The sequence below is a fragment of the Dreissena polymorpha genome, chromosome 14 (genome assembly GCF_020536995.1).
Source record: "Dreissena polymorpha isolate Duluth1 chromosome 14, UMN_Dpol_1.0, whole genome shotgun sequence".
Lineage (NCBI taxonomy): Eukaryota > Metazoa > Mollusca > Bivalvia > Myida > Dreissenidae > Dreissena > Dreissena polymorpha.
In genome coordinates this window covers 15428200-15572378 of record NC_068368.1, presented here as the reverse complement: position 1 = coordinate 15572378, position 144179 = coordinate 15428200, and the positions used below count along the sequence as shown (strand labels likewise).

The 144179-nt window shown below is 34.8% G+C and overlaps 5 protein-coding genes and 2 long non-coding RNA genes across 23 annotated transcripts in view; 3 read left to right on the top strand and 4 right to left on the bottom strand.

The window, feature by feature from the left end:
• Nucleotides 1-4532: 4532 nt before the first annotated feature.
• Nucleotides 4533-6342, bottom strand: LOC127857783 (uncharacterized). The gene is made up of 3 exons (XR_008038634.1): nt 6206-6342; nt 4999-5100; nt 4533-4651 (listed from the first exon to the last, which is right to left on the bottom strand). It is a non-coding gene; the product is annotated as an uncharacterized LOC127857783 (long non-coding RNA).
• A 20249-nt stretch (nt 6343-26591) lies between these two features.
• Nucleotides 26592-55540, top strand: LOC127857523 (protein mono-ADP-ribosyltransferase PARP14-like). 4 transcript variants are annotated; one of them, XM_052393934.1, is made up of 11 exons: nt 26592-26777; nt 33510-33610; nt 34860-35039; nt 36827-37038; nt 38659-38772; nt 39386-39661; nt 40037-40209; nt 41119-41228; nt 42875-43086; nt 47369-47960; nt 48266-55540. In XM_052393934.1, exons 2-11 carry the CDS (start codon nt 33520-33522, stop codon nt 48937-48939), a joined length of 2634 nt encoding a protein of 877 aa, XP_052249894.1. In that variant the 5' UTR covers nt 26592-26777; nt 33510-33519; the 3' UTR covers nt 48940-55540. The 4 variants fall into 4 exon arrangements, with proteins under 4 accessions (XP_052249894.1, XP_052249896.1, XP_052249893.1 ...); XM_052393936.1 differs by having other exon boundaries at nt 33498-33610; nt 39449-39661; XM_052393933.1 differs by having other exon boundaries at nt 33498-33610.
• A 2516-nt stretch (nt 55541-58056) lies between these two features.
• LOC127857522 (sushi, von Willebrand factor type A, EGF and pentraxin domain-containing protein 1-like) lies at nt 58057-75336 on the bottom strand. 9 transcript variants are annotated; one of them, XM_052393923.1, is made up of 18 exons: nt 75130-75336; nt 74108-74215; nt 73258-73449; nt 72817-73002; nt 71489-71671; nt 70160-70330; nt 68317-68499; nt 67405-67716; nt 64854-64973; nt 64520-64679; nt 64267-64355; nt 63676-63907; nt 62064-62122; nt 61707-61859; nt 61554-61655; nt 61188-61400; nt 59662-59871; nt 58057-58152 (listed from the first exon to the last, which is right to left on the bottom strand). In XM_052393923.1, the coding sequence occupies exons 1-18, from the start codon at nt 75185-75187 to the stop codon at nt 58136-58138; spliced, it is 2748 nt and encodes a 915-aa protein (XP_052249883.1). In that variant the 5' UTR covers nt 75188-75336; the 3' UTR covers nt 58057-58135. The 9 variants fall into 9 exon arrangements, with proteins under 9 accessions (XP_052249883.1, XP_052249884.1, XP_052249886.1 ...); XM_052393924.1 differs by lacking the exon at nt 61707-61859 and having other exon boundaries at nt 61554-61706; nt 75130-75335; XM_052393926.1 differs by lacking the exon at nt 61707-61859 and having other exon boundaries at nt 75130-75335.
• Nucleotides 75337-79031: 3695 nt separating this feature from the next.
• LOC127858707 (IgGFc-binding protein-like) lies at nt 79032-84629 on the top strand. 3 transcript variants are annotated; one of them, XM_052395940.1, is made up of 8 exons: nt 79032-79176; nt 79938-80135; nt 80382-80567; nt 82840-82919; nt 83115-83253; nt 83567-83661; nt 83951-84111; nt 84375-84629. In XM_052395940.1, exons 1-8 carry the CDS (start codon nt 79128-79130, stop codon nt 84562-84564), a joined length of 1098 nt encoding a protein of 365 aa, XP_052251900.1. In that variant the 5' UTR covers nt 79032-79127; the 3' UTR covers nt 84565-84629. The 3 variants fall into 3 exon arrangements, with proteins under 3 accessions (XP_052251900.1, XP_052251897.1, XP_052251898.1); XM_052395937.1 differs by having other exon boundaries at nt 81844-82919; XM_052395938.1 differs by lacking the exon at nt 79032-79176 and adding an exon at nt 79259-79456 and having other exon boundaries at nt 81844-82919.
• An 8061-nt stretch (nt 84630-92690) lies between these two features.
• Nucleotides 92691-112377, bottom strand: LOC127858230 (heat shock 70 kDa protein 13-like). Its single transcript, XM_052395212.1, has 7 exons — nt 112220-112377; nt 110105-110194; nt 105600-105705; nt 102976-103123; nt 99603-99822; nt 97879-98049; nt 92691-96089 (listed from the first exon to the last, which is right to left on the bottom strand). Exons 1-7 carry the CDS (start codon nt 112242-112244, stop codon nt 95557-95559), a joined length of 1293 nt encoding a protein of 430 aa, XP_052251172.1. The 5' UTR covers nt 112245-112377; the 3' UTR covers nt 92691-95556.
• An 8005-nt stretch (nt 112378-120382) lies between these two features.
• On the bottom strand, nt 120383-123671 carry LOC127858523 (uncharacterized). 2 transcript variants are annotated; one of them, XR_008038955.1, is made up of 3 exons: nt 122560-123671; nt 121851-121988; nt 120383-121473 (listed from the first exon to the last, which is right to left on the bottom strand). It is a non-coding gene; the product is annotated as an uncharacterized LOC127858523 (long non-coding RNA). The 2 variants fall into 2 exon arrangements; XR_008038954.1 differs by having other exon boundaries at nt 121851-123671.
• A 571-nt stretch (nt 123672-124242) lies between these two features.
• LOC127858800 (tudor domain-containing 6-like) overlaps nt 124243-144179 on the top strand; it is a 108580-nt gene continuing 88643 nt past the window's right edge. For all 3 annotated transcript variants that reach the window (XM_052396087.1, XM_052396086.1, XM_052396085.1), the window contains exons 1-5: nt 124243-124320; nt 133976-134075; nt 134628-134685; nt 140152-140240; nt 143341-143476. In XM_052396087.1, the coding sequence (XP_052252047.1) occupies nt 133981-134075; nt 134628-134685; nt 140152-140240; nt 143341-143476 (378 nt within the window). In that variant the 5' untranslated portion in view covers nt 124243-124320; nt 133976-133980. The remainder of the gene's footprint in view (nt 124321-133975; nt 134076-134627; nt 134686-140151; nt 140241-143340; nt 143477-144179) is intronic.

The window sequence follows — 144179 nt, the reverse complement described above, 5'->3', positions numbered from 1 at the left end:
ATTATAAATCAGCCAGCTTTTGTACCAGTAGATTTGTGTGTTTTTGTTCCGCAAAAGCTAGCTTATTTCAAGATACGTAAATTGACAGGTGCAAGAAATAATAACAACGCAGACATATAGAAAATAAGTGTAATGTTGTTATATATATGCAACGCTAATAATATATATAAATATATTTATATATATACATGAGGCATACCTTCAAACATACCCGTATGTGTTTTTCAAAATTAAATATTAAACCCGACAGTGCTGTAAGGTTTGAAACATTTGATAAATACTATTACCTTACGCAGTTCAGCAATAACTTTAACCAAAAGCATTCATTGTTAAGAAATTAAGCAACATCGGTAAAATGTCGAATCATACAGCTTTATAAAGATTGAACACTTAAAAATGGTTTGGAGATTTATACACTTCAAAGAAAAAAACACTATTCGGCAATCATATAAACCATATCTGATAATTACTATAGTGTAACCAATAACACACAACAGAATTTGTCAAAATCTAAAGCGAAAATTACAGCAACAAGAGCTCCATGATCGGAGACTTTTGCCCCCAACAGGGTCTTGAAACAGGGTTTTCTGCAACAAAACTGACCATAAATGTTAATCTTATCATATTAGTTTGACTAAGCCACTTTAATAAAACCTTATGTCACAATGACCTTGACCTTTAAACTAGTGACCCAATTTCAATCGAGGCCATCTACTGTCCAACGCCAATGCACAAGGGAAGTATCACGACAATCGGTCAATTCGTTGACGAGATATTGATCGGAAACAATTTTCAAACTTAGAATGACTGAACTTAACCTTTAACCTTATAACCCCAATATCAATCAGGGCCATCTACTGTCCAACGCCAATGCACAACGGAAGTATCAAGACAATCGGTCAATTTGTTGACGAGTTTTTGATCGGAAACAATTTCAAACTTAGTGTGACTGACCTTGACCTTTGACCTTGTAACCTAATTATCAATATGGGTCATCTTCTGTCCAAGACTAAAGTACATGTGAAGTATCAAGCCAATGGGTCAAACCGTACCCAAGTTATTGATCGCAAACAAACTGGTCTACCGACTGACATTTAGCAAAACAATATAACCCCTCTTCTTCGAAAGGGGGCATAATAAAACTAAACAAGAAATGTCGCAGTTTCCTTTTCTCGTTAGAGTAACTTGAATTTTTCTACAACACATTCATTACAATATATATATATTTCTGTAAAATATACAGTTACATAAACTGGCAAGTGCTTTCATTTATAGAAAATAAAGGGTTGCTGTGTTTAATGTTAGATAGAAAACCACAAAGCCATTTTTGGCCATCATTCGTTAGTTTGTTTAAAGATGGGCAAGTATAAAATGCAACTAATTGGCAGAACACACATTCAAACTCTTTGTTGTTTCTTTATGTACCACAAATATGGGGAATAAATGGTTAAATTTTGACTGAAATACCAAACATTTCTGAGTAGTTCCAAACTTGAAAGACTGAAAACTGTGCAGCCAAAGTGAACATCTGGCGAGAGTAGTGTAAATTATATTGAGAGGTTTGTGTTAGATAAGTACATTGTAATGACAGTTTAGACAGAAATTTGTCATAACAGTTTAAACAGAAATTATGCATCATACATACTCAAAAAATCAAAACCTTACCATATTATACAACATTATAATGAAAGGCATTCAAACCATGACAACAATTTACAAACAAACAAATATACTTTATAAAGCATTTGTAAGTAATTACAAATAGGAAGATCATTACCAACATGGTGTAAGTTATCATATAAAATGGTAGTAAAGTTTTCGAAACATTTAATCACAAAAAGGCTAAAAGGCTCTTATCTGTGAACCAAATAAATAAAACATTGCTTAGCTGGAAATCTACAGAAGCTTTCACTATAGCCTTATAAACATAACTGAACTGCCCCTGGCTGCCATGTTTTTCATATTACCCAAACTGTTTTGGAACTCGACCAAGATATCATTAGAACAAATATTCCTAATTTAATGATGATCCGGCTAGATTGTGATTTCTATAGTTTTCACATGGTTTAACTATAGTCATATAAGCTAATTTTCCCCGCCTCCTGAATGCTATTTGTATTAACAAACCGGCACCATTTGTTAAATTAGTCAAGATATTGCTAAAACAAAACAATTGTATAACATGAAGACACTTTAATTAGTAAAACAATAACAATCCTGTTAAAGTACGGGGAATACCTTTATAACTTGATATATGATGATATTATTTTAACAATTCACATCATTTTAAGTCATTTTATTGTGAAATTCACCTGTGATAAATGATAACATGTAGTTAAATATGATTACAGTATAAGAAAGTCAAAGTCGTGTTGACAACTCTTCACAATTTAACATCATGGCAATATGTGCTTGTTCCTTGAATCAAGCATTTAGTCCTACTTTGGCTTTTACTTTCGCAGACAATATACAATTAATAAGAATATACTTAACACAGAAATATCGAGTCTGTATACAAAAAGGAGCATCTACAAGCAATCATGTCTTTTAATAACAAAACATGTGTACACAGTATAAACATTAAGTGTTACAGATCTGAAGCTGGAATGACTTATCATGATTATTTAAGCTCAAATGTACATGTTTAAATGTAGTATTAACAAGAGATGTGTTTGTCAGAAACACAATGCCCCCTATTTGAACTTTGACCTTGAAGGATGACCTTGACCTCGACCTTTCACCACTCAAAATGTGCAGCGCCATGAGATACACATGCAAAATATCAAGTTGCTATGATCAATATTGCAAAAGTTGTCACAAAACTGTAACCTAGGTTAAAGTTTTGGGAAAGAAAGACAGACACACACAATTACAGACTGACAGGCCAAAAACAATATACCCCCCCCCCCTTTTTTTAAGGGGGCATAAAAATATAAGTCCCCAGACTGTTGTCAAGTAACCTCTCATTTTAAATCAAACACATACAATTTTTACACACTTGTATTTCGCAGGAAACAATTCTGGAATGTAAACTTACACATGATTTCATGTCTAAATATAATGAAACATATTTTTGGAATTCGAATTAACATACTGTTTACATAAGTTCTAAAAATATAGTTATTAATACACCTTCGACAGAAATATACTCTGAATCGAAGAAAATGCAGGACAAACATCATAACTGTATCATGAAAAGAAAGAAAAATTAAATATCAAATTTGTATAATAATATAATTCCGGTTCACCCAATTCAGTGTGTATCTGCACAGCACAGGAATCTTCTCTTGTTGTTACGTCTCTTATTGCCACGTGACAATCGAGGTGCTTCTGAAGAGGTCTTGCTAACTGCTAAAACATTTAAATGGTACTTACAAATGTAAGCAGTTTTTGGCGTAAAAAAATTACCACTTTACTAACATTGATTTAAATTTTAATTGTAGATTCAATGTCCTCAAACATTCAAATGTTACCACAAAACTTCAAAACTTTTGAAGGTCAAAATGAACCCATCATTTTAAGAACCCTCTGAACTTCGAAATGAAAACTTAAAATGTTTTGAAATATGCAGTATATACAGTAATTACAAAGGTAAACCGACACTCCAGCTGCCTTTCCAATCTGTTAATAATATGTACAAAGTGCAAATCATGTAACTATTTATAATCTTTTATGTAATTTCTTAAATTTTCATGAAATAGTCATTCGAAGTTACAGAATACTTGCACTTATTGACAACAACCAGTAATAGTTTTTTCAATATTTACCAAACGTTCATAAACAACAATTATTGATGACTACAACTTAACATGGTATTTGGGTGGTATACAAGATATTTCTCAAATAAGGAAAAAGCATTGACATTGCACTGTCTGGATTTGAATGCATGCCAATAATAAATAGTCATTAACATCACCAGTTGTGCGAAAAGTTAAAGATACTTCTTATTGCAGCTAGATTGATTGTAACAAATATTTAATTTATTAAATAATTAACTTTAAAATAAATTTCTATAAATAAAATTACTTGAATAGTTATTCCACTATAAGTCCACTATATGACACATACTCAAATGTAGCCTGTGTTGGAATGGTTACTTAAGCAAATTTTACGTATTAGGCCCTTACCTTTTCTTGTCTTGATATGGTTTGTATTTCCATCTGACGAAGTGGTTACTTTTGACGCTGTCTTGCTACCTGCTGTAACATTGCAATTATGTACCCTTATTAATTGACAATAAATAGCAACATATAATGACATATTACAACGAAATACAAAACAAGGCATGTGCACAAGAATGCATTTTACACGTACTTATTTCAGCTGCACACATAAGTGTATATAAAAATGAATGAGCATGCATGAAAATTATGAAATATGTTACAGTAACAATACCAACAGGCCTGTCTATAAAGTAAAGTGCAAAAGCCTAAATCACAAAAAGGTTACTTGACAATTTGATTATGATAAAAACTAATTAATCGCTCATTTAAACAATACTTTTTGTATGATTTATCATTCTTATATTGTGTTGTCTGTTCATTTAGGTTGCAAATTTCTGTTTTGTCTTCATCAAAGGCTTCACCATTGCTCATATTTCCAGCGTCCGAACGAGATGCATTTGACAAAGTCTGACTTCCTGCTGTAACATCTAAAGTTAAGATACAGAAAACATGAACAGTGATGAAAGGAAAATACTCAATGGCAACCATAAAATGTCATGTTACAACGAAATTACAAACTGTGCACGTAAACATAAATAAAATTCACGTACTTATTTCAGCTGCGCACACAATTGGTATAGAAAAAGATGAGCACACAAGAAAATTATGAAACATTGTATAATTCCAACGACCTATCTATAATGTTGAGTGTTTGAGCCTTAATCATAATAAAAACCGATATTTTGGCATTTGATATGGATCAAATTTAGTTAATCGTTCATTTGTACAATATTAAATTGAACAATGCTGTTTTGTGTGATATTGTTCTTCTTACATTTGTTCTGCTCTTCATCAATGATGCATATTTCAATGTCTTGTTCTCCACAGGCAACAATATCGGACCAAATTTCTTCTTCTGGCTTTGTTGGGTTAGCCACTGAAAATTTATCCTAATACAAAGATACAAAAAACAACAGGTTTACTGATAAGTTGTCACTTTTAACAAGTGATGTGTTTGAGAAACACTATGCCCCTTTTGAGCAATTTTGACCCATATATTTGACCTTTGACCTTGAAGGATGACCTTGACCTTTCACCACTCAAAATGTGCAGCTCCATGAGATACACATGCATGACAAATATCAAGTTGCTATCTTCAATATTGCAAAAGTTATGACCAAGGTTTAAGTTTTTGGACAGACATACATACACACACAGACACACACATACAATGACAGACAGGCAAAAAACAATATACCCCTCATAAAAAGGTTCATACAAATTCAAGTATATCTTGCATTGGAATGGTAAGATTAGCATATTTAGATTTTAGAAAATATTTGATAGTAGGAATATCAAAGCACTCTCTTATCGCAAAATATTACCTCATTAATACTTTATGTACATAAATATTACCTAGAGTAAAATTATCAAACATTACCCAAACTTGTCTGAAGTGATCAGGTGTCATTGGGTCATTATGTAATGATATTCTTCATTCATAACTGATTACTTTATTTAAACACTGTTAATCATTTACATTATTTGACCTTTGACCTTGAATGATGACCTTGACCTTTCACCACTCAAAATGAGCAGCTCCATGAGATAAACATGCATGACAAATATCAAGTTGCTATCTTCAATATTGCAAAAGTTATGACCAAGGTTAAAGTTTTTGGACAGACACACATACACACACAGACACACACATACAATGACAGAGAGGCAAAAAACAATATACCCCTCATAAAAAGGTTCATACAAACTCAAGTATAACTTGAATTGGAATGGTAAGATTAGCATACTTAAAGTTTAAAAAATATTTGATAGTAGGAATATCAAAACACGCTCTTATCGCAAAATATTACCTCATTAATACTTTATGTACATAAATATAACCTAGAGTAAAATTATCAAACATTACCCAAACTTGTCTGAAGTGATCAGGTGTCATTGGGTCATTACGTAATAATATTCTTCATTCATAACTAATTACTTTATTTAAACACTGTTAATCATTTACATTAAAATATTATTACCTGCTAAGGACAATATATATTGACCTAGAGACCTTCGCACTAGGTCAATATCCCTCCGGGACCATGTGAACTTGAAACTTTCACAGTTAAGGAAGTTTTCAGCAAACTAGAAATAAATAAAAAGAAAATGATCAACACAAATCAAAAACGCTGACACGCCAAATATCAGAAAATTTTAAGATGCCCGTACGAAATAATGGGGCGGATTCCGGGCGGATTCCGGGCGGAATCGGGGCGGAATTGGCACGTATTGTTGGAATTACGCCCGTACAACTGGCGGAATGAGTTTTACGCCCGGAACTAAAATTAATTCTGGGCGTAATTCAACTGTTTTTTCTGGGCGTAAAACAAATCCGGGCGTATTTTTATACTTAAAATTTGTATGATGGTGATTTGTGGACGGATTTTTGCACTTTGTTTCTTTCGTGGGGCAGAATTTCATACTTATAAAATATTTGTGAAGCCACATGACGGAATTTTGAACTTAGTAGTTTTTACAGAGAGTAATATTGGACTTTTCTAATTTCTATGAAGCTGAACAATAACTTAATAAATTTAATTTAAACCAAAGTACTGAACAAAATATTACCAGTTACTGATAACTTTAAATAAACGTTTTTAAATAAAAATATTTAATTTTATTTATACATTTGTACAATCAATGAACATTTATTATAGACACAACTATTTCAGTCACAGTATAATTAACTCAGCATAAAGCTTTGATCTAATTTATGATTTTCATGTTCAGATTCTAAAACATTTTTTGATGTATTTTTATACTTAATTTGTGAGAAGCTGAAAAGGAGACAGACTTGTGAACTTGTGATCATGAATTATACTCTTAGATTTTGCATTATTATTGGCAATATTGCTGGTAAAAAAAAATAGGAGATAACAATAACACATTTTAATTAAATATATTTTATCTATTGCTGACTTTTACAGTTTCCACTTACAGTCTAGTTTAATATTATTTGTTTATATCATCAACATGAATGCAGTTTCTCTCCATGTTACTCTATAAATTATTTTTTTTATAGTAGTTAAGATTTCCCCAGTCTGAAAAGACCATAAACATGTACACTCAGATAAACACTGACAACCAGCTGAGTTGATCTCAGGTATTGTGCTGCCCATTCAATATTCACCAAATGCTGAGTCACATCTGATCATGTTTATAAACCATCTGGGCTTATTAGGCTTCAGTGGATTGGTTCAGTGGTACAGGAAGTGAGTGGTAGAAGTTGCTGTTTGAAAACGAGCGGTTAAGCAAATTACTGACTCGGAACTAAATTGTCAGTATAATGCTTAAGCAAAATAAGGACTAAACTGTAGTGAAAAAATGTCTTGCAGGGAGTACTGTGTCAAAAACAATTTGTATTTAATACACATAATGTGGAAATGAAAAATAAGATTGTTGCAAAAGAGGTTCAAATTGGCTCAGGTTTAACTGTGATTTGGTCTCACCAAATTCCTGTGTTTTTGGAATACTGCAGAACAGCATAAAAGGTTTGTATTTTTACTCCTTCATTCCTCTATTATTTAGATTATTAACTGATATAATTGTAATTGTATTTGTGTACTGTCCCAGTGGGAAATGTAAAAGGATGATGAAAAGTAGACGGGCATCTGAAGGAAAAACAACACAGTTTGAAACTAAAATGAAATACACAAATTTCTTTAAAATATATAGTAAGTACTTAAATTAACATTTCATTTTCAGATTATGTCATAGCATTAGTGAGAAAGGTTGCTGGTGGCATAACAAATTTTCCCATCTCGGACCTCAAAAGCCACGTCACAAATTGAAGAATTTGTTTGCAAGAAAGCACAGACTGTTACATGAATGAAAAAACAAGTTGTGAAAAAATGAACTTTTTTATATTTGCTCTGTGTGCGCGCCCGGATGATGAGCACAAAGCGGTCCTTGACAAAGGAAAGCTGGATTTGTTGATAGGTAAATCACAATTTTACTACACAAGTTATTGTATTATTAGTTTGAAATAGTTAAGTTCAAAATAAAGATTAATTCGAATTATATGATTAGTGATCCTCTTAGGGCTAGGCCTGTCAATTATAACAGAGTGTCTCAGTACCTTGCCGCACTAAGATCCAAACCTGCCCCCTTTGACCACGAGTCATGTTTTTAATTACTTCTGATACTTCTGATCACATTATTTTACAGAATATTCAATGAATTTTCAATAAACTAATTTTATTTTAACAGTGAAACTAGTTTTATCAATTAAAAATAATAATTTTTAAATGAAAATGCATGTAATATTAAATAATATGCGCATATGCCAATATTTCGAACAGCGTTGTCGTCAGTGCGACGTCACTGCCTTCAACATAAAAGCGAGACTGCACCGGAAGCAGCGACCCAGGTGCCTCTAGTAGTCTGGAAAGTTTCGATGAGATGCCTCCGTATTTTGTTTTTTCAATTTAAACACAAATGCGTACTCAAACTGTAATTGAGTGTTTCCATTTAAATAGATTTTCTATCACCGAAAACGCGATTTCTGATCTTGGGTGCCAACGGTATATCCGGCGACCTTAAACATTGGCGCAAGATAAAAGGTCGAGGGCACCAAAGAAATGGCGCTGGTCTATTTGATAACCAGTTTTATTTTTCCGAAGTTAGTGCAACTGGCTACTTTTTCCTTATTCAGAAAAAAAGGAACTGGGTTATCATTTTACAAAAACATAAGTAGGAATATACTGCAATACATATATTGATACGCGACCTATATTTACAATGATTTTCATTGAATAATTGGTCTCTTTGGTTATTTTTCAATTATTTTTTTAGCAAGACAATGCCAGTTCCTTATTCGATTTGAATAAGGAATAAGGAACCAGTTCCTCATTCCCTATTCAAACCGAATAAGGAACGGAATATCATTATATAAAACTTAGAACAGGTGTACTGCAATTAAAGTTTTTGATATACAACCTACGTTTAAAATGCTTTTCATTGATTTATTGGTTTCTTTGGTTCATTTTTATTAAGGTTTTTAATAAAAAAATACCAGTTCCTTATTCGTTTTGTATACGGAACAAGGAACCAGTTCCTTATTCCTTATTCAAACCGAATAAGGAACTAGATTCTCATTAAATAAAATTAAGCAGCAATGTATTGCAATATTATTTTTTTAACATCTACCATCATTTCATTGATATTTAGTATTATTTGGTTAATTTTAATTTATGTTTGAGTTAGACAATTTCATTTCCTAATTATCTTCTTCATAATACTTGTTTTCAGCGTGTATCGTCAAATAGAATATACAATAGAAATGTGACAGAATACATTCATACAACATAATCAAGCTGAAGTAACACACACAACATCTGAAAAATAAAATATCCGAAAGTGATCGTCCGAAATACAGGCTTCTGAATAAGGAACTAACTTATTACCCAATTCCTTATTCAGAGACTATAACTTCGGATACTTAAATTTGGATCATTCTCGCAAAGCGCAACCATATGTTCGTTACTATTGGCTCTGTTTAATGTAAGATTTTTTATTTATATCTCTGATACAGTTCTTTAAGTTTTATCTGACCCTTACCTTGGGCCAAGACTATACGATATCTCATTACTAAGCATGTTTTAGATATCTCATTCCGTTCTTAACGTAAACAGTTACGAAGAGATATGATTAAGATGCAAAGAGATTTTAATACGTCACAAAACAGCAAGACTGCACCGGAAGCAGCGGTCCAGGTGCCTCAAGAAGACTGGACAGTTTCCATGAGATGCCTCAATATTTAATTTTATTAAAAAGTCAAACACCTGCGCGCATACTAGCTGTAATAGTGTTTTTTTTCTTCGTAGATTTGTTTAAATGCGAATACGCGTTTTCTCGCTCATGCAGACCAACGGTAAATACGGCGACCTTCAACCTCGGCACACGATTATTGACCGTGGTATCTAAAGAACGGCGATAGTCTCAATGGTTGAGAGTCCTTCGCCGTTTTTAGCTTAACAGTTGAGCTCTGTATTCGAACAGAATGCCAAAATTGCGACAGCGTTGTCGTCAGTGCGACGTCACTGACGTCACCATAAAAAATGTCTGCACCGGAAGGAGCGGCCTAGATGCCTCTAGTAGTCTGGAAAGTTTCGTAGAGATGCCCCCGTTTTTTGTGTTTTTTTTTTTCAATTTAAAGACAAATGCGTTCTCAAGCTCTTATTGGGTGTTTCTAATTAAATAGATTTTCTTTCACTGAAAACGCGTTTTTTCGATCTTGGATGCCAACGGTATATCCGGCGACAGTAAAGATTGGCGCACGATAAAAGGTCGCGGGAACTAAAAAAAAGGCGCTGGTCTTTTTGATTACCAGTCCTATTTTTCCGAAGTAAGTGCAACTGGCTGCTAATTTTTCCTTATTCAGAAGAAAAAAAGGAACTGGGTTATCATTTAACAAAAACCTAAGTAGGAATGTTCTGCAGTACATATTTTGATACGCGACCTATATTTACAATGATTTTCATTGATTAATTGGTCTCTTTGGTCCATTTTAATTTATTTGTTAAGCATGGAAATGCCAGTTCCTTATTCGATTTGAATAAGGAATAAGGAACCAGCTCCTTATTCCCGATTAAAACCGAATAAGGAACTGGACTATCGTTATATAAAACTAAGTACAGGTGTACTGCAATTAAAGTTTTTAATACCCAACCTACGTTTAAAATGCTTTCAATTGATTATTTGGTTTCTTTGGTTCATTTTAATTCAGTTTTTTTATAAGAAAATACCAGTTCCTTGTTCGATTTGAATAAGGAATAAGGAACCAGTTCCTTATTCCTTTTTCAAACCGAATAAGGGACTGGGTTATCATTACATACAACTCAGCAGCAATGTATTGCAATATATTTTTTTTTACACGTACCGTTATTTCATTGACATTTAGTATTCTTTGGTTAATTTTTTATTTATATCTCTAATACAGTTCTTTAAGTTTTATCTGACCCTTACCTTTGGCCAATAATAAACGATATCTCATTACTAAGCATGTTTTAGATATCTCATTCCGTTTTCATACGTAAGCGGTTACGAAGGGATATGATTAAGGATGTAAAGAGATTTCAACACGTCACCATAAAATCAAGACTGCACCGGAAGCAGCGTTGAAGGTGCCTCTAGTCGACTGGAAACTTTCATCGAGATGCATCAACATTTATTTTATTTAACATTCAAACACCTGCGCGAATAATCGCTGAAATAGTGTTTTTTTTTTCGTAGATTTGTTTAAGTGCGAATACACGTTTTATCTTCATGCAGACCAACGGTACATCCGGCGACCTTCAACCTCGTCACACGATTATTGGCTGTGGGATCTACAAAACGGCAATGGCCTCGATGGTAAACAGTCCCTCGCTGATCTTAGCGTAACAGTTGCGCTCTGTTTTCTTACCGAATGCCAATATTTCGGACAGCGTTGTCGTCAGTTCGACGTCACAGACGTCAATATAAAGGCGATAATGCACCGGAAGCAGCGGCCAGGTTCCTTTATTAGTCTGGAAAGTTTCATCGAGATGCCTACGTATTTTGTTTTTCCATTAAAAAACAAATGCGTATACAAGCTCTTATTGAGTGTTTATATATTAAAATTCATTTTCTATCTCCGAAAACGCGTCTTCCCGATCTTGGATGCCAGCGGTACATCCGGCGACCTTCAATAATGGCACACAATAAAAGATCGTGGGACGCGACAAAATAGCGCTGGTATCGGTGGTTACCAGTCCTATATTTCCGAGTCAGTTCAGCTGGTTACTTTGTCATTGTTCACCCGCGAAAAAAGAACTGGTCATCATTACACATGAAAACTAGGTAGAAATGTTGTACAATACATATGTGCGATACCCAACCTATATTTACAATGATTTTAATTGATTTATTTGTCTCTTTTTTTCCTTTTTATTCAGAAAATGGCAGTTCCTTATTCAATTTGAATAAGGAATAAGGAACTAGATCCTTATTCCTTATTGAAATCGAATAAGGAACTGGGTTATAATTAAATAAAACTAAGAAGAAATGTACAGCAGTTAAAGTTTTGGATACACAACGTGAAAAACAATGATTGCCATTGATATATTGGTCTCTTTGGTTCATTGTCATTTATTTTTTTTAGTAAGAAATCGCCAGTTCATTATTCGATTTAAATAAGGAATAAGGAGCCAGTTCCTTATTCATTATTCAAACCGAATAAGGAACTGGATTCTCATTAAATAAAACTTAGCAGCAATGTATTGCAATAATTTTTTTTTAACGTGTACCATCATTTCATTGACATGTAGTATTGTTTGGTTAATTTTAATTTATGTTTGAGTAAGACAATGCCATTTCCTTATTATCGTCTTAATAATATTTGTTGTCAGCGTATTTCGTAAAATAAAATAAACAAAGAAATGTGACAGAATATATCTATATAACATAATCAAGCTTAAATAACACACACATCTAAAAAATAAAATATCCGAAAGTGATTGTCCGAAATACAGGCTCCGGAATAAGGAACTAACTTATTTCTAATTCCTTATTCAGAGGCCATAATTTCGGATACTTTAATCGCATCATTCTAGCATCTGTACCTTACCTTTGGCCAAGACTATCCGATAGATGAGTATCAGACATGTTTTCTGCATGTTGAAATCGAATAAGGAACTGGATAATAATTAAATAAAACTTAGTAGAAATGTACTTCAATAACTATTTTGTTATACCCAACCTACATTAACAGTGGTTTTCATTATTTATTGATCTCAGTGATTCATTTTCACTTATTTTTTATTAAGAAATCGCCAGTTCCTTATTCGATTTGAATACGGAATAAGGAATCAGTTCCTTATTCCTTATTCAAACCGAATAAGGAACAAGGATAAAATTAAATAAAAATAGTAGACATGTACTACATTACATATTTTTGATGCCCAATCTACATTTATAATGATTTTCATTGATGTACTGGTATCTTTGGTTCACTTTAATTTATCTTTTTGGCAAGAAAATGGCAGTTCCTTATTCGATTTGAATAAGGAATAAGGAACCAGTTCCTTTTTCCTTATTGAAATCGAATAAGGAACTGGGTTATAATTATAAAAAATAAATAGAAATGTACCTCAATAAATATTTGTTATACCCAACCAATATTTACAGTGATTTTCATTGACTTATTGATCTCTTTAATTCCTATTTATGTTTTTGTTAGTAAGAAAATGCCGTTCCTTATTCGATTTTGATTTATTATTTATAGTAAGTACATTCCAGTTCCTTATTCGATTTCAATAAGGAATAAGGAACCAGTTCCTTATTCCTTATTCAAACTGAATAAGGAACTGGTTTATCATTACTTAAAACTTAGTAGAAATGTATTGCAATGCGTATTTTAAATATCCAACCTATGTATACACATGTATATAATGATATTCATTTTTATGTTGAACAATTTTGATCATTTTCATAGATGTTTAAGTAAGAAAATGCCGTTCCTTTTTCGATTTTGAATTATTATTTATAGTAAGTACATTCCAGTTCCTTATTCGATTTCAATAAGGAATAAGGAACCAGTTCCTTATTCATTATTCAAACTGAATAAGGAACTGGTTTATCATTACTTAAAACTTAGTAGAAATGTATTGCAATGCGTATTTTAAAAATCCAACCTATGTATACACATGTATATAATGATATGCATTTATATGTTGAACAATTTTGATCATTTTCATTGATGTTTAAGTAAGAAAATGCCGTTCCTTATTCGTTTTTGATTTATTATTTATAGTAAGTACATTCCAGTTCCTTATTCGATTTCAATAAGGAATAAGGAACCAGTTCCTTATTCCTTATTCAAACTGAATAAGGAACTGGTTTATCATTACTTAAAACTTAGTAGAAATGTATTGCAATGCGTATTTTAAATATCCAACCTATGTATACACATGTATATAATGATATTCATTTATATGTTGAACAATTTTGATCATTTTCATTGATGTTTAAGTAAGAAAATGCCGTTCCTTATTCGATTTTGATTTATTATTTATAGTAAGTACATTCCAGTTCCTTATTCGATTTCAATAAGGAATAAGGAACCAGTTCCTTATTCCTTATTCAAACTGAATAAGGAACTGGTTTATCATTACTTAAAACTTAGTAGAAATGTATTGCAATGCGTATTTTAAATATCCAACCTATGTATACACATGTATATAATGATATTCATTTTTATGATGAACAATTTTGATCATTTTCATTTATGTTTAAGTAAGAAAATGCCGTTCCTTATTCGATTTTGATTTATTATTTATAGTAAGTACATTCCAGTTCCTTATTCGATTTCAATAAGGAATAAGGAACCAGTTCCTTATTCCTTATTCAAACTGAATAAGGAACTGGTTTATCATTACTAAAAACTTAGTAGAAATGTATTGCAATGCGTATTTTAAATATCCAACCTATGTATACACATGTATATAATGATATTCATTTTTATGTTGAACAATTTTGATCATTTTCATTGATGTTTAGGTACGAAAATGCCGTTCCTTATTCGATTTTGAGTTATTATTTATAGTAAGTACATTCCAGTTCCTTATTCGATTTCAATAAGGAATAAGGAACCAGTTCCTTATTCCTTATTCAAACTGAATAAGGAACTGGTTTATCATTACTTAAAACTTAGTAGAAATGTATTGCAATGCGTATTTTAAAAATCCAACCTATGTATACACATGTATATAATGATATGCATTTATATGTTGAACAATTTTGATCATTTTCATTGATGTTTAAGTAAGAAAATGCCGTTCCTTATTCGTTTTTGATTTATTATTTATAGCAAGTACATTCCAGTTCCTTATTCGATTTCAATAAGGAATAAGGAACCAGTTCCTTATTCCTTATTCAAACTGAATAAGGAACTGGTTTATCATTACTTAAAACTTAGTAGAAATGTATTGCAATGCGTATTTTAAATATCCAACCTATGTATACACATGTATATAATGATATTCATTTATATGTTGAACAATTTTGATCATTTTCATTGATGTTTAAGTAAGAAAATGCCGTTCCTTATTCGATTTTGATTTATTATTTATAGTAAGTACATTCCAGTTCCTTATTCGATTTCAATAAGGAATAAGGAACCAGTTCCTTATTCCTTATTCAAACTGAATAAGGAACTGGTTTATCATTACTTAAAACTTAGTAGAAATGTATTGCAATGCGTATTTTAAATATCCAACCTATGTATACACATGTATATAATGATATTCATTTTTATGATGAACAATTTTGATCATTTTCATTTATGTTTAAGTAAGAAAATGCCGTTCCTTATTCGATTTTGATTTATTATTTATAGTAAGTACATTCCAGTTCCTTATTCGATTTCAATAAGGAATAAGGAACCAGTTCCTTATTCCTTATTCAAACTGAATAAGGAACTGGTTTATCATTACTAAAAACTTAGTAGAAATGTATTGCAATGCGTATTTTAAATATCCAACCTATGTATACACATGTATATAATGATATTCATTTTTATGTTGAACAATTTTGATCATTTTCATTGATGTTTAGGTACGAAAATGCCGTTCCTTATTCGATTTTGATTTATTATTTATAGTAAGTACATTCCAGTTCCTTATTCGATTTCAATAAGGAATAAGGAACCAGTTCCTTATTCCTTATTCAAACTGAATAAGGAACTGGTTTATCATTACTTAAAACTTAGTAGAAATGTATTGCAATTCGTATTTTAAATATCCAACCTATGTATACACATGTATATAATGATATTCATTTTTATGTTGAACAATTTGATCATTTTCATAGATGTTTAAGTAAGAAAATGCCGTTCCTTTTTCGATTTTGAATTATTATTTTTAGTAAGTACATTCCAGTTCCTTATTCGATTTCAATAAGGAATAGGGAACCAGTTCCTTATTCCTTATTCAAACTGAATAAGGAACTGGTTTATCATTACTTAAAACTTAGTAGAAATGTAAGTTGCAATGCGTATTTTAAATATCCAACCTATGTATACACATGTATATAATGATATTCATTTGTATGTTGAACAATTTTGATCATTTTCATTGATGTTTAAGTAAGAAAATGCCGTTTCTTATTCGTTTTTGATTTATTATTTATAGTAAGTACATTCCAGTTCCTTATTCGATTTCAATAAGGAATAAGGAACCAGTTCCTTATTCCTTATTCAAACTGAATAAGGAACTGGTTTATCATTACTTAAAACTTAGTAGAAATGTATTGCAATGCGTATTTTAAATATCCAACCTATGTATACACATGTATATAATGATTTTCATTTATATGTTGAACAATTTTGATCATTTTCATTGATGTTTAAGTAAGAAAATGCCGTTCCTTATTCGATTTTGATTTATTATTTATAGTAAGAACATTCCAGTTCCTTATTCGATTTCAATAAGGAATAAGGAACCAGTTCCTTATTCCTTATTCAAACTGAATAAGGAACTGGTTTATCATTACTTAAAACCTAGTAGAAATGTATTGCAATGCGTATTTTAAATAGCCAACCTATGTATACACATGTATATAATGCTATTCATTTTTATGTTGAACAATTTTGATCATTTTCATTGATGTTTAAGTAAGAAAATGCCGTTCCTTATTCGATTTTGAATTATTATTTATAGTAAGTACATTCCAGTTCCTTATTCGATTTCAATAAGGAATAAGGAACCAGTTCCTTATTCCTTATTCAAACTGAATAAGGAACTGGTTTATCATTACTTAAAACTTAGTAGAAATGTATTGCAATGCGTATTTTAAATAGCCAACCTATGTATACACATGTATATAATGATATTCATTTATATGTTGAACAATTTTAATCATTTTCATTGATGTTTAAGTAAGAAAATGTCGTTCCTTATTCGATTTTGATTTATTATTTATAGTAAGTACATTCCAGTTCCTTATTCGATTTCAATAAGGAATAAGGAACCAGTTCCTTATTCCTTATTCAAACTGAATAAGGAACTGGTTTATCATTACTTAAAACTTAGTAGACATGTATTGCAATGCGTATTTTAAATATCCAACCTATGTATACACATGTATATAATGATATTCATTTATATGTTGAACACTTTTGATCATTTTCATTGATGTTTAAGTAAGAAAATGCCGTTCCTTATTCGATTTTGATTTATTATTTATAGTAAGTACATTCCAGTTCCTTATTCGATTTCAATAAGGAATAAGGAACCAGTTCCTTATTCCTTATTCAAACTGAATAAGGAACTGGTTTATCATTACTTAAAACTTAGTAGAAATGTATTGCAATGCGTATTTTAAATATCCAACCTATGTATACACATGTATATAATGATGTTCATTTATATGTTGAACAATTTTGATCATTTTCATTGATGTTTAAGTAAAAAAATGCAGGTTCCTTATTCGGCTTGAATACGGAATAAGGAACTGGTTCCCGTTTCCTTATTCGGCCGCGAAAAAGGAAATTGAGTTTAAATGAAAACAAAAATTAGGAAATGTACTAGATTGCATTTTTATATCACATAAATGTTAAATAAGTATACAGGCTTAAGGTTTGGTTGATTTGAAGTTAGAATTCGAAGTAGATAATGCCGGCTCGGGTTATTCAAAAAATCCTATTAAAACGCTGAGAAGAAACATGAATATGTATCGTTATACACAAATTAAATGTATCCTTGTTATTTAGCTTTGATTTAATTGAGAATTGTTTGCATTATTTTTCTTAAAAAGCTTAGTCAAATATGTTAAGCGTGAATAAGGAATAAGGAACCGTTATTTATTCCTTATTCGAATAAGGAATCGTGAATAAGGAATAAGGAACTGTTCCTTATTCCTTATTCGAATAAGGAATAAGGAACTAGGAAAAAGGAACCAAATTACTCTCCATTATAACCTTTGATGGATTTTCACGAAACTTGCCTCTCATGTAAAGAACATTGAGAAACATAGCATAAAGCACGAGTCAGTCATGAAGGTTTAAGGTCAATGTCTTTCTTAAAGGACAAATGTATTTAGACTCATTTTTGTATTCCCGCCATTACTCCTTTACACCAACTTGATTAAAATATGAAGGCACAAATCAGTCACACAGGATTAAGGTCAAGACAGTACTGCATGTCAAAAGCGTGAGTCTCTATATTAGCGTCTAGTCCATATATTTATACGCATGCAATGATTTTCATTAAACACGCCTTCATGGTAAGGTCATTAGGACGACGTACAGAAGGCGTGAGTAAGCCATTTCGGCTCAATGTCCAAATTCATGTTCGTGTCAGCTCTATATATCCAATACCCATCGAAGGAATTTTAAAACTTGGCTACATTGTAAATTCATTGAGTTGATGCGCAGAATGCACGAGTCAATCACACGGCTTTGATAACTCGTGGAAGTGAATAGTTTAGCGTTCATTTTCTTTGAAGCATAAAAGATTATGATATTTAAAAGATGTTTAGAAATGAGCCAATAACGTTGGCTGAAAATCAAGGTAACCACTTCAAATTCCAAAACAATATTGGATAGAGATATAATTGTAGTCTCATGGATTGGACTGTCTTGTTGGTTGTACAAATTGTTGAGCTGTTGTTGTGTTTTTAAGTGTATTAAATTGAAGCCGTAACTGTGATCTTTTTACATGATTTGAATAAAACTGTATTATACAGAAATTGTGTCGATATATAATATAAATATTTATGATAACTGTTCTATTGTCGCTTGTTGTATTGTAAGGGTTCTTTTGAATAAAGTGTATATGAAGTCAAATTACTTTGATATCAACACAACTGTTGAGTTCTACTGAAGAAGCATTCTCATAAAAGCTTCGCTTTATTAACCATATTAGTATGACAAATTAAATCACGCGGCTGGATATTTTTATGAAAAACCAATATAGCTCACCAATATCAACCTAGCCATTATGCATCAATTTAATTCGCTACCGTTACCATACGTTGACTAAACTCCTGCAAAACGTGCCTGAAAACGTGCACGAACAAACCCGAATGCAAGTGTATGAAACAATCCAAGCGTTTATTAGGGCTAATGGAGTTCTTATACCAGGTTAATGGTGTCAAAGTAAGCTATAATCTATGTATCTAAATAATCGATTAAGCACTAACATTCAAGAACGTTTCTTGCTCCATACAAATGATTGTTTAATCAACACCAATTAATAAAGATCACGCAAATAATGATATATATTTGCCTTAGGATTGATTGTGGGTTACAGTCGGGGTTTTACTCTCATTCTTAACATGAAACAGACGACATACCCCTCTTTCGCTATCTTAAGAGCAAAAACGGCCTATCGAAAAATCACTTTATTGACTAGTCATCGTGTTGCCATTGTTTCTCGTGGAAGCTTTTGCTCTTAAGAGGAAGAAACCAACATGCTCGAAATAGTAACATGATCCATTCTTGCTACAAACAAATGACGTAAAATGCATTTGATGAAGATGTTAACAGGCATATAAGTAAGAAAGATATAAAGCAAACGTGTATGTGTGTGTATTATCCTGAATGACAGGGTTAGCAGTTAAGGTTGTACAAGCATGTCATGTACACTAAAAGAAAGACACATTGCGATCGAAAATGGGCTTTGTTAAATGCCGTATACTAAGCATGTTATTTAACAGTAAACACACGGACAAGACTAACCAAACGTTAGATCAATTAATGACAAATCGGGCGATTGTTTAAGTACTGGGTCGTATGCGTTTTGTCGATGGATATTATGTATAGGGTTTACTGAAGCATTCATTGAGCTACTGTGCTGGGGTTTTCTGATACATGCGTTGTGCTTCTATTCAAAGTGTTCTTGCTTGTATATGTGGCAATGCGTATAGATATCCATGATTATATCTGATATTCATCAAGCCCCCAAATTGGTACAAAATTGTGTTAACACGATATTGCGATGGGCGCCGATATCCGCCAAGGCATCGTTGATTTTAAGAATATGGAAAATGATATCGCCCATTGTCAATTAAAGGGATATTTTCATTATTAAGAGTAGTTAAAAACCAACTTGTAGTTAGTGAAAATTTGACGCAACCAATTGAAACTTTAGACTTTGAATGATGAAAAATCGGATATGGGTACATTGTGTGTGCTATCAATAAAACATGATAGTCACTACAAACTCGTATATATAATATACTCTGTAAGATACGTTATATATTATATCATGTCAAATAAAAACTACAAAATTGACAACTATCCAAAGATATATTATACATTTGAGTGAAGGAATGATGTATTATAATAACCATGAGAAGTTTTTCCGTATGACTTTGACTTTTAAGGAATAATTTATCATAAAAGTTATTATAAATTTATATAAAATGAACGAGATCAATGATGGCTTCCTGTAATGTACAGTGTACTTGTAAGACAAACAGATTCTTTCAAATAATTGTTGTCATTACACCAGTCTATATGTATCTCATTTACAGTGAAATAATTTGCAGTTCATGTGTGCAGAGAATAGTTCATATTTTGGTAAAAGGAATTGTACTGCTTTTAACGTATCTTACAAAAGTATATCATGCATTGCAGAAAGTACTTTTTAGAACAAAAACATATCAAAGAATAACTGACTTGCCTTTTTCTAATAGTAAAATCGCTGTAGAAGTCTAAACAAGACCACTATCTGAAACTAGAAATGGCGCGGCAGAGGCCGACGCGTATCCCCACGCCGCATGTTTGACCCAAGGGCGCCCCAGGGTTGGTAATGGGGCCATGCATAGTTGAGATTGACCGTATTGTCATTAGAGAAGTTCAGTATCAATTAGAAGTATATCGGTGTAGAAATGAAGAAATTATAGTAAAAGGTAATTTTGGGTGGGCGGGGCCTATGTAAGCGGGGCGCCCCAGGGTTGGTAATGGGACCATACATAGTTGAGATTGACCGTATTGTCATAAGAGAGGCTCAGTATCAATTTGAAGTGAATCGGTGTAGAAATGAAGAAATTATAGTAAAATGCAATTTTGGGTGAGCGTGGCCTATGTGGGCGGGGCCTATATGGGCGGGGCACCTCAGGGTTGGTAATGGGGCCATGCATAGCTGAGATTGACCGTATTGTTATAAGAGATATAAGAGAGGTTCAGTATCAATTTGAAATGAATCGATGTAGAAATGAAGAAATTTTAGTAAAAGGCAATTTTGGATGGGCGTGGCCTATAAGGGCGGGGCGCCCCAGGGTTGGTAATGGGGCCATGGATAGTTGAGATTGACCGTATTGTCATAAGAGAGGTTCAGTATCAATTTGAAGACAATCGGTGCAGAAATGAAGAAATTATAGAAAAATAACCTTAAAAAAAATGAGTAAAAATCTCTTTTCAAAAAGCGTGGGGATAATAACTGCAAAAAAAAACATGAAATTGTTAACGTATCTTACATTTAACCTTAATGTCAACTAAACTCCTGTTTTAAAGATGCTTGCTAGTTTAAGCTGAAAAAAATATTTATATTAATTTTATGCATTTTGAGTTTCAAATCATCCCAAGTAAGCCATACTGGAACGATATTTTGACATTGTATGCCACTACAAATGTTAACGTATCGAACAGTGTGAATCTTTCTTAGAGAACAACCTCGTGCCTAGTCTGTTGCTCAATATCTGTTTAAACTATCAATTAGTCGATGTTTTATTATTGCAGTGGCTGTATCTATAAAAATCCATTAATAAAAATATACGGTCTGCATTCTCAATGAAAAATAGAAATTATGCAAATTGCTACATGTGCTTATAAACTAATAGCTTTAGTTCATTGTTTATTATGTAAAAGAATCAAGTTAGATCATTATCAAACTCTGTATGCCAGTAGTCTAACATTATAAGTAGCGCATTGGTAGTCATATACCGGTATAATCAAGTAAGATCACACTGAATTTTAAATAAATATGATGTATATAAAAATCGTATGAAATCTAACAGTAGGAGCACTCTCGTTGTCAAGTTCTTTTTAATTATATGTTTGTGATTTTTTTTTATCATCTTAACTGTATACAGTGCCAAGAAAAGATCGTGTACTAACAAAGTGACAGCAATTAGATATGGTAAATTATAAAAAAAGACAGCGGTCTTCATTAATGGGATTATGATACGTTTATTAAAGTCTACATTTTCCATGAAGCACAGATTGTTCAGTTTATTGTAAACAAACTGCTTTAGGTCATTGCGCATTTTATAAAGGTATATAACTCATCTACTACTGTAACATGTCCAATTATTAAAATTATCATGTCCCTGCATGTCATTCACATTCAAATTATTTCCTTATCACTGTATTCTTTCTGGTATACCCATGGTGGAGTTCGGATAGAAATGTAAGATACGTTAGCAAAATTGTAAGATACGTTTAATACAATATCAAAAACACAATGCCTAATACTCCGTCAAACTATTACATACTTACATCGTAATGTAATTTTGACCCTTGTATTATCAACCAAGCACGCATTTACTGACATAATAAAATTCATCTTATAAACAAATAGCCCTAAACATAACATAGAGCGTGTAATATACGTTAACTTTATGTAAGATACGTTAAGCCTGTTTGTTACGTTTTATGCACTAAACAGCACACCTATTCAATAACAAGACCATTAAATATTAAGTTTAAAGTATAATATCATGTAAAACACCAAACGAATTATTCTTAAACGGTAACTTATCCCAGCTTTAACGTATTAAATTAACCACGGGTCGAAAATCAAACTTTACATCAAGTTATAATCAACCTGACTACAAAACTATGGTAATTACCCAAGAACATGAATCTGTCGAGTCTATCTAATATTAGTTATGGTCGTGCGTGGTTTAAAGAATCTAAATATAGGATTTTGACAAATATGAAACTGATAACATGAAAGCATATTAAAGTATCTTACCATAACGTATCTTACCAAAAATTTTAGTTTTATTACCCTCATAATGTTTGTGGTTCGAATTACAATAAATGTGTTATATCTTGTCATTACAGAGCAGGCGATTAAGGATTCTTAACCTGGAATATCATAGTTGTGTTCATGAGGATTATTCAGTCGATAGAGTGTTAACGTATCTTACACAAAATGTAGACAACAATTAAAAATTCGAATTTCGGCAATTTGTGGTGTTTCAATTCTCAAAAAAAAAGAGTCTTATTACTATTATAAACATATATTGTGACCACTGCCAGTGTAATATACATATAATTCACACTATTTTTACATTATTTCATGCCAAATATGTGTTACCAAAATGTGTTAACGTATCTTACCGCAGTTTACGGGACAGTCATTAAATACGTTATGTGAACATTATGAGCATGCTTTCAGTGTCAATTGCATATGTTAGTGTATTCCAGTTATGTTTTCTTCAGTTCACAAATAAAACCCCTTTCTTAATCACCAGTAAATTATATATTGTGTCCCTTACACTTACACTTACCCATGTCTGGGACATTAGAAATATTACATTTTATAGAGGTATATATGTCGTCAAATATCAACTTAAAATGACTTTTTAATTCGGTAAATAGGGCTGTGTTCGGGTTACAGCCATCTGTGTCTGTCCAAAACAGCTTCAAAACTTAGCATATTTTAATAGTATCAATTAAAATATACACTGTAGGCACGGGACAGTTAAAAAATGAAATTGTCCCTTTAATTGACAATGGGCGATCTACATCTTCGTGTGCAATGTGGATTGACATGACGAAAATAGCAAGGGCATAAACTGCACTGCAACGGCAAGTAAATTTTTGGTTTTAGACATTTGTAAACCCTCAGTCTTTAGCCGCATGTTCTGTCAATAAAACACAACCTAACGGCAACCTACTGTACTTTGTATTTTGGAATAATGACACGGGTAACTTAAATTATATTGCAGTTAGAATATTGGTTTACTAACGACTCGCCCCCTTAACGACTCGCCCCATAACGACTCGCCCCACTTTTTATAACGACTCGCCCCACTTATATAACGACTCGCCCCACATGTATAACGACTCGCCCCACATAGATAACGACTCGCCCCATCATTACTTATATGGTAGGATTTTTATTTAATTTCGATTTTATTGTGTTTTAAGTCGGTAAAAACTGGTGGGGTATTGAAAAAATATCTTAAGATTTGGCAAATTAGAAGTTTGATGAAATTTGTTAAAATGCTTTACTTTAACTTTCACCTTTTTCAGGAACTTTCAACAGAAACTGGAATACTGTATCGCATCCTGCATGATATGTTCAAGATTTCAACACCTGGAATTTTATCAACTCTTGCAATTAATATTATGCGTTACCACAGTAACATAACTATGTTTTTGCGTATATAATATATAACGACTCGTCCCATCATTTTTATTGTTACATTTTTAGCATCTATGTTAAATGTAAACAGTACAGATGAATAGAAAGAGAAATATATAAGAAAAACTTTTTTTGTGTTGATGGTTTATTTGATACTTATGTACTTATATACAACAACAACAACTTATAAAAAAAAGAAAGTTACACAGTGTGTATAATAATATCAATACATTGATATAATAAGAAACATTTACAAAAAGACAGTAATACATCAGTACCGGGTAATCAATATAATTAAATCTTAATATTATCAACATTGAATTTATGAAAATGATTTTATTCAAACGTTTTATTCATAACAAATTTAAACACTATTTACACAAACAACAACAACTATTTGCACAGGTCCGTACATGGCTGAACACAAGTCCAGCAGCTGCGCTGCAAATACAGAGTGCAAAGCGCAGGCATGGTGTTAGTCGAATTATCAATTTAAAATAATGGTATACTATAATCATGTATACATCTTTAAATACTAAACTCCGCAGTGGCACGTATTACTCAATTAAAGTTATAACCATTTAAGTAATTAAACAAATCGTGGAATTAATTGATTTATCACAAATGGTTTCTTGTTTATTTGAAACCATTGCAAATTTTCCGCGGTAATTGTTCACACCTACAAATTAAAAGAACCGCCATTTAATTAGCGTTAAATGTTTATTTGAAACCATTGAAAACTTTCCGCGCTAATTGTTCACACCAAAATTTAAAAGAAACGCCATTTGATTAGCATTTTAAAGTAAAGTTTGTGTGAAAAACACAAAAGGACTGATACGCATTTTTATAGTATGAAAAAAGATTTTTAAAACGTGTGTTGTGTATTCAGATCAACAGGTAATAAATAGGTAGATTTAAGATTATAATGGTAATTTAAAAAATATAAATAAAAAATTATCTTACAGATGAATTGTGTCCGTAAAATTTCTGCAAAAAATAAATTTCGGCAAAGACCTTTTTTCCTTTTTCTTACCTTTCAATACCCGTATATATGAAAATATCTTTACCACGAAGCAAGGTATTCACGCTTTCGCGATTATGACACATGTATTGTTGATTGTCATCACCCGCCCGCGGTAATGTACCTGTCAATTATGTTGTTAATTCATCGGTCTCTTTATAACGATAATCTCTAAATTCTTGAGTAATTTAACCTGGGAATCTTTAATTGTCGATATGATCTTAGCCTTTGCTTCTTTTTATAAATATAAAGGAAAGTATGACATGAGACAAATGTACCGATACCCAATAGTCTTGCTTTATGATAATATTGTCACTGAACAAAGATGTAAACAAATCATGAAATAAAAATTATTACTTTTCAGAATATGCCTGCAATAGACGTCATTAAGGTCAGGTATAAGGCAAAAAACCGCTGAACGATGGTTATCAAACAATGCCGAACCTTAAATTCATATTATGAATTGATTTCATTTAAATTACCATATATAATATAACATTATATTTTGAAAGGGCGAGTCGTTATATATGTGGGGCGAGTCGTTATACATGTGGGGCGAGTCGTTATAAAAAGTGGGGCGAGTCGTTATGGGGCGAGTCGTTAAGGGGGCGAGTCGTTACATTACCAGAATTTTGTATGAAACAATATAACAGGATACAGACATGTAAAGTGTTTGTGCATAATTTGACATATCGCACGTATAATTATTTTTGTTATAATCAAACTTTATTCTAAACAACACTTCGCTATAAGTACTTTGATTATATCTTCTTGAGAAACAGCACTCCTTATAAATAGAAGGTGCCTAATTGTTTCGACGTTTTAACTATACTGAGGTGCAGCGATTCTTCATAATAAATTTTTAAAATAAAAGCATAATTGCAATTAGAATTATATACATTTACAGACAAGAACAATGCATGTCCCAATTTATTGTAACTTTTGGCCGTCTATGGTTAGGGCCGTCATAGAACATTGCGGACCGTTCTGACCGGATATCGACCAGCTCGATCAAAGTATTTCACATTTTCGGGAAATCAAAAGTGAAAGTGGCTGATTTCATAGAACGATTACGTGTTGATGGAAAATATTCATTACGATATAAACACGTTTTAACCACTCAAATATACTTTGTGCATGTTGCCACAAATTTAGGAACCCAAAAGAAGACCAATAAGAGCCTGTTCAGAGGTACAGATTGTTCATGTCATTATTTGTTGGTTACAAGTATTTATATAGTGACAATTAGTTTTTGAATGATTTTATATGTAAACCGAAATTTTAGGCATGTTATTTAATGTTTGCACAAACGGTATTTAAACAACAAGCATTAATTGTAAGGTGTTAAATATGTTCAATAATAATAAAGATATAATTACAAAGTTCATACAATTAGCTCGAAATCGAAAGTAGATATTTTTATTTTTTGTAGCTTGTACGATTAAACATGTATTGTAAATGTTAGTTTCCACTTAAATCATCATTTTGGATTATTAATCCCTTTTTAATCTATTCAAGGTTAATCTATGTTGTATAATTAGTTTAATGTAAAAACACACGTAGACATTCTATTAATCAATGTGACACCTTATGTACCAGTCCTTTTATGTACCACTTTGAAACTTTACCAGGGTTTTTTTGGTCCGATTTTATAGCCAAAATTCGGCTATGTTCCCAATCCCAAAAAGTATACTTTTTTCAGAAAATGTGACAAAAAATTCCCAATTTCCAAAAAAAAATAAAAATTTTTTTATTTTTTTTAAAGAAGTGTCTAATGCGTATTTTATCTCAATTTTAATTCAATTACATCTTACAAAGTATAATATGATTGTGTTCTTTTAATTTAAATGATTATAAAGAGTTATATCAAATTTAGAATTTCCCTAATCAGTGGACTTTTTGTTTGGAATAAAAAGGCTAATGAATTTTATTTTCCCAATTTCATGAAAATGCCGATAAAATTCCCAATTCCAAAGCCATGGGCTATCTTCCCAAAAAGTGGGAAAAAAAACCTGTTTACGTACCACCAATATATTATATTGGTGTTATTGTCCATTCATTTATAGCCTATGAGTTGTTTGGTTTCAGAGTCAAACTTAGTTTACTTAGAGTACACCAAGCTATGCTTGAATGATGCCAGTAATTAATGACCTGATTGTTTGGAATAATTGTGGTAATTAGGACTCAATAATACGGTGGATTGGTGTAAAGCGGAATTTAGCGAATAATGGATAGGTTAAAAGTTTTTTGCAAAATACTTTTATATATGTTAAGATTTATAGTTTTCTATGAATTGAATACAAAAAGCCTATCATTGTTAAGTAGATTCATGTTTTTGTTGACGTGTGTCAATGTTTAAAACTGTTTCTTTTTTCGAAAGCAAAACAAGGTCACGTTATGTACGCACCATTTTTGTGACGACAGGAAAAGTGCAGACAAATGGTTTCTTGAATTTTGCAGATTTTGTTTGGTAAACATAATGTTCATTGATGTAATATTTTAGTAGTATGTGTCCTTTACAAAAGTAAAAATCCTCAAAAACCAAATTGATGCATACCATATAAAATAAGCATGAAAGCTGCAACTCCGAATTAAGTGAATAACGGACATGTGGTTCAGTAATGTGGGGATTGTCTCAAAATAAATATAAACTCAACTAGAAATGGCGCGGCAGAGGCCGACGCGTATCCCCACGCTGCATGTTTGACCCAGGGGCGCCCCAGGGTTGGTAATGGGGCCATGCATAATTGAGATTGACCATATTGTCATTATAGAAGTTCGGTATCTATTAGAAGTGAATCGGTGTAGAAAGGAAGAAATTATAGTAAAACACAATTTTGGGTGGGTGTGGTCTATGTGGGCGGGGCGCCCCAGGGTTGGTAATGGGGCCACGCATAGTTGAGATTGACAGTATTGTCATAAGAGAGGTTCAGTATCAATTTGAAGTAAATCGGTGTAGAAATTAAGAAGTTAATGTAAAATAACCTAAAAAAATGAGTGAAAATCTCTGACCCTGCCCCACCCCAACCCCCATAACTTTTGACCCAGGGGTCAGATCAAAATTCCAAATAGTGCAGGGTCGCACATATGCTCATAGCTACCATGTGTGTAAGTTTCAAGGTTCTAGTGCTAATAGTGTAGGAGGAGATAGTGGCCAGGACGGACGGACAACCGGACAGACGGCGGAGATAACCTTAATATCCCCACGCTTTTCAAAAAGCGTGGGGATAATTAAAGTTGTCCAAGACACATGTGATTAGCGTGTGGCTATGATATTAACTAGTGAAAACATCATTTTTGATGAAAAATAATCAAATTATAACGAAAAATCGATTTCTCTGCAAACATATTTTTCACTATCAAATCTATATATATAACAAGGTATTCAACTCAAAATGACCCGAATATAGGGTGCATTGCTTTGAACAGCCATTACTTCATCAATTGCGCAGCGATTTCCATGAACTTGGTCTTATTAAACACAGACATGAGTTTTCTTTCTGGAAATGTACATATATAGCAATTATTTTTTACAAATGCTGTGTCAAATTTCAAGAAATTTATGTAATCCGATAAAGACCTAAGCGATCCGGTAATGGCTGAATCAGTGTTCCATACAATTCGCGCTGTAAACAAATAATATTTTTTCGGAAATTTAAAACCGCTGGCATGTTTCAATAGGAAAGACATGTGTCTATCTAGGTTTAATGGTTTAATTACTGAATGCATGGTGTTAACGTTGAAATCAGACTCGAAGTCCTTAGCTATCCATTATACACCAATCAACTGTAATCTACTGAGACAAATAAAACAATTCAATGTAAACTTCATTTGCTTGTGAAACATGGATATATCTGTATTAAAGGACTTTATTAGTTTTATTAGTTTTATTCTTGTGTAAATTAAATAATTATATTTATTTTATGATATGTGATATAAATGAAATGGATTTTAATCATTTACTTCAATTTCAGGTAAGAATAATGAATCTTTTATTACTACTGTTATTTCTACTGGGGCTAATAAATTACACTAAGGCACTCACTTACACTTACACAATCTGGCAAAAAAATATAATCTATGGCAATATATAAGTCAAAATTCATAAATAATATCACACAAAATACATTTAATTAATAAATGACACACATTCATATTAAACCATATATTATTTTCTCTATATATTATATATATGGTACATAAAGTGTCAGATAGTGGTACATAAAGTGCCGGTACATAAACGGACTGGTTCGTAAGGTGTAACATTCCTATTAATTGCATCAAGAAAGCTTATTAAAACATACCAGTTACATTTATGTTCAGAAATAATATTCTGAAAGGAGAGGTGGAAGACAAATTCTGCTTGGTATTGTTGTCTCTCTTAAACTCTAGAAGACATTGATATATATCAAACCAATAAGCAACTTATTTTTCTTCTGACTGTGAGCATACTTCATTACTTGTACATAATTGAACAGCTTACACCAGGAAAATCATTTGAGCTGAAAGTTGTAATACTTCTACTTAGACTACATTATGTATTTATCCAGCTTACAGTTTTTAGCTCACCTCAGCACAGCGTGCTCATGGTGAGCTTTTGTGATCGCTTTTTGTCCGTGGTCTGTCGTGCGGCGTCAACATTTTGCCTTGTGAACACTCTAGAGGCCACATTTATTGTCTGATCTTCATGAAACTTGGTCGGAAGATTTGTCCCATTGATACCTCGACTGAGTGCGAAATTGGGTCATGCTGATTTAAAAACTAGGTCACTATAGGTAAAAAAAAAGAAAATCCTTGTGAACACTGTAGAAGTCACATTTGATGCCCAATCTTCATGTCACTTTGTCAAAATGTTTGTCTAAATGATATGTTGGTTGAGTTCAAAAAAGGTTCCGATCCTTTGAAAAACATGGCCACCAAGGGGCGTGGCATGTATTCCATATATGACTTTAGAGAAACCTTGTGAACACTCTAGAAGTCACAATTTTTGCCCAATCATCATGAAACATTGGTCAAAACATTGGTTTCTTTGATATCTCAGACGAGTTCGAAAATGGTCCAGATCGGTGAAAAAACATGGCCGCCAGGGGGCGGGGCCATTTTCTTGAAACTTGCTCAGAAGATTGTCCCAATGATATCTTGGATGAGTTCAAAAATGGTATCCTTTGCTTGAAAAACATGGCTGCCAAGGGGCAGGGCATTTTTTCTTATATGGCTATATATGGCTAAAGTAAAATCTTGTTAACACACTAGAGGCCACATTTATTTCCACTCTTCCTGAAATTTGGTCAGAAGATTCATCCCAATAATATCTTGGACGAGTTCGAAAATGATGCGGGTTGGTTGAAAAACATGGCCGCCAGGGGGTGGGTCATTTTTCCTTATATGGCTATAGTAAAACCTTGTTAACACTCTAGAGGCCACATTTATTGTCCAATCTTCATGAAATTTTGTCAGAAGATTGGTCTCAATGATATGTTGGATGAGTTTGAAAATAATTATGTTTGCTTGAAAATGATGCCGGTTGGTTGAAAAACATGGCTGCCACGGGGCGGGGCATTTTTCCTAATATGGCTATATTAAAACCTTGTTAAAAACTCTAGAGGCCACATTTATTTTCCGATCTTCATGAAACCTGGTCAGAAGATTTGTCCCAAAAATATCTTATTATCACAGGTGAGCGACTTTGGGCCTTTTATTGTTTTTCATTTGCACCAATTGCTTTTGCATAACTGGAAATTATTTCTAGCAACACAAAAATTTTCATTTAATAGCATCCTTTTCTTTCATATTAATTTTTTTTCTTACAGTTTTAATTTGCTACCTTGGAGACAATTTGTGCAATGTGTTTGTGCACGTAACAATAGTGATATTTCCGCATGTCAAACAACACAAACGTGTTAATTATAATTTGGTCTGAAAATGTCTTCTTGAAGGTCTGAAGGCCCAGTGTTTTTTTCACCTTTTAGGGAATGGGACTGGGGCCCTTTGGATTGGGAAAAAATGCATCTTTTTGACTAAAATTGGGAAATTAACTTTGTTTATTTTATGCTTACGTATATTTAAAATTGATAATAAAAGTGATTTGAATATAATATTTCATGAAATTCAACATATAAAGCTGGATTTGGAGATAATTTACATGATGATGATGATGAATACTTATTATAAAAAAATCTTTTTTGGTCAACCTTTAATTGGGAATTTTTAGGTCCCATTTGGGAAAAATATATACTTTTTTCCCATTGGGAATTGGTCCCCATACCGGACCCAAATTTAAATGAAACAAGCAAATTCGTAGAATTGATATCCCCCGCAACATATGCTTTGTTTGAGGATGGGTGCAAATCGGACGGATGAACATACTGACAGATGGACGGACGGAGGACAATAACTCAAAACTTAGACAGAGGAAGGTTCTTGAGCCTTCAAAATTTATTTAGGTGAATTAATAAGTCGTGCGTTTTCCACAAAAACATTCAATGTTTATATACACTCAATTTTCAGAGTGTTGCAGAGTGATCACAACAACTGTTATGTTAAAAAAGATATGGCCCCGGACACAAAAGTGCCTATAGTAAAAAGCATTTTTTCAAGATACAAAGGGCCATAACTCTGGTTTTAACAGATGGTGTACAATGCCATTTGGCATGAATCATCCTCTTATGCTTATATGTACTCATACGAAGTTTCAATGAAATATGCCAAAGCACTTCCAAGATATGGCTCCGGACACAAAAGTGACGGACGGACGGACAGCCGGACAACGCCAAAACAATATCCCTCTGCCTCTGGCAGGGGATATATACTCATACCAAGTTTCAATGAAATCCACCAAAGCACTTCCAAGATATGGCTTCGGACACAAAAGTGCCTATAGTAAAAAGCATTTTTTCAAGATACAAAGGGCCATAACTCTGTTTTTAACAGATGGTATACAATGCCATTTGGCATGCATCATCCTCTTGTGCATATATATACTCATACCAAGTTTCAATGAAATCCGCCAAAGCACTTCCAAGATATGGCTCCGGACACAAAAGTGCCTATAGTAAAAAGCATTTTTTCAAGATACAAAGGGCCATAACTCTGTTTTTAACAGATGGTGTACAATGCCATTTGGCGTGCATCATCCTCTTATGCATATATATACTCATACGAAGTTTCAATGAAATCCGCCAAAGCACTTCCAAGATATGGCTCCGGACACAAAAGTGCCGGATGGACGGACTGATGGACGGACAACGCCAAAACAATATCCCTCCGCCTCTGGCGGGGGATAATAAAAAACACACTGGAAGCTAAGCTACAATCTTATGATCTTTATAATCTAGAACTTATATATATATATATATGCATAACTTATATAACTTATATTTAAGAAGCAACAACATAAAATTGTGCCTTTAATATGTGGAATGTATCATGCCATGTTAAAAATGGTATAAACAAAATTTAAATGTATAAATTTCCTAGTTTTAACAGATGTTATCTAGATTTCCACAACTTTGGAAACACACATCTAATATGTACAAACAATGCTGTCCCATTTTATTCACTAAGTGGCGTACACATAATGGTATATGGTATTTGATTTGGAAGAAATATAATGTGACAGCTTTTTCGTCGCCAAATGTACATTGGTTCTTAAAAAAAATCCAGTGTAAGTCTTTTTGCTGTAGTCCATTTTATATTAGAATTCAAACTTGATCAATTTTACATCTTTATTATTTAATATAAATTGCCTGTAAATGGTAATATTTTAATTGTATTTGCTATATTAAGTGAAGGTTATTGAAACTAAGCAATTCATATTTTTTTATTTATATTTAATGATATAAAAAATTGTTTGTTCAGCACACTTTTCATCTCCAGCAGTTGTGTTTCAATATTTTCAGAATATTGTTTTAGTGTTTAATTCAGGTTGCAAACAATGGCGGGAAATGTTCCCGTATTTGATGATGAAGGAGATCCAGCTGTTGGTTCAAAGGAAGCTGATTCTCTTGGTGAAACAGATGAAACCGGTTTGTAAATTGCTTTCAACTATCAACTATCAACTAAGCAGATGCTAATCTATTGAAGGTTACCTATTGATGACAATGGCTTATTACAACAAGACATTTGCATTGTGAAAATTGATCATCATGCCCATTTGCAAAGGTTATTTGATTTTCACTTATTAGTGAAAAAAGCAATTAGCAAATTATTTTTGGTATAGAATTTGACAAACAAACAAAAACAGATTTGTGGTGTGATTTCTTATTGACATTAGGAAATAGATCACCAGAATTCCCAAATAGCAATTGACAAACGCCGTCTCTCATTTAGCAAAAAATCAATAAAATGAAGTTTATTAAGAAGTGCTTTTCCTTAATATGTATTAAAAACTTTAAAATGTGTACATTAGATTGCAATAAATTTATGCAAATCATAACGAGACAGTCATATGCAATCTATCAAAATTGAAGCAGGCTTAAATTTTATGGACCCCACTTTTATGAAGTTGCATAAATGATCGAGCCTAGAGATCTAACAGATGAGTGTTTTCAGTGAAATTGTCTTTAAAAAAAAAAAATTATAGAGACTTAAAATACTTTTAAAGATCATAGTTTACACATTATCCTTTTTAATTAACATTCTCCCTTAAAAAGGGTAAATCAACAATATTTCCCTAAAATGTAAACATATCTTCAAAAATGCTAAATATCACTTTTTGCACCAAACTATAATGAGGTGATAATAATAACTAAATTTAAGAACAAAAATACTGGGGAAAAAACGTTAAGAACAAAAATACTGGGGAAAAAACGGAGACACTGAGAAATATAAATCCCAAAATGAATTATATTTCTTAAAAAATAACAATGCAAAGTACTACTAAAGATAATAATTAGGATTAACATGTTAGATTCTTTTCACAGAAAATGTGCACGTTTATTTCCCTGTGTATTTATTTAAACAATTTAACAATTTCTGTGCAATTTAAACTTGGCCCCCCACTTACCAGTTAGATATTAACAACACTACTGAACAGATCAATTATCAATAAGGTGCATTTGCTTAGGAGTTTGTTATATTAAGTACGAAAAATTAGTGTGTAGGCATTACTTGTTATAGTTATGCAAAGACACATTTTGATCAGGGTTTATACAAATGAGACATAATTATGTTTTCATCAAACATTCAATTATTAATTGTTAAGAGAAAATATAAATATGAAAAGATAACTCTGTATTAGCTGTTGATATTCAACTTTAAGAGGTCAATTTTCAGTGTTGATCAAGGAATATGACAGCAAGGATGCAGCCATTCTCAAGCTGTTCTTTAAGGAAGAACTCAAAGAGATTTCGTTGGTTGGGTTGGTAAAATGTCATCCCCCCCAAGGACCTGGCCTAAAGCTCCTCATTCAAAGCGTACAGAAGAAAAGGGCAAGAGTTGATCCACTGATTAAGGGTAGTGTTTTTTTTTTGTATATTATAACTGTTTTCAGTTGTAACTAGAAATGGCACGGCAGAGGCCGACGCGTATTCCCATGCCGCATGTTTGACCCAGGGGCGCCCCATGGTTGGTAATGGGTCCATGCATAGTTGAGATTGACCGTATTGTCATGAGAAAAGTTCAGTATTAATTAGAAGTGAATCAGTGTAGAAATGAAGATATGATATTTAAGGGCAATTTTGGGTTGGCGTGGCCTATGTGGGCGGGGCACCCCAGGGTTGGTAATGGGGCCATGCATAGTTGAGATTAACTGTATTGTCATAAGAGAGGTTCAGTATCAATTTGAAGTGAATTGGTGTACAAATGAAGAAATTATAATAAAGGGCCATTTTGGGTGGGTGTGGCCTATGTGGGCGGGGCGCCCCTAAGGTTGGTAATGGCGCCATGCATAGTTGAGATTGACTGTATTGTCATAAAAGAGGTTCAGTATCAATTAAGTGAATCGGTGTAGAAATGAAGAAATTATAGTAAAAGGCAATTTTGGGTTGGCGTGGCCTATACGGGCGGAGCGCCTCAGGGTTGATAATGGGGCCATGCATAGTTGAGATTAACTGTATTGTCATAAGAGAGGTTCAGTATGAATTTGAAGTGAATCGGTGTAGAAATGAAGAAATTATAATAAAAGGCAATTTTGGGTGGGTGTGGCCTATGTGGGCGGGGCGCCCCAGGGTTGGTAATAGGGCCATGCATAGCTGAGATTGACCGTATTGTCATAAGAGAGGCTCAGTATCAATTTGAAGTGAATCGGTGTAGAAATGAAGAAATTATAGTAAATGGCAATTTTGGGTGGGCTTGGCCTATGTGGGCGGGATGCCCTAAGGTTGGTAATGGGGACATGCATAGCTGAGATTGACTGTATTGTCATAAGAGAGGTTCAGTATCAATTTGAAGTAAATCCGTGTAGAAACGAAGAAATTATAGTAAAAGGCAATTTTGGGTGGGCTTGGCCTATGTGGCCGGGGCGCCCAAGGGTTGGTAATGGGGCCATGCATGGTTGAGATTGACCTTATTGTCATAAGAGAGGCTCAGTATCAATTTGAAGTAAATCGGTGCAGAAATGAAGAAGTTAATGTAAAATAACATAAAAAACTGCGTGAAAATCTCTGACCCGGCCCCGCCCCAACCCCCATAACTTTTGACCCAGGGTTCAGATAAAAATTCCGTCACTGTCACCGTGGCACATATGCTCATAGCTACCATGTATGTAAGTTTCAAGGTTCTAGTGCTGATAGTGTAGGAGGAGCAGGTGGCCAGGATGGACGGACAGACGCACATGAATACAATATCCCCACTTTTTCTCCGAAAAACGTGGGGATAATAAATGGATTGCCCCATATCTAGTGGGTTAACCATTGCAGCAGCTTTTTTCATATGGGAATTGAAGACCTTCTTTACAACGAATACAAAATTTAAGAAATTAATGATCAATCCAGACTATGACAGTGGAGCAGTACTAAAGCTCATTCACCTTACTGTGCACATCCTAAGTATGATAAGCTCTTATTATTGGGACACACTTCAGTATTGTATATGTGTTATGTAATTAAGCAAACAGGAACCTGGAGCGAGAATACCATATATAATTTTATTGCACTTTATATACAACTTTATTTTTGTTGTTGTGAAAATTACTTGTATTAACAATAAAAATAAGAGATTGTAAATAAACAAAGTTATAAGTTGAACACTTGTAAAAATAAAGACGACAGTTGTCGATACTAAGCAATACATTTATTCAACAGATCTGGATAATAAACTGAAAATGATTAAAGAAAGGGAAGTAACTGTTCCAAGTGATGCCTTTGCAAAGTTGGCAGAGCTCATGCGTTCAGAGGAGAAACGACAGGATGGTGCTGAACAGAAAGAACTTGTCTTGTATCGTCCAGACATTGTGAAGAAAATTGTACAAGTCTTTTTCTGGCCAGGAAATGACAAAGCAGTAATTAAATTGGAGGTAAGTTTGTGTTTGTGTGTTAACTAGAGTGTTTAAATATGTTGTTTAATAAAAACATTTGCTTACAAATGAACACAATATTCAAGTGTAATTAGAATTTAATAATTCATAAATCTCAGTTTAAACTTCTTATGCCAGCTACAATAAAGCTAAATAAAGTGAAGACTATAAATATATTTAGTTTTCAGTTTACATATCATTGTAGCTTCTTCAGCTATTCAATTAATTGTGTGTACTTGTACTACAGATTTTCAACGGAAATCAGCAACATGTCTCCTCTCATCATGTACTTATCACATATCACTCTTCATAATATTGTCTAGCATTTTAGCAGGAATATGCCATTTTGGGACATTGTTTTTGCCCTGTCTGTTTGTTGGTTTGTTTGTTTGCACCAAACTTCAACATTTGACATAACTTTTGCAATATTGAAGATAGAAAGTTGATATTTGGCATGCATGTGTATCTCATGGAGCTGCACATTTTGAATGGTTAAATGTCAAGGTCATCCTTCAAGGTCAAAGGTTAGATATATGGGGGACAATGTGTTTCGCAAACACATCTTGTTGTATTTAAAAATTACCAGTTTAATCTGGTTCATAAGCGCATACTTTCGTAAAAAGTCCGAACTTCAATATTTCATTTAAAATCTCATGTTTTATGCTTAATGACAAAGTAAGGTGTCCTGAGACAGCTTTTTGTACATTTTATTTATAATGTTAAATTGTTTTACTTTAAATGTTATCCCATATTGTCAGGTCAGTGAAATACTATGGTACATAAATATATCAGCATTCTTTTTATGGGATTGCACTGACTACCAAAAAAATGAAAATATGTTTTTACTATATATTTATGTATCTTTCAAATAATAAAAAATAATCATTTACTGATTGGTTATCCTCTTCTTCAAAATCAAAATCGTCTTCAATTTTCTGCCGTTAACATCACAAGTTGTATTTCTGTATCATTCAAATGATAAAAAAATAAACATTTACTGATTGGTTATCCTCGTCTTAAAAATCAAAATCGTCTTCAATTTTTTGCTGTAAACATCACGAGTCACATCAAAATGGTTTTCTAAATGAATTTCTTGTAAACCCATGTGTGCTTATAAATGAATGTTTTAAAATTGTATTAATCTGCTTTTCTCTGCCATTCACCAAATTAGCCCATGGCTACAAATTGACCTATTTGGGCGTATTTGGCTAAAGAAAATTCTATTTGGCTACAACTTGTTCTTCATTAAAACTTAAAAATAGCCATAAATAGAAGAATTTTGCCACAAAGGAAATTATAGAGCCAGGGGAATGGAGTTTATTCCCTTTGACATTCTGTGTTCCTGTCACAAATAGACGAAGAAGAGTTAAGCACCTTTAAAGATAAATAAAGGCTTATTGAGTGTGCAAATTTTCTCGCCTACAGGCTGAAAATGTGCGCGATCTTTGAAAAATTAGAGCAAATCGCCCCGTTGCCCGGTCTAAAATTGCCAATGAAAATTAATGATATTTATTAATATAATTTCCTTTTGACAGGACAAAAGAAGTCAAAACCACACTTTAAGTGCTACCATATGAGTTGTTACTGCCAGATTTTAGAACTGTATTATGTTTCTTACAGCGTGAGCTAGGCATCATCAAGACTGGCGGTACACCAAACAAATACACACCAAGCGACCAGGCTGAAGGTAGAAATCCTTCTGATGCAGGCAGTCATTTGTATCCTGATCTTAAGGTCAGCTTTTTTTCTGTATTTAAAATGAAACATCTCTCATCACACTGACACTCCCCTTTAAATTTTGCTGAAAAGGTCTATGTCTTACTTTAACTCAAGTCTGTTGTCTAGAACTAGTATTGGGTGTTTAGAGCGCTTCCAGAGTTGGGTTCAAACTATGGGTCTCCTCATTGCTAGAAGGACACCATACAATTTATTACTTGTGTCACTCCTGTTTGCAGTAGCATCAACAGGAATGAAGTCAACAGTTCAGTAAAATTCGAAATTTGAAGCTTTAATTTGAACACCTGATTAAAGGTCTTTTCAATTTTATAACTTCTTAATGTCATTAAGCATTTGCATATTTATTGGAACATTTAGAATTTGTCTAAGGCAAGAACAACGACACTTTAAAGGACATACATGTTTATTGTCTTCGTTTGGTGATACCTGTTCTTCTGATAGGCAGATATTTTGAGTCTGAATAAATTTCATATTAATCATTCTTATAAATTAACATGATTTAAGAGAAAGAAGTATCCAATCATTAAAAAATAAAAAATAGCAGTAAGGTCAATAGAAAATAAATATAATATATATTATATAGAGGGGGCTATTTATTTATAACTTTCAGATAACAGAGCTCAATGATAAAGACCCAACTCGTTCATTCGGTCGAAATGTGACATTGTTTCAGGCAAGTAGTTCTGGTGATGATCATGACTATGAATATATGGAATGTGGTCCTTCTCCGCAACCGTCTGCAAACCCTAGGTCTGATGCATTTGTGAAACGTTTCTCAGGGACTTTGACGTTACATGTGTACAGGGGCTCAATATTGAATCTTCCAGTGGACGCCATCGTCAATGCTGCCAATGATAATATGGATCACGGAGGAGGTGTTGCTAAGGTGAGACCATTGTGTTGGTACCATGGAGTGAAAAAAAGGTCATGTACTTTACCAAATAAATATTGTTATGTAGTAACTTTCATTATTTATATATATATTAATGTCTTGGCCATAATTTAGATTTACTTTGTAAATAGCCAAGAGCAAATCTTTTTCACGTTTGCAAATAAACGAAACAAGAAAGCAATGGTTCAATGGTGATGTAATCATTTTAATAACTAAATACTGAATTTTCTGTTTGAGGGCATAACGATATGTTCATAAAAATCATAAAATGTTCTTATTTAAGATTTAACATGAATTTTTGGGGGTAAAAATAATAAGATAACAATTAACATTAGATGCTTTACATTAAACTTGATTTTACTTGTTTAGGTGATTTCTGAAGCAGCAGGGTGTGATTTAGACAGAGAAAGTAAGCGCAAAATTAGCAAATTACCTAAGGGTCTGTTGCCTGTAACGAGGAACATTGTGACCACTGCTGGTAAGCTGAAATACCGGGGAGTGATACACGCTGTTGGACCACAATGGTATGACAGCAAATACAGGTGTGTTTAACTTTTATTAAAATAATTTGACTAATTAATGGTATTCTCTTACGAACAGATCATAATCAGAAAGTAATAGCATTTTATAAACAGTTTTTATGTAAGATATCCTAAGCTAAAATAATTTTGAGTCATGGTTTATTATGTATCATTGTATAATTGTTTATTGCTCATCAGCAATAATTTGGAGTTCTGATGCTCAGAAATCGTATGGGCTCCTGCTTTATTATGACAAAATGTGTTTTTTAGCGAGGCTGTTTTTTGGAAAAACCCCAACCTATTGTCAAAGCCAGCTCGTCCTACGTCCGCCGTAGGCGTCGTGCTAAAACCTTAACATTGGCTCTAAAATCAAAGTGCATCCACCTACAACTTTGAAACTTCATATGTAGATGCACCTTGATAAGTTCTTCACGCCACACCTATTTTTGGGTCACTAGGTCAAAGTTCAAGGTCACTGTGACCTCTTATATAAAACTTTAATAAAAACCTTAACATTGCCTCTAAAATCAAAGCACTTCCACCTACAACTTTGAAACTTCATATGTAGATCACATGGATGAGTTCTACGCGCCACACCCAATTTGGGTCACTAGGTCAAAGGTCAAGGTCACTGTGACCTCTAAAAAAACAAACAATTCTGAGTGGCACCCATTATGCGGTGCTCTTGTTATAGATCAGTGCTCAACAATAATGCATACATTATTTCATTTCATACAGGATGACGCAGATGTAGTTGGAACTTCATTTATTTACATTCTGCTCTCAAATTCACTTTGAGTTATTGAAAAGTTTAAGTGAGATAGTTGTGTGGTTTTGTCTTATGAACTATCGGGTACAATCTTATTATAATTTTGAATACACACCTACTTTCTAACTGGTATGCACTTATTTGATAAAATATTAATTCAGAGATGACAAGATTTGCTGTCTGGATGACTTGTATGACACAATAAAAAACGTCTTGGAAACCTGCGACAGAAAAGGCTACAAAACTGTTGCCATGCCTGCCATAAGTGCCGGTAAGAACCAGAAATACACTACTTTACATATTAAGAATTAATTGAGGCGACTACAAGTTATATGAACTTAAGAATATACTACATTAGCTAAATTGATGCATACAACCATCCATTATATTAATTTAATGATTTATCTACTTGAGATGATTTTTATGGATTCAAGGATAAGAGTGATGGTAATTTATTTGTATTGAGAAAAAAAATCTTCACTGCTTTTGAATTGAATCACACAGCAATCATATGATTCATATTGATTTTTATGATGCACTTTATATTGTCAAGCCCCTTGAGAAAAGCTCGATATAGCAGTCATAATGGTGGAGCGTATTTGCCTGCGTGCGTCCGCGCTTGTAAGGAATATAACTATGTCATCTATCGTGAAATTTAAATCTGACTTAGTATAAATGTAAGCCATCATAATACAATTTTTGTGTGTAACACCCTTCTCTCTACTTCTTAGGTAAAGGTGACACTGAGAGACCAAATGTTTAAGTATGTCAGACATGACTCAACTTGACTGTAGTTTTGTCGTTCATGCAGCAGATAAAAAACATCAATAAAATGACCACCAAGCGGAGTCAATGTGTCCGGTTAAACACCCGTCTCCCTGCCTTTAAGGTCAAATTCACACTTAACGGTAAAAGGTCTAATTTGTAAGTGAGTGCAACATTGTCTTAAGATCCTCTACTTACTCAGTGTCAGTCAAGCCCCTGTGATAAAATTGCCAGGCATCAGGGGTCAAATGATTTATTAAATAATATAGCAAATTACCTAACATTACTTGTTTTCCTTATTTGTTTTCGTTTTTTTTCTCTGAAACCACAATGTCGAGGGTTTCGATATTGTGCTTGTGTTATCGTGCCATATGGTGGTGTTCTACCAAATTTATTCAAATAATGCCCCTTGAGTCATGACTGGCCACGACCAAAAATCACACGATTGATAAAAACACATATAGTAAATAACTTTAAATATTGTTCACAGAAACCACTAGGGTCAGGAGTTTGATAAATGGTGTTAAACATTGTATGTTGGTTTTCTCCTGTGTTTGTTCAAATCATACCTCTGGCTCTGGGTACAAAGTTAGTGCCGTCCTAGGAGTTTGTTCTTTTCCTTATATGTACATATAATTGACAAATTTGAAGATCTGAAACCGCAGGGCACAGAGGTTATTTGAAATTTAACATTTTATAGTGGTTTTCTAATAAGTTAGTTCAAATCATGCTCCCATGGGTCAAAACTTGCTATGCCGAAGGGGAAACATGATTTATGTAACTTTATACAGTTAATAACGTTAAACATCAATCATATTCCCTGGAGCCTCAAAGGCTAGGGATTTAATATTCGGTGTGTGACATAGAATGGTTGTCCTCTACTACGTTTGTTGTAATCTAAATCATGCCTCTGGTGGTCCAACTACAGGGGTTACTCGTGTTTTACTTGTTGATATACACTTAAATTTGTTCTTTTTCTTGCTCAGACCACATTAAGTGTGAGTAATACAGACTATGAACACATAAATAAAACATCATTTATTAAATAAACATCACACAATGTACACGTAACAGATTAGTTTCTACATTTCTCATGTGAGCGACATATAGCCTTATTGCCATATTGTTTATTTAATTGATTCTATATAACAGGTATATACGCGGTACCAAAAAAGTTGTGTGCCGATATGTATGTAAGAGCTGCAGCAGAATACAGTCAGATTCATGGAAGCAAACTGCCCAAGGCATTGCACATTGTTGATATAGACAAGGAAATTCTTGACCTGGTGAAGAAGTCTGTTGAGAACTATGACAAAAATCCTGAATTAATAGACCAGCGAAAGACTGTACCTGACCATTTAGCCGTAAGTTATTTATATTTCATCATTTGTGTTGGATTTTGAATTGCAAATTTGACAGACAAAAAGCCTTATTGTTTTACATAAGATGACTGACTTATATACTTTCACTGGCGTTTTATATAGTTTGTACTTATTATCTATTATGTATTAAAACCAAAGGTTACCATACATTTATTATTTTGTGGAGTCAACGGCTTGATAAGATGTCATTATGGTGGTGTGTTGTATGAGCTTGCAAACATACGACCGTCAAATCTTATCTTCATCATTTATCTGGTATTTTTATGCTAAATTTTGGGGGGAGCATATAGTCGCCGCTTCGTCTGTCCGTCCGTGTGTCCGTACGTGCACAATTTTTGTCGGGGCTATTTCTAAGCAACTAATGACCGGAATTCAATGAAACTTAATGAGAAGCTTCACTACCAAGAGGAGATGTGCATATTATCAGTGGGTTCTAGTCGGATGATTTTTCACAGAGTTATGGCCCTTTGAAATTTTCTTTAAAAAATCTTGTCCCCCCAACTACTGTGCCCTCAAGACATTTCCTTTTATCTGAATATATAGTGCAATATTGTGACAAAAAAAACCTTTGGGGAGCATCACCCGTCTCCGACAGTTTCTTGTATAAGAACTAATCTCAAAGTGCAACACATTGAGAATTGATGTAGCACGCATAACGTGTGTACATAGAGCAAAATTTAATCACCGTGTGGAAAAAATGTGTCATGCTCGTTGCCTGTAAATCTAGCACCAGTGATCAAGGTGACAATGTTTCTGGCAATTTTACAATAACTGACATAAATGGAAAAGTTCTCTTTAGTGGCAAAAATTGAATTTGAAGTTCTTGACAACTGGCTTGACTTAGTACGATCATCTAGCACATATAATTAAAATACGTTTTAGAAGTAATAAATATAATATACCAATTATGCTTTAAATGTATGTATGCATTTGAATGGAGTGGTACTGTTTATGTTTCCCAAGTTATTTCGCATCTCTCAGCATCTGGATTTTTTATACCCCCATTACCATTGGAATTGGGGGCTGCCGCTATATTATATAGTATATAGGAGTCACTTTGTCGGTCTGTCTGTCTGTCGGTCTGTCCCAAAATTTCATCGGATCTTCACCAAACTTGGTCACAAGTTGTATCTAGATGATGTCTAGGTCTAGTTGAATATTGGTCATGCCGGGTCAAAAACTAGGTCACGGGGTCACTAAGTGCGTTTTTAACAGAATGTTTGTTAGTACCATAACTATGTCATTTATCATTAGATTTTGAAAAGACTTAGTACATTTGTCCACCAGAATTGCGTCGATATCTCCAAGGTCATGGTCACACTTGGAGTTCAAAGGTAAAATGCTTGTCCAGGTAATAACTTTGTTGTTCATTGTGAGATTTTAAAATCAATATGTTCACCATCATTGGACGATTTGTCACGCGAAAGAATTATGTGGATATCTCAAAGGACATGGCCACACTTTGAGTTCAAAGGTCAAAACTTGCCATAAATGAGCTTGTCTGTGCCATAACTATCTCGTTCATTGAGAGATTTTAAAATCATTTGGCACATTTGTTCACCATCATAAGACGGTGTGTCGTGCGAAAGAATTACGTCGACATCTCCAAGGTCAAGGTCACACTTTGAGTTCAAAGGTCAAAAACGGCCATAAATGAGCTTGTCCAGGCCATAACCATGTCATTCATTGTGAGATTTTAAAATCATTTGGCACATTTGTTCACCATCATTGGATGTGTGTCGCACGAAAGAATTACGTCAATATCTCCAAGGTCAAGGTCGCCATGACTAAAAATAGATTTATTTGAAACTAAGGGGGCTAATTATAAACAATTAGTTCAGTTTGAGTTGTCTCCCTTTATCAGACTTTTTTTTCAAATTGAAAACCTGGTTTTGTGACAATTTTGTCCCTTGTTCATCTTTGCAATATAAAGGCCAAGTTTGAATCTTGGTAAAGTGTTTCCAAAAACAAGGTCAGCCTGTCAAATCTTAAAAATAACTTGTTGCAACTCTTAAGTTCACAAATATGTCCTAGTCTTGGTGAAACTTGGGCGGCTGTTTATCTTAACAATATAAAAGCCATGTTTGAATGTATGTCAAGTGGCTCCAAAAAATTAGATTACCAATTAATTGGTGTCAATTAAGCCAGATAAACACTTAAGAGCCACGATGGCCCCTTTGTTTTGTTAACCCCCCGCCCACAGCTGAAGGATATAACTTTGGTGTTGGCCGCCAGTCTGTCCGTCTGTCTCAAACTTGTCAGTACACTATCTCAGAAACTATATAAACAAGGGCTGTTTGTAAAACATGCATGCCCCCCATATGGGCTGTCAGTTGTAGTGGCAGCAATTGTGTGAATACGTTTTTTGTCACTGTGACCTTGACCTTTGACCTAGTGACCTGAAAATCAATAGGGGTCATCTGAGAGTCATGATCAATGTACCTATGAAGTTTCATCATTTTAGGCGTAAGCTTTCTTGAGTTATCATCCGGAAACCATTTAACTGTGTCAAGTCACCGTGACCTTGACCTTTGACCTAGTGACCTGAAAGTCAATAGGGGTTATCTTCGAGTCATGATCAATGTACCTATGAAGTTTTATGATCCTAGGTGTAAGCGTTCTTGATTTATCATCCGGAAACCATTTGACTGGTTTTTGTCACCTTGACCTTTGACCTTGTGACCTGAAAATCAATAGGGGTCATCTGCTTGTCATGATCAATGTACCTATGCAGTTTCATGATCCTAGGCGTAAGCGTTCTTGAGTTATCATCCAGAAACCATTTTACTGGTTCGAGTCACTGTGACCTTGACCTTTGACCTAGTGACCTGAAAATTAATAGGGGTCATCTGCAAGTCATGATTAATGTACCTATGAAGTTTCATGACCTTAGGTTTAAGCGTTCTTGAGTTATCATCCGGAAACCATTTTACTGTGTCGAGTCACAGTGACCTTGACCTTTGACCTAGTGACCTGAAAATCAATAGGAGTCATCTGCGAGTTATGATCAATGTACCTATGAAGTTTCATGATCCTAGGCGTAAGCATTCTTGAGTTATCTTCCAGAAACCATTTTCCTGTGTCAAGTCACCTTGACCTTTGACCTAGTGACCTGAAAATCAATAGGGGTCATCTGATAGTCATGATCAATGTAACTATCAAGTTTCATGATCCTAGGCGTAAGCGTTATTGAGTTATCATCCGGAAACCATTTTACTGGTTTGAGTCACCGTGACCTTGACCTTTGACCTAGTGACCTGAAAATCAATAGGGGTCATCTGCGAGTCATGATCAATGTACCTATGAAGTTTCATGATCCTAGACGTAAGCGTTTTTGAGTTATCATCCAGAAACCATTCGGTGGACCGACTGACGGACCCACATGTGCAAAACAATATACCCCCTCTTCTTTGAAGGGGGGCATAAATATCAAAATAATTTTGTTTTGGTGTTCAGATATCAATTAGAAGAAGTGCTTTGCACAAGAATCATAACCCTAAACGTCCTATAATACGATTTATTTTCCTTTTCAGTTCAATTCTCAGATAACATACAATATTTCATCATGAAACTTTGGTGTATTGATCAATGAGGAGATATGCCATGCTTAAAACCATAACCCTAGATTTTCTTAAATAAGAGTTATTATACCCCCACAAACGAAGTTTGGGGCGTTTTAAACATCACAATGTTGTCCACTCTCTAATTCAAGTAGTTTTCATCCAATCTTCACCAAACTTGGTCAGAAGTTGTATCTAGATGATGTCTAGGTCAAGTTTGAATATGGGTCATGCCGGGTCAAAAACTAGGTCACGGGGTATCTTATAGCATTTCAAACCTCACCATGTTGTCCGCTCTCTAATTCAAGTAGTTTTCATCCAATCCTTATCAAACTTGGTCACAAGTTTTATCTAAATGATCTCTAGGACAAGATTGAACATGGGCCATTCCGGGCACAAAACTAGGTCACAGGGTCACTTAGTGCGTTTTTTAACATTCAGCATGGTTTCCGCTCTCTAATTCAAGTAGTTTACATCCGATCTTCACCAAACTTGGTCAGAAGTTTTATGGAGATGATCTTAAGGCCAAGTTAGAACGTGGGCCTTTCTTGACCATATATCAAGGGATTTGCACCCTGCCATTAACACTGATTATTCGGGAGATATCAATTCCACAAATTTGCTTGTTTCTTGTAAAAATTTTGGCGAAATAATGTTTTGATGACACTCATTAATAAGGTATTGAATTTCTCATGTTAATTTAGAGTCATCAACAATGGAATAGGAGAGGTAGAGGCAGGGGTCAGCGAGGAGGCCAGGTTTGGAATGGCGATCATGGAAGCAACAAAAGTCAAGTTCATGGCTCACCAGTTGCCAGTGAATCACAACTACTTATTGATGGTCTTCCTATTACTTGTGAAGTTAAGAAACTGGAAGATGAAAAATTTAGATGGGGAGGCATTGCACAAAAGTACATCCTTAACAAGGACTTAACTGTGAAGATATTCAAAGGTGACATTACTAGGAGTTCACATATTGATGCCCTTGTATGTGGAATAGGACCGGATATGAAATTCAGCGGTTTCGTTGATGAGGTGTTGAAAAAGGCTGGTGGATATGATTTTCAAGAAAAGATTAAAAAGAAATTCCAAAAAGCAAATTCATTTAAACAAGGTGATATATTAAGTTGTAAACCAGGCAATTTGAAAGTGGGAAATATTGTCTTTGTTGTTGCTGACAAACTCATAGATGTGGGGAACACGGAGCAGAAGAACTACAGGGATTGGGTTTATAATTTGCTGAAAAAGGCACATGAATGGAATTTTAAACGGATTGCTGTTCCACTGTTTTCAACAGGTAAAACTGTGTTGTATTTGCATGTAATAATCCTTTGCCAAAGCCAGAAGGATATAGAATTGGCGTTGTCAGTCTGACCGTCTGTCACAAACTTTATTTGGTGGGGATATAAGTTCAAGTAATTTTCTTGTTTTTATTAGGTTTACCATTTAAAATATCTCATCTTTCATTATAGATAAAAACATCAGTTCTCATACCGGACTGCGATACTTAACTTAAAATAGCTCTTTGAAACTTTTATTTTGGTTTACATTAAAAATCTTTTGTTACAACTTTAAAGTAAACTCTTAAAACTTTTATTTAAGGCCAGTTGCAAACAAACGAAAACAAGCTGCAGAAATGTGCGATAGCTCTCCTACAAGCACTTGCCAATTTTGTTGACAACATATCTGGAAGAAAATCAAGTATGAAGGAAATTCATCTGGTCAATAACAATGACCTTGTAACCAGGTCACTTGTAAGAGTATTTGATGTCGCCAGCAAGAATCATGAGCATAATGTAAGTAAAACTTCATCATCAGCAAGTAAAAGCCATTGGAAAGATGCTGAAAAGGGACAGACCACTCCTGAACATTTGGCGAGTAGCAACACAGATGACAGACACACACAACAACACACAACTGCTAATGCTTGTTTCAGCGGAAGCTACGGAAGTATTGACAGAAAGAGTAAATACAAAAAAAAAGACTTGTGTACTTCACCTCCAAAAGGAAATGACGCAGCAAGAGTTAAAACCCAGGACTCAATACCAAGAGAAGGGCGTCATTATCATGCAAGTAGTGGTGCAACTGGTGGTGAAGGATACAATGAGGCCGGAGAATTTTCTGATGAGGATGACATGCTACCAGTCAATTCACGACCAAAACAGTCTTCAACACTTCATACTGATAATCAAGGTACATCTGGAAATGGATCACTGGATGGTTCAACGTCAACTCCGCCAGTGTCCAAAGGAAATGTTCAAATTTTTGAGGATTAATTTTTACAAAATGGACATTGTTTGTATAAAAAATTACTAAATGTGTGTATTCATAAAAATTAATGTATAATTTCAATTTGTTTTCATTTTATTATTTCAAAGTTGCGTATATATTTTGATACATATACATTCTAGATAATTGTTATTCTTTTAAGCTCACTTGAACACAACGTGCTCATGGCAAGCTTTTAGGATCGCCTGTTGTCCGTTTCTGTTTAAAAATTGGTCACGTTGGGTATAAACTAGGTCACTTGATCAAATAACAGAAAAAATGCTTGTGAACACTGTAGAAACCACATTTATCGCCTATTTTAATGAAAATGTCAGAACTCTAACATTTTTCTCAGTGAGCTGAGTTCAAAACTGATAAACATGGCTTCATAAAATTGGTGATAATTTGCTTGGTCTAATTTAATTAAATTATTCCAGAGGTCCCATTTAATGCTTAAAGGTAATGAAACTTCGTCAAAACATTTATCCCAATGTTAAGTGGGCTCAAAAACAAGGTCATTTGTCAAATGAAGGAAAACTATTGTGAATACTCTGGAGGTAATATTAGTTGTTTAATCTCTGTCAGAACATCTTGTTTAAAGAGAAACATATAATTTAGTTAAAACATATATAAAACATTTTTTTTATTTAACAAATCCTCAAAATGTACATAACTAATTTATATGACAAGACAAACAAAGATCATCCTGTAACTTATTAGCTCGGCTGTTTTTTGAAGAAAACCCGAGGTATTGTCATAGCCAGCTCGTCCGCTGTCCACATCGTGCTAAAACCTTAACATTGCCCCTAAAATCAAAGTGCTTCCACCTACAACTTTGAAACTTCATATGTAGCTGCACCTTGAGGAGTTCTACACGCCACACCCATTTTTGGGTCACTAGGTCAAATATCAAGGTCACTTTGGCCTCTTATATAAAACTTTAACATAAGCTCTACAATCTAAGTGCTTCCACCTACAACTGTGAAACTTCATATGTAGATGCACCTTTATGAGTTCTACACACCACACCCATTTTTGAGTCACTAGGTCAAGGTCACTGTGACCTCTAATATAAAACATAAATATATGACAAGCTTTCATTTATTCAAAACTGCACGCACAGCCAAACGTTAGCACCCGCTATGCAGTGCTCTTACTGGAGCTCGACTGTCAACCAAAGCACTACTTTACAATCGTATTTCTCCAAACTTCCACAACTTTTACGAGTCAGAAAATTTGTATTATCAATTACTGTAACCACAGGACATATACATGTACAGTTTCAGAATTCATATCTCCTTTAGAAAATAATCATATTATAAACCTTTATATTCAAACACATAATAACTTGCTCACCAATAAAGTAAAACAGATATTTCATATTTAAAACACGAACAAAGATTCTCAAATGCACGCGAAGCTGAAGATACAACTCCTATCTTGTCAAACAGTTTATTTATAATTTTCTAGACTATTTCTATTGCCCTATTATCCAATGTAATTTAATTAAATGTAAGACCAAAAAACAGATCAGTTTTTATTATATCTAATAATTAAAATGATTTTGGTTTGTTTGAAAAATCATTGTTAGTCTATTTTAAAGTCTTTTGAATACTTACTGAATAATACAGTTAAATTCCCTGTGGTCACATGTGAGCGCTTAAGAGCACTAAGCTTTTTTTGCCACTTGATTACTATATATATATATAGACAGAAAGACAGGCCAAAAACAATATACCCCCGATCTGTCGATCCGGGGGCATAAAAACATAAGTGAAGGTATAATTTTGGAGTAAAATAGTCATTGATTCTTTATTACAACACCAATTTATACTAAGTTACAGGAATGATGTGGTTATCTCTCCGAGTTGTTACCGTGTCGGGTAAAATATACTGTTATTAAAACAAATAAATTGTTCGCTCAAAAATTTAAGTTGGTTTTAGGTATTGCGCTTAAAGATTGTACAATCATTTAATTGCTTTACTTACACGTTGAAAATATGTTTTCTTGACATTGCCAAATTTGTTGTTTTTTTATGTTCGGTATGCTGAAACAGTTGAATATCGTTAATGAACCTTTGTATGAAATTGCAGGGACCTATACAAACAAATGTATAGGTCCCTGGAAATTGTAATGTCATTTATTTACAGGTTGTAAAACTGTATATTTCTTATTTCTATAAATTGCCTTTATTATGTAAATTACTACTGCAGACTATTAATTTAGCGAAATTATAAGTCACTTGCTGACAATAAGTCAAACTTAAATTTGTTGATTGTTCTTAAATATTGAAACTGTATTAAGTGTGTGTTATTTTCTTGACATTTATCACGGTTTTGTTTACCAAGTATACAACAATATTTGTTTGGAAAGTTATAGAATAATACATTAAAAAATCGGTATTAGTCTATAGTTGGAAACAGAATTTTAGTATGTAAGCCCGCTCATCTATTCCGGTTATTTGTCCTCGGTCCAAATTAAGAAAGCAAACGAGATCGATATTTAAGGAATTGAAAGTTAAGTGCTGGTAATAGTATTCTCCTACTATACTCTAAATTTTGCCTGTAGGGATTGGCGTATGTCTATTAGATATGTTAAGCATTTACATAATGGTTTTAAAAAATGCAACATCTTAACATGTATGCGCTGTGCATTAAAATATATGTTGATATATTTTCATTTGTTTTTTTAATTCTGTGGAGCTGCACATTTTGAGTGGTGAAAGGTCAAGGTCAACCTTCAAGGTCAAAGGTCAAAAAATAAAAAAACAAATTTTCATAACTTTTTATGCCCCCGGATCGAAAATGGTTCCGGTCCGTTGAAAAAACATGACCACCAGTGGGCGGAAAAGTTTTTCTTATAGTAAAACCTCGTTAACACTCTAGAAGTCACATTTATAGTCCAATCTTCGTGAAACTTGGTCAGAACATTCATTCTAATGATAGCTCGGCAGAACTTGGAAATGGTTCCGGTCCGTTGAAAAACATGGCCGACAGGGGGCGGGCAGTTATCCTTATATGGATATAGTAAAACCTTGTTAACGCATTAGAAATCACATTTATAGTGTAATCTTCGTGGAACGTGGTCCGAATATTTGGTCTCATGATAGCTCAGCTGAGTTTGAAAATGGGGCAGTTTGGCCAGGGCCGCCAGGGAAGTTGCAGTTTTCCTTATATGACCATATTAAAACCATGTTAACACTCTAGTTGTAATGAGGATGTTGGTGCACAATTATGATGATGATGATGATGATGATGATGATGATGATGATGATGATGATGATGATGATGATGATGAAGATGATGAAAATGATGATACTTGTCATGGATTCAGACCCATTAACAACAACCCAAATATTTAATTATAATATTGCATTTAGGGCTCACACGGGTCAAAAATATTCTTCGGGTCGGGTCGGCGGGTCAAAATTTAAATACCCGAGAAAATTCGGGTCGGGTCAGATAAAACATAAGGTAATTAAAATAAAACTACATTTATTGTCATAGCACGTTTTAGCGTTCTTAAATATTTAACTGTTTGTCAAGTATATTGTTTAGAATATTATATTTGTTATTGTTTTGATTTAATTAATTATGACTGAAATACTGAACTGCATATAACTATTAGGTTTACACAACGCTGTTGAACTTAATCAACAAATGTTGGTATAACTTGGAATGGCGATCAATAGTGCATTTATAGGAAAAACAACCTGTCAAGAAAAAAAAGCTTGTCTTATTTTGAGGAGTGAAGCCAAAATAACTTTCACTGTAAGCTCTAACTGCCTTTTCTACTTTGAAGTCGATATATTTTACAATACATGTTTCGTTTTTTAACGTCGCCATTTTGGGACGTGAATAACAAATGAAACTCGACGTAAATGCTTTTGGTGCGTCACTTCTATTCATTTATGACTATTTGTAATAACAACACTGCTTAATATAAAGGATGTTATTTTAATTCACTTGTTTAAAAAAGATGATCTGACTACACGTTTAACATGTAATTTTGTTCTTCGTAGCTTGGGACCCGAACCGGTATCGTTCGCAGAAACGTTGACCTGGATCCGCGGGTATTTTTTTGACCCACGGATTCGTTTTTGTTTTCGGGTGCCCGTTTGAGCACTTATTGCATTACTTAAATTAATTATTGTTATTAATTCAGATTGTTATCTTTATCTTTTGCAGAAATTCAACATAGTGGTAAAAAACCAATAAAACAACAAGAATTGTTACATATGAATGTTATTTGACCATCCATTCACTTATCATTCTCTCTATAAAGCTCATTTATACATGTGCTTGCAGTCTTCCAATACAATAGTGTTTATTTGTGCCTTTTTAAAGACCATTTGTGTAACACTCATTGGAAATTGGTCCCAATTAACGGGGCACTCCCAAGACCTTTGTCTTGATGTCAGATGGACACCATTCATAAGATGAGATTACAACTTGAAAGGTTTAAGGCTTACAGTTTTTAGTCAGTCAGTAGTTTGTGTGTGGTTATCAAGGATTTGTAATTTTAACATGTTTTTATTGTTTCAATTTGAAATATCATTGAACGGTGAGTCTGAAAATTGTTCCAGTTGTTTAAAAACACTATGTAAAAAATGTAAACAATTTGGTAGTAAAAAAACAACAATATTATATCACATCTTTTAAGAAGCCCACAAACTGTTTGGTTAAAATAACTTGTTTTGGCAGTTGTTTTTGCATGTATTTGTGCTACAGATTTGTTGTGCATTTAAGTTACAAATAGTTGTTTTGAGGTGATAATTTTTCCAATGTCTTGTTTGTGTTTACTTCTATATTTGCAAACATTTGTAACTATGAGATAGGTAAAGTGATGTTTTGTACCTTAAAAGAAGACCAATGATGAATTTCTAGTGCATATTCCCATACTCATTTACTTGTTTATAACGGACTTATAAAGTGTATGAGTACCATTTAACATATTGTATTTAATTATGCAAAATCTATTTCATAAACTATTAATCTATTGATAAAATACAGTTGTTTTCGGTATCTAAAGCTGTTCTTGCAAAAACAGGTTGTAACAGGTCATCCCCTATAACATCCAAAGATGCTGAGATGTTTATCGCATGATCTCAAAACTTGACAACAATTTGTGAAAAAAAGTACTTCCGTTTTATTTTGCTGACGTACATTATTAAATAACTGTCCTCATATTACTTTTATTCAAAACATAGTTTTGTTGCAACAGGTAACAAATGTTTATTATAAAAATATAAACACACACAACTACTTATAACGCATATATGTATATATCTGCCGAAACAACAAACCCTTTCTTTTCACAAAAAACGTTAACAACCCTTGCTTAACGTTAAAACTCAGGTGAGCAACCTATGGCCACCATGGTCCTCATGTTTATTCATACATGCAATAGTCTTAAATGAATGACAGAAATGATTCCTTGTTTAATAGAATAACACAAACTAATTATTTATTCATTATTTCCATTTTATTTTATGTTTTATTATTTGTCAATACGAAATATTCGTGCACTAGGCTTGACATTCGTATCAGATTAATATTCCGACACTCGGTTCGAATGTTATTCCTAAAAAATTATTGCGTTATTGAAACATAGCCATATTATGCTATTTACAAACGATAAAACCTTGAGCCAGGAATTGTGTGGACTGTTGTCAATCAAGATACATGTAAATTAAAAGGAGTTTTAAGAGACTTTTTTATTGGATCAATATTTTAAAAGTATTGAATCTTAAATTGTTCTTTTCAAATAACCTGAATACGGTATTACGTTTAATGTATGTAATTTTGTATTGTCGGTATTTTTCAGTTTATGGAAAGTTTATTGTGTATAATCTTTGTAAATATATTACACAATTAGTTCACACTTTCAAGTTTGTTGAGCTTCGCTTGAACAGATATTTCCACCTTGTCATTATTTTTTAATGTAAGCTAAAATTGTAATTAAGTTTACCAACCGACCCGTATTTTCAATACCTACAACTTATTTGTTTTTCTGCCGCGACATTTTGATGCATGTAGCATATCGTGAGAATTCAGTCCGTCCATGTTTCTTTAAACAGTCTTTTTGAGTTGATCTAGATTTTACATTATTGATTAATACAAACCTTTTTTCTACATACCCACTCGCTGTTTCGGGATCTTATGATCACGACCCGTTGGACTGTATCACAAGTGCAAACTTAAACCTATTTTATATTCGTATAATCCCATTTTATTTGACATATCACTTCTATAGACTTTTGTCTAACCGGGTCTTCAGTTCCATTCAACAATCGGGATAATGATTTTATCGCACACAAAGTGTTTTTTTTCTTTTTTAAGATAGACATTCGTTGTATATTTTTACTATGTAATTTTCTTGTTTTATGTTCGAATGAAGAATTAAGTAGAAACAGTCACTTCATTAAAGACAATCGTATTTTATTTCGCCGTTGTATTTTCATGAATGCTCGGATGGTCGATTTCATATGTATAGACTTAATATATATGCATGTATCTTTGATATTTGATCAGCAGTTTAAAATAGCCATTTGAGTGTTAATGTGTATGTGATGAAAATAACATTGCATTAAACAGAGTCGTTTATTATGTGATGATTTCATTATATCATATGAATGCTTATTACGCGCAGAGTTGAAAATCGTTGGACGTAAACGGAAATAAAATAATGACTCTAAATTACTTGCAGCTGGTGGATGGCCATAAGATGATAAATTATGTTGACGAATGTAACCACGCGTAATTTGCCGCTCTAGAATATATTGCCATCACAGTTAAGTTTCCTCACTTCCGTTTAAGTACATGGCGGAGTTCGCTCAAACTTTCATAACTGTTTGCCCTTCATCTGTAAATAACGTGAAGGAATGAATTATGGCTTCTACCAATTTTAGCAGAATCACGACCCTTGTCATTTTTAAACTGTAGAATATAAATCTTAAGCCCAAGTCTCACTTTTGTCGGTAGACGCCGGTAATGCCCAGGTGGAGCCCCGGTGAAAGTCGGCAGCGTCCCGGCGGAGCCCCGGTATACTGTGACTCCACCGGCACTCACCGGGGCTATACCGGCATCAGAACCCGGCAGAGCTACGGCAACGCCTCGGTTTAACCTCGGTCGTCGCCGGTAATGCCTAGGCGGAGCCCCGGTTAATGCCGACTGGGCCTTTATTTTTGTGAATTAAACTGTACACTTTAACTGGTTAGCAAATTTCTCTCCAATTTGAACAGTTGAAGAACCTTTATTTGTAGGTTATTGTAAAGGCATGGATTTTGGCTTTTACCAAATCCAGCTTAATGATGAACCGTTATCGTTTGTTTTTATGCCCCCGGATCGAATGATCGGGGGTATATTAATTTTGGCCTGCCTGTCTGTCTGTCTGCCTGTCTGTCATTGTATGTGTCTGTCTGTCATCGTATGTGTCTGTCTGTCAATATATGTGTGTGTCTGTCCCAATACTTTTACCTTGGTAATAACTTTTGCAATATTGATGATAGCAACTTGATATTTGGCATGCATGTGTATCTCATGGAGCTGCACATTTTGAGTGGAGAAAGGTCAAGGTCTTCCTCCAAAGTCAAAGGTCAAATATATGGCTTCAAAGTGGCACAGAAGGGGGCATTGTGTATAACAAACACAGCTCTTGTTCTTCTGTGTAATTCATATGAATAATTACTTCTGGTGGCGACTTGATTTTAACGGGGCCATTTCACAGATTTGTGCATGTTTTGAAGTTTGTCATAAAATTCTTTATATTGATATATGTAAACATTGGATCTAGAAAGCTCAAGTACAAAATCAATAATATTTTACAAAAGACAAAAAGGAACCCGCAACAGGGCTCGAACCACTGACCCCTGGAGTCCTGGAGTAAAAATGAAACACTCGGCCATCCGTGCGCATGCAATCAATGATGTATTATATACTTTATATAAGCAATCCTCGTAGTTCCACAAAATATTACGCCAACAACAGAACTCTCAAAATTATTCAATCTTTTCGCGTTGCAGCGATTTATAATTTGCAGGTTTTTAAATCGTCAAAAGATGCATATAATGGCTATTTAGAGCATGGTTAATGTTCAGTATTAATGTGTCCTCACAAATATCATAACAAAAACGAAAATTTGCGAATATGAAACAACTGTTTTTAATTTTGTCAATTTACCAAAACGTGAAAAGACTCCTTTTACTGGTTAGTGCATTTACTCAATCTTGTGCAGATGAACAACTGAAATACAAAAATTAATCGATAAGGAATATATTTAGGCTTCAACAAATTGTAATGTAATTACGTGTAAAACGGCCTTAATGTCATTTAAAAAAAGCCCTCAAAATGTCATCAATTAGTCAGATACCTGACTTAAAAAAGTCTTATGAGTCGGATCATTCAAACATCGTACCAAACAATTTGAAGTCATGGCTTTATTAAATGTAAAGAGTAACAATTCTATTGCTCTGTTTAATATCAAACGGTCTGTAGTTTTATAGGTTATAGAATATAATAAATTCTCTTTTTTTGCCATTTGATTTTGAAAGAGACGCTCGGAGGGTTTTTTACGAACATTGAAATGTTTTGTGAATATGTGTGATACTTGGAGCTCGATAAAAACGGTTATAGCCCACAATGTGTTTTTGCATTGCACTTACTGGTGGCCACAGACGTATTCATTTTCCGTGTTAGTCTTTCTGTATGTTTCAGAGTTGTTAATTGTGTGTGTCTTCCAATGAAGTGAACAGCGCTAAGCTATGTGTGCTGTTTTGAACTAAACAAAAACGAATTTAACCCCCAATCATTTTATTCAAAATAGCTGAAACCAGATTTATTCAATTTTATAAGTGTTTTCTGTTCTTGTGTTTCAAGTCTAGAACATATGTTTTTCATACTTGACGAAGTGGCTTATTCTCATAAATAAAGGAGCATAATATATAAAACGGTTTCTCTACAGCTGGTGCAACTGAAGTTAATATATGTGTTTACATTATTATTTAACACTGTTTAAAATTCATGAATTGGCATTTTTCAACTTTTTGTTCTCGACAGTGGTCAAGATTTTGATGTGCAAATATAACACAATCATCGAATTGGAAAGTAAATAAACTTAAGACACATTACAACATCAGTTTTTATTCGGTCTTCGTACTCGGACACAGAATTCCAGCACGTCTGTCAGCAAGGCTACTCGGGATATTAGTCCTCTGTTGACGCTGAAAAATAGGTCATGGGGAATATTTGAGAACGCAGTATGAATCAATTTAAGAGTATTTAAATGGGTGACTTTATTCAGATTAAAATGTATCATGTTTGATGTCATGCAAACTTTTTAATTCCACATTTCAATTTCCATGTTTACATAGTTTAAACATTTTTAAACTATGGCATAGTTTGTAAATTATAGTTTTATTCATCTTTTTTAGTATTATTATTTCTCTTTTCCCAAATGTAATTGTCTATTGATGCATTTACGAGGATATGCGTACTCATCTTTCAAGGACTTTGATTGAACAAGTTTTGTCGAATCTTTCATTTTATTTTCCGATACCATTTATACTTTTGATCACGGCACCCTCACTTTACAAGTTGAACAAAAAACAATATCGAGCTGTTTGATATTATAAATTAATTCTGTTATTCGGATATAGCGTTATATTATCGTAACAACTCCATACAAGTATAACAAATTACCAAAATACCATAGATTACTGATATTGCCCAGAATCCATTCTTATTTTGAAACACAGTTTTGCATAATTAATATGTTTTAAGGCATTGAAACGCGATAAGGATAAATTATGAATCTTTTTAATTAATTTGAGAAGCGTTGTTCGAATTAAGTGATCACAATAATAACCATGGAACTTATGTCCTGTCGCTTTCAGTTTGCACCTCGGAAATCACATACTTTTTTAGGGTCATTATGGCGATGTTTATAATTGCATTGATGATATTGATTATGATATTTGTCATTATTCATATCATGTTAATGATGATAATTTTTTAACCATTGCGTGCTAATATTTGTTACGTTTTTTTGAAAATGTTTGCGACATTTTTTACATTTCGGGTTAATTATTAGTGAAACAATTGGTCATATGTAGATCTAATATATGTAAAGTACATATAGTTGATGTATTGTTGTACCTATCAGCTTTACCACAATTTACCTTATTACACATATTTAACTATAGATTTACTATCGATAGTTATAAAACGGTAAACCAATATTTAGTAGTATATTCATGCACTGTTGCAATTAATTTTATTATTACTTTGCATAATACTGACTATTGACATCTGGATGTATTTATTGTTCGGAAACTTGTATTACTGCTAATGAAATGCTGATACGTTGTGACATTGATACCATCAAACTATTTTTATCTTATGATACTGTACAATTTATTAATAAAGCACACGAATACTTCTTGAGCATCATTAGACGTCATTGACTAAGTAATACGAACATGGTGCAATAATTCGTAATCGTTGTCGATAAAAAAAATTGTTTATCAATTATATATTTGTTGGTGAGGTCAAATAACACTGGCTATGAGGTTATTCACCATCTTTTAAAATAAACACAATATTATCAAAATATTGACACCAAACCATAGGGAAATTATCATTCCTTGTCGTTTCATGATTGGTTTATCGTCAATCGGTACTCTTAACTCATTCTCTGGATAAAATGCAATATTAAACATGTATTATCTTACCACCACATGTTGCGTCCGCCAAGGGACCAGCAACCTCGTCAATGTTTTCGTAGTTCTTCACTTCGAAAACGTACTCATTCTTCGATGCCACACTTCTGAGCTCATCTAGGTTGTCTGCGAAACTTCCGACGCCGACGGTGTACACCGTGACACCACTGTCTTTTAGGAGTTGACCTTGTTCCTTAGTTTTATTCAAGTCACCGCTTAAGCCTACAAACGAATCAGGTAATATTCGAATTTTTAATACTTGATACATATAAATAGTATGCATTAACAAGCTAGCAATGTAATCGGACATATTGGAATAACGACTTTGTCCGAAGATGCAAGACGATGATCTGGACTACAACTATATGGTTATAGACATCTTGATAGTTTGTTATAAGATGCTTACTTATTCATCCTTGCCAACAAAAAGGAATTTCCTGAAACCCGTATTTACGTTATTTCATCATGTCATAAAAAGTGTAAATTTCATGCGCTTGTAAATATTAAACTATTCAGAAATGAAATAAAATTTTCTTTAGTGAATTATAGCTACTAAAGGAACGTTTGTTAACAGTTACGAGTTTTGTGATTATTTGTGGGCGCATTGTGAGACCAAGGCAAGCCTTTTCGCCTGTCAAATCATCTCTCCCCCCCCTCCCCCATCAAATGATTTTCATTTACCGTTCCACAGCCTGCTGTATTAATTGAAATGCTTTATGTCGTGCTGTAATAATTGTCGCGTATTTTAAAGACTATTTGTCGCTTGTCTTTAACAAATTATTAGATATTTTCTCTTTGTGTTTATGCGCAATATATCAAGTCGCGATTAACGTTTTTTCCTTTAAAATTGTGGCCGTTATGACGAAAATAAAGGATACAAACTTGTGTGTATTGATCTCGATATTAAGTTACTTCAACATGTGCCATTCAATATTGAAATGCAAGCACGGATGTCATTGGATGTCATTGGATGCACTAAAACGTACCCCGTAGATATCTCCAATGTTGCCATACTCAAGGTCTAGAGGCTATAAACAGTACAGCTATGTTTGTTTTGTGGATGAAATATATTTACGATCTTTCTTACACGTATTTTGTTTGAGAACTTTCTGTAGAAAGATACATCGCTGAACTAAAAGTTTAATATATATTTTTAGATAGACCACATATATTTGCATACTTTGATTTTAAAACCCACCCCTGTATGTTGTATAGAATACTGATATAAGTTCGACAGTAGGACACTGCAATGTGTATTATTCGATTACCGCGTCACGATTCGGCATTTATGATTTTATTTTGTCGACGTAGGTACAATTCATTAAGGTATGGTAAGACTTGGTTTGTGATCCATTCTGGGGTGAGGTTCGGCTAGCACTAAAATCAGTTTTAACCCCCTTTTGTTTGCACTGACCGTTCCAAAGAGGTAATCTCTGTTTTGTTCATTTGATATTTATTGTTCTGTAATAAATGTCGTGGATATGAAGGCTACGTTTTTCCTAACATAGTATCTTGAGTTTCTTTGTGTGCTATATTACCATCTGACACCAGAATTGCGATGTGCGACGAATTAGGTCTCATTCCTTTTTCCCCAGTGAACATGGACTCGCGGGCCACTTGTAGAGCCTCGTACGTGTGGGTTGCACCGCCTTCGTAACTAGGGCATAAACAACGAGATATCAATGTGTGGGTCGCACCGCCTTCGTAACTCGGGCATAGACAACTAGATATCAATGTGTGGGTCGCACCGCCTTCGTAACTAGGGCATAAAAAACTAGATATCAATGTGTGGGTCGCACCGCCTTCGTAACTAGGGCATAAACAACTAGATATCAATGTATGGGTCGCACCGCCTTCGTAACAAGGGCATAAACAACTAGATATCAATGTGTGGGTCGCACCACCTTCGTAACTAGGGCATAAACTACTAGATATCAATGTGTGGGTCGCACCGCCTTCGTAACTAGGGCATAAACAACTAGATATCAATGTGTGGGTCGCACCGCCTTCGTAACTAGGGCATAAACAACTAGATATCAATGTGTGGGTCGCACCACCTTCGTAACTAGGGCATAAACTACTAGAAATCAATGTGTGGGTCGCAGCGCCTTCGTAACTAGGGCATAAACAACTAGATATCAATGTGTGGGTCGCACCGCCTTCGTAACTAGGGCATAAACAACTAGATATCAATGTGTGGGTCGCACCGCCTTCGTAACTAGGGCATAAACAACTAGAAATCAATGTGTGGGTTGCACCGCCTTCGTAACTAGGGCATAAACAACTAGATAACAATGTGTGGGTCGCACCGCCTTCGTAACTAGGGCATAAACAACTAGATATCAATGTGTGGGTCGCACCGCCTTCGTAGCTAGGGCATAAACAACTAGATATCAATGTGTGGGTCGCACCACCTTCGTAACTAGGGCATAAACAACTAGATATCAGTGTGTGGGTCGCACCGCCTTCGTAACTAGGGCATAAACAACTAGATATCAATGTGTGGGTCGCGTCGCCTTCGTAACTGGGGCATAAACAACTAGATATCAATGTGTGATAATAAACAGTTTTTATCTTAATGGTGAAAGGTGATTATGTGAAAGACATTCTCGTGTTTACCTGCTGTAAGGTAGCGCACCTCTAATGATTTCCCGCGATTTCTTCGAAGGTTGAAGAGCCTACTATTAGGTGCCGTAGCCTAGTGGTTAAGGCGATAGACTAGAAATCTTTTGGGATATTCCCGCGCAGGTTCGAATCCTGCCGACGACGTATACTTTTTTGCGACGCGTTTTATTTATTTTCTTACGTAATTTGATTTAATATGGCATATAAGCTATATTTATTGTTAAATATGTTGCAATTTGTATGCACATTCTTCAATTATTAAAATTAAAACAACGTTATGGCGAAATTGGGTGATTTACTGTTGAAAATACGAACATGCATGTTGCATTTTTATTTTTATTTTAAAAAGTAAACGGCAAATCTGTCTAGTTCTTTGTATTTTTGCTGTATATAGTGTTTCTATAAAAACTAAGTTTAAAATATGACTTAAATGATACTATTTTGAATTTTATGACACTTTGTTTTTAACCGACCCAATTTTTACTTGGCTGAAATCACTTACATTTCATGGCGCTCTTCCATAGATAAAAATTTGTAAAAAATAAATATCTGTAAAAGAATACTTATTTCATTATGTTTAAACTTTAAACACCTTTACAGCATCTGTACACACCAACTGCATGCCCATCTTTGGAAATTTGAATGAATTATGGAACTTTTATATACCCTAGGGGTGAAAATAAACTGGACAAAAGCCGAGAGTGGGGGTGGTTTTGAAAAAATTGGTATATTTTTTTAAAAAGCATGGAAAGCCTACCTACAAATTTGCATGAAGTTCAGTGAAATGATGCTGATTAAGAAAATAATTAATTAGATTATATTTGGATATGTGCCCATTAGAGGTGCGCTACCTATGTAATGCCGTCAAATTATGAACTGTGCATTAGAATATTTATACACAGCAAACCGTTTTAGAAACAAACATAAGTAAAGGTCCTTTAATACCAGGAAATATTGCAAATGTATCAACAGGGTGCAGTTTGGTAGACGTACTTATTTACCAATGTAAAGAATGAATCGAAATGCTTAAGAAAACACAAATATTCGAAAGCCAAATATAAACTATGTGTTTCAAGGAGGCATGCAAAGTCGGGCTGTAATAAGTGGAAACCAAATTTTCTTATAAAAGGATAGCCCATGAATGATGCAATTTTAGAAATAACTATATGATTAGACTTATGATGTCTGAATATAAGAAATTGGGATTAAAGGAAATAGGTTCGATCAGCGTATCAGAGATTTAACATTCACAGCTGATTCGAGTTGAATTATTGGGCTATTTTTTAAATCACTTCACGACACGTAAGAAACAACAATTAATTGAACAAGCATAACGTGCAAACACAAATCCTTGACCACTTATTACTGATATGAGATGAATTGTAACTAGTGACCCTTTACCTGATGTTACGGATGTGCTCGATCATACTTGTTTTGTCATTAATGAATGTATTCAAGTCGAATGAAATGGCGACCCGGTCCGAGAAGAACATGAGACCGAAGCGCGTCCTGTTAGCGGGGAACCTGTTCATCATGTCGATGAGAAACTCCTTGGTTTGGTTAAAACCATCCAGCCCGACACTACCCGAGGAGTCTATAATGAACACCATGTCGACAGACTTGCGGATACATTCTGCAACAAAACGAGAACACGTGTCTTATTTGGGGAGAATAATTCTATTTAAGTGCAGGAGAATTTCAACTCGATGTCAATTTTGAATAAAATAATTGAATTTTTAATTAATCTGATAAAGAAGGAACCATTAACGGCAAAAATATAATAGTTTGCCGACCAATCAGCACTTTAAGATTCAAACATGATATCCATTTGAAGCAAGACATGAAAAAACATTTTCTGACGGAATAGTTCTTAAATTAAGGATTTCTAGACTAATCGTCATATTGTTCTTTAAGTTAATGAATACAAATTGACGAGGTCCATTAATTGTAAGATGGAATTTGTTTGATGTATCGTAATCAAGATTTTCTTACCGCACCGCGGAATTGCAGTCCAGGTTAAATTCCGTTGACATTTGATAACCGCATCACCGACAAGTCTGAACTTCTCATTGCAAACAAGTCTAGAAGGAATCAGAAACGTTATTTATTAAAGACCGTAAACCGGCTTTGATTGTTTATATGAATGTCTTCATTTTGAACTTTTCATACACCTCGCAGTAAAGCCGAAATAAATAATAAAACATCAAACAAAACAATATCGAATCAAAATAATTTTGGCAATCACCTATATCCAGGCTCATTCGTTTCATTGCAGATTCTCTCCGTATCGTTGTAATAGGTCTCAACTCCACATTCGCATTTGTATTCATCACAGAAACACCTGGAATCGTTGCACAAGTTTCCCAATTGGAATTTTCCATTTGAATCTTGAAGTTCTCCACAGCCTGAAATAAAACAATTTTAAAACACTGCGTTTTTCACGCAGATTGCAAGTTGTTTATGTATCTGCTATCGCCGTAGTCAACAACAGTTATTAAATCGACTGCTGGTTTGGCAAATGCGTTTTATTTGTCAGTTCAATGCATTCTTAAGCCATACGAAAAAGTTGCTATTCTTACCGACACATTGCGGTAATGCCGACCAGACGGCGTTCAGTTCACAGACGATGGAGTTCGAACCATTAAACGCGTAACCTTTGTTACACTGGTAGGTGACATTTGTTCCGAGATCGTATTTGTCTGAAAAAAAAATCATTTTATTATTCCGTCACAGTCATATAACTATACGGTCCCGTGATAGTACATCGGGCTATTAAACTTCCTTGTCATTAAGAGGAGAGTGCATTCATGATCTCGGATGCCTTATGATAATGTTATAATTATAAGAAGATACTTATTTTGGCAAACAACAATACTTCATTATTTTAACGGAAACTTTATTATATAATAGCCCCTTTCTTTGTCCGTGCTTCCGTCTATTTTCTTATCCAGATTATGTATTATCTACAACTGGATGAAATTCAACGACTATTGTGACTAAAAAGATGTAATCATTCATCGAGGAGGATCCGTTGCTTTTATTCGTAGTTATGGGACTTTGAACTGTTTAAATATTGCCATGAAGTATATATTGTGCACCTGCTTGTATGGTCTATTGATTTTCAACAAACCAATGACAATACACAGGCCCGTACCCAGGCCATGGGCCCTCGGGCCTAGCCCCCCCCCCCCCCCCAGCTGGCTGTCAAATTAGGACTTTTCTAATAATAGGCCTTCTGCAATTTTTTCTCTCATGAAAGGGCCCACAGTACACTTTCACTCAATTCGAAAGAGGAGATGTGTTTTATTGTCCTGATAAACTGGGATTAACGCTATTTTACTCCCTATTGAAGATAAGCCCCTAGGCAATGTTTTCTTACGCCTTGTACACACATACCTGATCATACAATTGCCCCTTGTGATCCTTAATGCTATATCTATCGATGGGTAATGTAAAACGTCTTTTGATTGGCCAAGGAAAGAGAAGCAGCGAATGGAAGCAAATGATACAGGAGGTCGAAGGTCTGAAAATTGCTGATTTAATAATTTGTGAAAAACAAGTAATGTTGAAAGCAATTAGAGATGTGATATGGATAATTGGCATTAATATGAACTGGAAAGTTTCTTTGCTTAAGTTCAACGCCCATAATTTCGCCAAAAAAACAATTGACTTGAACGAAAGTCATACTTCATCCGTAAGTCATGTAAGTAGACTCACATACCAAATATAAAAGGTAAATATTTTAAAGCGTTTCCAAAAAAAGTTTGGAAAATGAAATGCTATATGCCACCCTGCCGGGGGCATAATAATCAGCTCAATTTCAGAAAGAGTTCGAAAAAAACCATCAGTAAAACGATGTTTATATAGAAAAATGTATTTTCAAGGCCCATAACTTCGCCAAATATCAATGGTCCAGAACAAATTGCACACTTTATATGATGGTCATGAAGGTAGACTCACATACCAAAAATCAGCTCAATATCTTAAATAGTTCCGTCAAAAACGTACACAAAACGATTAATATAGAAAAAAATTCAAGGTCCAATCTAATGTCGCAGTTGTAGACGATTTTGATGGTTTATCTGTGTTGATGATGGTGAAAGTAAAACTGTGTAATAGATTATAAATATTTTATGAGGAATTTACTTTGAAACTATAGAGGAGGTTGAATTCAAAGAGAAAATATTTCACACCAATGTAAAAGGTTTTGACTTCAGAAAGGTTCTGATTTACTTGTTATATTCCATAAAGTTATATTAGAAAATAAGTTTTAAGCATTAAAAATCACCATGCAAAGTGCCAAATAAAAACAAGAGCACCGCATAATGGGTGCCACGCTCGGCTGCGAAAGCTTGTAAGAATTTTTTTTAAATTTTTTAGAGGTCAAAGTGAGCTTTGACCTAGTGACCCAAAAATGGGTGTGGCGTGTAGAACTCATCAAGGTGCATCTACATATGAAGTTTCAAAGTTGTAGGTGGAAGGACTATAATTTTAGAGCCAATGTTAAAAACCTTTACAAACCTTGACACGGACGGCGGACACGACGAGCTGGCTATGAATATACCTCGGGTTTTCTCCGAACAGCCGAGCTAAAAAATATGGCAGGGAGACTCCTCCTGCACCCTTCCCGGCCCCCCCCCCCCCCCAGTAAAAAATTCCTGAGTACGACCCTGATACAATACATTTCGCATGGAGTTTTGATGATTTATACAGCAATATGCTGTTTTGAAGATATACTGAACACATTATCTAGTGCATTTTTGTTTTGACTGTACAGAGAGCAAATACTTTTGTTTCATTCAAATGCAAACTACTGGGATGAAAAAAACATATTACAGTTACTATGCAGAATGTTATGTTTGTATAGATGTATTACTATTAGTTTTTAAGATTGAGCCATTTGTATTGTGTCAGCACTTCCACCAGTGTTTCCTAGTTAATTCCTTTTCGTGCATACCTTATTGGATGATAGGAGACTTATGTACTTATTATGTTTTGCTAGGAATATAAGTTCCAGTTTTTGTTACCGGATAAGACACCGCTCTTTTGTTGAAAATGTATTTATAAACGATCAAAGTGTAACACATTTCTTTTCATAAGTATTGACATAATGTGTGGATTAAAACTTGCCTAAATGAAAGCCGTTTTGTCCAGGTGTTGTCATCATATTTGTTGTTTCGTCAGCAAACATGGTCACTGCTGTGCTAGCATCAGTCGATGATACCGTTATGAGATCCGATTGCGTTGTTGTGGTAAAATCTGGCGTGGTGGTGAGATCGGGCATGGTGTTTAAATCTGCGGTGGTGGTGAAATTTGCGGCCGTGGTTGTTGTCGTCAATATTGCGGTTGTGGTAGTGTCAACTGTCGGTTTTGGACTGTCAACCCTGAATACTGAGCCATTCACTATGGCTGGTATCGCTGGGCATTTTGGGGCTGAAATAACTAAGTTTCAAATGCAATACATGTAAGTTTATCAAACAATATCATTTCAACAAAGCATATAAGCATGTATTATATGTGTTTAATCAAATGGACTAGATATGACCAATCTCGAATTTGAATATACAATTTACATAAGTGATCGTAGGATTCTGTAAGAGTATTGAGATGTATTAAGAAATATATCGACATTGTTTCGTTTGTTAAAATATGAGAGGGTTATTTTCGATAAAATTCACTGTTTATGCATTTGACGAGTTTGCTTAGCCCATGCGTATATCTGAAGAAAAGAAGATCTGTCTTAGTAAATAAGTCTGTCAGCACGATAAGCGTCCGTAGACAGGTATGAATGATTATTTTATCAGTTAGAATACAAAGACATGAAACATGTTGTAATCAATTATATTTAAAGTAATGTCACCCTGAAATTAAGAATTCGAACATATAAAATTTAAAGCTATTGCACAACTCTCTTACGCGTTCATTATTTTGACTCTTTAAGTTTAGAATGTTAAAATCAGTCCATCATTTGTTATACGATCCCATTTGATTAGCTTACACTACGTCACTTGCTAATGACACATTATATTATATCTTCCTTACTGGTACACATGGGCGGAGTCGTCCACTGCGGTATTTCATTCCCCGCTATAAACGAGCATGTGATGACTTCTTCACCAACCAGCTGGTAGCCCCGTTCGCAAGTATACGCCGCTGTAGAGTTCACGGTCATAGTGTACCCTGGCCGAGGGCTCCCGTTCGCCACAACGGGAGGGAGACCACAGCCTGCACATATAGAAGAAAACAATATTGATTGTGAATATTCTTGATTTGTTTGTCAATTGCACTATTGCACTATTCAACAAAATGGAAGTATGAAACATCTCGAAGCGTAAATAATAATTTCGCCGTGAATGGAATGTGATGGATTTCATTCCAACTTTTGCATTCGAGTAACTTTGATGTGTACAAGATCGTAATGTAATAAGGTTTGTCTTATACCAGTGTTTGAAGATGTGTGGTTATTTGTGTTTTAGCTTTTTTAATTTAAGAAAATATAAACTCCAAAAGTGTGTTGAATCAACTCAGCTTAATGCTTTCGATTAACTTGGATTATTAAGCTCTAAGAGTGTGTAAATGCTAGTAAAGGAAGGACTTTTAAAGGTCGCCGTGGTGTAATGGATATGGTGTCCGCCTAGCGACCGTGAGGCCACGGGTTCGATTCCCACCACTTTAGATCTCCACCAAAGACACCAAGTACTGGTTCTAGGCCCAGGAAACGGACTCGAGAGCGTTTATATAAGCCAAAGGCTTTCGATGCAATCGAGCTATTATAAGTAGGTTTAAACTAAACTAAAGGAAGGAATTTTGACTGATCAGTTTGGCAGAATATTATAACCTTTATCTTTTCTTATAGTATATAACGCATCATCCCTATTTTTTGTGCTCAACTCTTCATAAGTGACTACTTTATTTCGCTCGAAAGAGCAGAATGATCTATATGATAAGATGTAGGGAGAAATTTCTCTCTGACCAGTTCTGATATAATTATTCTCTTTGTTCTTCCAATGTATCATATGTAAGCCACATTAAAGTGTGTACGCCTTTCCTCGTTAACTGCTTTAAGAGATACTCATACTGTCACAGCTGAATGACTTTGATGTGTAAAATGATCTTAACCAAGGAATTTTACTGTAACCAATTTTGGGGATGTTTTTTTGTATGTCTTGTTTGCCCTAAAGAATATATGAGACGCGTTCTGAGAAAACTGGGCATAATGCATGTGCGTAAAGTGTCATCCCAGATTAGCCTGTGCAGTCTGCACAGGCTTATCACAGACGACACTTTCCGCCTAAACTTTATTTTCGGTAAGGAGGGACTTCCTTGAAACTAAAAATACCATAAAAGCGGAAAGTGTCGTCCCTGATTAGCCTGTGCAGGCTGCACATGCTAATCTGGGACGACACTTTACGCACATGCATTAAGCCCAGTTTTCTCAGAACGCGACTCACATAATTCCGAAATATATTGTGTTCTCATCTCCTATTATACTGCTAGGTGGATTGTGTTCTTACTTTGACACTTGACCGTAATGTGTTAAGTATTGGAAAGGATGATATGTAACTTTAAAACATCTTCGGAACTATTGTCTTTTTATATTAATGATATACATTGTATATGAAGATTCGTTATTATGAAACCGATCCTCTTAAACTGTATGCTGGGTGTTTGTGACACAGAACTGGTGGATTTGTCTGTGTCAAAAAATGTGTTGATGAGTGTCTGTGACATAGCGTAAATGCTTTGTAAAGTTTATGAATGTACGTGAATTATATTGAAAGAGTATTTGTAAAAGTTGTCGTTCAGTTTCAATCTCCTTCCAAAATCCGCCCGAATATAATTTATTAGAAAATAAAAATATTTTTAAAAATCGTAACTTTCCTACCCGGGATACACGTTGGATACATGCTCCAGTTGCCCGTATGAAGACACGTGACATTCTGCTCGCCGAGGAGCTCGGCGTGTGTCTGACATTCGTAGGTCGTGACGTCACCTTCTAGTGTTCCGTTCGAGCCCGAAATGTTTGCATACATGACCTTCTGTGGCAGTCCGCAATCTTAAAGGTTGTTTTGCAAATATTTTGGTAATAATTGCGAAGTCTAGCAGCATTTTACAAACATTTTAATAATACCATCGTAAAGTAATATTTTTGCCATTGTTGATTACCCAGTATTCTAGTGTGGTTTTTGTTTTAAGATTTTTGGTCAGTACTTGTTTTCCTTTTGAGTCATTATATTGGCAATAACTCGACAAAAATCAAACGTTGAAACATTTAAAATTGACTATCCGAAGGGCATTTTACTGACAGTATACCCGATAATAATACTTAATTGGCACAGTAAATTTGTCACAAGTGTCATTTTCGCATTTTGATTTTTAGAGCTATTGCTCAATTTGAATATTTGAGCGAGAAAAGCGCAGCTCTGAAAATGAAAATGATCTGGAATACACGGTGATGGCAGAGAAAGCTATCGTTCAGAGGGTAAACTGCTGGCGATTGCAAACTTCCGAGAATTTTCCGAAATACTCATGGCGAAGAAATTAATATAGGTCTTCAACTCCGAATGTAAACTTATGAACGTTTGGATTACGCTTTTAGCCGGCTTGTAAGTCAGTAAAGCGCCAGACTACTCATCCAAGGATCGTGGGTCTAATCACCGGCCCGCCCATATGTTTTGTGGGATTTGTCCTAAAAACCGTTTACGGCCTTTCTCCATCACCTATGATTCAAGTTGTAATTTACTAGCATATGCACTTAGCACTTGTAAACCAGCTTACATACAACAAGTGTTATTTTGATAACTAACTTCCCTGATCTGACTTAAATAATTTCAAAAACGGCGAAACACCCAACTTTATAATCAAACTCAACTAAGGCTCGTTTAAAAATATATGGGATTTTCATGGCATCTAATTCAATCCGATATAATCTGCAAGAATGTTTAACCGGGATTAAAGACCAGATAATTAATTGATTACTTTTTGACTTTAAGGTCATATTGTCTGAATATTAAACAATTAAAATGTATTTAGTTGGTGAGTACTTACTTAGTTTCCACATGTTTTCAACATAACATGTTTGCTCAAGATCTATTTTTAAATGGGACTTTTGCTTTGCATTCAGGTTCTTTGTTTCAAATTATGACATGCATTTCGCATAGTGAGCATGTCCCCTGTCATATTATTCCACTAATTGGACAAATATTTCACTTACCCAGAACGCAGGATGGCTGCTCTGTCCAGGTTGCATATGATTGGTTGAGAAGTACGCATGCGACCGCCTCTTGACCAATCAGTTTGTAGCCACGATTGCAATTGTATGTCACCGTAGAATTAATGGTTCGGTTATATGTTTGCTCGTGCTTTCCGTTTGGGATTTGAGGTACGGGTCCACATTCTGGAAAATAATATTCCAAAATGCAACTTCGGCTATGTGTCTCTTTATCAAGTTTCTTAGTATAAATGCACTGTATGCACGCAATCCAGTATCAGTGAATCTGTGCACAGATCTTTGAATGAAATTGTTTTGTACAAATTTTTGACAGTCTTAACATAACATCGATAATATCGCGAAAAGCAGATAATCCAATACCCCACAAAGGTACACGGAGTGTGTTTGAGCCAACGGGGTTGCCGCTGGAGATCATTACTTGGTTACTATTTTATTTCATAATGCTAACAAGTGATTACCGCACAGTATATATGTACTATTGGGGCCGGAGAAAGATAGTTGCCGTTCAGAGATTAAACTTCTGGCGATGGAAATTGTCTGTGCCTTTTCCGAAATGCACACCGCGAAGGGACATATGACAACTCCGGGTGTAAACTAATGAACGTTTAAGTTACGCTTTTAGCCGGCTTCGCAGTTGGTAGAGCGCAAGACTACACACACGACGATTGTTTTTTTTTTGTTTCCTCGGTCCGTCCCTATAACTTGTGAGGGCATTTGTCATTAAATAATTTCTGCTTCTTATTAAAGTAATCATTTTCTGGCTTATGTGCACTGTTTTCTGCTAAAATACGATCAGTTTGAGTTGGATAATAACCGCCGTGATCTGAATTACATACTTTGAAAACGGCGTTGCACCAAACTGAGCTAAGGTTTGTATAAGAATTCAGTTGGGCTTTCGTGACATTTAATTCATGTAGTTTTTTAAACTGTGCTAAAATGACCTGTTTTTAGTTTATCATAACCAACTCGATATTCATTACGTTGCAATTATTTAGCAGCAGTATACACAATTGAATTGCAATCGAACGTTTAAACCTACGTTATAGACCATAACATATTCTTAGTTCCCGTAATAACTTAGTTTAATGCCACATTGTTTGCCTACTTAACAATTCTAAAATATATTATTCGGGTTAGTTCTTCATAAAATTCCACATATCGCATCATAGCATTTCCCCCCGACCGATGTTCAAATTGGACTTTTGTTATCGACCTAGCAAGCATAATAGTAAGATTCTTTGTTTAAATGTAAAATTGCATTTCGCAAGCTTAGCATGCACTTCCAGTAAATAGATATTAACTTGACTTACCAAACTCACAAGATGGTCGTTCTGTCCAGGTCGCCGTTGCTTGGTTGGTGAGAAGCACGCATGTGACCGTCTCTTGACCAATCAGATTGAAGCCACGATTACAAGTGTACGCCACCGTGGAACTGATGGTTCGGTTATATGTTTGCGCGTGCATTCCGTTAGCGATTTGGGGAAGCGGCCCACATTCTGTAAAGAAAAATTTCTAAAATTGAAAATCGGCAATGTGGCTGTTATCAATTATCTTAATATAAATGTATTGTCTGACGTGCCAAGTTGTTGTATAGATGTTTGTAGGCAGTTTTAACAGTATTTCGGTAATATCATGGCAGCTTATATGTCATTATCCGACAAAAAGCAATAAGTGTTCTTAAGCAAATAGGGTTTCTGCAAAAGATCACGAGCTCATTGTTATTTTATTTCATAATGCTAACAAGTTCTTACCTTTCTCTGAACAAGTCGGCCCGGGAGTCCACACATATACGGTCTTAGTCGGGTCCTGAATGCAGGTGATCGTAGACGGACCCATCAGCTCGTATGTGTGTTCGCATGTGTACGTCACCTTCGATTCAGGCGCATAGAACGTGACGTTGTAATCCACATGTGCATGCGCAACAGGAACCGGGGTAGAGCATCCTGTTGACATCAACAGGTACTTCTTTACATTTCCGTATGGAAACTACTCAAACGCAGATGTGTTATTGCCCACCTTTTTACTTATCATGGACATGCCGAAAGGCTGATGGAGCATCAATTTGTCTGGTCATCAATTATAATGATTTGAAACCAGCTAAAACAATGCAAGTCAGTCGATGCCTGTTGACTTTATGCAATGGAATAATCGAGAGTGGATTCATAATTTAAAGGATAACACTTGAGCCAGAACGTAGCGTCGCAGGTTCAGACCCGTCCAAAGCAAACGAAACTAACCCGTCTTTCGTATGAGAGATTACCGAATGTGATTGTACTAAGTGCTTAATTTTGGGGAATAATATTGTCCCTGGAACGGAGCATCTCTTGTATCTCCTTATGATCCCAATAAACCAACTTACATGTGGTATGGGGGCTATAGTCATAAAGGATAAAAATACATCAACATGAATCAGTCATACAATTTAATTAATTGCCAAAATATATTGTTGTAAGGTTGAATCGAAAAGAAAAACACATACCTTGAATCTGACATAAAGTGTTCATAAACATTTTATTTTAGAAAACCTTGAACAAAACGGGTTTTTTAACATATCCAGTGTTTGCCAAACGGCTTTATAATGATGCGTATTATTTTACAAACCTTGTGTTGGACAAAACGGATTCATCAGATGATTCGGGGCATGGTCATAGCAATCGCTAATCCAGTCAGGCCCGTTATTGTGCGACCGCTGTCCTGGGTTCGAGCATTCTTAAAATATATTTAATGAAACTTTATGCAGATTAGGTTCTGTAACTCGAAAGTATTAGCAGCATGCGACACAATTATTCCTTGATTGCTGACAATTATTGATAGGCCTGGTCATGAACACTTTCATTACAACACGGATATTGAAGTTATTTATTATTTATCTGATACTTTGAGGCATTAATGTTAAGGTGTTCGCATGGTACCTTTTAAAAACGAATGAAAGAATTCGCAAAAAAAGAAATATTTAAACAGTTAAACAGCATCACACAAGTTGTCATAAATTTAAAGAAAATTTAACTATGAAAATATTATCACCATCTGAAATGTCGTTCAATTCCTTAAAGCGAGATTATACGATATTTAAATTTGTTAAAGTGTAGCGTATTGATTAAAATATGTTACAACAACACAAAATAGGCAAGACAAATTATACATATAAGATGAATTTCATAAAATGCAGCAAAGACTTATAAGCGCCCCTAGCCGATTGTGACGAAGATATTTCGTACATATTTTTCCTACAATAAACGAAGCATTCGTCTTTTTATTAGGATCGGAGAAAGTGTTCGTGTGTCGTATGAATAGATATCGTTGCAGGGAATTAAAATGATCCGTAAAACAAAAGTTTGTCTTTGTGTCGTGTGAATGAATCTACACTAAAACTTAATTTAGATTCGTATCGTACATGCATGATATACATGCTGACGAATTCGACTGTACAGACATTTTCGATTTCAGAATTAAATATCTGGCTTATTACGCATTTTTCGACACGTGTTTTTCTTAACTTTTATTTTAATTTATATTGAAATATATGTATAATAAGTTTTTTTTATACATTTTATATAATTTCATAAGTATTTGTCAAAGTCGTAATATCTCGCTTTAAGCATAAAAACTATAATAATTGGTACCTGTGTTTGAAATCAAACAGAATATGGCTGCCACAATACCCCAGTGCATGTTGTTCATATTTTTGTTGCAACTGGTAACGTGTCCACCGCGGTGCAAATTGTCGAATCTAATGTTATATCTTTGTCGTCTGCAGACTGATAAGGAGTCGTCTGTGACCTAATTAAGGCCAGACGCGTCGTCTGCTCTAGTCTTGCTCCACTTCAATGGTGTAAGGACAACGCGTGTGTGATATAATGGTACATGCGCATTAAAGTAACATTACTATTCGAAATCAACGAAAATTTCGTATAATTGTTCGTAAAATAAACTTAACCAATTAAAAATCAGTGTTCCTTATGACAATGCCGAAATTTCAACGTCAGATGTGGTCTGGTAAAATAGATGTTTGTAGATACAAAATGCTCGTTTTTATTATTGTGTTGCATATTTATTCATACGACACATGAACACTAAAATGGTGTTCGTGTGTCGTATGAATAGATATATTCGCGGGAATTAATTGTGGCCACAAATAAATAAAAACGAGCATTTTGTATCTATAAAAATCTATGTAATCATACCACATCTAGCGTTGAAATTGTGGCTATTGCTATAAGGAACACTGATTGTTAAGGTGTTAACTTTATTTTACGAAATACTTAACGCAATTTTCGTTGATTTTGAGCGTTATAGAGACTTTAAAGCAGAGGTCAATTATTTACATGAATATGAAGTTGGCAGAAATTGTTCTACTATGCATGTTTCGTTTCAATAAAAATGTGGATTTTTTTTAAAGTCTGCAAATTGCGCTGGTTTATAAGCATGTTATACGTATATGTATAGTTAACATATCAACCAAAGATCCGCTGTCTAAGTAGACAAAATTTTAATGTTTTGTTTTGAAAACATATATACACACAAAAATACACCGTTAAAAGGAATCCTTTATGTTGCACTAAAATAAATAATTAATCGCATAATATACCATTACCACACATTAAAACGGAATATGTTGTGCATTTTTTGTATTTAGAATATCAATGTGAAATGTGTATATAATTTACTTCTCATAGTTATGTCATGTGTATGTCTGTTTTCCATACAAACACATTGTTAAATTCATTCTTAAAAATTGTTTTTAAGTTCATATAAATTCAGAATAAGTTGATTTGATATCATTATTTATTCATTATGCATGCAGGTCTGTTTTATAAAGATGAGAGTAAACAACAACCTATACATGCATGCTTGTATGGGCGTTATTTTCTTTTTATAAATAATAAATGGGTTAATTTCAGTAATGCTTTTCAAAAATATACTTAGTAGCACAAGAAGCAAACACGTTAATATAGTGGTATTTCTTTCAACGAAATACACATGTGTTTAAAACATTTTCATAAATAACTGATATGGAACGTTCTCTAAGAAAACAAGTATAAGTATGATACAACGTATTTTGTATATCATAAGCCACGTCATCGTTCATTAAAACGTGAAATAGTTGAAAAGTGGAAAGGACCAGGTAACGAGTGATGAAAAATTCTGGGTTTAAATATATATATGTGTGAGGTCAATGAAATAATAATAATTTAAGACATGAAATTGGTGATCCATGTCTCCGACCATAAAATCCAAGTGAAATATGCACGCAGTTACTTACCGTATTGAATTGGCACAGTCAGAGATAATGAATTTATTACTTCAAGATGCTGTTCTTATGCAGGTCTGCACAAATGCCATCTATCACAGTTCTGTGTTTTTCACGATGGCCCCAAGTCATTTATCAAAGTACGAAACCATTGGCGTACGTCGAACATATAGAGATATAAATCTTAAATTCATGGCTTTATTCGATTGTGATCTTGCTCATGATGCACACTTTTAGTGCACCAAATACTCTCATTTTGACGTCAAAGACTGTCTAAGAACACCGTCTAAAATCTAACTGTGCGACCCATATGAATTGTGTAAGCGATACATGAAGTGCCGAACCTCGTCAACGTGTACACTTGTATCTAAAGCCGACCGTCGTCAGTGCATTTTATCTTTTATCTCAGTAATCTATGACATGTCAAGTCGAAGTTTAAAAAAAGTAGATTCACAAGTTTTCTAAATACGATCTCTGATTATTGTTTTATATATGAGCCGAGCTCAGTGAAAAGGGGGTTTAATGCACGTCCAAACAGGCTAATCTGGGACGGCACTTTTCGCCTTAAATGGATTTTTGCTAAGAAGTGACTTTCGTGTAACGAAAAATATCATAAAAACGAAGTGTAGTCCCTGATTAGCTTGTGCGTAATGCACAGGCTAATTTGGGACGACACTTTACGCACGTGCATTAAACCACTTTTTCACAGAGCACGCCCCGTATATAAGGCTTCGCGCATTAATCTGAAGTAAATATTAAGCTCCACAATCTGTTTTTATATATGCATACGCTTATTGTTTGGCCTTGTTTAGTTTGAACACGAATACCTGCTATATACAAAATAAAGTACAGAAAGCGGAGGTTTATTGCTTTGCAACTCTTCGTCGATCGGTTGGTCTGACAGTGAAAATTTCGGCCCATTTATCAGCAATTTCGTTTGCGTGCGATTAATAGCCAAAACTGTTACATGCAATCATGAAAACTGGGATTTGTCAGGAATGGCAGACGTCTATTGGATTTGAGGTCAGTGCAGTAAAAGACCCAGATAGCAGACGCTTTTAAAATGACAATTTCCCAAAGATATAATAGTTATTCTTTAACTTTCAATCATATAGCTGTTGAGGTAATCAAGACACGGTCAGGTCAATGTAAAAGGAAACATGAAAACTGCTGACAGTTGAGATAGGGGATGTATGTTTTAAACCTAAGATATTCCCCTTCGTTCTCAACCTTATATATTACCATTCTTTACCTAACTAAACGTTATTAGAATGATCAGATTTCTGTCCAAGGTCAATATAGTATGAATAATATTTAAATTACAGTTCTAAAAATATAGTTTTTATGAAATTATGAATGTTTGTTTAATGTGTTTCACCACAAATACCCGGTACAAGGCATTAATTAATCAGACCAGCGCATTAAGGCTGAAAAATAATAAGAAGTTCAACTTGAAAAGAATCCGTACATTGAGCAAATGAATGCTCATATTATCAAATATATTCTAGATATGTGAAAACAGCACCTCTTCAAACTAATTTTGAACCATATAGTGAATTAATAATATAATTGCGTTAAATGGAGTATGTAAGAATGTATTATTGAATTGGAAGACTTGCGTTCACTTTTACTTGATTCTATTAACTCAACTTATGATCGAATGCATACTACTGTTGGAAGAAAGACTTATGCATTCGTTGTAAGTATACTATTTTTACATACTGTTTGAAATAGTTTTAGGACAATAGATTCATTTCAAATCCACGATTTTTATTGCACTTTCTTTATACTAGTACAACGATAAAGATGTTTTAAAGTCGCATATACCTTCATGAGATAAGGTTGCATGTTTATTGCGGTTTGCGACAAGTAGTTTAAATTCGGGATTGGACGTTGGAATATGAAATTCAGCTTATTATGAGACCTATTTTAGACGCATTAACAAGTGTCGGTGCTCGAAAACGCTCTGTACAAACTGAATGATACGCTACCTGCAAAGACATTTAAGTAAATATAATAACAAAAACACAGCACAAAGAACACACAATTCTGCACAATGATACTATTGTAAAGATATCAATGTTGTGTGTTCTATCAATACTGATTTAAGCAAATAATTTCTTCCAAGTTTTTTTTAAAGAACAGTTAAGTACTGTTGCTTTAATACCGGTATTCGCGAACAATTATGATACAGTCGCGTTATCCAAACACTGCCTAACCCCAACAAGCACTAAATCAGACGACCCCTTTTCAATGTCAAGACTACATCTTATCAATCTGCAGATGACACAAATTTGAACGACACAATCCCTTTGGTTTGTAAGTCGGAAAACAGGTGCGTACAAACAAGTCGTCGACACAGACAGCAAAATGCACTGGAGTCAATATGTAGCCGTGTTCTGCTTGATTTCAAGCCTAGGTTAGCAAATCATTTTTTAAAGTAAAAAATTTAATTCATGTTCAGTTTGTCATTTAACTTAAGTATAATTGAAAATGTATACGCCCGGTGAGTCAAAGCTTCATTTATGCATAAACTTAAGATGCGAATACTCTTAACATCAACGTATTGAACAATTGCATCAATAGTATTAATAGCTTTAACCCCAGACAGCGTGCAAGCAGCCACGGCCCTGACTGGATCAGCGACTGTTATGACTACGCCCCGAACCACCTCATGAACCCGTTCTGTCCTACACAGGGTTTGTAAAATAATCAGCCTATGAATCAGGTTTGTAAGTATAAGTGCAAATCCCACATATCGTGTTACTTCTTTTTATAGAGTGCAACGGCATCATATACCCTATGGCCATTGCCCTATTAGACTTATTAAATAGGTTACAGGACATTGCAACTTACAGGAAACGCCCTTTGCAATGGATGACCATGGGTATACAAATGCCAGTTGTGAACCATCAGGTTCACTTCACCACCTGAACAAGGGGATCAATCTCGCGACCCCTGACGATGCAATTTGGCAATCCAATTGCTAACGAAAATTGGCTCCGCTTGACCTTGTAGGATGACAAAAGGCTCACAAGTGATTGCCGAAAATATGTTTGCTCTATCGGATTATGCGTCATATTTACAATTAGTCGACATATCGACTGAATTTGCATTTGGTTTATGTATGTTAAGCTTTGAAATGTAACTAGTACAACAAGTTTCAATGTATGTCAACAGGTTGCTTTGCCCCTGTAGCTGTTGCGCATGCGCATATGGACTACAACAGCACGTTCTATGCCGGCGGGTCTATGGTTACGTACACGTGCAACCCAACTTACGAGCTGGTGGGTCCGCCATCGATCACGTGCATTCAGGACCCGGCCAAGAGCGTGTATGTGTGGACTCCTGGGCCGAATTGTCTGAGAAAAGTGTATGGTAAGCCTTTGTTACCTTTACCAAATCGAACAAGCATCTTTGACAGATGGTCAGGTTCGCTAAAGCACACTTATTATTTTTTGTATAAGATAATATTACACTAATGGTCGTGACTTCACTAATATATTGTTATAATGGAAAAAATAGCAACAAACAAACAACAACACCGAATACTATGCACGATATTTTCAGAACTTAGCAAACATATGTATTGTCGACGGAATATTTTCGAATCTTGTTAAACAGAATGTGGACCTCTTCCTAAAATCACCAACGGAAAGCATTCAGACACATATAACCGCACCGTCAATTCTACGGTGGCGTACACTTGCGATAGGGACTTCAAGCTGATTGGCCAAGAGACGGTCGCGTGTGTACTCGCAATCAACCAATCAACGGCGACCTGGACAGAGCGGCCATCTTGTATTCCTGGTAAGTGACGTAAGAGAATATTTCACTGGAACAGCTTCGTTTTTACTGGCATTTGAATGTTATATGCCACAGTCATGCAGAGGATGTCACACTAAACTGCATACCTTTTTCAAAGTTAATGGTACAAGTTCATGTCAAACACCCGATCTGGCTAAATAATAGCTGTAATTGACTTAGGTAAATACATATAATTTAAATAAATGATGTACTGTGATATTAAGTGCTCTTTTTTACATTCGTTTTTTCTGTCTTCAATTGTGTTCAAGCGTGCATCAGTGGATATGAAGCATCTAGTCCAATTAGATCCAGCTCAAAACAAATTTGACATGTCTCATTTCGGTTATTTTAAAAAAACAATTGCGACACATGAAACAACCAATATAAGGGAATTATCAACTCTATATCATGCTTACAAGATCACTGTTGTTTTTTATATTTAATTAATCAGTTAATTTAGGAGTACACGACCGACATTAGATCCACGTCATTCCAAAAGGAAACTGTATTAAAATAGCTATTAATGGCACTATTAAATAAGAATTGTTAATGTAAGAAATATTTACGACATTTAAACATTACAATTATTTGTGCATTTTTCGATAGAAGAGTCTTATGTTTATAAGTGTGAGATTCGACTAGCCGTTCACATATCCAATACTTTGCATCGACCGTTCCAAGGTTGTGGTCCCAGTTATAATCATTCTATGTTTATGGTTGGTGTTCCGTTATAAAAGTAGAGGAAAAGAACAATACTGGCTCTATTGTCTGTGGAGTTTGTTCAAATGCTGTTCATATTGTCTGCCGATTTCCCCCAATGAAACTTTTACCATTCTATACTTATATTAAAAAAGCACACTTTTCTCGAACAATTTCCCAATCGTAACAAAGTGTGACTATGCACTGATTTCATTTAACTTTTTTTTTTAATGTTGAAGCTTTGTAATCGGAAAACAAACGTGCATCGTTATTTCATTTAAGAAGAATTGTGTTTTGTTTCCGCTACAAGCAGCAAAATACTTTCAAAAGTACAAACCGATTACATCTGTGGGAAGGCCTTGGTTTTCTATTCCCGCCTCTCACATTCCCCGGTCACCCGCCACACTGATAAGCTAAACCTGAAAGGATAATGACAATATTCAACACAAATAAATCAACCTTGTAGGTTTCGGTTAAGAACAAAGTGCATGTAGTAATTCCAGAATGTATAATTAAAACGTTTATACATAAGTACATCAAGGATATTCTTTTGTCAAATACAATCTGTTTTTATACACAGGCACATTGGGTCGTCAGTTCGTATTCGGAATCCCAGACATATATCTAGGCCGGCCAGAGTATATAAAGATGTACATTTCAAGTACGTATGCCTCAACGGTCTTCATTAATGCGCCGGGAATAGGTTTCAACCAAAATATTACAACACTGGCTAATACGACTACCGCAGTAACGATTCCCGACAGCATTATAGCCACTTCCGCTGGTTTGTCAAACAAAGCCGTATATGTTGCGACGGACAAACCCGTTTCAGCGTATGTAATGGTAAGAAATGCAACCACCTCCGACGGCTTTCTTCTTTTACCCATAACTGCTGGCGCCAACGAGTTTGTTGTGCCAAGCTATGATACCGTCGAAGGATCACTTAGCGAATTTCTCGTCACTGCATTGGAAGATTCTCAGGTTGAAGTCCGCTTGAGGATGTCCACAGGAAATATAACCATCGGCGGTCAAAGCTACATCAGCGGGCAGAATTTTTCATTTGTAATGAACAAACTTCAGACATACTTGGTGCAACACCAGCATGACTTGACTGGTACGCACATCACGAGTTCAAAACCGGTTTCGGTTGTGTCCGGTAACACATGTACGAATGTTCCAAAGGATATAACTGCCTGTGATTTCTTAGCTGAACAGTTGCTACCAGTTCGGTTTTGGCAACACACATATCTATGTGCGAATCTCAAAACTAGACGAAACAATAGATTTCGCGTGCTTTCTTTAATGGACAACAACGCAGTGAATATTGGTGGAACTCAAGTGTCGTTGAATAACGGGGACTTTTACGAGTATGTTAGTTCAAACGATGTTGCTACTGCAGTTGTATCAACTCATCCAGTTTTAGTCTTACAATTTGCAGAAGGATCGTATGCGGATAATGCAATTGGAGATCCTAGCATGATAACGGTTCCCTCTACAGACAATCAAGAATCAGAATATTTCTACGAAACACCAACTTCTGTTTCTTTTCACTATGCCTCAATAACTATTCCCACAGACCATGCAAGCGGTTTACGAATGGATGGCAATACAATAAGCCGATCGGACGAACAAATAACAACAATTAACATTACTATGGTAGAGCACTTAATGTCATTCAACTTGTATAAATACTTTGCTCACCTGATTAAGTTATATTTAACAATTCAAATTAAAAACCTTTATAACATTTTTAAAAATATGCTGTACTGGGAATTCAAAATCCAGATTAGTTTTTTGTACGTATAAAATGATGCGTATAAAAGAAACTTTGACCGTTTTTTACTCTTTTAGTTCAGTATCATTCGAGTGTCTGTCGTGGCGGGGAAGCATCATATTTACCACGTGGACTCCAGTGTCAGTTTCGGTGTGATTGTTTACGGATTCGATACAGACGAATTATACGGTTTTCCCTTGGGACTCGGTAGATATGGTATGACAAAACAACATGCAATTGAATAGAACAAGAAAATATAACATATTTTAATTTCATACATCTTTGATTTACAGAATAATTCCTCTATTTGCACATAAGTTTTCCTTGTGTACAATAGGTTGCAGACGAGTCCACATAATTAATAACTTCATTAACTATATTGCTTCTTCACATAATAATTTGTACATTCTATTGGAACACAAAATTAGACAGTCCACATTTTTAAATTTTTAAATAAGTATTTGATATTTGAAGTGTAGATGTTTCAGTCTTGTTAGTAGTATACTCATTTAGCAGCACTGTTTAATAGTTCCCACGAGTATCAAGCGCAATAAGGGCTCTATACTTCCGACCACACCGTACCATATTCAAACGCAGTTTTTCATCGACCCTAATTTTCAGCAGGTAAAGTTTTGTTGAAGAAAAGTATCATACACGATATTCCTTTAAAATGAATCCCTTCGCTAAACTATTCAAGTATAAATATGTTTGATTTATTTCAATTTCTCGCGCACATTTGGCAATGTTGTGCTTGATGTTTCACTGTTGGAGCATATTGAATAAATCTTCTTTTAATAAATAAATACAGTTTTTGAAATTGTATTACCTTGCAGTTATTCCCGACTATCATATATTTAATTCGAATGAAAGTCAATTTAAAGAAATTTAAAATCTTGTCAAACTCTTTTTAAAGGAAATTCCTGGCAATCCGCTTAGCGTTAAGACAGTCGCTAATGTGTTTGTCAAGACATTCGTCGACAACGTTGACTGGAAGGTGAAAATGAGGCTGCATTCGTGTTATGCAGAGCAGACGTTGGACGGCTTTAATGGCAGTTACAACCTGATAAATAACGGGTACGTGGGTATAGATATAAATCACATGAAAAACAAATGGACGGTAACCATCGTGGCACTCAGAGAAACATTCTGGTATAAACACATCATTAATGATCAACATTTAAACATCGCTTTGAAACGTATTAAAACATATATTTTGAATAGAGATTTTAGTATCATAACTTCCAGTTCGTATAATTATTTGCTTTAACAAGTCAAGACATGCAACTGTATCTATATCAGCAATTAGATCGTTGTGTCAATAATAGAATTTGTTGCAGTTGTGAAATGGACGCAAACACCCACTTGCTGTCTCAGACTGCCCACGAGACTAGGTTCGTGTTCCAAGCCTTTCACATTTCCGGATTAGACCAACAGCTTTATATCAATTGTGACGCCACAATCTGTGATACGTCAGACCTGATGTCATCACACCAGTGTGATCAGCGTCCAGATTGCGCAAAACAATGATGAGATAGCTGGTTACCAAACAAACAGCTGTTTGGGTTTTGAAAATAAAATATATTCGCGTTTAAGTATGTTGAATTATTATTTCGGAAATGCTTTACATCATTGTCTATTAAAAAAACTATTTACACATGGAACTACTCGTCTACTCTTAAGCAGTATATTTAATTTTTATGGCATCCATGCAATCAATATACACGTGCATCTCCCGTTTAAATTTACATGTACATTAGCATAGTTAAATAGTTGACGAACATTAAGTCCCCAATATTGTTTGTGAAAGCATGTTAAGTTCTTGAACATTTATTGAAATTGTGTAATCATCGGTCGTCGTATAAACTTATGTCATTACTTGCTTTCATGTAACCATTCTTTGAAGTTGTACTCGTATGACATCTTTTTGAAATGACCCAGTAAAAATGCGCATAAGGGTCCCATATGTGCTCGTAGTATCCTAATATATAGACTAGCCTATATGAGACTCATATTTGCCAAATATACGCAAGTCGAAATGGGCATGCCCAGATATCTGCCAAATGTAGCCCAATTAAAATATATACACTGCTTTCCAAGTAAAGCTGTTGTGCTTGTGTATCTCATGGAGCATCACATTTTGAGTGGTGAAAGGTCCAGGTCAAGGTCATTCTTTAAGGTCAAAGGTCAAATATATTGGGAGGACATAAACACATCTTGTTTATTTTTTTTACTATGAACCTTAACTTATACTCAGTTTCCAAAATATAAAAGAAAATGATACTACTTATAATAATATAATACTTATACAAAAAATAAATCCACACAGATCTGGGAAGATTTTCTTATGATGGCAGAGATTGTATGTGAGAGCATGGAACGGCAACTCTGCGTGGAGATTACTGGTCACATGATCACGCATACAACAAAAACATGGTTGAAAACATTGTCGTCTTCATATCTAAAAGGGATTTTAAATTTAGTATGACACATCGAAGCAAACAAAATGTATACAATCAGCGTGCATAAAATTGTGTATACGTCTTATTGCAAATTATTTTCAAAAATAATGTATGAACTAATTTGATGTTCAATTGATATAAATTCTTTAGACAAATAACACATTTAATAATGATGTGCATCATTAACTGTTTTCATTCCGTATGAACAATTAAAGAGTACGCTGGTATTGACACACACATGAGTTAAAGGTTGAAAACACAATCGAACAGTACACAACATCCCCACAGAGAGCATTTTGAAAATATAAACTACAACAAGAGGACAACATCTGAAAGAAAACACATTCAGGAGAGACAATTATACACTTATAGTGAAGTGTAAAAAGGAACAACATGATAGATTATTTCATACAAGATAATTTTAATTGTGTAAGTGTAGTATAGTTGGCTATTTTAATTGTGTAAGTGTAGTATAGTTGGCTATTTGAAGGCTGATACAAAATACACAAAGAGTCAAACAATTATCCTTCATGTAGATGTAGTTAACTTTAAGAATTATATTGCTTTATAACAATTAGATTATGCTTTGTATGTAGCTAACAATAAACATAAACGAACTAAATATACGTTTGCCTATGACACCCATTATTGCGGATTCTTAAAAAATGCATGATAATGGTCTGATATATGATGGAAATTCTTTAATTAAATCAACCAATAGCTCTGTATTGCTCTAAGATTTCAATCATGATCTTTTACGGCCAATTTTAAATATTCTATTAAACTCACAAAAGCCACAGAATCCGACCCGCCGTTCGGTGCCGCAGCGTAATTAAGTGGCCATTGGGAATCATGCAGGACCGACACATCGAATTATCTTCCCTTGTAATAAAGTCATAGGCGGTAGGAATTCTTCAACCTGCCATCCTGTGATCTGGGTCGCGTTTGATGTCACCACTTTTAAACACGAAGCGCAGTCCCGGATTACCCATAAGGCAGAGTAGGCAACTGCCATTAGGCTCTGCGTCTTTTAGGGACCCCATGAGACCGTGAAGGCAGACTCTTTTACTTACTTACTTACTTAGCCCAGTCGTAGCCTTCTTATATTCTAAATCAATTTTTTATTATGTCGTATTATCTTTTCGGTATTATCATGACAATTTTCGCCTATGAAAGGAAATCTTATGTCTTGCCACCCTTGGCATGGTACGCTAATTTAAACGAGTGTAATCGACTGGACACTGGCGATCTAGTAGGCTTAGGGCAAGGGACGTGGTTCCAAAAAGTTGCACTGCCCATGGGGCCTCCACGGTGCTAATCCGGCACCGATGGTGCGCTCTTAATGGCGTACTCTACCAGCATTGACAGTCAGCGAAAACCCAGTTTCATCGTTGAAAATTCGCCGTGGGTTCTTGAGAAGGTCTTTGAAGTCAGTGATTTCTTTCTTAACCCATTTATGCCTAGTGGACTCTACCATCCTTTTAAATTAGATCAATTAATTTTTTTCAAAATTAGGGATGTCTAGTATATTTATTTCTATATTTAGGATATTTCTTACAGAAATTCCTTTAAGCAAACAGCAAAGACCCTGATGAGACGCCGCATCATGCGGCGTCTCATCTGGGTCTACGCTGTTTGCCAAGGCCTTTTTTCTAGACGCTAGGCATAAATGGGTTAAGGTATTTTTTTTTCACCATACACAAGCCTTTAACCATATCTAGGATGACTTTGGCTCGTTTGTGTCCCAAATTCATAGGCTTGCGATTGGACATTTCAATGTGTCGTCGTAGAAAACCGAAAAATCAATCCTTGCCGGGTAACTTGTTTTTGAAGGGGGTTTCACGACCATGAACAAAAAGCTTAATATATACAGATAATACGAGAACAATGTCGAAACATATGTGCCAAGTTGAATGAAATGGAGGAAAGTACTCGGAAAAAAGGGGGAAGACATGTTAAAGAGTTGGCACAAATCTCTTTGCAACTGTATTCAAAACTGCAAAAAGCGTCAGAGCCAATTCAAAAAGATTTCTGAAACCACGAAGGCCTTCAATGAGGACAGTTGGGAAGAACTCTGCTTTATCGCTGGTTGGAAATGTCTGGAGAAGATAGAACAGTCAAAAGATTTTCTTGAGAAGAACACTGTAAAAGTTGAAAGGTTATTCTACGATCAATCATACAGCTGCATGGAGCAGTACCTAATACAACTGTCAGATTTGAAGAAGTTTCTACAACGTACAAGTCATGAAATCTCTGTGCAAATTCCAAGTGATTCGACCGTTTGCGATATCAGATATGCGTGCGTTTTCCCTGACGGTCATATTCCCTTGGCAGACAACAATAATAGTAAACTTAAACTTCTGGATAAGTAAGCTAACTTGTCACAAACTATGATATGGAAAATCCAAGAGGCATTTGCTTGATCAAACCAGACGATGGCTTCAACCATGTAGTTCAGAAAGTCAAAGTCAACACTGGTTCGCTTTTAAGTGGTGGGAAATGTCGAGTAAAAATATATGTAGATGTATTGCCCACCATCAAGAATTGCTATGTCACTTCGGAAAAGGCACTGTGTCGGTATACGCTTGGCTGGGATATTGAAAGCAATATATATGAGGATACATCAGGTGGTCATACAGATAATAAGCATTTTTTTAATGATGATATTGCTTATATTAAGTAAAGTACATATACACATACATATGTATAGTAAATATAATTTAACAATATGTTCATTTCATGTTAAGTTCAAGGTAACAGAAGACACACGTGTGTGCATAGATCCTTTATGCATGTGTTTTGTCTTGCCTCTAAGAATATGTATGATATGATGAGCAAATCAAGATGACTCGTCGCACGCAACGTTGGTTGCGTTAAGGTCAATGTCACAATGGACACGATGGTCCTTGTATATTAGATAGTAGATATCTGTGTCCAGTCAATTTCTTTATGTGTTATGGTTTAATCCTCAAATAAACTCGCACGTGTATTATCATAATCATATGTGTCACTTTACCAAATAAGGAGCCCGTCCATCAGTTATTGTTAAAATTAGGATGTAGGCCTGATGTGTGTTTATCTTCATTGCCAGTATACAAGTGTGCTGTGAGTCCTTATGGGAACAATATTTTTATCAGTCACGCCCAGAACAAGCTCCTTACCCTTGACATGAAAGGCAATGTCATGAATGTCTTCATGGACCCTGAACTACATAGTCCGTTTGGAGTCTCTGTCACATTCCTATGTATGTGCTTCGGATGGTCGTCCCATTCGATCATATTGGTGGATTGTGACGAGAAGGAAAAGCTGGCAACTTTGGCGACACGGGACGATGGAGTTAAGAAGCTACTGTCTGTCTTTTATAACGCAAACACGACCTCTATGCTACTGGGGCAAAACTGGACCAACTGTGTGCTGGTAAAGTTCAAGAAATACATTGTTTTGTTAATCTGAGCACTTTTTGCTAAGAGTTCACTGTTTGTCGACCTCTGTTTGTCGACCTGTGTCATTTATTTTTTGTTATTCTTGAAAACCTCTTGGTGCATTTTAAACAATATTGGCCGATATTCCAGAACATATATTTTATTCATAATAAAGGATGTTGGGCAGTTTCTTTTTGTGGATATAAAATATCACAAATTGCATACATGTAGTTAGAAACTGTTTATAACATTTCAGATCGTTTAAGGGAAATGTTTATTTAGGGGAACCATCCTTATTCTTTTATCATTCATTAAATGATGGTTGTCCGTTTTATGTTATTACCTCTGTAGAAAACTTACAGTTTAGATCGTTACTTCCAATAGGATGTTAAAATAATACTATAAAAATGCTATTTTGTTATTCCTTTGTAAACAATAAACTCAATTTATTTCCATGCATCAAACAACTTCTTGGTGCCCACGTGAGTCTATAGATCTTTCTTAGCAAAACCACTTCTGAAATGTAATTCATAAGCCAAGTCTTCTCTTCATACTCAGGTAGGCATTTCTTAGTAATTCCTCTTGTTTCTTATATAACTTTACAAATTATATATTCTTGGTCTTAAAGGGATCTTTTCACGCTTTGGTAAATTGACAAAATTGAAAAAAAGTTGTTTCAGATTCGCAAATTTTCGTTTTAGTTATGATATTTGTGAGGAAACCGTAATACTGAACTTTTACCATGGTCTTATATAGCCATTATATGCATCTTTTGACGATTTTAAAACCTAAAAATTATAAAGCGTTGCAACGCGAAACGATTGAATAATTTGGAGAGTTCTGTTTTTGTCGTTAAATTTTGTGAAACTACGAAGATTGCTTATATAACGTATAAAATACTTCAAGTAAGAATACTCGGCGGAATAGCTCAGTAGGCTAGAGCGTTTTTACTTCAGGATTCTGGCAGGACTCCAGGGGTCACAAGTTCGAAACCTCGTCCGGGCAATGTTTTTTTCCTTTATTTAATTTTATTCTTGATTTTTTACTGGAGCTTTTACGATCCAATGTTTACATTTATCGATATAAAGCATTTAATTAATAAGTTGAAAAATGCCAAAATCTGTGAAAAGGCCCCTTTAAAGCGAGATGATACGATTTTTGATATGTGTTAAATTGTAATATATTGACAAAATATGTTACAATAACACAAAATAGACAAGAAAAATTATACATTGAAGACGAAATTAATAAAATGCAGCAAAGACAAATTAGCGCCCCGAGCCGATTGTGACGAAGATATTTCGTACATATTTTCCTACAATAACCGAAGCATTCGTCTTTTTATTAGGATCAGAGTTAGTGTTCGTGTGTCGAATGAACATATATCGTTGCAGGAATTTAAAATGAACCGTTAAACTAAATTTAGATTCACATCGTAAATGCATGATACACATACTGGTGAATTCGACTGTACAGACATTTTCAATTTCAGAATCAAATATCTGGCTTATTTCGCATTTCGACACATTTTCTTCTTAATTTTTATTTAAATTTATATTGAAATATATATATAATAAGTTTGTTTACACCTATTATGAATATTCATAAAAAAATTACAAAATCGTATAATCTCGCTTTAAGCCAAAATATAGCTAAAGAAACTTCAGCGTACAGTTTATATAGTATTGACAGACCTGTAAAGTCGCGCCAGTCAAAAATCATAAAAAGCGACATTTAAAGTTATGGAAGCCAGAACTAGCCAAAATATTGCTTATTGTGCGGATTGCACAAGCTAATCTGGGACGACCCTTTACGCACTTATATTAAACACCCTTTTCACAGAGCGAGGCTTATATGTTTTAAAACGAGTATTTACAGGCGCAGAAGCTATCGGTAGACTTTAAAAAGTTTGGTTGGAAAGGTTGACTCAGTCGTCTGGTATACATAGAACGATGAAATCGAACAAAAGAGAAAAAAGAAGAGACACATTTTTCAAATTGACGTGTAGAAATTACCATAGTGATGATGATGGTGGTGGTGGTGATTGAGATGATTATGATGGTGGTGGTGGTAATTCTCCGATTGTAAACTTAACTTACTCTATACTAAAGGGAATAATATAATTTTCTAATGTCATTTTCTGTAAATAATCAAATGTTTTCTATTTTAAAAGCAGATATAACATACTATAGCGATTGTTATTCGTTTTTCGGCGTAGCTGTCTAAGCCAGCTTTTCACCTTACCTGACCTTTGTAACTGTCCAATAAAATTCAAATAAAAATTCCCGCGGCTATATACGAATGAATACACTTCATTTATTCCATTGGCTGATTTGAGCATCACCCCCCATACCATTGGAAACATGACCGCGTCTTTGTAGTATAGCGTGTAACAATGTTTTACTGCGTGTTCAGCATGAAGCAATTTTATCTCTAATGGAAAGGCTTGATGGATAGAATAGTTTTACACTCTGGAAAGGCTTGATGGATAGAACAGTTTTACACTCAACTCTTGACATCAAAACAGTTGTGTGTGCCCCTTTATATTCAGAGGATTGTCAGCGCCAGAGCGTTTGTACTTAAAGGCTTTGTTCTCATATTGAGTAATTACTACCATATTGCTGCCTGTGTACTGGTATATGTGATGCAGCTAAGAACTGCATGGAAAAAGACATTCGCTATCTTTGATCTCATTCATTAAACTCGTTACCTTTCACCAACTCCAACCACAGTCAACGCCGTATATCTTTTTTAAAGATATTTCTTGTTAAGATATGAATTTTGTTAATTTAAGGTTTTCCTATGAAACCTTGTGAATACAGTAGAAGTATACGGAGCTAGAATGTTCCAGTAGAGGAAGACGGACCCTTAATTTTGAAGTACATGAATATGGAATCGGAATCTTACAACAGAGAAAAGTTTGTGACAATAGATTCATGTAGAAATTGCATGCTTGAATATTCAGATTAAACTGTGTCTAAATAAAGTGACGGACAATTGTGTTACATGTTTCTATAATCCCTAGGCCCCATGTCGCAATAAACGATACAAGGTCAAAATATGCTCTTTTTATAGGAATTTTTTTGTTATGTGTTTTTTGGGAGAAGGTCCCAATTAACAGTACAAGGTCAAAATAATCCCCCTTCACAGGGCATATTATTATTTTGATGTTTTTGAAAGGTCACAATAAACGGTACAAGATCAAAATAATCCCCCTTCATAGTGCATGCTATTATATTGATGTTTTTGAAAGATCACAATAAACGGTACAAGGATAAAATAATCCCCCTTCATAGTGCCTATTATTTTGATGTTTTTGGAAAAGGTCACAATACATGGTACAAAGTCAAAATAATCACCCTTCATAGGGTATATTATTCTTTTGATGTTTTTAGGAGAGGGAGGGGATTTCAAATAAGTTTCAAATAAATACCATCACTATATGGAGATTTGATGCACATTTAAATCCTTCCTAATAACTGAAGTTTATATTGATTATGGTTTGTCCTGATTTCAGATTAAATACTATAAATCTAAAATCTGTAACTCCATGGTGACTCTACTGATAATTATTATGGTTTGTCCTGATTTCAGATTAAATACTATAAATCTAAAATCTGTAACTCCATGGTGACTCTACTGATATTTATAATGAAGTGTGTAAGTTATAATAGATTGATTGTCACAAATGCACGGTAAAACGTGTGCAGAAAAAAAATGTTATTGACATTCCAGGCCATTTTGAGGGTGGAATAAAAAAGTACATATAGTGTAAGTATGATGCTCTCTCGATCTTTATTTTGAATTAGGTTTGATTTCCATTTCAAAAAATCATCTAAAGATGTGGTGAAAGAAACAATAAGGAATGTGTAGGAGCCTTGCAGATAAAATATCACAATAACAAGAACATTTGAATAGAAGCCTTGCAGTTAAAAATATCACAATAACAAGAACAATTGAAAAAGAACCGTAATCCAATAACATCACCAATAACAATAGAAAAAGGACCATAATCCAGTAACATCACCAATATAAAAAAATATTTAAAAAGACAAATATCCAGAACAAAAAATAAAATAAATACAAAACTGAAGGGCATTTTGTAATAACACCAATAACGGCTTTTGGTAAACAGATTAAATTTCAATTGAAAGTTTAAAGCTTTAACAAATATTCATATCTTTTAGTATCTTGTTGAAAGATAACATTACAAATACTTTTCTGTATTAAAATGTATCCAGTGAGTAACAAAATATAAACCTAACAAGGTTAGGAGCAGAGCACACTCGAGTTTTCTAAACCAAACTGTTTGTATAGTTGGTAAGTTATTTGATCTAACAAGTATTTGAATCTTATTTCAGTAATTTACTTCGAGACACAAACATTGATTATGATTTGCGTTCCTTTTTGTTCACTATCTAACAATGACCATGACTTTTGACCTCGACCTGAATTGCATTCTTGATGTACAGTTTTGTTGATAGATGCCTGTGATAATCATGCTACAGCTTTAACCTCCTTGACATTGGCTACAACTGGGGCAATCATGTCAAGGACTTTTGTCCAAATGACACCCCTAGGCCGAGTATATAATGGCTTTCAGATTTTGGGTGTAGGTTAGTAAATTATCAAAGTATTTTAATGGTTACATTGGTTTTATCAAAATATATGATTGCATGCTAATTAATTTAAAATGTTTGGTTAAGTAAACAAAATGGATAAAAACAACTTAAAAATAATTATGATTAAAAGATGCATCGTTTTTACACTTGAAAACAAACTTGCTTAGAGTTTATTAATTTTATTTTTTTTACATTTTGTAGATGTATTACCGGTATGCACTTTTAAGTGTACAATAAACTTTTGTAAGTTGTTTTTTAACGGATGAATCATGCACTGATAATGTATACATTTTGGCCGTGCTCTGTGAAAATTGAGTTTAATGCATGTGCGGAAAGTGTCGTCCCAGATTAGCCTGTGCAGTCTGGAAAGGCTTATCAGGGACAATACTTTCCGCGTTTATGATATTTTTTCGTTTCAAGAAAGTCTTTTCTAAGCAAAAATCAAGTCTAGGCAGAAAGTGTCGACCCTGATTAGCCTGTGCACACTGCACCGGCTTACCTGGGAGGACACTTTAGGCACATGCATTAAACCCCCTTTTCACAGAGTGAGGCTCATATTATTTTATCATTTTTTTTTAGTCCACACAATGATACAGGTAGCATATTTCTAAATTTCAATTCAATTCAAACCAAGTCATATTGCATCTATGAGTGTTGAAATAGTTTCACAGTCATTTATGTAGTTGATCAAAGAAATATACACAAGTTTTTTAAAAGGCTACATAAAATATACTCATGTAAATTGCGACTTGTTAAACAGATTTAAGCTTTGTTTAATATTAAATCCAATGAATACATATATTAATTTGTATAACCAATAAAGTTTCTACAATGAACGTTTTTTTAAATTACATCTTTCCACACTGGAGTTTCATTTGGAGAATCTCCTAAATTTCTAATCAGGCCTTTTCCCAAGCAAGATAAAAAAAGCCATGTATAGTTCATATGTAAATGTCTAAGAGTAAAATGCCCCAAAATAAAAAAATCAAGCCAAAATTATCAAACATGTCCTACGGGTTCATTTTAAAGAGGCCTTTTCACGTTTTGGCAAATGGACAAAATTTAAACAAATTGTTAAAGATTTTCAATTTTCTTTGTAGTTATGATATTTGTGAGGAAACAGTAAAATTGAACATTTTCCATGCTCTAAAATATCCATTATATGCATCTTTTGAAGATTTAAAACCTGAAAATTATTAAACGTTGCAACTTGAATCTATTAAATAATTTTAAGAGTTCTGTTGTTGTCGTTATATTTTTGGGAAACTACGAGGATTGCTTATATAAAGTATAAAATACATCGCTCATTGTATGAGCATGTATGGCTGAGTGGTCTAAGCAATAGACTTTTACTCCAGGAGTCAGTGGTTTGAGTCCTGTTGAGGGTTACTTTTTTTTTCTTTATTTAATTGTATTCTTGTTTTTTACTGGAGCTTTTAAGATTCAATGTTTACATATATCATTATAAAGCATTTAATGACAAACTTTAATACATGCTGAAATCTGTGAAAAGGCCCCTTTAATATGGGCAATAAATGTTTGAAAAATTAAGTCATTCGGGAGAAACAAGGTTACCAAAAACTTAAACAGTGATAGGAAGCTGATGCCAGACAAGTAGAATAGCTTGCATTTTCTTTGAAACGTTGAGATTAAAAGAAGGGGGTAATCATGTGACGATCAAGATGGCAACGTCGGTGTCAAAACAGGTACTTTTTGCAGTTTTTTTTTACCCTTTTTTACCTTTGTTTAATTTATAAATGCCACTCACTTGCCAGCTATGTCAGTACAAAACTGATAAGCGTATATTTCCTATATATATTCGCTTAATATCTCAACTTTATTCGCTATGAATTTTCTTAGCAGGAGCTGTCATTTTGTGATCCAGCTAAGAAATTTATAACGGCAAAAATATCCTTATTGGGCACGAACGTCTTGCCATCTTGATCATTACGTGATTAAAATCAACATAACATATTAATAAATAATTTAATATCAGTTTAAAGTGATCTAATATGACTAGAGTTGAATCTTCTTTACGCGAGTCGGCAGCTCCACTGCGCTAACAGTTAAAGGCCACATTCCACCAATAATTCCAGCCTGAATTGACACACCAGAGGCTACAGCCAACTCAGGGTCTATAGACGTGTTTGGCTCTTTCGCCAAATATTCCTTTATCAATTCCCTTACTTTCGGAATACGTGTTGAACCTCCAACTAGAACCACTTCATCGATATCCTCTCTTGTCATTTCTACAGCCTCTAACACTTTCTGAATGGGCTCAAGCACCTTTTTAAACAAATCCGCATTTAAATCCTCAAACAGCTCTCGAGTTATTTTCTCACTGAACGTTTTTGACAACGAGTGAAGCCAGAGTTTGATTTCGCATTCACGGGTGTTTGTTAGATTGATCTTGATGTCCTCGACATGTAGCAGGAGACCCTGTAGATCTTCTTTGTCTGTGAGGGGTGCCCCGTATCGCTGAACGATCACCTTTTTCAGGTACTGTAACAGTCTCTGGTTGAAGTCTTGGCCACCAAGTCTGTTGTTACCTGTCAAACATCACAGACAAGTTGTATAATATGCTGAGTTGTGTTTGTTGTCTTCTTGATTGTGGGCTAGTGTTTTATGCTAATAATTAGTAATTCTTGTGCAATTAGGCCATGTCTAGTGCTTTTCTTTAATGGCTATTGCGCCTATAATATATCCATTGCTTTGTGCTATGTATAGTACTTATGTGCTATGGGCCATATCTAGTTCTTTTCTTTAATGGCTATTGCGCCTTTAATATGTCCATTGCTTTGTGCTATGTATAGTACTTTTGTGCTATGTCTAGTGTTTAATTGTGGGCAATGTCTAGTGTTTTGGTGCTATGTCAAGAGCTTCTTTGCTATATCTAGTGAATTTGTGCTGTCTAATGCTTTTTTGTAATGTCTAGTGCTTATGTGTTATGTCTAGCGCTTATGTGTTATGTCAAGTGCTACATGCTATGACTAGTGATTTTCACGATGTCAAGGGCTTTTGTGCAATAGCTTTCAACATCTACTACTTTGTACCATGTCTAGAGCTTTTGTTTAATGTCAAGTGCGTTTGTTCTATGTCTTGTGCCTTTGTGCTATGTCTAGTGCTCTTGTTCTAACCTATTTTTTGTGTTGCTATGTCCAGTGTGTATGTGCTATGTCTAGTGTGTATGTGCTATGTCTTGTGCATATGTGCTATGTCTATTGTGTATGTGCTATGTCTAGTGCATATGTGCTTGGTTTAGTGTGTATGTGCTATGTATAGTGTGTATATGCTATGTCTAGTGTATATGTGCTATTTCTAGTATGTATGTGCTATGTCTAGTGTGTATGTGCTATGTCTAGTGCGTATGTGCTTTATATAGTGTGTATGTGCTATGTCTAATGTGTATGTCATATGTCTAGTGCCTATGTGCTATGTCTAGTGTATATGTGCTATTTCTAGTATGTATGCGCTATGTCTAGTGTGTATGTGCTATGCCTAGTACCTATGTGCTAAGTCTAGTGTATATGTACTATGTCTCGTGTGCATGTACTATGTCTAGTGAGTATGTGCTATGTCTAGTGTGTATGTGCTATGTCTAGTGTGTATGTGATATGTCTAGTGTGTATGTGCTATGTCTAGTGAGTATGTGCTATGTCTAGAGTGTATGTGCTATGTCTCGTTTGTATGTGCTATGATTATAGCTTTGTGCTGCTTCAGACTATTTTGTCAGGAACTCATCTGATATAAATAATAAACCTCATGGTTTCAGTTTTAAGTTTTCCTCCGACTGTTGCATTAAAAGTGTCACTTTGTTTTTATTATATTAAAATAATTTAGAATGTATGTTTGTTGATCTGACAATAATCAATACAATGAGTCTGATTCTTTAGATGAGGAATTTAAAAATGATATGGAGTAAATTAATTTGAATTAAACATTACTTGACATCTTCATAATTGAACTCATAAGTCAGGTCTGGATGAGCAAAGATAGTAATTCTAAATGTCTTGTTTATGTTATCTCTGACTGCTCCAAAGAGTGTGCTACAAAATCACGAAATTACCAGAGGTTATTAAGGAGGTAGGCAAGTAGAAACAAATTATTTAATCAGGCCTTTTAAACTTGTTCACTAACGGTTAACCATAAATATTAGCCTGGTGGAGTAAAGTGTGTAAAGTGTCTTCCCAGATTAGCTTATCAGGGACTACACTTTCCTCTCTATGGAATTGTGTGTTTAAAGGAGGTCTCTGTGGACTGCCCAGGCTAATCGGGGACGATACTTTATGCACATGCATTAAGACCACTATTCCTAGAGCGAGGCTTATTGTTCCTTACCAGACATGGCCTGGGTGAGGAACATTCCCCCCTGCACGTTGAGCAGGGACACGTCCAGGGTGCCTCCCCCTAGGTCCACCACGATCACGTTCTGCAGACCCAGGCGGTTGTGAAGGCCGTAAGCAAGGGCCGCCGCAGTGGGCTCGTTAATTATTCGCAACACCTCCAACCCTGTATAATTACAAAATGAGGTATATTATATTTTTTTATACCCAGGAAAAAAAGATTGTTGGCAAGGGAGGCTTCAGTGAGTTTGTTGATTATCTGCCGTGGTTCGGTCGATATGGTGTCCGCCTAGCGACAGTGAAGGTCATGGGTTCAACCCCACTGTGGGAGTTTTCATTAGATCACCCCCAAAAGACACCAAGTACTGGTTCTAGTCCCAGGAAACAGACTTGAGAGGCTGTCAATAAGCCTTTGGCTTTCCATGGAATTGTGAACAAATTAATAGGTTTAAACCTATTTTTGGCAACACCTCCAGTCCTGAAGAATTACTCAAAGGAAGAACAAGGGACAAAATTGTAATAAAACCAGGTTTTCAATTTGAAAATAAAGTCTGATAAAGGGAGACAATTCAAAATGTGCATTGTTACCCCCTTGTGTAAGATTCAATATATTTTTACTCGTGGCGACCTTGATTTCAATTTAAAAAAAAAAGTATGATAAAAGGAGACCAACTCAAAATGTGCATTGTTACTGATCAAAGTTACCCCCCTTGTTTCAAAATAAATCTTTTTAGTCATGGCGACCTTGACCTTGGAGATATTGACGTAATTCTTTCGCGCGACACACCGTGAACAAATGTGTCAAATGATTTGAAAACCTCACAATGAATGACATAGTTATGGCCCGGACAAGCTTGTTCTGTCCGCCCGCCAGCCCGCCGACATTCGCCAATCTAATAAGCAGTTATTTTCTTCGGAAAACCTGGTTAAAAATATGCCAAATTTTCAATTTTGTGTGAATGACTCATATTGCAAATGACAGTGCAATCTCTGCTATAGTCAACATAAAATGCGGAGGGAAGCACTTCCCTTTTTCTAAAATGATTAAATTTAAACTATGAGTATGCTATATCAATGAAGTGTAAATGTTCGAAACACTTTTCATGCCAAATGATCATACATTCCTAGTTATTTGCTATTGAACATGGCTAACAATAGCTGCAAGAGGTATTAGTCACATTGTGACAAACATCTAATTAAGATTTTTATTGGAGTTGTTTTCAAAAGTATGTCGATAATTTACCTAATCTATCAGCAATCTTTCAAAAGCAAAACCAAAAACTAAATCAATACCATTTAAGTGCACATACTTAAGCAACCTCTTCAAGACATGAAAGAGAAAGACCTTTAGATTATTAATTTAATTAACATGCCATTGACTTCACAATTTCATTTAACCGAGATAATAGAACCTCATAAAACAAGTCTTATATTTGCTCTTTTAATGTTATGAAGAAAAAGCTGCAGCAAAACACAATTCAAATCACCAAAATTTGCTCGCTTGTAAAGATTAAAAATTTTATGAACAGCAGAGTAAGCCCTCCATTAAGGGTATAACTTAAACTTTAAATTATTTCTAAAACCAACCTGCTTATCAGGGCCAACACTTTGTTTTTATGGTATTTTTTATTGCAATATGCACAGGCTAATCTGGGATGACACTTTATGCACATGCATTCAGCCTGTTTTGATCCAGAGAAAGACTCATATCCAACTAACCTGCTAATACCGCTGCTTTCTTGGTGTGATTTCTCTGCTTCGCATCAAACTCTGCCGGGACAGAGAGCACCACTTTAAGTACAGGCGCACTAAGATTATTAGCAGCAGCCTCCCGAAGTGTTCCGATGATTATGCTGCCGACCTCCTCCGGGTAAACGTGTCGCTCTGTTCCGTTCACGAGGACGATGAAATAAGCCATACCGTCTTGGTCAGCAGCAATCTGGCATATGGAAACATGAGTTGAGTATAAAACCTACAGAAAAATCATTATTATATGGGGGACATACATTTTCTTGGTTTTATAGGTTAATGGATCAATGAATTAAACACAAACACATCCAAAAATGACCAACCAAAATTCCTTAATTTTTTCCAAATTCAGAAATCCAGAAATTCATGTACATCTAGTATGCACAAAAAGTCTATTTTTAAAACTAACACGAAATTACATGAGTTTACAGTATTTAAGCTTAATTGCATTGAATCTCAAGGCTAAATATGATTCTATTGGAAAGATAATTTGACAATTATTACATAATACACAAGATAAGTATTGATGCAAAGCATCAAAGGGCGTCGGGAATTTCAGTGTAAAAGGCACTCAATAAAGTTACATGGAACGATTTCTTTTCTACTGTAAATATCAATATATTGGCCGATTATTTTAAACAAAATAGAAAAAGATACTGGTATAACCATTATCTATGATTTTGTGTTATAACCCCCAAATAACCATTATCTATGATGTTGTGTTATACCCCCAAATAACCATTATCTATGATTTTGTGTTGTAACCCCCAAATATTTCATAGCTCATTTGATTTACATTGGTTTCCCTTGTTTTTTACTGCTGGCATCCGTGTGCAGTTTTCATTAATGGAACAGAACTGTGTAGGTTTTAAAAAATCTGCTTCATCTTGTAAGCGTTATTTCATATTTTTCTCAACTTCTCAACTTCAAGGGGAGATTATTCTGAACTTATTCTTACGTTGCTCATTTACGATAGGGGTTGAGTACTCATTGATATGAAAACACTCTAAAAGTTTTCATGTGTTTACGAACTCCCCCACCCTCTCACACATATTTATCATGGGCATAATAAAAACAAAAAATGGTTACAATAAAACAGCATATTTATTTAAACTAAAATGTCTTCATCAAAACAAAAAGTTAACATAGACACAAATAAAAGAATTTGATTCTACTGGGGCTCGAACATTGGGCCTCTCACATGTGAAGCGAGCGTGTAACCACTACACTACGGAACCGCTTGAAAAATCACCTTTTAACTAAGATATTTATAAGCTATTAATAGTCGGTTTAAATGTAAACCCGGAAGTTTAAACGCTGGATAGTGAGCGGGGTTAAAGGTCCATACCAAAAGGTCCATACCACTGGCACAGGTCATGCCTGCGGCCTTCTATATGTGGTTCTTAAAAAAACAACTTGTAGAAGGATAGTAATGAGACTGGGGTGCTGTGATGGTGCTCCTCATTGATAAGCGCCTGCTTCCTTTATCAAGACTCATTATTACAATTAATAATACGTGTCGCTCTATAGCGCCTTTATTAGTAACTAGGTGGTTGCTAGGATAGTGGAACAAAGAAGTTTGGTTTTTATACAAAACCAGAAAGTTTCACCTGTTCGCGTATTTGCCCAGTCCCTGTGATATTATTGCCCAGTCCCTGTGATCAGTTATTAATTAAAACAATTAGATTTGCATTATGGGCAATAAATGTTGTAGTAAATGTTATAGGCACAAATGCAGTATTTATCTACACTAATTTACACAAAAAATCACCACTATGCAAGATATTCTGACAACAAAAATATATACATTGATCCGTAAAATAACTTCTCCTCCTATAAGCGAAAAAAAACGTATAACATACTAGTGCTGCACTTCAGTGCGACGCCAACAAGTAATAGCATAACTGGCTTATCAAACATTGTCATAATTTAGAGGGGGTAACCATGTGACTAACAATATTGCAACATCTATTCCGAGACAGGTATTTTTTCGCGTTTCATACATTTATTACTTGTTTTAATATTTGTTCTTTATCTCAACTTTACTCACTGAGAATTTTCCTCACGGATCACAAAATTACAGCCCCCAATAAAAAACATAAATATGATATAAAAATGCTGATCACTTTCTTGCTGATATGGCTGGAAAGTGAGCAGCATTTAAACAATCAATACAAGTAGTAAAGGGTACTATATGACTGTGAAAAATACCTGCTTCTCCATGGAAATCGCAATCTTGTTTGTCACATGATTACCCCCTCTGTATTTAAATTAGCCAAGAACATAAAGGGGTATGATCATGGAAACACCCCACCCCAGAAGATGAAAGTAGCCACTTTACTTCTTTGAAAAGATCTTGTAAAAAATATATCAATTTGTAAAGAAACTTGGCACTCAAAAGGAGAAAATTGTAAGATGGGCAGAAAAATCCCCCCGTCCCCAAAACATATCAGGAAAACACCTTCGCAAACATCAATGGTATTTGTTATCAAAATGCAGTAAATACGGTGTCCTCTTAGCGACTGAGATGTCAAAGGTTTTATCCCCATAGAAGCGTTCTTAAAACCTCTCCCAAAAAAACAAAGTACTGGTTTGCCCAGGAAACATGCTCGGGAATGTTTAAAAAAGCATTAAGGCTTTCCATGCAATCAAGCTGAAATAAATAGGTTTTAACAAGACTATTGCCAAGCAATGAAAGTCCCCTACCGGCTCCACCATTGTCAGAAATTCCACCATTGTCAGGATATTTTTTTGTTGTTGCCATAGCAACCAGAATTTTTGACGTAGGAACAAAATGAAATGACGTGCATAATGTCCATATTGCCATCTATCCTTGTTGGAAGTCTCATTAAAAAAATATGAAGAACTTTTAAAGTTATCGCAGGATCCAGAAAACCACCATTTTCAGCAGTATTTCTAGTCTATTTGTTGCCATAGCAACCAGAATTTTTGACGTAGGAACAAAATAAATAAAAGTGCATAATGTCCATATTTCCATCTATCCATTTTTCAAGTTTCATGAAAAAATATGAAGAACTTTTAAAGTTATCACAGGATCCAGAAAACCACCATTTTCAGCAGTATTTGTAGTCTATTTGTTGCCATAGCAACCAGAATTTTTGACGTATAAACAAAATGAAATGACGTGCATAATGTCCATATTGCCATCTATTCATGTTTCAAGTTTCATGAAAAAATATTAAGAACTTTAAAAGTTATCGCAGGGTCCAGAAAAGTGTGACAGACTCACAGACTCACAGACTGACAGACACACAGAGCGCAAACCACAAGTCCCCTCCGGTGAAACCGGTAGAGGACTAATAAACTGCAACACACTAATCACCTTGAAGGAGTACCGTTCCTGGGCCTGAGCTATCTCCTGCGGTGTAAACACTTTGCCAATGAACCTCTTGGCATCATACAGGGTGTTTTGAGGATTGTGTTCCTCTTGGGCAACTGCATCATAACCCACCAAGGTCTGCCCTGATTCACTGAAAACAAAAATGGAAATAAAGTAAGCACAAATTATCTTTCCATTCATTTGAGCCACACTCTTGGAAAGCAAGGCTTACTGCAATTGATTAAAGTGTCGTTTTAGATTAGCCTGTCTGGTCTGCTTTCTGCGTTTAATGGGATCTTTTCACGCTTTGGTAAATTGACAAAATTGAAAAAAGTTGTTTCAGATTCGCAAATTTTCGTTTTAGTTATGATATTTGTGAGGAAACAGTAATACTGAACATTTACCATGGTCTAATATAGCCATTATATGCATCTTTTGACGATTTTAAAACCTAAAAATTATAAAGCGTTGCAACACGAAACGATTGAATAATTTGGAGAGTTCTGTTTTTGTCGTTAAATTTTGTGAAACTACGAAGATTGCTTATATAAGGTATAAAATACTTCACGTATATGTACTCGGCGATTACTTCAGGACTCTGGCAGGACTCCAGGGGTCACTGGTTCGAAACCTGGTCCGGGCAATATTCTTTTCCTTTTTTTAATTTTATTCTTGATTTTTTACTGGAGCTTTTACGATCCAATGTTTACATTTATCGAAATAAAGCATTTAATGAATAAGTTAAAAAATGCCAAAATCTGTGAAAAGGCCCCTTTAAGGTATTTTTTGTTTAAACTAGGGCTCTTCAAAGATAATCCAGTTGAGGTAGAAAGTGTTTTCCCTGTACAGTCTCATCTAGGATGACACTTTATGCACATGCATTAACCCCGGTTATCCCACAGCAAAACAAATTCTTAGAAAAAGCTTTTAGACTTACATATTAATGGCAACAGTTAGTTATTAATATGAACTTTGTGTTTTCTTAATTATAAGTAATGTTTTTTTACATCAAATCGATAACTTTGTCTCAACTCAACTCAAACAATTTTATTTAAGTAAATACAGGCCACCGGCCCAAAAATACACAATATAAACAAATTATATACAATCACATACATGAAGTTGCCTTTTAACTATTTTTATCCTTATTTAATCATACATATTTAGATAAATATATAAATACATACAAATTGATGTTGTTTCACATGTAGATATACATTGTACATATAAATACAAAGTTATGAATTGATGTTGTTTAACAGATGGTATACAAAACTTGCAACTTTATGGATAATTTCATCATTATTTGCTCCCATTAATGAATTAAAATCAGATATTGAACATCCCCCATGGTACCAATTAAAAAGATATTGGGTACAGATGTCTCTGTGTTTAAAACAATGGAAAAATGCAAGAAATTCAACATCAACAACATGTATATTATTGTTATCCAGACAAAAATAACATAGTCTATCATCAAATGGGATATTTAATTGTCTACCAATCTCAATATTTAATTTGTGATTAGAACATCTTAATTTAGAAAATGCAATTTTATGTTTAAATGGTATGCGTTCTAAGGTAAGATATCTTTCAGTATTTAGCATTTGTCTAGGTTAATAATGATGTTTGCATTTATCGATAAACCAACAGTTATTTCACTCCCATAACTCATTCACCAAGTTTTCCCCATGCACTATAATCAATTTGAATATTTCTGCTTTATTGCTATATCTAAAATCTGTTGTGTGCAGTTGTCTCATGCAGCAATGGAGTTTAAATGTGTATAACAGCATCTGCCTCAATAACCAAAAACATTACAGACAAGACATTACAGCTAGGAAAACCCATATTAAAATCATGTGTACTTTGTGTGAGCTCCAAAGTTCTGTTTAAAGGGGCCTTTTCACGTTTGGGTAAATTGACAAAATAGAAAAAAGTTGTTTTAGATACGCAAATTTTCGTTTTAGTTATGATATTTGTGAGGAAACAGTTATACTCAACATTTACCATGCTCTAAAATAGCCATTAAATGCATCTTTTGACGATTTAAAAACCTGAAAATTATCAGGCGTTGCAATGCGAAACGAATTAACAATTTGGAGAGTTCTGTTGTTGTCGCTATTTTTTGTGAATCTACGAGGATTACTTATATAGAGTATAAAATACATTTGTAATTGTATCTGGAAGGATGGCCGAGTGGTCTATGTTGTAGGCTTTTTATTCCAGGACTCCAGGGATCAGTGGTTCGAGCCCTACTGAGGTTTACTTTTTTTCTTTTTTTAATTTTATTCTTTACTTTTTACTGGAGCTTTTTAGATCCAATGTTTACATTTATCAATATAAAGCATTTAGTGACAGACTTCCAAAAATGCCAAAATCTGTGAAAAGGCCCTTTTAAATACTGTTTTAAGTTTCAGAGGTAAAACTGATGCAGGGGTGGGATGAAAATTTAGACACCTCAGTGGAGGAAAATATCCAACTTCCACTACATGGTTCCACAAAAGTCTTCATTATTTAACAAATATTTAAAATACGTTAGAGCTGTCTGTATGTGACACAATCTTCATACTAAAAAGGCGTGTTTCAGCTCAAAGGAGGAGAAACTGCAGACAGTATCATTTAACCTGAATGCGATCACACTGGGGATGCACTTGTGTTTGTCTTGAACGTCCAGTATATCAACTGTCCCTGTCACTGCCTGGTACACTCCAACACAGGAGAATGTGGTTCCTGTTGATGACACAATCAATGATCAATCATCAAAATACTAATATTATTGCATTATCATTATTATTATTATAATTATTAAAATTATTGAACAGTAATCAATGTTCGAACCATAGAAATTCAGCTCAGAGATTAATTCACTAAAGTTCAAGCAGTTAATTTACAATGCTTCCCTTTCCCTATTACAATTGAAATATAGAAATACTATCCTTCGTCAGTTTTACTTTCGGTGCCCAAGTGCAAACATGTGCTCTCATTATCGAGTGAATGGCTCAGGCAGCTGTGGCCAATATTTCAAACCATGGAAGTGACATGGAGGAGGACCATAAAGAATCGGTGGGTGGAGAATCGTCGAATTCTAAATCTACAAGGAAGCTTAAGTCAAAAGTAGATACACTGGAACAGAATGTTAATAATAGAATTAGTTTGTTGGAGACGAAAATTGACAAATTTTCCTCTGTGTTGGAAAAATTATTGTCCGCAACTTCTGAAAATGAAAGTCATTCGTACGGCTCTGCAACTGGCAGGTGTGTAATGCTTACGATGACTAGGACTGTTACAGGTGGAAACTGTTCACCTCAAACCGATGATGAACTGTCTTTACTTGTTGGAAAAGATGAAAGACAGGTTGTTTTGTCTGATGATGAGTCTTCAACAGATAGTCATATAACTGATGCACCGTTGTCACAGTCTACAAAATCTGTGTTGGTAGAATTATTTGGTGATGATTCAAAACCTGACAAGAAGAAGGGTATTGGTCTGGAGACTTGTCAGAAGGAATTGCTTGATAAAATTGTGCATTCAAGCAACCCTGAGAAATTGTCATCATTTCAAGAATTAATCCACTAAGGATTCTTTTCCATTGAGTGAAGAGTGTGATTCATTTCTCAATGTACCAAGTCTAGATCCATTGATCGAAACATTATTGGCTAAGAAACATGGTTCAAAGAAGGCTACATTTTCTAAGTCTGGGGCTTCCTTGGTCACTCAACCTTACAATTGAAAGGAATTGAACGTTCTGCCTATTCAGGACAGATAGCGGCAAAAATTGGCATTTCATCATTATTGTAAACTCAACAAGCACTAGGACAGTTATTGTCATATTTAAAGGACAGTGAACCAAATCTTGACAGAGCGGTACAAACAGTCAACAACATATTTGCAATGTCTCAAAAATCGCTTGATCAGATGACACGATGTTCAGCATTCCATCATATAGTGCGGCGTAAAGCAGCTATTGCTGATACAGGAATTATAGATTATATTGACAATTCTGATGTGAATTAACTGCTCTCAAATGATGGGGTGTTTGGTAAAGAATTTGAGAATCTTTTGAAACAACGCAAAGATAGAAATAAAAAGATTGAGGAATTGTTACCAGAATTGGAGAAAAAGTCTTCTTTGAAGAGAAAGAGTCCGTTTGATCATAATAGTTCAAAGAAATTTAGATCAGAAGGAACTAGGTTTGACAGATATACTACATATGATCCATTTCGAGCGGGTTCTTTTCGTTCTGAAAGAAGAACAGGTACTCAACAAAGACCATTTGAAGGAAGACCTAGAAGAGGAGGACCTGCCAGAGAACCATTCAAAAAGCCACCAGTTCCAGCTGGGCCAGGCAGTGGGTTCAGTGCTTGATGGCTCAGTAAGAATAATGTTGTACAATCGGGAGATACCTGTAGGAGGTCGCTTAAAACACTTTCTACCAAAGTGGAAACTTGTAACTCAAGACAAATGGGTTCTGTCAATAATTCAACATGGCTACAAACTAGAGTTTAAAGAGAAACCAAAATTTAAAGTTGTAAAAGAGACAAAGATCTCAGCAAAAAATTCAAGTATTCAAAACGAGATAGACATTTTATAAAAAAAAGATGTGATTATGACTGTTCCTGCCAGTCAGAAATTAAACGGTTTTTACAGTACACTGTTTCTAGTAAAAAAGAAAACAGGGGGGTATCGACCAGTTTTCAGGATTCTGGAATCAGTGGTAAGAACTTATTAAGTTCACATTTATCCAACCCTTCATTCAAATTGCGTTGGAATCTTCAGATATCCAAAATGTATGTCAAGCAAGTATAGTGATGAAATAAAATTGGAATTTTTGTATCAAAAAATAATTTTATGAATAATATGCTTGCTTGACATACCACAATTCCCTCCCTTCTGTAAGGCGCTTGGTCGCCTAAAAGAACTAACGAAGGATAGTATTTCTATATGAACACCGTTTACAAACTTTCGGTAGACTGGTTTCTGAATTTGGGTTGATTTTAATTAACCCAAAGAAAATGAGGGCGAGTTGTAGTAAATAAACCGAAAGTATCCAAAATGTATGTCAAGCAAGTATATTATTCATAAAATTATTTTTTGATACAAACATTCCAATTTTACAAGGTGATTAGATTTCACACGTTTTTTTAACATTTATAATTAGTAGTATTTTAAAAATCGGGCAATGTAGTGCGATTCAGCAAAGATTGATTCGTCCAAAAATGTACAAACACATACATTCTCAACCCATTTAAAAACGTGAGAACCTTCATAAGTTGTGGCATGGTGTAGTTTTAAAAGCATTCCGATGAGTTTTTCGTGTGTGGCGAGAAAATGTCCACCCATTCAATCACTAACGGCATCAAACAATTGTGTACAACATACATTAGATTCTGCATGCACAAATATATTGGCTTCTTGCCGAGGTAGTAGATAATTTTGCATTTTTCCAAAAGAGATGGAGCCAATGCTTAGGAGGTGGCGTTAATGATAGGAGGTGGCGCCAATGCAGGATGTATCAATTAACAGTCGTATAACAATGGCATTATCACATGACGTAGATTTGATAGATAATGTTAATTGTTATATTAAATTTATATTAAATTTATTTTTCAACGAACATACCCTATCTATAATACAAAAGATGTAGTTTTTTAAATATATATGTGATCAACTCAATTAAGAAGTCACCAACATGAATAAAACATATTGCATGATGTATACAAAAAATGTGTAATACTCAATGAAACCAATACTTAATTTTCAACATTATCAAAATAATGCATCGACATCAATATTTGTATTCAGTATGATAATTCACAAAACAAGTATAAGATAACACTTATTCTTGAAACTTGATTTGTGGCCGTTAATCCCAATACTTAATTTACTAAAAGACCAAGGTCAACAAATCTTAATTAGGTTCGTTTATATTGTTTTTCCCACTATCAACCCCCAAAAAATGAAGATAGCCTGGTATTTTTCCGTTAACATTTTTGTATGATACATGTTAAATGTTGTTATCTTACAAAGACGAACATTTAAATCCATCAATACATTATTAGAAAACTACTTTTTCTAATTGAAAACGCACGCAATGCAAATGTGCTGAAGTAGTCAACTTACAAAACATAATGTAAGTCCTGTAAACACAATAGAAACTATAACATAAAATATTTCACTTTAAAAAATAGCTATAAATGTGCATTGGCGCCACCTCCTAATCTGAGCGCCACCTCATTGGCATTGGCTCCATATCTTTTTTTGAAAAATGCAAATTTATCTATTAGATCGGCTAAAAAGCGATGTTTTTGTGCACGCATTAATTTGTACAATTTCAAAGCAATCGTTTTATGTAATGAGCAATTTAATTGGCAGGAATTTGCTCGTCACACAGGCAAAATACATGTACATCAATTTGCTTTTACGAATTCTACCATGCAACAACTTATAAAGGTCCTCATGTTTCCAAATGTGTTGTAATTGTATGTTTGTGTACATTTTTAGATGAATTTATAATCGCTTAATCGCACTACATTGGCCGATTTTTTTAAATATTGCGAAATGTTTTGAAAAACATTTTAAAACTAATCACCCTGTAAAGTTGTCCATTAAATTTCAAAACATCCGGGCCTAAGCGCCACCTCAGAAGTTGCATTGGCTAATTTATTAATGCATCTCAAAAAAGAGGTGGCGCGCGTGATTAACGGCTGTGCCTGACTTGAAATGTAGTTTACCAAATTAAACATTACTGTATTTAGGTCATTATAATACTCTTTTTTTTGTCTACCATTGTGAGTCAATTATTGAATTAATCAGATTTGTAGCCATTTACCAATGTTTAAATGAGCTGGAAAACAGAAGATTTATGTAGTTCAAATCTCATGAAATCTTATGAAAGAACCATTATTTTGTATTTTTGAAGTCCTCCATTAAATACTTTTCTATTGTTTTTATTTAAATTGTCAAGCTCAGAAGCAAAGTGAAAATGGCTAAATGCAACCAGCATAAAACCAGAACTTAATACTGATTTAATACTGTTTGCTGCTCATAAGTAAAGAAAGGTATTATATTTAATGTGATTTTCTCAGGGACTAAAAAATACTTATCTAAGTGGTCAAGGGTAAAACTTTACCTAAATCTATACCAACAATTTTTGGCTTTGGAGGTGGAAGATATTTTTGGGCAAAGAAGCCAGCCAAAAGAACAGCAAGTATGGAAGACCCTGAAAATAAAAACAAAGACTTTTGATATAGAAACAATCATTTTGAATAAATATAACAAAAAATAAAATAGCCAACTATTACTCTTCTTAACAAAAATATGTGAACCATACACAGTGTATTATACAATTAAAGGAAACTGAAAGGGATTTTTAAAAAACTGAAGATTATGGATGATGTTTAATCCCTTATTGTCATAGTATTGGCCCTCCTCATAGTATCGTGACTTTAACGAAAAACCCTCAAGAAGTGCTGGAAAGTTAATTTTTTCAATTTTTAGAAATTGTTATTTATTTGATGGTTATCCAGAACTCCAGATTAGGGCCGTACAGCCGTAAATACGCCTTTTTCATGAAGATTTACGCATTTATTTTTATAAACTGGACGTACAATTACGGCATTAATATCCATTTTACGCATTTACGAAAAAAATCTGACCGTACCGATACATCTGAGCCAGCCGGCGTGATTAGTTGGTTCCTAACCTAACAACGCTTTTCGTTAATTTAAATTACCGAAAAGTTGTAGACTGGGTTTATATATTATTGTCTATTCTGTCGCATGATTTCCTGTAACTTGTAAATCCGTCAAAAACAATATGTCTGCGCGCAATTGAATGCCGGCTTAACCGAAAGCGGTTCAAAACAACACTTTGTTGTCATATAATGACTACATACGGTGTCGTCTAACCATCCTGACATTTAATCTGTAAACCCAGAAAAAGACATTGTCGCTCCGATATTAAACAATTTGATTGCATCGGTGGCTTAAAACGTTAGAAAACACGATGGGAAACGAATGAGACAGTAAAATAAATGTTCATTTACTTAGCTTACTATTTGGCTTGTGTTTTCTTGTCAAGTAAAAAGAAGAAATAGTATTAGTCATTAGTTTTAATGTGTAGTTGTATTTCAGAGCTCCAGATAAGGATTTGTGAAATTAGTAACGGTACTGCCACTGACAGAAAGAAAAGGAGTAACGCTTAAAATCAATTAGTACCTGTACTAGCATATCCAAAAATACAGGTAGTACTGTACTACCCGTGTTCTTGGATATTGAAGGGTGTATAACTGACTTTACAGAAACATTTGCAGCAATTATAATAAATATATGTAGCTTCTTAAACAGTTACTGTATTAGGTTTTCCATTCTTAATTATGATGCTATGTATTTTTGGATATGGTAGTACAGGTACTAATTGATTTTAAGCGTTACTCCTTTTCTTTCTGCCAGTGGCAGTACCGTTACTAATTTCACAAATCCTTATCTGGAGCTCTGGTTATCCATGAATTGAATATAACAATGATCATTCTCATGATTTCCGGTGTTCATTAGGTCATGTTAATTCCAGGGTAGTGCTTCAATATTTAAATTTACATAACACACAATTATGCATAGTAACAAATCTAAGCAACCAATCAGAAGGGCTGAAATAATGATATCATGAGAACCAATGTACATGATACAGATTACTACAGAGAGCTAAATCTAGTAAGTATTTTGTCAAAACAATGTTGATATAAATACAGTTTGTGTTGTTATGTCCAAGAATATACATTTAACTACAGATTGACTCATAACACATGAGTGTTTTTGTTTTTGTCCACTTCCAAAATTCGTATGTATTCATTAACAGGGCTGATACTAGTATCACTACGGTAACCCTAAATGAACATGTCTATGTCCAGGTGAAATTTTGTTACATCCTTACAACTCTGGCTAATTTTCAGATGTCCTTTGACAGATTTTCAGACGGATCAAAACTATGCCTGATCAACTTCACAAAAGACCGATACATAGACTGTTATAAGTTTCACTATAAAGAAAAAAATGTGGAACGCTTATCGTGCACACTGTTCGTTATCGTTTTAGGCTCAAAATATTTTGTACTTGAAATAAAACCATCTTAATGACGATATTATCCGAAAATAAGTAATCCGAAAAACTATAATGCTACTCATTTTTGATCACTCTTCATCATTTTTAAATTAAATGAATGATAAAATTGTATGTAAATGTAACACTACCTAGAATTATAAAAGCTGATCCCATTTTTATTGTAATTAAATTACAATTTGTTTCATAACCACACAAAATCTGTTGAAGTTGTCAACACAAGGATGTTTTATTCATGAAACGTGTCCGAGATTTTCATTGGCTAACTCCTCCTGCCGGATGCATGCAGGTCACAAAATACTCCAATTCCTGTGTTATTTAAGCACAACTTCAACGAAACATAAATAAATCATTTTGCTATTAGAGACCCCTATATCCGTACCGTTGCTTAAAGATAATTCTAAGCCAAATTGATGTAAACTAGTAAAATACACTTCATGTGGTTTGCAAGAAAGAAATCGACACAATCAACATCGCTTCTTTTGAGGCCGTTTGCAGTGGAATGTAACCCATGTAGGCGAAAATATTCAGAAGAACTGAAGTTCCTCATATTTCAGTGATTTAGCAGTGAAAACCAATCCTTACCCGAGCAATATCAACAACAGATAAAAATAAAACAGCTATCTACACTGTAATCATGCAGTCGAGTAAAATATGTTGATTTATTTAGAGATCGGATTCCTGTGGAGTGATTGGCCCTCCTTACAGTTCTATTTATCATCTAGTTGACTTTGCAAGGATATTTCATATAAAAGGAATTAATAAGTTAACAAAAACAATAAAAACTATTTGAAAGTGCAATTCAAACAGTCGAACACTAGTTTTGATAATACATGGTTTTATCGGTTAAATATATCAGTAGCAAATAACAGCACATGTTTTACCTTGAATTAATCGACCGTTAAAACCATGTTTTGCAAGTAGCTATTAGATGCACACGCACGATAATTTTGAAATTATTTAGCAACCCCTCTCACTCAATCTGTTTCTGAATTTAGTCAAATAATGACTATTCAAGAAATTATAGATCCTTTACAAGGTACGTGCGCAATAACTCCTTGAAGCAACGAATATCTAACAGGTGCATCGACTCACTCACTTTCTTACAGATTGTCTCATCATTGATAAAATAATAACAACGTCATTGAGGCATAGACGCACTCGCACATTTACACACAAATATACAATACAATCACTCACTGGCGCACTGACACAATAACTAATGCAATTACTTATTCACGGACGCATCGATTCGCTCTCATACGCATTAACTCGCTTACTGACGCATTAAAGGAACCTTTTCACAGATTTTGGTATGTTTTTCGGCATAGCTGTCTAAGCCAGTTTTTCACCTTACCTGACATTTGTAAGTGCCCAATAAAATTCAAATACAATTTCTCGCGGCTAGATCCGAATGAATACACTTCATTTACTCCATTGGCTGATTTTAGCATAATTCCCCAGAACATCGGCAACACGACCGCGTCTTTGTAACGATGTTAAATGCGTGTTCAGCACGTATCTACTTTATCTCTTATAATAAGGCTTGAGGGATAGAACAGTTTCACACTCAACTAGTTAACGTCATCAATACAGTTTGTGTGTGCCCCTTTACATTTAGAAGATTTTCAGCGCCATAGTGTTTGTACTTAAAGGCTGTGTCCTCATATTTAGTTATTACTACCGTATTGCATTCTGTGATCATGTATATTTTAGATCATATAAATATTGTTGTTCCCTATCCTGATATTCTTTTTGACCAAAATACGTTAAATTATTTTTGAAACACCGAAAAAAAACATGTAAAAGTATAATGCTTTAAACAAACCATCGTTCCAGCAGTGGAATCGTGACCTCACTTTAATGCATTGCATTCCATCTCGCAAGGTATAAAGTTCAGTTCGCGGTCAGTGCAAGATCATTATATTAACTCTATCGCGTTAACCCAATGAACATGACCGGAATTAAATATCTTTTCTTTATTGCAGATATTCGTCGATATAATAACGGTATGTCAACACAAGTGTTTTTTATCCCCGCCGAAAAAAAATTCGGAGGGGGTATAGTAATAGTCTCCGTTCGTCTGTCCGTCCGTCTGTGCGATGGCAAGTAGGAGAAGTGCAGTGACTAAGAACCATAACTCTATATAACTTAGTTTATGAATTATCTCCCTGTATTTAATTTCAAAGTAATTTTTTGTCCGGAGCATAACTCTTAATCTACTGAAGAGATTTACTTGAAACTTGAAATATGAACAGATGGCAAGTAGTAGAAGTGCAGTTACTAAGAACCATAACTATATCTACCTAAGTTTTTTTAATTATTTCCCTTGATTTAATTTCGAAGTAAATTTTTGTCAGGAGCATAACTCTAAATCTACTGAAGGGATTTACTTGAAACTAGAAATATAAACAGATGACAACTAGGAGAAGTGCAGTGAACATGAACCATAACTCTTTCGGCAGTAGTTTTTGAATTATCTCCCTTAATTATTATTTTTTATTTATAACTCCAACACAATATAACTCATTGATCCTTGAAATATAAATATATGACACAGGTGCCATGTTTACAAATACTATTCTACACTCTATAACAAATGTTGTCATACAAGCAAACACATTTCGGCGGGGATTTGACACTACTGTGACAAGCTCGTTGATAAGTACTAGTTTAATTAATTTAATAAGCATTATTCCACCATAGCGACCAATTTATTAAGCATGAGCGCGATGATTAACGATACTATTAACAATCGAATCAAATAACTGTGTCCGAAAAAACACTAATACATGTCTGTTCGAAGAACGCGCGTATTAATATTTCAAATATGTACGGTTAATTCGTTTGTGGCCATTGCCTCGTATATTGTGATTAAATTTTCATTCTTCTTGTGTATTTCTGTTCTATGTATATAGATATGTGGTAAATACTATCTAATAATGCGGACTATGCCACGAAATATGGCGCAACGTAATTGATTTGCATGTGATGTTGATAAGAACTGCGCAGAAAAAGGCATTTGTTGTCTCATTGATATAACTCTTTATCTTTCATCAACCACAACCACAATCACCGCCGTATATCTTTTTTTAAAGATATTTCTTGTTAAGTTTGTCATTAAATGCTTAAAAGGGGCCTTTTCACTCTTTGACAAATTGACAAAATTTAAAAAATGTTGTTTTAGATTCGCAAATGTTTGTTTTAGTTATGATATTTGTGAGGAAACAGTAATACTGAACATTTACCATGCTCTAAAATTTCCATTATATACCGGTACATCTTTTTAACGATTTAAAAACCAGAAAAAATTATAATTAAAGCATTGCAACGCGAAACGATTGAATAATTTGGAGAGTTCTGTTGTTGTCGTTATATTTTGTGAAACTACGAGGATTGCTTATATAGAGTATAAAATACAAAATTCATTGGAAGAACACGGATGGCCGAGTGGTCTAAATGGGATATTTTGTTTACTCCAGGCCTCCAGGCGTCAGTGGTTCGAGCCCTGTTGAGGGTTACTTTTTTTTTTTACTGTAGATTTTTAGATCCAATGTTTAAATTTACCAATATAAAGCATTTAACGACAAACTTCAATACATGCCAAAATCTTTGAAAAAGCCCTTTAAATTGATAAATGCAAACATCGGAACTAAAGAGTTCCAGTATAAAACAAAAAATAAAATTGAAGAAAGAAGAAACTCCCAGGCTCAAACCACTGACCCTTGGAGTAAAACTGTAGCGCTTAAAACACTTGGCCATCCGTGCTGAGACAGTAAAGAATTTATTTTATACCTATTACAGTAAATCCTCGTAATGTTACAAAAGGAACGACAACAACAGAACTTTACAAATTATACATCATTTCGCGCTTGTAACGCTTTATAATTTTATAGTTTTTAAACGGTTAAAAATGCAAATAATGGATATTTTAGAGCATTGTACCGTAAATGTTAAATTTTACATTTTACTTACACAAAAAACATAACTACAACGAAAATTTACGGTGGCATAGAGGTGACATTCACTCCTCTTTATTTAATTGCACTCTTCCATTTTCTATCTCGTGGCCTCGACTTAATTACTAACGTTCGTTAATCACTGGCTCCACATCTAATAAATAAGTGACGCACAGTGGTGCTATTCATGCCATGTTTTGAATGTTCTTAACAGTTACGGGTTGAAATGTTTTGTCATTGTAGGCATTACCCCAAAACAGTACTTTGCCGCCATTCGCGGTGAAACAGAATAAACGTTTGTATGCAAGATCTGCTCTTCTTTGGCACATAACGGAACGCAGGTGGGTTCGGAATATTAGACCGTCAACTTTTCTTCAAGTCAGCTTTATTTTAAAATGCAACTTAGATCACTTGTGATGCAATATAAGTTATAAGTAAATGTCATTTGTAACAGCAGGTGAACAATACGATACGCATGTCGTTCCTAGAAGAGGCTGCAATGGCATTGCGACCGAGGTCATGGAGACAGAAGACACGCCTGTTGATGAACATGTATTGTGCAACTTTCCATAATTTCTATATATATTTACATACAGCATTCATAATCTTCAACTTCAACTATTGATGTTACTTATCCTGGGGTACTAACGTCAGTGAAATTATATCTGAAGAGGAAGACATCAGCCGTGGTTGCGATATTAGCCTTACAGTACATACTTCATTCCAAGAAACAAGATAAGCACTAGAAAAGTAAGTTATAATGGGGGGGGGGGGTTAAGTTCTAATCGTCTGACTCGTTTATTACAGGTGATGATCGATGTCGTTTTCCTACGATACTTACCCCATGTGATTAATTCCAGGTCCCTTAAAGACGCCGCGCCTACAGAGTCCTACACAGAAGATACGCCTGTGACATTTGAGGTTGTAATAGGCGGATCGAAGTGATTTAAAGACCTTCTATGCGACAGCATCGGCTACACATACGTCGTCAAGGTAAGTTATCCACGCATAGTTCAATATGTGTGCATATCTTTTATGAATACTTGCCCATCTCTAATACGAACCGTTTGTTATTTTAGGAGCGACATATTAGCAGTACTGTTTGGTGGTGCAGTGTCCGGAATAAATCAAATAAATGTCCAACACGTGTGCGGCAATGCAATGATAGTTGCAGCCGACTTAACCACAGCCACTCGCCAGTCCTTTCAAAAAAGAGTCCAATAATTATAACTCAGAAGGTATGTGCTTGTTAATTTTTTTAATCAAAAACATGTAATGGTTGTTCTGATTGATAATGGTTCACGTCGAAAGAGGCTGTCATAAAGTTCACCCTCTACATGGTACGATATTTGTATCTTCGTGTATTTGCAGGCCACACAATGTGCTAGTCAACAGATCTTCGCCGCAGAAAGTTGCATTTTGGAGACCGCGGCGAGCGATATGCTGACATCAACAGACATCGAGCACCCAAATCTGGACTACATCATGCGGGTTGTGAACAGAAAGAGGCAACGTCCAGATGACCCACAAGATATGGACTTTGAGGTATTTCATTATGAATTAATATAAACTGATGATAATCTTACTTTAAATAAATTTACACATCCATCGCTTGACGGAGATTTTTTCATTTTTAGTTAAAAGAGAACTTCCTGCCGAAAGTTTTTTTTTAAGAATACATTCGAGTTGACGGGAGGACCCACATAATCTTCGCCACCGACGAGCAGTTGAGCCTCCTTAAGACCTTCAAGTGATGGTATTTGGACAGTACATTTAATATTTGTAAATCATCTTTAAGAAACGACGTATGTGAGATGTATAACATACTGATTATCGTTTATTTTCAGATTGTGCGAAAATCTGATGAGTGTACACGCTTTATGGGGTCGAGGCGACTGAGCAAAACAGATCTTCCTCGTATTTGTGTTGATGTCTGGCCGACGAACAGTCGATTACGTCAAGATTCTGCAGGTTAGCATTTAAATTTCTAGTGACTTGAAATTTGAAAAAAATTGAAACTCGAGTGAATTAAAACGAAATTTAAAAATGGGAGTAATGCTCACATTTTTGAAATATTGCAATGTGCTACTCTTGTCTTCAGAAAATTGGCTGTATGTTGTGACGGGAAGTGGAGATTGACGAGTTTGTGGTGGACTTCGATAAAGCCATATGGAAGGCCATACGCCTTCGGAGAGGACGCCAAGATATATACATGACGGCGCCAAGTGCAGGTATATCTTCATGATATTTGCTCAGTTTCCTATTTATTTAGACGACTTAATTATATATATATACAATTAAGTCGTCTAAATAAATAGGAAACTGAGCAAATATCATGAAGACGAATTTCATTTAATTGTTACATTTCTATATTAGGCTAAGGGGCTCGCTGCCGAGAATGCAATGAGACGGGAAACGTACTCATAAATCAGGAAACTACTGTACGTGTCTGTCTTTTCTACCGTCAGAACACATATCTTAGGTATTCGACTCTCTGGTGGAAATTGCGCCTTGTCGTTTCGATGGACTGTTGAGTAACATAGGATCAACTTGGTTTATGTCTTCGACTTGGCATGTGCCATGCTGGTCGGTGTTTGGAATGAGTATTCGAACGAACAATGATGTAGATGGTAAAACAATTCTCAATTTATGAACTCAATTTATCACTGGGGGCTGACGAGGTCAAAGCGTAGTCCGTTTCGCTACGACGTCGAGTATATGTTTTACTACGAAAACATTGTTTAAATACACATGACATCGAGAACGGATTAGTCGAACATTGTGTTTAAAACATGTAAGATTATGATTTTGTAATAGCAAAACTCTGAATTTAAGCACAATGTCATTTCATAGGTCTGTTACATCAAATTATAATCCAAGATGTGTCTGGTTTATGCAGTTAAACATGAAATATACCGACTTGTAATTTCTTTCGAAACAAAGCATTTGAATAATTAAAATATATGTTCTTAACCTGTTTTGTACTTTAAAATGTGTAATGTACACTGAATCAAAGTAAAATGTTGTTTTATTTCATTTAAGTTACCGTAATTGGCTATTTTAACAGAATAACCACCTTATGCATTTCTTCAAATCAAAATAATTCGATTTTAGCTCAAAATAAACTTAAAGGTTGCAACTACGCGCATTTGTTATTAGTTTGTTATTGAAAATAAGTACCTACCATTACTGGATGCTCCGTTCTCTAATCCATAAACACAAGAAAATATGAAACTCGCCTGATTAAGTAGTGTATTTACACCATGTTTTCGTAGTAAAACATATACCCGACGTCGTAGCGAAACGGACTACGCTTTGACCTCGTCAGCCCCCAGTGTTTATAGCAACGTTAAATTCTACATATCAATATATCTCCATCAGTTTACTTCATAGTGAAACTTACATGCTGACAAGGGTTATATGTGCGAATGTTTTTATGATGGTTTTATGCCATTGTTCATATAAATTTCTAAGTACAGACGAAACTGTATCTTTATTTCAAATTTAATTTACCGGTAGGTTGGCACATACGTCTCAGTGGGAGTGCGGGGACTGCCCCTCATGTACCTTCCCATACGTCTACTGTCGGACGAGGCAAAAATGCGCTTAGGCATGTTCAGCTGGCTATTTAGCTTCAAGCTATCCGCTATCATCGACGCCAGCAGATATCAATGCAAGACCAGATACATCCCAGCAAACAATCTATATGGGACCCAAATGGGTCCCATGTGGGCACCTATATGGGCCCCATGTGGGCTGCCAACATGGGACCCAGATGGGAAGTGCAACCGGGCTCCACATGGGTCCCATCTGGGCTGCCCCATGAAAGTATATGGGGCAGCCAGGATGGGACCCATATGGAGCCCGGTTGCACTACCCATCTGGGTCCCATGTTGGCAGCCCACATGGGGCCCATATAGGTGCCCACATGGGACCCATATAGGTCCAACATGGGCATCCCTTTTACTCAATATGGGCTACATACGGGTAGCCCTTTTACTCAATATGGGCTACATACGGGCAGCATTGTACTAAATATGGGCTACAAACTGGTAGCATTGTATTCAATATGGGTACACAGAGCCTGTAAAATTTGGGACAACGCATTAATGGAAATTCAGGTGATGTTAGAAATAATATGTAGGCTGCAAACATGAAATACTGTGTGTTCAAATTGAACATCAGACAAAAGATTCTTGTACATGTACTTTCCATTTCATTTTTTTAAAATGTTTTATCTATTTCTTCTTGCTGGAACAGAGTGATATCAAAGGGTTTAAGAGCTTAATAGCATTATCCTGCAAGAAATACAAGGTTTTTGTTAAGACTTAAAAATTTATTAAAGTACTCTCAACTTTTATTCACATAAAGTATTACACACATATACATGGATTCATACATACATAGCAGGAGGATCCCACGTTAACTATTCTACCAGAAAATTCTAAAATAATATGGTGATTCCTAACTTTTTGAATGTAACATCAGCAAAAGTATTTTACATAAAGTAGCTAACGAAAACATGTTTCTATCTAATGTTCTATCTGCATGGAGTAATGTTACTCATAATATATAAACCCAAACCAACAGTATTTTATGGAACAATAAAGACATAACTTCAAACAATAAGACGTTTTTCTATAACATTATATATGTCGACCAGTTATACGACTATAGAATTAAGGACTTCTATTATTTTTACATATACAGAATACCTTCAAGTATTTTCCTGATTTACTACACATTACTACAAAACATACCCATGCATATTAAATCTTTAACCAATACAAATAACACACCATGTACTCAAAGAACATTCGTGGAAAACATACTTGCAAGACTAAACAAAATATTTTATAAACTACAAATTAAAAACCCTGCAAAAAAATCCAAAACTGAAATAAATGGCAAATCCTTTTTCGAGAACAAGTCCATATTATTATCTTTGATATCTTCATACATTCTAGTGTTTTTCGTAATTGCACATGATATATATATATATATATGTCTTTTAAAACCTTCAAAAACTGGAATGCTGTTTCTTCTTTTGCAAAGGAATATATACTGTTTCATTTCCAGATAAAAAAGATTGTTTGCTTTCTTAGAAGATGAGCCTTAAAGGAATGGTTTAGGATTAATGGAGAAAAAACTGTCAATTACATTTACAACATTGCTTAATATATTTGATAAAAAAGCTTGAACTATGCAGCAGTCCTAGAAAAGATGGATCGTAGCTTCATCACCAAGATGCTATTCAAACTCATCCATTTGCTCAAATGTTCCAATTGGAAGAATGATGTTCTCTGGCAGTTGCATTGGCTCGTCATCAGTAGCTGACCTAGCCAAGAGCTGCTGCAGCATCCGCTTCATTTCCCTGTTCTTGTCTCTCATTGTTTCCAACACCGTTAAAATCTGTGTAACTGCATCTGACGACAAGAGAAAAAAACAACTGTACCTAAAATTATGTTGACAATAATATATATCACAGCTGGGTCAGATATAAGTATATCGGATGTGTGCCGATATAACGGCGGCGGGCCCGATTTGTCCCAACAGCTGTTGTACAGCTAGGGCTGATTATAGCAACTTGCACCTATATGCCCGTCAACGTCAATCTGTTTCTTTTATTAGTAGAAGTATGTATTATTATAGATCACTAAATGACTGTGTATTTTATATTTTTTAAGTTGGATTATCTGTTTACATCAATTATTTATGTAATTAACTATCAGGTATTTTATAAGCAGTAATTCCAAAACTGAAATAATTTTAAGTTAAAGTTTCAAGCACAAAAATCAGTTACTTTGTCCTATGAACTGTCTTTGGGAAGGCTCTTCAGCTGCCTGGACCTAATGGGAGTGACCGGCCTCTGTCATGCACTGCTGGACATTCCTTGTAAAGACGATGTTGGCAAACGAGGCGGTGGTGAATATTTTATTTTCTGAAATAAATTTGTACAATAAACATTACGAATTTAATTATTTCTTAATACACAGACTTTTTTAACATTCTGCAAATATGTGTTTAAATAATCCTAAAAATTTGTCCACAGGCAGACAACCTTGGCTTGCTTGCAAGTAATCAAAGACCTATAAAAAAACATTATATTATACGTCTTTGATGCAATACGTTTAAATTAATATTATCAATGTATGAGATAAGTAAGATTCTCATGCATTAGCATGATTACTAATTAAGTGTTCCATTTTTTCAGACATGCGCCTGTCTGCTATAAATAGTTTGTATTGAATTTTGGGCAGAATCAAGTTGAATTAAGCAGTTTAACTAAGAGATTGATCTATGGCGACAATCGAACGTAACGACTTACGTCGCGAAAATACATGGCAAAGGCAAAGCGAATAAAGAAATCTAATAATTTGCAATTCAAATTATTAAACACACAAGCATTCATTGGAGTTACAGATAAATAAATAATGCGTGATCAGCCATATATATCTGATTTCAAAAGAAATATATAATTACGTGTTTAATATCACAATTTAACAAATTACCGTTTCGAGTGTTTTTGTTTTGAATGCGAGGCGAGGCGGAATTAACATCTGCGCATGCGCATATTATTTAAATACTTTATTTTTCTGCGCGATTATTTAAATTAAAATTATCTCTTGAAAATAACTACATATTAATCATAGTATATACATTATTTAAAACAAAGCAATATCAAAAACAGAATTTTCAAAAAATGTGCGCCCGATAGCTGATTTTGTACTTTGTTGGGCGGCCCAAATGGGACCCGTATGGGACCCATATGGACTGCATATTATTTGCTTATGCATTGATTTTATATTTTGGGGTAAAATATTAGCAGTTGAGATCAAGTTTGTCATACATACGTTTTAAGAAATGAGTTTTTAATCAAATAAATAAAAGTTTATATCTTTATCCTGATAGCGCAATAATATGGGACCTATATGGGACCCTTAAGGGCATTCCCATATGGGCTAACCCATATAGGTCCCAAATGACTCCCATTTGGGCTTACCCATATGAGTTTGCCCAGAAACAGCCCGGTAGCTGATTTTGTGCTTTGTTGGGCGGCCCAAATGGGACCCATATGGGACCTATATGGACTGCATATTACTTGCTTATGCATTGATTTTCTATTTTTGGGTAAAATATTAGCAGTTTAGATCAAGTTAGTCCAGCATACGTTTTAAGAAATGAGTTTTTAATCAAATAAATACTAGTTTACATCTTTTTCGTGATAGCGCAATAATATGGGACCTATATGGGACCCTTATCGGCATTCCCACATGGGCAAGCCCATATAGCTCCCAAATAACTCCCATATGGGACCCGTATGGGACCCATATGGGCCGCATATTATTTGCTTATGCATCGATTTTCTATTTTTGGGTAAAATATTAGCAGTTTAGATCAAGTAAGTTCTACATACGTTTTAAGAAATGAGTTTTTAATCAAATAAATACAAGTTTACATATTTGCCCGATAGCGCAATAATATGGGACCTATATGGGACCCTTGTGGGCATTCCCATATGGGCTAGCCCATATTGGTCCCAAATGACTCCCATATGGGCTTACCCATATGGGTTTGCCCAGAAACATCCCATATGGGACCCATATGTGCATGTTTGCTGGGATGTAGCAAGGTCAATTGTGGTCCATGCACAGGCGGTGCGAAGTTTCAGCAACAGCCCTGCTTAAACAGCTGAGCACAAAATACAAGCCCTGTGCTTGAACACATGTTTTAAAATAGAATGTAAATATCGTGTAAATATTGAAATAAAAACTAAAATAAAATTGTTAAAAAAAATGATAAAATACATAGATGCGTGTCTCCTGCCATTGTGTACATATTGTAAAGATTTGATATTGTGTGCAAATATTGAGTAAAAGTAAAATCTGCATCAAAAACATTTGTTTAACTGCATTTTTTTAAATATTAAAATAAAAATTAAAAACCATGAATACATCTTTTACCTGTGTAAATATGTGTCTGTTATAATTGTGCATATGGTGTAAATCTTTAAAAAATATTGTGTGAAAAAAGTGTTATTTTGTAAACATATTGCAATACAAAGATTTAAATTTACTCTGAAAGTGTTTCTCATTTTTGTGTATGCACAAATTACTCCTCTAGAACCCATTAACACACCAATAGTTTGAATAAGGTACGAGTTGACTTAGGTACGAATTGACAACAGTTTACTTGGCTACGAGTTGACTGAACACCCCTATTTCACTTCCGGTCAACTGAAAGCATGTTTGCTGAAATCTAGAGACTATTTGGTATTATTACATATTACTAAGTACATAGTATTATGCACTAAACGGCATTTGTAAGACTTGTATAGACATATTGACGTTTGTAAGTTTAGACTGTTGCTTAAATCACTGCCTTGACAAATATTTGCATTTAAAAAAAGTAGAACATTTCCAATATGGCGGGAATATTTGCCAGGTGACTTAAAATTAAAACGAAAGTAGCCTATAACATCATAGGATATAAGGTCGATTTACCCAATTTGTTATTCATGGTGAAGAATAAACGGGGTTTTCAGGTATTTACACAAGGGCTGGACAGAATGTAATCACACCATTAGGAACTTTATTTTTGTAGATATCTCGAGTTATTAAAATACAATTGCACAAATCAATAGTGCTTAATAGACTGTTTTTCTCGCAGTTTGTGCAGATATCTGAATAAGAATTAATTCTTGATTACATCTGAAATCGGTTACAAAATTTCATGTTGCGTAAAACAATTGTGTACAAAGAATGTTGTAAAAATGAATTTTTTGTACAAGAACACACGTTTATTAAATAAAGTAATTCTGATGTTTTTCACATTCCCATAAGCAGCATAAAGATCTGTCTTTTATGCACAAGTTGAAGTTCATAAGAAAACTTAAAAAAAAAGTTATTTAAAATAAAGAACCACTTACCGTCTTGTATTAATCCATTTAAGTTAAAAGATGGAACCCCAAAAAGTAGCGTGATTCTGCACCACGGCTCGAAATTAACACCCGCAAAATGCCAGTGAAAAATACCAATTGCGAGTTAAGATTTAAGCCACTAGTATTTTTTTGCCAGTAAAGAAATAGTGAAAAAAAAATTTGCTAAATGGGCTCGACGTCGTGAACGCTAACCCGTGGTCAATTTATAGAATGTCCGAATACCCGTATGCAGAAGCGCACACCTTGTATGTAGACTGGTATACTTGTAGTACAGATACACAGATGGTATTGCTACAAATTATGTCAAACAGTCGACTATTCACACATATTTATTGAACTTGAAAAGACATGGCGTCGAAGCGAAAAATAACTAGTTTCTTTTTGCACACAGACTGAAATAACAATACGAAAGATAAAGCAAAGTTAACCGTTGAGTAAGAAAAAAATTGAAATTAAATCTTTCTACCAAAACAGTGAAACAGTGGGAAAAAGGACTTTATATAAAACTAAAATTTGCGAGAATGTTTTTGAATTTGCGAGTTGGTATTAAAGCTGCTCGCAATGTTTTGCAAGTGGTAAAAAAAGTTAAATTCGAGCCCTGTTGCACCCTTAATTCTAGTTTTAGAGACAACGGACTGCTGCATGTACTGGCAGTAGATTAAATTACTGTTTGTTTTAAATGAATGATCGCTTAATATGGGAGGAAATAGTTTTTATGAGAAGTTTAAATTGCCTTGAATCAGTTTACTTGCAATAATCCAACTCCCAGCTTTTGACTCTCTGGGTCGCTGAAAGTTGCAACAGACAACAGCATTTTTCATGAAAACTCTGCAATCCAGGCCATGGTATTTAGTTTTATCAAGAAGAACTTTGAGCTGTCGAATGATTATGTAATCATAAAAGCTCAAAGCATTCAAGAAGAACTATAATTTCCTTGACCAAATTGCATTTTGTGGCTTGCACATTGATTTATGTCCTCACGTTTTTTCCTTCTTTATAATTTACCAGTTACAGCCTTTTCCCAATCAAGTAAAAGTTACATAAATAAAGTTTTCGCACTGTCCGTCTGTCTGTCACACTTTTCGTGTCCGCTCTCTAATTCAAATAGTTTTCATCCGATCTTTACCAGACTTGGTCAGAAGTTGTATCTAGACAATATCTAGGTCATGTTCGAATATGGGTCTTGCCGGGTCAAAAACTAGGTCACGGGGGTCACTTAGTGCATTTCAAGGATTTGGTATTTAGGTTTCGAAAAATGCTCATAACTTCTTTCAAAGCATTTATAGGGGCAGTGTCCAACAAATCCATTGCCCGGAGCCCGAGGGCTCCCAAAATTTTTCATCGGGCTACTGAAATTTTCCAGCTCAAGCCTGCTGGGCTACTTTGAATCTATAAGAGCGGTAGCCCGTTTTATTGACAGACATACGTAGAATAAACACGCTGACCATGTGTTTGTACACTGTGTATTGCTTATAATCCGATAACAAAGTGCAATCAATTATCTAATCAGTCACCGATCACTTGCGGTAATGTCGATTGTAAACAGTAACAGTGTATTTTAATCATTAAATCAGAATCAACTTTTGTCGTCTGCAAATAATATAATGAGAGCCGGTTGGATAGTTTGCGCACATGATGCAACGTCATTTCGCAATTTGGACTTCTTTGTTAACCGCAACAATGAGTAAAAGTGACGTTTTTGATGTCCAAGGACGCCGAACATTATATGAATCAAAACAATAGCGGATTCTTCAAAACGGTAACGAAACCGAAAATGAATATTAATTACAACGGTGTGAACGCGGTTACAACTAGTGCTGCAACAATATACCGGTATATCGGTATACAGAGTTTTCCCTAAGAACCGGCCGCCGGCCAAATTGACCGGTTCAATCGATTTTCTGGCCGGTTCAAATGCTGGTAACAAAAAAAAATAATGAGAGGTTTTGCAACTTTGATCGATGTATTTGTTAAAGTTAAGAAAAGACGAAATTAAACAAGCAAAAACATCGATTTAACATCGTTTTGTTTATGTTCTTTATACTTCCGTGTGTACGTTTTACCGAACAAGTATAATTTATAACGGCGCTTCTCATTGGCTGATTATTTTGAGTACGCAAATAACTACAAAACGGCGCTTCTCATTGGCTGATTATTTTGAGTACGCAAATAACTACAAAAATCGTAACCACATGGTTTTCTCAAAATGAAACGAACCCTGAGAGATTTTTTCAGTGTGACAGCGCCTTCAAAACGTCAGAAAGGTTTGTATTGATGAAAATCTCGATGAAAATGCATGAAAGAAATTATTCAAACAATACTTTTAGTTGAATAAAGTTTGCAATGCTGTGTTAGCCAAATACACGTGTTCAAACCCGACCCCTTGATGAGAAATAAATGGCTTTGGCATAACCAGTAGCTTAGTTATTGACTTGTTTCAAAATTCATCGCACACTATGCACAGTATAATTATTTGGCACTCCCCTCACAAATTTTTTAAAAAATTAGAAAAATTCCCTAAGTGATACACAAAAAAACAAGTAATTTTCATCTCTAAAATTTCTGTCCAAACCCCCCCAAAATGCACCATTTTGCGTCTAGATTTTCAAAATTTTTCGGGGGGGCATACCCCGGACCCCCCTAGCAGGAGTGCCTTGCTTGGCCGGTTCAAATTTTTATTTGGCCTGTTCAAATAAAAGGAAGGGAAAACCCTGGGTATATATCGCAATACGCAATCCGCATATTGTATTGCGATACGATTTTCATCATACCGGTACGAATATTTATAAAAATTCATTCACATTTCGTCCAGAAAACAATCCGAAATAACGATATCAAGGTAAACAAAGCAAAGCGGTGTAAGTAAATTTTTACGTACAAATAGCATTCATAAAAGTTATTATACGGAGTATCGTTATTACATGGGAGCATTAGTTCGATGCTTTTGAACAGATTATCTTTAAATTAATTGCGCACAACTGTAAATGTTTCGTTCGATTCTGAATTGAGCATTTTTAATATGTAATCCGAATTTCGGAAACACGCTTCCAAATTTTAATGCTTACGCGACAATAAAAAATAGCGTCATATAAAAAGTGCTTTATCCTTTGTCTCAATAAAAAGCGCGCGAAAATTATGCAGACATGTAGAACGTCGCATGGAAAGTATGGGTGTATTTTGTGTTGTATAAAAACGGGAACATCACGTCAGAAATAACGCGTGTTCAGTGAAAACAAAAACGTCCCGGTTGGACGTTATTTCATCACATCTTTAAAAAGTAACAAATGCCATAATGTTTTTGATACTGAAGAAAATTTGCGAATGTTTGTGTTTCTTGTTATTCTTGAGCACATTTATAGTAAATATTTACCAGAATTTGCTTTAAAACTGGAATATACGGGATTATCAGGTAATTAGCGAGTTATAATTCTGGTACAAGTTAGCAATATATTGCGATATATTGCAATACGGGTTTTTGAACTGACAATATATTGCAATACGGTTTTTTGGCGTATTGTTGCAGCACTAGTTACAACGGTGTGAACGCGGTTAACACCTGCTAATTAGTTTGCATTGTCAATTAATGATTTGATTTAAGGAGCGACTGTTAATCGATAATCTCATATATGCCCGATTTATATTTTTAAAACCAAATTATGGGTCACGCAGGTTTTTTTTACCTAATATTACAGACGCCGAATATCGGCTTCTTCCCCAACCAAACTAGGCTGGTTTTTTTCCCTTTCAGAACCAAAAATTCCCCCTAAAAAAAAAAAAAAAAAAATTTTTTTTTTTTTTTTTTTTTAATAGAAAGATGTGTCTCATGATTATGATATCTCAATTCTTTTTCAATTTAATCTTGCAAAACGTAATAAATTATGAATAAAACAATGAATATAGTGCAAACATGTACAAATGTATTGTAATAGTGAGAGAGTAAGTAAACAAATCCCCCAAAAAGGGGAACGCCGCCAAAATTCCCACGCGCACAATTTTTCCCCAAAGTGGAAAATCCCGCGTAAAATTTCCCCCACATAAGGGCTAAAGGCCCCTTCCCCCACAACCCAAAAAAACCCCTGGGGTGGGTAATATAGACAATAAGAGTCATAAACACAAACGTTTGAAATTTTTGAAAGTGTCAAATGAATTTTGGCATATGGTTCTGTTTAAAGATATGATGAAATAAGCTCCCACAGGGGTTGAAGAATCCACTCGACCGCTCGCATATGCAAGTGAAGTTGACGGTTGGGCGAGTAAAATTTGTTAAATACTCGACGGACCGGGCGAGTGCTGTTTTTCAAGTTGAGAAATATAAATTCAGTTCAAGAACTCCTTCCACATCGATTCAAATTGCGAACAATTTTTCAAACGAACAAAAAATACGTTAAGTACACAAAGAAACTGCACTTTGATTTTGACAATGAAAAATTACGTCACGGGCACAGTAAAAATAATTCTCGAAATCGGCTGCGCTCTTTTCGTCGTTGTCAGTGCTCTTAGCTAATCGATTAAAAGTGAATAAAACTGTTTAATATATTGGTCATTGCATGAATTGTAATGTAAATATCAATGAAACAATAATACATCACTGGTTAATTATAATACTTCTTATATTTAATTAAAAATAAACAGAAAAAAATAATTATTAAACAGAATAATTTCGAATTGCGTGATCAGAAGCCTTAGGCAAAATTTACCATATTGTAACCGTTTGTCAATCAAGCGTGTCTTTCAGTAAAAGTTCGTCTGAAATATTAAAATGGAAAAGGGTTCTATTTTAAAATATCTGCAAGGTGATGGCGACAGGGAACAGAAAGAATTAGAAAGATCGTGAAGCGGAAAGAATTGAGAAAAGGAAAAATGTAAGGAAAGCAAATATAATTCATCAGATAATGTAGATAATTTGTTTGCAGTTTAATCACTATGTTAAGTAGGTTTAGAAGGTTCTGCATTCTGGTTGATCATAACTATAAATATAGATATCTATTTTTAATGCAGGGCGAGTAGATTAAAGTGAAGGGCGAGTGGATTGTCAGGCCTACTCGCCCTGCAGGGCGAGTGGCTCTGAAAAAATTCTTCAACCCCTGTCCCAATCAGGACCGTTGTATTGCAACATGCGTAGATCACCTGACACTGTTTGCACGTGTCGTTTACAGCTATTTTAGGTTACAAATTCTTCATTATATAAATGAATTTCTTTGTCCAGATAAAAAGCGCACGAAAATTGGCGTGGGTGTATTTATTTGTAAATAAAAATTTCGTAGCAAGTACAACATTGAGATCATTTAATTTCCATTAAAAGTTTCGTTGTGAATTTTAACTTAAGTACTGGGGTATCTCGTGAATTTTTTGGCATTGACATTTCCTCTTAATAAAATATAATGTAAACACGCTGTATCGTTACCGTTACGCTGTATCAGTTCCTTCATTATTGAAACAATTATTTATTGTATACTGACTGCACACAAGTGTCGTAACATATGGATGCAATAGGTAAATTCGGACAGTACTTAAAGTAGGACAAGTAAATAAATGATTTAATACTCTCTTGATTTCTTTGAAACTCGGTATTTGTTGTTAAAAAGGGCCATTGCATTAATTAACACCATAAGAGTCCACAGTATTGATCATCTAAACGCTTTATTTACGTTTCCGACTTTACGTACTGTCCGAATTTAAGTACGCATACATGTGCACATACATTAAATATCTACATGTAGTATATGATTTTCTTTTGTACATTTACATTTAAAACGCGTGAATGACTCTCGCAGACAGGTGTTAACGGTGGCTGCGCAGCATCGCGGTGATCACGGGCGGTCAGTAGCGTGTCCGCGCCCCCGCCCCCCCCCCCCCCCCCCCCCCCCCCCTACCCCTCCCGCGAGATGTAACCCATCAGGAAAAGTGAACACTGTGGACAGGCGTTTTTGTACTGTAACACTAATTTATGATATTGACTGTGTACATCAGACTACTTGCTGTATTATGTATATGTATATGTATGTATACATATTATGTATATGTAAATGAAGAAAAACTATAAAGATGAAAACTTGCCTCTTATCATTTTGTAGGTAAATTTTATGGGCTACCAAATATTTTTTATTGGTAGCCCAGTGGGCTACCTGAAAAATAAGAAATTTTTTGGACACTGTAGGGGGCATATGTCATCCTATGGTGACAGCTCTTGTTCCATAGGGAATGGGGCCGAATACCTGACCTGATTTTGAATGAAAAACCCCACTGTAAATTAGAGTTTTTTGAGGGACTACAATTGCTTCAACGTGCATATCTAAGTGGTAAATGGCTAACAACTGTCCCCAGGCCTTTTCATGGCAATTTTGGGTAAAATGGCATTTCTCCAGATTGGAAATTTTTGTGGTCATTTAGTCAACTGTGTTCGGAAAATCTTATTCAATATAACCAGGGAATAATCTAGAATTTACTATCTACATGTATGGGTCCCTGAACTCGCAGATTATAGACCAATGAGTCCCAGGCCAAAATTAATGAGTCCACCTGGAAAAAAAATGGGTCCCAAATTTTGAAAGATACCAAGTAGAGAATAAAATGAGTCTAAATGACACTAGATCAATAACTATCAGGGGTTCTGAAATATGCTGTCCGAGTTGTCAATTTCCCCTTCCGGGCAAGCAGTTTTTGAAAGCTGGCTTGTCCGGGGACAAGTTAAATTTCCGTGGTAAAATTTGTTTCGTGAATGAAACTTCAATATTTTCCTAAAATAAAAAAAACGAAAGTTTATATAAATAGCTTATGATTAATCTGCGGACTAGCACACTTTTTAAACAGGAGGTAGGTTATTTTCCGATAATAATTATTTAATGTAGTAAACAAGTCCACGCGTATATAGCAAAAGCCAATCACGCATAAGGTAACATTTATTTTAGAGAAACCAGCGCACGTGTATAGCAACAGCCAATCATGCATAAGATAACATTTTTTGTAAATTGCAAATGGCCGCAAACATGTTTTACCGACCTGCATTCGATTTTAAAAAATAAAACCACTTTAACGTCAGGCCATGGCGCTAATCAGACCAATGATAAAATCAGTTCGGCTTCGGAAAAGAAGAGAAAAGCCAAGTATGAATATGATAAAGAATACGACACCAAGCGGAAACGAGAATTTGTTGAGTCTTGGCTAATTGAATTTCCTTGGGTTGAAAACGTTACCGGTGTGTGTAAATGTAAACTTTGTAAGGAGTCTCCCTTATAAGCGGATAATTATATACTTATATTTAGCGGGGATTCTTTTATTTCAAGTGAATTTTCTAGTTATGTTGAGATTATTAAATATCCGAGATGGTATCATGTGTGACTTAAACGTGTTCTTATTGTTTGCACATCTTGCTTGTATTTTCTAGTTAACTATGTATATAATCAAATATAGAACTTAACAAAAGTGTATGTTTGTATTATTTGCTTAATTAGTAATGATGTTTTCCTTTATTTATCTTAAAAGTACGGACAAGTACTTCTTTGGTACGGACAAGTGAATTTGTGGGTCCAACTTGTCCGTGGACAAGTAGACTCATAAAATATTTCAGAACCCCTGACTATATTTTGCATTAAACTTTTAATAATCTCAAAAACAGTGAATTTTGAAACCAAAAACAAATTCAGAGTTATCACTATCTTGTTTGCCTTCACATAGGCTATAACAGTGTCTGTAACATGAATGTAACCTGTTAAAGCATTTCAACTTGATTCAAGTCAATTATAATAGTACATGAATTGTTAACATCCAAATTGCGAACCTGATAAATATTGTTGTTAACGTCCGAATTGCGAGCTGTTGACCTAGCTATTAAAGTTTGAGTTGTTTGTTTTTGATCTAGCTTCAACACCTTATTTCAGAGGCATTATTTCTGCATCATTTATGACTATGTTACAAAAAGTTAAAGCAGGCCTTTAATCCGGGGACTCTAGAAAATATCATAACACATTCTAATTAAAAGGTTGATTCTAATTGGTTCGTATTATACAGCAGCCAATCAAAAGACTTGTTGCAGTCTTCAAGCCTCATTCGGTTAAATTCAGCGTTCATCGCTACACTTTTGACTCATACCGGAGATGGTTCGTACTTATCGTGATTCGCGTATGCATTAACTGATTCCTTTCAGCAATGCGCCCGAGTGGACGCACATATTTCAAAACTATGCGTCTATTTTGATATTTTTGCATCATAGACGCCCATGTAGATAATTCCCTGTATAACTATATAATAAATCAAATTATATGAATAAAATATTTATATATATTATAGTAATACACTAACTTGTGAAATTATGTTTTGCAATGTTGCTTTAGGGAATGGGTCCATTTAATAGACCAGTAGACTAGATTCATTTATGTGAAAAAGGCCTGGTCTCATGATGTTATTATCCCCTGCCATAGGCGGAGGGGTCTTGTTTTGGCGTTGTCCGTCCGTCTTTCCGTCCGTCCATCCGGCACTTTTGTGTCCGGAGCCATATCTTGGAAGTGCTTTGGCGGATTTCATTGAAACTTGGTATGAGTATATATATATATATATTGATAAGAAGATGATGCACGCCAAATGGCATTGTACACCATCTGTTAATAACAGAGTTATGGCCCTTTGTATCTTGAAAAAATTCTTTTTTGTGTCCGGAGCAATATCTTGGGAGTTGTTTTGTGGATTTCATTGAAACTTGGTATGAGTATATATATATGGATAAGAGGATGATGCACGCCAAATGGCATTGTACGTCATTGGATAATAACAGAGTTATGGCCCTTTATATCTTGAAAAAATGCTTTTTGTGTGTGTCTGGAGCCATATCTTGGAAGTGCTTTGACGGATTTCATTGAAACTTGGTAGGAGTATATATATGGATGAGAGGATGATGCACGTTGGCGTTGTTCATCCGTCCAGACAACTTTTTGTGTCCAGAAGTATATTGGTGGGGGATATCAATTGAACGAATTTGCTTGTTTTTCATAAAGCCACAATGGACAACTGGAATCCCATGAAAGAAACTTATGAAGATAAGCGCTTCAACAGCTACGACTCAGGTGTTGGCAAGCAAATACAACAAAGAGAACGGTAACTAACACAATGAATTAAGCTGCGTTATGCAAAAATGGGGCTTAAAACATTAGTCCGCACAGGCTAATCAGGGATTAAATGGAATTTTAAGTATAAAGGAAACATCTTAACAAAAATACCATTATAGTTGGAAATTGCCGTCCCTGATTAGCCTGTGCGGACTGATTTTTGAAGCCCCTTTGAGGTATAATTCCTAGTGGCAAGAATAATCATCCACTAACCCAGTCCAAAGTTCCAAATTGCTGGTTTACTTCAAGATGTAAGGAAATATAACTTTTAAAATCGTAATGTGTTATTATCTGCATGATTTCTACTGGTATTTGTAAGTTTTATCAATTATTATTCACAAGTTATAAACACGTACCCATAATAAAGTAAATGGAAACTAAAATTCTCCCTTTGACATGTTTATAAGTTCATAATCCCAAAATAAAAATATTAAATCAAGTAATGTGAACTTTCTTAACTTCATTCCTAACTTACTTGTTTTACACATATATACATATACATAATTAAATAATTTGATTCATGTTTAATTGTGTATTTAAGGGGTGGGGCTGAAGGTATCACACTGTTTGTTGGATCTTTGCCTGCTGAAATTACCAATGTAAGTAGACATTATTTTGTATTTGAATTTTATTCCTTTCTTAATTTCTTTTCTAGCCCAAAACAATTTTTACTAGCCTACTTACATGTATTAAGAAAGATAACAAAAGTGCAATCACAGTACGTGAGTTCAGCATATTTTGGGTTTTTTAGCTTCTTTAGCAAGGGCTTTATAAAGTCCCCTTTCCCCAAAGAGAAAGGCCCCTTCCCAAAAGAGAATTTCTTTAAAATAATGCATTTTCCCAAAATTTCAAGCTCATTTTTGGAAACTTTCCCCTTTCTCAATTGTGTTGATATGTTTATCCCAAAAATGGAAGGCCAAGCCCTTTTCCCAAATCAAGAAAAATATCATTAATATTGACCTGCCAAATGATATATTGAAATTTTATTTCAAAGGCGGCGCAAGTCTGTCTGTCTGTCTGTCTGTCTAAAATCTTTAACCTTGGTCAGGCGTAACAAAAAATATTGTTTGTTTCCGGTGGCTCGACCCTACCTAATTTTTTGCCGCCGGTCCTAATCTTTTTTGAGCCCAAAATTTGAAAAAAAATCGGACCGCGTATTTTTCGGCACCGCTGAATAAACTTTCAACATTATCCGCATATTTTTTTCGGCGCTGTACATTAAACTTTCAACATAAACAAGCGCCCAGCGACAGCTCGTTGTTCGCTGCATTTGCGAAAATATTGAGAATTTGGCTCAAGCAAAATCTGATTTGCGAAAATGCTTAAATAATCTCGTAAAATTTCATTGAAAACATCCGCCATTTAAATCCAGACTGGTTTTCTATATTTTTCTCTTTGTTTCAATGAAAGTGTTCGCATTTCGAACTGTACAGGAAACCCGGTCTATACCAGAACATGAGACATCGATTGACCTTATTGTTATTGAAGCGCAGGTGGTAACTGGCCAATCAACATTGAGTTTGCTCACGCATAATATTGGGTCAATCATGCGTAGACACTGTATACTTGGAATACACAGTTGATATTGTCGTCTGCCAACAATTTAGCGGCTGATGGCAAACGTTGTATTTTAAGATAAACAAATGAAAAGAAGCGCAACAGTAAATAAATTATTTCTAAGTTGATCACTTAACACCTTTCTAGTGACTAACGATTTGCCGATTATCGTTTAAAATTAAAAGGTGATAATTAAGTTGTTTTTTACCCACAAACTATGCTATTGTAAAGCAATATGTCAACCAAATTGTATATTAATTACGTATTTGCTAGGTAACTGGTTTTCATTGTCTGCAGTCAAACGATATTCACATTTTATTTAATGTGCAAAACGCGTACAATTTTTCGTTCTGTCTTTTTCAGATACATTATTTTTCGTCAATTATAATTTAATGAATTTATTTTCGAAGTTTTTTATAGAAGAAATAGAATGACGAATACACATGGGATGATACGAACGGTGTGGTTTATAATATTTCGAATTCTATTCACATGAAATTGCAATTGGAAAGACTATAAAAAATAACAATTATTAAGGGCTCCGGATGGGGTGTGGGGCTCTGCCCTTTATTCCTGTTGAGTTCCTGTGGCTGCGGTTCCAAGACCCCTGACCTAATTTTCAGAATTTCAAATATGGGACAATCGGGCTTACTGTGACTTGTAATAGTTATGCCTTTAATTAGTCATGAAATGGACTATTAAAGCCGTTGCCAGAAGTCAACATTACACTCGGAAAAAAGGAAAGCAACACATGCAATATTAATGAACAGCAAGTTTTATTTCATAAAATTATTTAAATACAGCCATTTAGCATTACATACATCATCAAATTCATTGTACATACAGCTGTACACAATAAAATGAGAAGAAGATGCACCATAAACAACATTTTCTAACAAAAAATTATTTTTAAAAATAAAATTATTTGCCTACCTACCTGCCCTAATTTTTTAGCTCACCTGAGCGATAGCTCGGGTGAGCTATTGTGATCACTCAGCGTCCGGCGTCCGTCCGTCTGTAAACAATTTGTAAACATCTTCTTCTACTAAACCATTGAGCCAATTTCAACTAAATTTCATGTGGAGCATCCCTAGGTCATGGGACAAAAGAATTGTTAAAAAAAATTTGATCACATAACCAAGATGGCCGCCATGACCATATATGGTAAAAACCTTAAAAAATCTTCATGTCAGAAACCGCTCATCAGATTTTCAAAAAATTTCACAGGGATGACCTTTGAAGGCTCCCCTGAAAAAGTTGTTCAAAGAAATTTGATTCGTCAAAAAACATGGCCGCAGGAGCTCGTTGAACTTTGCATGTTTATTCGTTTTTGCCTATTTTGTGAAAACTTTCAAAAATCTTCCACATTTTTTGTCCAATCCTTTCCAAATTTGCACAGTGTCTTTATATCAATGAGGACACAAACCCTACAAAAAATGAGCATTATTGGTCCATGAAGTACAGAATTACCTCCCCTTGAATTGAGAAAATGGTGTTTATGCAATAAAGTCCAAATTTTTCATCCAATTCTTTCCAAACTTGTAAGGATTTTGCATGGTTCAAACAAGGGAAACAACTACGGTTTATGCATGTTCTTTTTATTACAGATTTGCCTCCCTTTAATTCATTCAAAATCTCATTTTACAGCAGAGATTCCAAATCTGACCTGTAAATGAGCCCCATATTTACTGCCAGTGCTAGGTTACCTTTTCCCATTTGATCATTCTTAAGTATTGGTCTTGTAATGCTGCTACTGCTTCTGCTACTGCTACTACTACTACTACTACTACTACTACTACTACAACTACTTCTACTACTACTACTTCTACTTCTACTACTACTACTTCTACTTCTACTTCTACTACTACTACTACTACTACTACTACTACTACTACTACTACTACTACTACTACTACTACTACTACTTCTACTACTACTACTAGTACTACTACTACTAGTACTACTACTACTACTACTACTACTACTTCTACTACTACTAATTCTACTACTACTACTACTACTACTTCTACTACTACAACTACTATTACTACTACTACTAGTACTACTACTACTACTACTACTACTACTACACCACCACCACCACCATTCACAGTGACAAAAAACGTATTCAGACAATGGCTGCTACTACAACTTATAGCCCATATAGGGGGGCATGCATGTTTTACAAACAGCCCTTGTTTCTATGGGATTTTAACCACAACTGTTCATGTTTATCTCCGACACATATTTTTAGGTCACCTGTCATGAAGTGACACGGTGAGCTTATGTGATCGTGTGATGTCCGGCGTCCGTTGTGCGTGCCTGCGTGTGTCCGTGCGTCCGTCCGTCAACAATTTGTTTGTGTAGACAGTAGAGGTCACAGTTTGCATCCAATCTTGATGAAATTTGGTCAAAATGTTTATCTTGATGAAATCCGGTTTGGGATTGTATTTGGGTCATCTGGGGTCAAAAACAAGGTCACTAGGTCAAATAATAGAACAACCTTCTGTAGACAATAGAGGTCACAGTTTTCATCCAATCTTTATGAAATTTTGTCAGAATGTTTATCTTGATGAAATCTGGGTTTGAATTTTATTTGGGTCATCTGGGGTCAAAAACTAGGTCACTAGGTCAAATAATAGAAAAACCTTGTGTAGACATTAGAGATCACAGTTTTCATCCAACCTTTATGAAATTTGGTCAGAATTCTTGATGAAATCTGGGTGGGATTGTATTTGGGTCATCTGGGGTAAAAATCTAGGTCAAATAAATAGAAAAACCTTGTGTTGACAATAGAGGTCACAGTTTTCATCCAATATTTATGAACTGTGGTCAGAATGTTTATCTTGATGAAATCTGGATTGGGATTGTATTTGGGTCATCTAGAGTCAGGAACTAGGTCACTAAGTCAAATCATAGAAAAAACATTGTGTAGACAATAGAGGTCATAGTTTTCATCTGATCTTAATGAGTCAGGTGAGCGATTCAGGGCCATCATGGCCCTCTTGTTTTTTGGCCATGCCAGTGGAGACAAACACTTTTTTTTGTTAGGCCTCATAACTTTTGCAATATTGAAGATAGCAACTTGATATTTGGCATGCATGTGTTTCTCATGGAGCTGCACATTTTGAGTGGTGAAAGGTCAAGGTCACGGTCATCCTTCAAGGTCAAAGGTCTTATAAATTGGGGGGGGGGGGGGTGCATAGTGTTTCACAAACTTTAAATACTTTCCAAACATTTGGTTGATTGTCAAAAAGGATATTTTTTTAAAGTAATACAATATTAATAATTTTTACTTAACATTTATATACTATAGTTACCCCGGTTACAGTAAGTATCCTCCATTACAGCACTCCAGTTTATTCGCCCTGATAAAGTACAGGTTTTCTCTGATTATTCAATGATTTTTTTGCCCATAATTACAGCCTCTTACAGGCTGTTTCCCAATTACAAAAGGTAAAAAAAAGCTGTTTTCCAATGGCCAAAAGTAACAGTTATTCCCAAAAATCTGACCAAAATTTCCCCAAAAATATGCCAAACACTTCCAATAAACTAAATTATTTGTTTATTGAGTTTATTATATAGCAATTTAATTCCCTAGCGTTTTATAATATACATTTTAGAAAGCAGCTTTACAGGCACTTTTAAGCAAAATTGGTATTAATGTACAATGCTGTTCTTTATAATAGTATCAATAATGTTTCATTGTTATGCTCGCAGTAGGGTGGCATATAGCAGTTGAACTGTCTGTCTGTGTGTCCGTCCAAAAACTTTGGCATGCATGTGTATCTCCTGGAGCTGCACATTTTTAGTGGTGAAAGGTCAAGGGCAAGGTCATCCTTCAAGGTCAAAGGTCAAAAAACAAAATCCAAGGGAAGTAACAAGCTTTAAAGGTAGATCATTTCTATTTTATATCATTTGCAGGTACAGATAATTTTCACAAGCGAAGTAATATTTTTTTAAAGGGGATTAAAAAAACATTTTTTCAAATTCAAAGTGGCGCAGTAGGGGGCACTGTGTTTCTGACAAACACTTCTCTTTCTCAAAATATCATGGTCTATCATGCTTTTTTTCCCAATCAAAAAGACACATGCTGAAAATGTAAAGTGAAGAAAAAAAACTGATATTCAAAATATTTCTAAAATTACATCCACATCCACAAGAGAATTAAACATTTTTGTCAGGCCTTTTTATACTGTAAAGTTCTTTATATAAAATCATAACAAGACGCGTTCTGCGAAAACTCTACTTAATGCATGTTTGTTAAGTATCGTCCCAGATTAGTCTGTTCTGTCGGAACAGGCTAATTAGGGACAACACTTTCCGCGTAGACTGCATTCTCATTTAAAAGATACTTTTTTTGAACAAAAAATTCTGTAAAAGCGGAAAATGTTGTCCCTGATTAGCCTGTGCAGACTGCACAAGCTTATAAGGGATGGCACTACATACATGCATTAAGCCCAATTTTGCCAGAACGAGGCTCACATTACTCGCTGGTTTCTTCACAGGATGGACTGAGGAACTTGTTCTTGAAAGCTGGAAATGTGTTGAAGGCAAGTGTCATCACAGGGAAAGGGAATGGGCCAGATAACTTTGGGTAAGTAGATGAAAACATCTTGAGGACAATTGTTGTCCTAGGCACAGAAGGTTTAGGTTTATTGTCCCTTACCGGTTTCACCGGAGGGGACTTATGGTTTGCGCACCGTCTGTCTGTCTGTATGTCCGTCACACTTTTCTGGATCCTGCGATAACTTTAGTAGAAGTTCTTAATATTTTTTCATGAAACTTCAAACATGGATAGATGGCAATATGGACATTATGCACGCCATTTCATTTTGTTCCTACGTCAACAATTCTGGTAATGAGATGTATTTTGGGTTAAAGAGTTTTACGAGAAATGATCTTGTGAGAGGTAACAAATATTTTTTATTTATGAGCCTTTTTCTGGGAAAACAGGGCTTAATGATTTGCCAAAAGCATCTTGCCAGACTATCCTGCAGTCAGCACAGGCCTTATCAATGAGGATACATACTGCTTGACTTCTATTGTATTTTTTGTTTTAGGGAATTCTTTTATTAGCAAAATCGAGTTTAGGCGGAAAGTGTGGTCCCTGCTTATCAGGGACGACACTTTCTCACTTGCATTAAGCCCAGTTTCCACAGAACGTGGTTCATATAAACTTGCATTTTTTTGTGAATGCATGGCTTGTCACCAATATAAACATTTTTTGTGTGATACGTATGAAGGTTTGTCATGAAAGGGCAATACATGGCCCTTGCTACACTTTAGGGGATTGGGGCCAGGGCCCTTAAAGGGGGGAATTTCGCGTCATTTTGGGCGAAAAGGGGAATTTTAGAAGATCTTTTCACCAACCATTCAGCACTTAAAATTGCTATATTTTAATGGAATTTACATAAATATACATTAAATCAAAGGTTAATAGCACAATACCAGCTGGCAACTTAGGTATAAAAGTAAAAATAACAACATTTTTTTTTTTGAGGGGGGAATTTTTAGCTGAAATAGGGGAAAAAAGTATACTATTTTAAGGGGGGAATTTCGGCCCCAAAAACGGCCAAATGAGGGCCTGCAATATAACATGGTTCATATAAACTTGCTTTGTTTTTAGCTCACCTTAGCTTGCTTATGATGAGCTTTTGTGATCGCCTTTTGTCAATCGCGTGCCGTTTGTTGTGCGTCTTCAATATTTGCCTTGTTTACACTCTAGAGAACACATTTTTTGTCAGAATTCATGAAATTTGGTCAGAAGATTTGTCCCAATGATATCTTTTACTAGTTCTAATATGATTCTGGTTGGTTGAACCACATTGTGGCCAGGCCGGCCTGGGGCGTGACATTTTCCTTGTTTGGCTATAGTAACACCTTCCTTAGTCCAATCGTCATTACACTTGGTCAGAAGATTTGTTCTTGTGATAGATTTGTTTGAAGGTTTGTCACCATAGACCAATATAATCTTGCAATGTTTTTGTGATATTTTTGAAGGTTTGTCACCATGGAGCGATATAAACTTAGCATGTTTTTGTGATATGTACGAAGGTCTGTTACCATGGAGCGATATAAACTTGCAATGTTTTTGTGATATGTTCGAAGTTTTGTCTCCATGGAGCAATATAAACTTGCAATGTTTGTTTGATATGTTAGAATGTTTGTCACCAAAGGGCGAAATTAACTTGCAATGTTTTTGTGATATGTTTGAAGGTTTGTCACCATGGAGCGATAGAAACTTGCAATGTTTTTGTGATATGTTTGAAGGTTTGTCACCATGGAGCAATAAAAACATGCAATGTTTTTGTGATATGTTTGAAGGTTTGTCACCATGGAGCGATAGAAACTTGCAATGTTTTTATGCTCCCCCAGAAAATTTTTTAGGGGGAGCATATAGTCGCCGCTTCGTCTGTCCGTCGGTCAGTGTGTCCGTCCGTGCACAATTTTTGTCCAGGCTATTTCTCAGCAACTAATGACCGGAATTCAATGAAACTTTATGGGAAGCTTCACTACTAAGAGGAGATGTGCATATTATCAGTGGGTTCTGGTCGGATGATTTTTCACAGAGTTATGGCCCTTTGAAATTTTCCATTTACTGTACATATAGTGCAATTCTTGTCCGGGCTATTTCTCAGCAATTAATGACAAGAATTCAATTAAACTTTATGGGAAGCTTCACTACCAAGAAGAGATGTGCATATTATCAGCGGGTCCTGGTCGGATGATTTTTCACAGAGTTATGGCCCTTTGAAATTTTCCATTAACTGTACATAAAGTGCAATTCTTATAAATTTTTATCCGGGCTATTTCTCAGCAACTAATGACCGGAATTCAATGAAACTTTATGGGAAGCTTCACTAACAAGAGGAGATGTGCATATTATCAGCGGGTTCTGGTCGGATGATTTTTCACAGAGTTATGGCCCTTTGGAATTTTCCATTAACTGTACATATAGTGCAATTCTTGTCCAGGCTATTTCTCAGCAACTCATGACCGGAATTCAATGAAACTTAATGGGAAGCTTCACTACCAAGAGGAGATGTGCATATTATCAGCGGGTTCTGGTCGCATTATTTTTCACAGAGTTATGGCCCTTTGAAATTTTCCATTAACTGTACATATAGTGCAATTCTTGTCTGGGCTATTTCTAGCAAATAATGACCGGAATTCAATGAAACTTTATGGGAAGCTTCACTACCAAGAGGAGATGTGCATATTATCAGCGGGTTCTGGTCGGATGATTTTTCACGGAGTTATGGCCCTTTGAAATTTTCCATTAACTGTACATATAGTGAACTTCTTGTCTGGGCTATTTCTCAGCAACTAATGACCGGAATTCAATGAAACTTTATAGGAAGCTTCACTACCAAGAGGAGATGTTCATATTATCAGCGGGTTATGGTCGGATGATTTTTCACAGAGTTATGGCCCTTTAAAATTTTATATAAAAATATTGTACCCCCAACTACTGTGCCCTCAAGACATTTCCTTTTATCTGAATATAAAGTGCAATATTGTGACAAAAAAAACCTTTGGGGTGCATCACCTGTCTCCGACGGTTTCTTGTTGTGATATGTTTTAAGGTTTGTCACCATGGAGCGATAGAAACTTGCAATGTTTTTGTGATATGTTTGAAGGTTTGTCACCATGGAGCGATAGAAATTTGCAATGTTTTTGTGAAATGTTTAAAGGTTTGTCACCATGGAGCGCTCGGTCGAAGCGGAGGCGGCCATCAGAGAGTTCAACCGGTTTGAGATCGGGCAGAACAAACTTGTAGTGAAAGTGGCAAGGTCACAGGAAGAAAAAGAACAGCATAAACAGAAGAAGGTAAGAGCCAACACTTAAACGGTCTGTACTGTTTACTGTTTGAATAAGCAGTTTGATAAGGTAAGCCTGAATTCTTCTATTTGAGCCTGATTCTGGGCAGAAAAGGCTTGATAAGTGTGTGCTAAGTGTCTTCACAGGGCAGAAAGGGCTTAATACTTGTCTTGTGTGAAATGTCTTCCCTTGGCAGAATGAGCTTGATACTAGTGTGAAGTGTCTTTCCTGGGCAGAATGGGCTTGATTTGTGTGTAAAGTGTCTACCCTTGGCAGCATGGGCTTGGTACTTGTGTGAAGTGTCTTCCCTGGGCAGAATGGGCTTGATTTGTGTGTAAAGTGTCTTCCCTGGGCAGAATGGGCTTGATACTTGTGTGTGAAGTGTCTACCCTTGGCAGCATGGGCTTGGTACTTGTGTGAAGTGTCTTCCCTGGGCAGAATGGGCTTGATACTTGTGTGAAGTGTCTTCCCTTGGCAGAATGGGCTTGATACTTGTGTGAAGTGTCTTCCCTGGGCAGAATGGGCTTGGTACTTGTGTGAAGTGTCTTCCCTGGGCAGAATGGGCTTGATACTTGTGTGTAAAGTGTCTACCCTTGGCAGCATGGGCTTGGTACTTGTGTGAAGTGTCTTCCCTGGGCAGAATGGGCTTGATACTTGTGTGTAAAGTGTCTACCCTTGGCAGCATGGGCTTGGTACTTGTGTGAAGTGTCTT

Coding starts and splice junctions, on each gene's coding strand:
- LOC127858230 (XM_052395212.1), bottom strand. CDS start 112,244: ATGGGATCAGCTTTTATAATTCTAG. Junction 103,124..105,599: donor CCCAGTGTGATCGCATTCAG/GTTAAATGATAC, acceptor TTTTGTTTTCAG/TGAATCAGGGCAGACCTTGG. Junction 96,090..97,878: donor CCTCACCCAGGCCATGTCTG/GTAAGGAACAAT, acceptor GATGTTTGACAG/GTAACAACAGACTTGGTGGC.
- LOC127857522 (XM_052393923.1), bottom strand. CDS start 75,187: ATGAACAACATGCACTGGGGTATTGTGGCAGCCATATTCTGTTTGATT. Junction 71,672..72,816: donor ACGACCATCTTGTGAGTTTG/GTAAGTCAAGTT, acceptor ATTATTTTCCAG/AATGTGGACCCGTACCTCAA. Junction 64,356..64,519: donor ACGAATGAGCCTGGATATAG/GTGATTGCCAAA, acceptor GATTCCTTCTAG/ACTTGTTTGCAATGAGAAGT.
- LOC127858707 (XM_052395937.1), top strand. CDS start 79,128: ATGCACTGGAGTCAATATGTAGCCGTGTTCTGCTTGATTTCAAGCCTA. Junction 83,254..83,566: donor CTTGGGACTCGGTAGATATG/GTATGACAAAAC, acceptor ACTGTTTAATAG/TTCCCACGAGTATCAAGCGC. Junction 83,662..83,950: donor TCGACCCTAATTTTCAGCAG/GTAAAGTTTTGT, acceptor CTCTTTTTAAAG/GAAATTCCTGGCAATCCGCT.
- LOC127857523 (XM_052393934.1), top strand. CDS start 33,520: ATGGCGGGAAATGTTCCCGTATTTGATGATGAAGGAGATCCAGCTGTT. Junction 37,039..38,658: donor AAGCAGTAATTAAATTGGAG/GTAAGTTTGTGT, acceptor TGTTTCTTACAG/CGTGAGCTAGGCATCATCAA. Junction 38,773..39,385: donor ATTTGTATCCTGATCTTAAG/GTCAGCTTTTTT, acceptor TATAACTTTCAG/ATAACAGAGCTCAATGATAA.